The following is a 144,179-nucleotide window of genomic DNA, read 5'->3' on the forward strand; positions in this document are numbered from 1 at the left end:
ACAGTCGCGGGCGTGGAAACTGAGCCTTTCCCCCACCACACTCCCGGGCCAATTTTAACATGCTCGGGCAAATGCCCACTGACTCGCCTTCCAGCAAAAAAAAAAAAAAAAAAAAACGATCCAGTTAGATTTTTCGAAAGTGGGAAACGTGGCGGACGTTTTCTCGGGGTACTCCTGTCCCTCCTTCCTCCCCGCAGAATGCACTCATTTTTATCTTATACCTACCTAAAGATTCGGTTATTTCGCGGATACGATTTCTTAGCGGGACCACTTTTATCCTTGTTAATTTGCACAACCTCATTCGCTTACTTCTCTCCTAGTCGGGCACCGTTGGCTTACGATCGTAGAGGGGCGTGTCCGAATAATTGCAACACAGTGCAAGAGCATACAAAATTAATCATTCTACTTACGACTAAATGAATGCGCGAAAATTTCCGTATCTATACTTATCACTTATATTCGTGTCTAATGACCCCGATCGACGATACGTAAGTGCTTTATTGAAGTTATACTTCTTTAGGCGCGCTCTGAAAAATTATGAGAGTGAATTTTTACGGTGCGCGCGGACCATACAGGATGAAAAAAAAATTAAATGCTACATTGAAGAAAGGCTTCATACAATTAAAAATTATATATTATGTGCTATTGATATTAAATACTTATAGGCCTATATTGTGAATTTTAATGATATAAATTGAGTATATAAGCTTTTTAAAGTACATTTATACAAGTGAGGTTATGTTCCCATATGTATAACGATGCTTGTAAACTTCCATTGTCGCTGGCAGGGAGTTTCTCAGGAAGGTATATATAGCAGTCTCCTGGCCGTTTTCATGGGAGTTTATGTTCCCGTATGTACATATAATTTATTTTCACATTAAAGTATTACATTATTTTGTTGATTTTATACTTTATACTTTAGCAACCGTTCGTATTTATAATATCACTCCAGTCCTTTTATTATTTTATTTATATTAATTATTTGCATGCAAAATTCAAGTTTTTTTTTTATCACGCCAAGTAAGTATTACTTCTTACGCGCGTACATGACTAGATGGAACCATTTTTTTATTCATTGTAGCCTGAGATAAGATACTTCTTTGGTTGATGGTATATTATTTGCCTAGATCCTCTGCATAAAATGAGAGCCAATAATAAAAGCAGCACAAACAGGGGCGAAAATGTATAAGATTCGAAATGCGGGGAGGTAAAATCTGCAGCCAAGAATTTTGTGTGTGGAGGGTCACCGACACTAGGCGGTCTAGGCCTATGCATGTAATAAGATGAAACTTTATAATAATTTAAAAAAAGTGTTCCTTAAAACTTAGTTTTGGCGTTTATATTACGTTTATCTATCCCGTCTCGCAGTTCTGATTGCCCTCACTGAGAAGGGCTTTTAAATTTCCTGTCCCTCACAGGATCTATGCCCATAAGCACAAAAGTATAAGGAATTGAGTTAGCCTATCGCGAAAACAATCTACATATGTTTTCCGTCTCTGGTTCGAGATGGTGATTTATCGCGGGGAAAATTTGGCTCTGATTGGAGGAAAAAAGCTCGTACAAAACTTCACTCGGCCAATGAGTAAACACATACCACAATATTGATCCTAAAATAACTACGAAATTAATATAAACATGTAAAATATTTCTCACCAACCACAAAAGTGAGAAGATACAGTTGAGTGCAGGCATCCCCGTTAGACAAAATCTCTAAGGGCGGTATTCCAAGACGTTCGGGTAAAGTGGCGATACAACCGTAAACCTGACTCGCGGACCGTATTCCAGAACGTGTCCAAACCGAATCCCAGTAAGGGAACATATCGGCAGCCGATTTAATAAACGGTGCCCTGTTCGAGGCTAGAAACTGGTTCCAAAGCATTCTAGCGGACTTTTCGCATCCACCGATATATATATATATATATATATATATATATATAGAGAGAGAGAGAGAGAGATGCATACATACAGTGTATTATGTGTGTATGTGTTTGCGCGTGCGCGCCAGTATAACATCCAGATATAAATAAAATATTCTATTTATTTCAACATGAGCAAAGAAACTTTGCAACCCAATCTTATTATTAAAAATATATTTTTTATATATAATACTGTGTGTGTTAAAGACATTCTTCCTGATTGAAAACTACGTGGTTTTTCAGAAATAATATTTTGACACGCTTTATATTAGCTTCACCTGTATGTTTGTTTGTTTGTTGCTTTTGTAACCGACTTATTTGCACTCGATTTTGACCCACTTTAAACGGACAGATTTAATCTAAACTTCGTACACTTATCGAGGACCGGTGACAATACACTAATACGTTTATCTCATTATCCTGATTAGGATCGACAGTATTAAATAATTTCCTCACCCAGCCTCTGTGTGAGAGCAAGTGAGACAACCGTGCAGTCGGCGCATGCGTACTGTCTACCTACTTTCCAGCTCGAGCACTCGGGGTGTTACTATTATTACAATATTTCCTCGACAGTTGGTTTGTTGGCAGAGCGGATTAAGGCACGGTTCATAGAATAAGTCTATTTACGGATTCACCGGTTGTGGGTTCTAATCATGTCTACGGCTGAAAAAAAATTTTCTTTGTTTTCTTTTCAACAATTTTTGGGATTGTTGCCGTAAATCCAACTGTAATTCGTCTGGGACTTCGCCAGTCCTTCTATTCAAACTAAAAAGTGAAAAATAAATATAGTTTTAAAAAACTAATAAACACGCTTTTAAAGCACATCGAACTAAAAAGTGAAAAATAATTTTTAAAATAAGCTTAAAACAATAATGAATGAAAACTACTAGTATTATTGTGAAAAAATTTATCGTACATCGAGCGCCCGATGGTAGAGCAGCCGACATATCATTGGAAGGCTCTGGGTTCGAATCCCAGTCCGGGCTATCCGAATTTTTCTCACATATTCTATACACTCTTATTGAGAAGGTCCTTTCCTCATCCTTTCTCAATCCTTATCCTTCCCAAAACTCCTGTTACGTAAATGTGGAACGCTTCACTGACTATCAATACAGCTGTACACATTAATAATTTGGAAAATAATTACAGTTACTTATAGTTATCACGGAATGAATAGTAGATTAGAACAAATAACAGTTTAAAAAAATAAAAAAAACACGCTTTTATAAATAAACCAAACTACAAAGTAGAAAATAAATAACACGTTTTTATAGAAAATCCAACTAAAAATAGAAAATAAATTTTAATAAATTTGAATTATCAAAATGACAAACCTTCTACTCATATCTGTCAATAAAATAATTATAACTATTAACACCATGCACCCCACGCTTTTTTTAAATAGAATACATTTTTTATTTTACACTATTTTTAATTCAAATTTATTAAAATTAATTTTCTATTTTTTAGTTGGATTTTCTATAAAAGCATGTTTTTTTTTAGTTTTTTTAAACTATTATTTATTAGGAATAAAATTAATGTGCCTCTAAACGTCTAAAATAATACATAAGAAAGACACACAATAGTGTGTGACTAAAATCTAACTCTCAATAATACTTCAAGAAAATATATAGCGATAAATGGTTGAACACACAACATCGGTATACATCTACTCACTGACTGATACACACTTAATTCAAATATTTTATGTACAAAAGCAAAATAATAAATAAATATTTGTTTGAGCTAAAAACTAAATCGATAAAAAACTAAAAAAATATATATATTTTTGCAAAACTCCGTTCCCCCGGAGAAACCCCCGGAATGGCCACCGCATGGGGAGCCCAAGAAAAGAAACGGGCTCCCCATTTGGAAGCCATCTGGAAGGTTTTTTTCTGTTCCACCCACCGTTTCTTTGGTAGCCTGACTTATTACAAGGGATTGTATTCCTACCAGAGAAAATGCCACCATTTTATCTGGGCAATCCGCCTTGGAGGAGCCGGGGCGCGAACCCGGGTCCTACAAGTCACAAGGCAGGCGCTCTACCCCAGAACCAGAGTGGTAGAGCGACGATCGGCAGTTTTCTTAACACTGACATGATGTTATACCACTAGTTTGCTGTAGTTTTGTGTGTCATTAACACATGCAGTACGTGCATTAACATCTAACCTCGGTAATGAACAAATTTATGTGTTCTTATGTTGTTCGTTCAGCACAAATTATGTAATTTCATAACAGTGAAATATAATTGGTGTTACTAGTTTGGCATTTTTTTTTATTTCCTGCAAACAAACTTACAGTCCCGCTGTACAATAATTATATAGAAATATAGACTAGTAAAAACATATGTAAGAGCTTGTTGCACTGTCGAGGGTAAAGTTATTTTGAAACAAATGTTATATATTAAAAGAGTGTGTTTAGTTAAAACATGTGTGTGCTTACAAGCATGAAGTTATTGTATAAACATTTTATTTGTTTGATTTTAAAGCCGCAGAAAAGTTAATTTTTTATATCACTTTTGGCTTTCTATTGTTTTACCGTGCTTAATATGCGCATCTAATACTGTAAAGCTATTCAAACAACTGTTTTCAAAATCTTAAATTAAGTACTAAATCTATGATAGTGTTGATGTCAAATTAAAAGTTACATTTCATACTGACATCGCCGGTATTTCAAGTAATGATAGTTCTGACCTTAAATCGATCAGTTTCCGAAGACTAGACTGAGAATTTATATGACACTAGTTTTGTGAGATTTGCTTACTTATTTATAAATATTCACATTATTTGAATACAACTATATTTTATTGGAACTTACAGTACTCCTGAGTACAGAATTCTTGGTAATAGATAGTTAAGTAGGAGTATAAATGTTTTATTTCATACAATGAAACTTAATTAAATCATCGGGGTTATTAAACATGAACTTCTTTCAGTACACAACTACAGAAAGTTTTTATTTAATATTTGTGCACTTCACAGTGACATCGCTATTTAATTATTTTAATTTCAATCGTAACAAAAATTGGAATTAGGTGCTTTTATTTTGGATGTGTAATATTTCTACGTGTAATAGTATAAAACATGTATTATGTTTTAACTTTTACAGTACCAAAAGTTCATTAAATGGTTGTGTATGTTTATTTTCGTCCAAAAAAGATAATATTTTGCACAAAAATATCCTACAAGAGATTACACTTTTCTTATAATTTTGTTGTTTTAAATTATCATGTTCGGACCTTTTCTTCCGTTCAACAATAATTTCGTTATGAAATTAAATTCTCCATACATACTACACTTGATATTTTGATATTATTACGAAATAATATATAATTTTGTTTTAAATACATTATTGTGCAAAAACACGGGTTTCAAATAACAAATAAATATTTAAATAAAACTTTTTAAATAAATTTTTTTTATTTTAATGGTTCTTGCAATTGGGGAGATTGATTGTATGTATAATTTAGTACATACACCATTGCTGATTATAATATATGACATAAGAAACCTGAATAACAGACAAGAAAGATAAATGTGCAAACATACAGAAAACAAGCGAAACTCAGGGAATATCAAAACATAGACAGAAAATTACGTAGAAAGAATTGGTAAAAAATTATTTCAGCACAGACGAACACAGTGTGCTAACAACGACGAGACATTAGCAACAAGAACAGTAAATAAAGACGAAAAATACTTTTAAAAACTCACAGAATTGATTTTTAAGTACTTTTACAAAAGATTTTATCGGAATACAGTTGACAAGGAATAGTTTGCAATACTAAAAGAAAGATATTATAACTTTGTACACCACATAGCTTTGGATATTTTTGCACATCTTAAATACAATTTAATGAGGTATAGCTGAGTATTTCTAACAAAAATTGGCTAATAATTTTATACTTCAATTATTTATGTGTACATTCGGCCAATTTTTTTAAATATAAAGATAATCGATCAAGTATTCAACAATTTGGCTTTCTTTTGTTTTACCGTGCGTAATATGCGCAGTTAATACTGGAAATCTATTCAAACAAGGGTTTACAAATAACTTTTAAATATTGGAGGTACTGGGGCAACACAAAACATAAATGGTAACACTATTTTGTAGTGATAAAGTTATTTTCATGTAAATGTACAAATTAATAAAATGTAAGTTTACATGAATATTTCTTTTCCATTTAAAAAGAAAATTTACGGTGCATAACGGCAAACAGAATAACCCAACGATGAAACTTAACAAATAAAAATTTAAAAAACAAACAAAATCAACGGATATACAGAGACACAGGTGAACCCAGCGATGTTACAAAACAGCGACGACAGCACAGACTAACACCGTAAGCAAAACTTGAGCGACATAAAATATATTATGAAAACCACAACGATGGTAGCACAGAATAACACAGTATGTTTTTCCCAAGACAACAGTTGCTACGTTTCGGCAGAGAGATCTATTCCCTTCTTAGGCACAAACAGACTGAGGTTTCTCATGATGTACAGTTTAATGAGTAATAGTAAATGTCTGAAACTACATTTTGAATTAATTTACCTATTATAAAAATGTTGTTTGTCAGTTAAAATTTTATTCAATGAACTACACTGGTTTTGATATTCTCTTAGATACTGACTTTCTTTAAACAGATTTGTATTTTGTTTTGTTTTATGTGTACATTTGTTTACACTTCTAACAAGGCACAGGTATAAGTGCAGTATCTGATCAGTTTAGCTCACGACTCAGACGTGATAGCGCGGTGATTCGTGTGTTTGTGTATAGAGAACCGACAACACTGGGCAATACAGATTGTACGTTCACCAAAAAACATTAATTTTGGTATTATGCCTTCGGTATCTCATTTATCATATTACAGGCCAATGTTAAACATTTTCGTCAAATATTAATTGAAATGAATAGTAAGCTACCATTTAGTGTCTGATTTAAATTAAAATATTTAGTACGTAGTCAATGTCTCGTTTTAATTTTTTTATTTTAAATCATTTCACTAAAAGCGACTCGCTGACATAGAGGTTTCACGTGAAACCAACGGCCGTGAGTCTCGATACAGTTCCACCTTTTTTTTTGTTTTTTTATTTTTTAGATAATTGGTAGGATGGTTTCTTACTGTAGGTCATGTCTAATTCCTTTCATAATGTCGCTCTACTGTGGCGTTGTGTTTCGTCGTCTGCATTGACCTCGCTATTAATATGTTCACGGACAAGCAAGCATATCAGAATAAGAAGAAAAATAATATCGGAAATAGGCTATTCAACTGGTAAACAAACATAAAAATGATTTCAAGGCTATCATAAATTAATATTCTGAAATGATTTCGTAGTCATTGACGCAGTTAAAATATATGCCTAATGTCACAACTACTTAATCAATAAAACTTAAACAGCAAACATGAATCGCTCTTTCTAATCCGTATTAACATTTGCGATTGTTTTGATATATTCTTAATGGCAATTATTTTTCTGTACATATATATGTTAAAATACTTTTCTAATGGTTCTCACAGTACATGCTAAAAACATTATGCCGGAATCACAATACCCTGTAACAGCCCCGACACGACAAAAACAACACCATTTAGAAGTAAGGTCGTAGTGAAGTCAGCCCATGAAAAGTGAACCCCAACAGCCCATCAGAAACATAGTGTGGGTATTATTAAAGATGTAGTAACGTAAACATTTTTTTTTGTGAAATAATTCATGCTTAAGTTTAGTTTATCGTTCTTTTGACAGACATGACGTAAAATAAACTCAATTGAATTGCCACCTCAGTACTATAGATGACTAGGTTATACACCTGATATAGTGATAATCTGTCGTGACATTTCAAACATATGATATAAATCATGCAATATTTGACTTACTTATCCGTCGGTTGTCAGGTAATTGTGATATTCGGTCACTAGATTGCATTTAATTTCAACTAGTGACCTGGAGTTAAATATTTAATTAGAATCACAAGACTTTGTATGCTACCTATTTGTACAATTATTTCTAAGATAATAGACATAATTTAATCATGTCGTTCGAGTATTAGGACTGTATGGTCGCGTTTTAACTTATGGTAGTTTTACGTTATGGCACTTAGTCGTCGCCCCCGGCGGAATACTTCGATTATGGTAGTCTTTCAGTATGGCAGTATTCCAGTATGGCAGTCTTCCAGTATGGCAGTCTTCCGTCGACTCCTGTCAAAACAGGAGGAAATGTGCCATAATGGAAAGTTACCATTTTTTTTATTTTTACAGATCGTGGTTATAAGTATACAGTGCTGCTTCCTATAGCTCATTTTTGGAAACATTTGTTTCTGTTAGTGCGCGATCTGTTGAGTTGATTTATGACTGGAACTACAGAAATTCATCGCCAGAAGCGCTATCTGTAACATTTTTAAGTTAACCTAAGAAACAACTAAGGGGGTTAACAGCGCTACCTAGCGATTCATTTATTCTTCACACTACTACTTCGAGAGAAAAGCAGCTGTACTCATTCCATGGAGTGTGTATAAGAAAATATTGTAGAATTCCGCCTCGTCTTTTGTAATTATGGCAGTTTTCCGTTATGGTAATTTTCCGCCTTTTTCGAAGAGGCCAGGCGGAATACAGTCATTATGGTAGTTCTCCAGTATGGTAGTCTTCCGTCGCCCTCGAAGCCGACTCCAGAGGAGTTCAGGAGATGTTACCTCGGCCGCGGGAGGGAGGGGATGGGACGCGCGGGAGGCTGCAGAGGGCAAGATGATCTCTCCGAGGACAACTCCAGGAGGATGATGAACGGTTCCCTGCCCTCCTTCAACCCCCCCGGGGGGGGGGGGAGAAGAAGGAAGCCACACCACACCTTGTAACAGGAATTTTTTTTTTTTCGGTTACTTTACCTGTAGTTTTGGTCGTATCCTACTCTCTCCCTCCCTCCCCCCCTTTCTGACACCCACCACACCCTTGACCCACGGTTCTCGGTCCTCCATTCTTCTGTATTTTCTGTGGCAAGGGGAGAGAAGAGAAGAAACACTTCCTCCCCTCGCCTGAAAACCCAGACAAGCCCTCCTGGGAGTCGACGAACCCGGCTGCTCTGCTTCCTAATGAACTTCAACCGAAAAACGTCACTATAAAAAAAAAAAAAAAAAAGTAGTTCGGGGGAGACCACGTTTTCGTATTCCCGAACGGTCCTTCTCTTTGCCGGTCGTGTTTTTTTTATTTTTCGGCCTCGTTCGCGCGCGACCCAGTATTCCCCTCCGAGATTCCAGGGTACTTACTACCTGTGTGGGTACTATATAACACGGCGTGCCAGAGTACCAACCGCAACATAGCGACACGTTCGAGATACACCTTTTCCCCCCCCCCTCCTTTTTTTTTAATTGAGGTGTTCTCGGGTGGAGGGACAACGCTTTACCGTTAGCAAACGGGACGGACGCGTGTTCATCTGGGTACACTGTAATTTTTTTTTGTAAATGGAATTGAAATAATCATTTAAAATTACAGATATTTGTAAATTTGTACAGTTACATTAAAACAACTGTATCGCTACAAAAAATATATATGCGCAGTAATACTGGGTTCGAATTCTTGCCCGTGAATGTATGCTTTGTGTGATCCTAAGTACATGCTGATGACAGTTTCCGCGTCAGATTTGTTCCACGCATCATAGGTATAGACCGGAAAAATTCGCGGGTTCAGTTACCTTTAGGATAGACTCCAATGTCATTTACACACTCGGGCAAATGCCAAATGTTCATTGGCTGCTGACTTGTGAGTCGTCACGACTGGGTGGCCTGTGATTCGACACTTCTATGAGCGAGGGACTCTAATTGGCCCTCAGTCCTCCAGATTAACAGTGGACCAATGGCAGAAGCAGCACTAAGGTATAATTATTCGAATTTTAGCATAGCACATAATGAGCCCGCGAATTTTTTAGGTCTCTAATCATAGGAGGTGTAATCAAAAATACGGTGAATGAATTTTTATAGCAACAACTGCTGACGCTAAATCCATTTAAAGCAATTAGCCTGATAGTCTGATTCGTTGAGATAGTCAGTGTCAAGTTTGAACTAGTTGTGACTTGTCAGTCGGCTTCCAGAGCCGGTAGAGTGAGGTCGTGTTTACCGTGTCTGTCGCGCGTCACGGATAGAGACTCGGAAATTTCGGGTATTCGTGCGACCTCAGGGTAGAATTCAAAGTCATAGATGTGCCCAACCCATGTTTGCTTTCCTATTGTTTCATTTCTTAGCGAGAACATTTTGATCCTTGTTAGTTGGCTCTACCTGATTAGCTTACTTCTCTCCTGGCTTCGGGCATCGTTGGCTCGCGGTCGTAGAGGGGCGTGTCCAAATAACTGCGGTCCAATCACGAACACAGTGCGAGAGTGTGAAGGTTTGCATTCTAGCTTGCGACTAAATTAATGCGTGAAATTTACGTATCTATAATCATGGTTTTCGAGCAACGCGTTAACATTAAGTTGTTTGCGAAACGGACACCAGAAAAAAATGTATGTGATAAAATGTAAACGTTTGGACGCCATTACAGACATTGAGGGGAGCTCGACGGAGCAGCTGAAGGTAAACATTACAGAAATGCTTCAAGTGATGGAATTAACATTGGGAATGGTGCGCATCGCTACCAAATGAGAGTATTCTGAAGGAGATTAGTTAAAATTTGATGTAAACTTGTTACTTTATAAAATAATAAATTCTTTAATAAAATTATCCACAGTAATTTATTTTTAGAGGTCTTCAACAGCTGGGCAATGCATACAACTTCGTTTTTGTAATAACATTTTAGAAATCATTGTTCGCAAATATTTCGATTTATTATCACTAAAAAAAATAAAAAAATTTTTTTGTAGCTGTCAGAAAAAATATATTCTTGCGAATAAAGACCATCAAATTTTGTGTTTATGACAAAGAAATGTAGTGTCCATTAGTGGCAGCAAAATCCTGTTTTCAATCAACTAAAGATACATATTTAATTGAAAAGATGTCGCCACATATTCTGTTGGGGTAAATATTATTCTTTTTTTTTTATGTGGGATGGGGAATGCTCACTTACGAACGCTAAAGAAGGAGGGCTTCGCTAGACATCAAGGAGAAGGTAAATCGCCTTGCGTGTCAGTGTTTCTCAGCTGTCTCCTGGCATAGTAATCGACTGATGATTAATCTCTTTTTTAAGACCACCTTATAGAGATTTCCAGTTGTTTTAAAACAAGGTTATTAACCTGGTAATCAACCTGATAAAATATTGCATGTGCTAATTTGGTAACAGAAATTCACTAATTAAACGAAAGTCTGATGAATAAAATCGCATTTCTCATTACAAAATAAAATAAAAATTCTTTGCAGGGATTTTTTTTTTGGACAGGATTAACCAGAATTACTTGGAGGATATCAGCAGTAGTCTAGTCAGGGATAACTGGGAGAGCACACGGAGAAAAAAACCAACAAAGTATTTTGCCCTTTGTAACGGCGCGCGCGGCCGTTACAGTTTTTGCCGGCACTTTTTTTTTTTTTGCGTGGGAACCTGACCGGGGCTCAGTGAGAGAGTCCGCGATGACGCTAGTTGTGTCCGAGGTCCGGGCGGTGGAAGAACATCTTCAAACTCTCGACCATACGTGAAATAGTCCGCGCGGGTCGTTACCACAACGCCGAACGTACAATAACGCCGAATACCATAACGCCGAATGCTAAATTGACCGCAACGCCGACAGCTAGAAAACTGCTGTGCACCACAACGCCGAAATACAGTGACGCCGAAAAATGTTGCTGCGTGAGAAGGGGGGGGGGGGGGGAGGGGTGCACAGGAGCAAAATGAAAAAAACAAACTGAATGAATTTGTGTGCTAACCTTACCTAACCTAACCTTTGTGGCAGTCCTGCAATGACATTTTTCGGCGTTAATGTATTTCGGCGTTGTGGTAATTCGGCGTTGTGGTACACAGCAGTTTTCTAGCTGTCGGCGTTGTGGTCAATTTGGCATTCGGCGTTATTGTACGTTCGGCGTTGTGGTAATTCGGCGTTGTGGTACACAGCAGTTTTCTAGCTGTCGGCGTTGTAGTCAATTTGGCATTCGGCGTTATTGTACGTTCGGCGTTGTGGTATTTCGGCGTCGTGGTGCGTCCCCGCAGTCCGCGCTAGAGGGGCGTGTATGAAACCCCGAGACGAGATCTTGAGCCAAAGGATCTACGCCACGTGTCGTGCGAGTCGCGAACCTGCCGCATAGTCCGGCCGTGACGTCAAAACTCGCGCCCCGAGGAGGTGGCTGGTTCGAGTCCCCGCGCGCCAGGGACGGCGAGTAGCGAGTAGCGACCACACCGCAGTAGCAGCTCGCCAGCCACAGAGAGCAGCGCCGACGAGCCGCACCACACCGGTGAGGACAGCCGTCACCGCAGATCCGTAAGGCGAGTACAGCACTACTCACGAGCTGTGATTGGTTTTGAACGAAACAGACATTCCATAATATCAAAAGCAGTGAAAATAACTACTGATTGACAAGGGCGCAACAACTAAATTTCCAAAGGGGAGGGCAATATACCTTTTTATAAAGAATCATCGATCCCCCTTATTGAAACGGGGGGTCCGGGGGTCCTCCCCCGGGAAAAATTTGAATTTCAAGGTGGAAAATGGTGCTATTTAAGCAGTTTTAGTATCTAAAAATTGATTACATAGCACTTTCTTTGCCCCCGTTTGCACCCACTTCAAGGTTTCAGAGGGGTGGCAAAATACCCTTGCTTCACCCCCCCCCCCCCCCTGTTGTTGCGCCCTTGCTGATTGTTGAACAAGTACAGTTAGAATCGCCTAGCGAGTAAATATGCCGATTATAGGGAGTCTGCCTATTATTAAAAAAAAAAAAAAAAAAAAACTAAGCGCACAGTTATTTACTGTCACGATTTTTTTTTGTTTGGCGGTCGCAGAAAGATATATTTTTTTCCCCAAGCAACTGTTCCTTATTGCGTATCTAGTTTATATAAAAAGCACTATTAAACATATATACAAAAAAATTGTTGATTTTATTGCTCAAAAACACAAACACATTCAACTGCTTACCCGTATTTAAAAATAAATAAATAAATAACGTTAAAATAAAATTATATATGTTACACAGAACAATTTTTTTTTCAGAATCATATATATTTTTTGGTATTTTACAGCTTTGCATTAAAAAATAAATCCTTTTCTTGTTTTTAAATATTTTATATTAAAGTAAAATTGGATACGCAATAAGGAACAATTTTTTTTCCCCGATACATTACAAACAGCATGGCGGGCGAGGTCAGGCCTGAACGACACACGCCAGAAGAAGCACCGGCGGGCCTTCTAAAAATAAGCGCCCTCCTCTTCCCCCCCTCGACGAAGAGCGAGCTTGGCGCGGGCCAGGCCTGCCCGGCGCCTGGGGTCCAGTCGCTGCCAACCCGGGGGGACGGGGGGCTGCTGCCGGGAAGACAAGAACATGGTGGCCTCCGCGAAGCTCCTCGCCTCGACGTCCCCGCTGCCGCTCGCGATGGCGGTGCTTCTGACGGTCGTCGCGGTCTGCGCCCCGTCGGCGGCGCAGCACGAAGACAAGTGAGTCACTTGCTCACACGCCCAGGAGAGGAAAAAAAAAAAACAAAACATTCCGGGGACTGCGTAAAATATGGTCAACTTTAAGTTTTGGTGACTTGATGTAGGCTCTTTGGACATACGCCATTGCTAAGCGATGGCGTACGTCCAAGAGCCTACGTCAAGTCATGCACTCCCCCATTGCACAAATCTTTCAAAGATAATATCAATGCCCGGTATGGACCCGGTATGCATATTTCTCTGAGGAAGTTGAAAAAAAGAAAATGATTGATCTGTCACAATGTTCCAATAACTTGACTTTTCTCTGTAAATGTCGCAGTAAGGGAGTCTTTCCTAGGGGACTCACAGTCACACGTGCTTAGCAATGGCGTTATGTCCAAAAGCCTACATCAAGTCATGCACTCCCATTGCACAAATCTTTCAAAGATAATTTTAAGTTCGGTGCGAGGTAGCAAACTGTTCTTGAAAATTGCGGAACTGTTGTAACGTGCAGGACGTGAACAGGAGGCAGAAGTGTCAGTGACGGGTAGTACCAGGAGCGTCGGTTCAATTAGAATTCTTTCCTTTTGCTGGTGCGCATGCCCTGGGATGAGATATCCGGCAAAGATTTCCGTCCATCGCTGTCGCTCTACCGAGTGGAGAGGTAGTCCGAACTGGATCCTTGTTATGTGGGATCGCGTGCAAGGCACACACACAACACACCATAGGGCGCGGTTGATTGTGCGTCTTACCGGTGTGGTATTCCACAAAGCAGGGATCCTGCGAATGCTGTCGCACGGGTAACGACTCTAGCGACAGATAGAAGGATTTTTGGACATATGTCCACTGATATTTCTGACTCATCTATGAGTCTTGACTAATCACATATATATGTGTGACGTGTATTTTCGATACACTCTGTAAACTGTTAAAAAAAATTATTTGGGGAGTTATTTTGTTAATAGGACTGAAAGTTTGGTTGCCGCTACCTCGTAAGTTCAACAAAACGTATTTATCTATTAGTGACAACAAAATTTTAGTACCACAGAATATTATTCTTTTCTTTTTGGTTGAGGCCACACATGCAAAAATTATGATGTGCCATAGCCCAGAAGACAAGTGGTAGCTAGCCACTAAAGCCAACGATGGATGTAGCCATGGGCGTAGATCCAGGGGGGGGGGGGGGCTTGGGGGGCGTGGGGGGAGACTCCCCCTGGAACTAAGAAGCTTCTCACTGAAAAAAAAAGGGGGGGGGGGGGGGCGCTTGTTCTTGCAAAATCGAGACTGTGTTGCATGAAAAACTTTCTGTATGTTTTAAAGTTTTGCAGTGGCTGTTAAGTTATTGTAGAAACTGTACGCTACCGATCGTAAATCTGAAGAAATATTTATGTCTGCACTAATTCTCCAAGTCCGCATCCATTGAATACTTGGCTTGCGACTTACTATGACTGGCACTGTCTCTCGGCATTTTACGGTTCTGTGATACAGGTTCTTTTTACTGAGGCAGTTGAGTCTTCAGACATGGCTTGTACGACAGTAGCAAGCTCTTCTTGGGCTCTTCGATATATGAGCGGCAGTCACCCTGCTTCGCCCAGACTGTTTTTTGGAGATATGCGTACATCTGCGTCCGTCGTAATACAGTGGCGATAGCTGTTACGTGATAAATAGCTTTGCATTTTGTGCCATGATAAACAAATCCCCCCCCCCCCCTCCTGGTTTGTAGATAAGTTATTTTGTGGCCTAGCTAACTTATAAATATACGATTTCCACAGAAGATGACCGATGTACGATAGAACATGAGCATTGTATTATTTTGGTAGAGAAAAAATATGTGACACATACCACATCTTTGCGAGTAAAAAAGTATTTACTAGCGATACCCTTTGCAAAATGTTCGTACGTCGGTAGCTCGTTCTTATTTTACTAGTAGGCCCGCAATTTATTTGTGACTACATCCTAGTTATGTTTCACAGTACAAGCTATATCTGCTTGAAAATACACACCTAGTAGGCATATTTTAATCGTTTCCATGGATCGAAAAGGGCTTACATCTTCAAAAATTTATTCGGTACCTTCCAGATGCAATACAACCATTTTTGTATCATTTACTCTCAAATTTGATACACTACCACCAAGTTCTAGACAATTTGCAACGGTTTTTATTTCATCTTCTGATGTAATAATGCATGCGATATCGTCGGCATATGCATTAAGTTTAAATGAAATGCGGTTTACAGGGAAGCCTTGAAATTGGGTGTCTAACATTCTACATAAAGGTTTGAATTCAACTGTAAATAAAACCATTGACAATGGACATCCTTGTCTGACTTGAGCTCTCGATCGGTATAGGGTGAGTAAGAAATCAACTTGCAATCAGCCGCGAAGATATTCCTGTGCATACCATTTTTACCCAAGATATTGTAATGTCTGGGAATTCAAAGTGGGTCATTATTTTAAATAAAAAATTGTGGTCAACCTGGTTGAAAGCCTTTTCAATTTCGATGCTTAACAAGGCAGTTTTATTGTGTTCTAAGGGTGAAAGTAATTGCACATCACGCAATGCAAGTAGGTACCTACTCTCTGTATAATTGATCTTCCTGGAACCATACATGTCCACCCAGGACCAATGATATCACTCTGTCCTAGCTTTAAACATTGTGCACATATCTTGGCTATTATTTTATAGTCCGTACAAAGAATCGTTATTGGTTTATAGTCTGTTGGCTCCACTGCATGTTTCTTTTTGGAATTAGAATAAATATGCCTTCTTTATGGGGCGTGCAAGAATGTCACGGACAACCTCACAGAAGTCAGGGCCAATAATCTCCCAGAAGACCTTGTAGAACTCATAGGTTATCCCATCAATGCCTGGTGATCTTTTTGTTCGCAATTGCTGTATTATTTTATTAATTTTTGCATCCAAATTTGTCGCCTCCATTGCTTACTTAAACATCTTCACTGACTTTATTTATATACTCCCGCAGCACTTCCGGAATTAAATCTGGTTCCGTCTCTTGTTTGCAGTGCTTGTGGTAACAGTTTCAAAGGATTGTATTATGTGAAAGTAGGTAAGTTTTGTTTGAAAATGAAAACTCAAACTTTTCCTTATTGACCATTATGAAGCATGATTAATGACCATTAACACAATTTTGTGAATTGGGTGTTAAAATATGGCAATATGAGGCGCAACAATTGAATTAACTGAATTTTCAAATTTTTTATGTTTTATATAGTTATCTCTATGGCGTGCAGTGTGGCCAACCGTAGCATAATTATGCTACATGTAGCAGAATTTGTTGTTGCTGTAGCATGTAGCATATGAAGCCAGTTATGCTATGCAAAAGTAGCATAATTTCTTTATTTAAAAAAAAATTAAATGTAAAGTATTGAGTTCAAAAGCTACAAATGTAACTAAATACAGTAGAAAACACAGTTTCGGTGCTACATCCAAGGACTGGGATCTCTGATTACACAGCCACACACACTGCTATCTTTCAACGACGTCTTGAAAGTGGTATCGTTTGTAGGGAAATTTTATACCACACTGGACTGGAACTCTTTATTATCTTTTTCTTTCAAATGAAAAATTTACAAGTCAAGTCACAGTGCAATAGTGCAAAAGATGCTTAGTGGTTGTGTTGTTGGTGTGGTGTTGACTTAAGTATTTTTTCCCCAAGTTAATGACATGAAAACTGCAAAGCGCAATCGCATGATTACTTTCCACGATCAATGGAACACTTCTAGCAAGACAAACAGTGAAGATGTCTGGATGCTTTACAGGCTTCACTCCGACCAAAAGCATGGTTGGCCGCATGGCAAAGACATCTTTGTAGGTATCCCAGGACCAGTACTTTGACTTCTGCGAATGTGCTAAATTCTGCTGATGACAGCAGTACAGAGGATGAAGCTCTTCCTTAGGTGTATTTGTCTAATAATATGTGTGTAAAGAAAAACAGCTTGGACTAAAAAGCAAATTGATATTAATTTATAATAATGCATATTATAATAATTTATGTGCAATATTAAGTTTCAGCAAATTTTTACAGCTTTATTATTTTGCATCGTAAAAGCCATGTTTTTACCTTAATAAATAACTTAAAAGAAAATTGGTTAAATGTAGCATAATTTTTCTCAAAATAGAATTTGTTTCTGAGTTGAAGTATAAATATGTTTCAAAATGTTGGCAACACTGATGGCGTGCGTGCTTGTGAGTTTTGTTGGATATGGATTTAATTCGCGCTGAATTTAAATTTTTTCCGTTGAAGTTAACTTTTATGCGGTATTTTATGTGCTTCAAATACGGTTAATGGTCAAAAAAAGTAAGCTACACTGTGCCTTTTACGTAATTACAGTATAAAACATTTCTTTTCTGCTTCGCTCACTGAGTTTGATTTTCGAAATTATTAAAGTAGTTCCATGCCTTTTTAACAAATCAAAATGCATAGTCGGCAGTTGGGAATGGGATGAGTGATCGAATTGGAGCGTTCCTGGCAGTTAAATGGAGTTCAGATTTTAGTTGTATGCAGTCATGTTTTGTTTTTAATATCTAAATTACCAATATTACTTTTAAAAATTAGTTTTGTTTTAATATTTCATAATTTAAACATAGATTTTTGTAAAAAAATAAATTTTATCAGAAAATATGTCAGTATGTAGTACTAACTTTCCAGGATTTAAAATGCTGTTTTAACATCAGTATTTTTTTTTGCTCCAATGTGATTTGAAACAGGGAGAATGAAATTCAGAACAAATAGCGTACTAGCACAGCTTCTTTGATTTATTCTCATTATTATGCCAAATCCTGGTCCAGATATCTTGAATTTAGTTTTTTGATTGTTTCTCAAAATCATCCCAGGCAAATGCATTGTAGTTACTTACTATAGGGCATGACAAATTCCATTCCAAATTTTCCTGACTTGTATATGCCCATCTCTTCATTATGAACTTGTCAACAAGGTGTTAAACTAACTTGTCTGACATTGATCGGGCTCTGTATAGAACAGATATTAAGATGATGGACCACCAAGATTTGTAATGAGATTTAAACTACTTGGGTACCAACTCGGTGCCTGTAAATTTTAGTCATGCTGAGTGTAGGAATGCAACCAGCAACCCTTATCACATAAGGATGATGCATTAGTCGTCACATTCACCAAGTAACATTTTAATGTAGTGGGTATAAAAACAACTTAAAAAGATACAGAAATTTTCAAAGATGAGTCGTGGAAATTATTGAAGTCCCCAGGAGTGTGTCAAAAAGATATTGAACTCATTCCCCCTAAAGTTTGTTTATCTTTCATTAATGTTCAGTAGCTAGTAAGTATTTTCATGATTTTGTTATATCAGGTAAGTGGGCTTTCCGCTAAATAAAAATTCTAAAAATCTGAAAAGGGTATTAATATTTTATATAGTTACCAGTAACTATACTGTGAAAGGGTATTGCGATACTTCAAGTACTTAAGATACCATTTTATTGGTTTATTAGGTTAGGTACGTTTCCTACCTGCAGTGTGAAAGGTAATTCTGAAGCAGGACCTTGATTCTGGAAAATAAACCGTAAAAATTACTAAAAGTACCTGGCATTGCCTGGGCTGAATACAGGGTGAAGGGGATTTTTTTTTTTTTAAAAATTCAGATTTAGACCAAATTGTCTTCTTAATTTGAATGATAAGTGTACAAAATTCCATCAAGAGTTGCCCAAATTCTGTTTTAAGGGGTAGAAAGTGGTAAGGTTTTTGTGAGGGGTGTGTGGGGCAGGGGTGGTAGTGGGAGGAAAGTAGTATTTCGGAATCCCAAGTATACAATTAAATTTTCGTTTTTCTCATTTTTAACTTTTAAGTGTGCAAAATGTAATTAAGTAGGCCTAAAATACTGCTTAAGGGGTTGGAAAGGGAAATGTGGGTAGTTTTTTGTTATCTCATGTTTTCAATAGTAGTTGATATTAAATTTTACTCTTTTTTTTGTATATGATCTGTTCAAAATTTCACCAAGGAGAACCAAAAAATCTTTTATAAAAGAGGGAGTAAAGTGGAATTTGTGGTGGTTATTTCTAAACTTCATGCAGCCAGGAAAAAGGTAGGTTTAAAAGTAATTTTAATTTTTATCATGAAAGTGTGGAAAATTAATTGAGTGAAATATTCTTCTTAATAGGGGAGGTGGGGAAAGGAGGATGGATTGTTTTTAGACATATCATTACCATCTAATGAATCTTTTTTATGAAAATCAGATGTAGACAGTATTTTCCCTCCTCTTGTGAATGTCAAGTGTGCAGGATGTTATCAAGTTGTACCATTACTGTACTTCAAGTGGTAGGAAAGGTAGACGGGGTGGATTTTCAAAATCTCATATGGATAATTTGATGGGGGTAAATTTTAATTAAATGTAGACATTTAATGTTCTCTTAACTTGAACATTGTGTTTGCAAGATTTCATCGAGAAGTTCCATAATATTTCTTTAGTAGTAGGGGGAATTAATGGTGGTTTTTCGAAATCTCTTTTAGTCAGGAATGGGAGAATGTTTTAAAAATGGGAAATAGACAGTTATTTTCTTCTTAATTTTAATGTCAAGTGTGCAAAATTTCATAAAGTAATGCCAATTTCCCTTTTTTAAGGGATGGGAAACTGAAAACTCATGTGGACAGGAAGATGGGGGTGGCTATTTTGACATTGAATGAAGCAGTAAATTTCCTTTTGCTTTTAACAATAATTCTGCTTAATTTTATTTGATGAAAAATGGAATGGGGTAGTTTTTCAAAATCTCATGTAGGCAGTGACCATACACTTTTTCCTAAATTATATGTTGATCAGTAATTTTCATTCTATTTCGATAATCATGTGTGAAAATTTTCATCAAGAGTACCTACCAAATTTCTGCCATGAAGGGTGAGAAAGGAGGTAGGGGTAGTTTTTCAACATTTCCCCTTTTTCAAAATAAGTTGGAAGACAGTAATTTCCCTTCTTAATTTAAAGGCAAAGTTTGATAAATTTCATCATAAAGGCAAAAAATAATTCTGATTTAGGGAGTGTGAAAAAGGGAGAATTTTTTAAATTATTTGTAGACACTTAGACAGTGATAATAGGTATATATTCTTTATTTTTTACATTGTGATAATTTTTGTTATTATTGTCCAAAAGGGTATTGTGAAACTTCAATTAGTTTACTGGAAGTTTACCATTTTAATGAGAACTTCAATAATTGTGTAGGAAAATGAGAATGGTTGGTCAGGTGGCTTCATAAAAATTCTATGTAATCTTTTGAATGGTTTTTTAGGAATTACCTATTATAATGTAAGCTTAGCTAACCAAGAGCGGACCCAGGTTCAAAATTTTAGAAGGGTGTATGAGCGGAGGTTTTTGGGTGGTTATGGACTACATTGCAGTTAAATCGAAAGTCCAAAATTTAAAAAAAAAATGTTTTTAAAAGGGTATTTTAAAGCATTTGTGACGATGAAAGATCACCATCACTATGGAATAGGATTATTATTAATTTTTAGTCTGGAAAATTATTTAAAAAAATAGGGGGGGGGGGGGTGGATCGCTCCCATTGCCCCTCCCATAAGACTGCCAATGAACCTAACCTGACTACACATGTTTTATAGTGTTTTAAATTTGGCCTACCTAACCAACGGTTCTTAGATTTTACGCTGTATGCAATTTAAATACCCCTATCAGATTTGTAGATTTTTTTTTTTTAACACAAAGCCTTACATATATGGTACTACCTATGATTCAATAAATAATAACATTCTGTTTCCCCTCACTATTTATGGCAAATGAGGGTTAAATTCATGTCTTTTAATTCTGATGAATTTGTAATTTGTAAACTTTTTATTTGAATCAAATCATTTTCATACAAATCTATACCGAGTGATTCAAATAACTACTATTTAACCTGACGAGTGTTTTTTTACCCACAGCATTCGTGCCTGGGCTGAAGAATTAGGTGATGAACTATGGCGGTTGGGCAGAATTGTTACCAAATTTACGGACATGAAAAAGGTAAATTAAAATAGTGTGTTAACTAATTGTTAGTTTTAATTCGCATTGGATGTGTTTTTTTCTCAGTTTATTAAGCTGCTCTCTGACATTTCGTAAGCTTTGGTACCTGCACACAGGATTTTTTTTAATATCGAACAGCTTTACTTTGACTGAGTTTAGGACATCACATTCAGTGCAAATATTAATTAGGGTGGCAATTTGAATACTTATAAAAGTTACGAATTTAGATTTGGAAGTTGTAAAATACCTAATTTGACTTTTAAGGTACAATGAGCGACTTATTCTTTACATATTAAATAGTATTCATGCCAATAAAAAATCTCTTGGGCAACAGTAGAAATTATCGAATTCATAATATCTTATTAATTTGTAATTTTACATAGAATACATGTCTAGCTATAATTTGTAGCATTACAAAGGTTCAAAACAGTTGTGAAGTGTTTAAACTAGCAGGTTTTACAATACCACTATACACTCTCAAATTCCACCTATATTATAAAATATGACTTTAACCCTTTTAGAGAGATAGCTGCACAAGACTCAAATACTTTACTAATTGAATTCTACCATTTATGGTATCACTATGGTTTGTACCTAAATTTTATAGTTTTAATGCAACATAAAGACATCTGTGGAATTTATTTTGCCTAGAATGGCAGTTAACTTACCTTTGGGGCAAAGGCATACAAGCTTTTTCAGAATTTTACAGGGAGGGGGAGGGGGGCATTTCTTGTAATTCATCCCCTAATCTCTTTCATGTGGTAGAAGGGTCCGTGGTGTCATAGGGTCATTGATGAAAGTCTAAACGATATTTGAGTGGTTGGATTACTCTACTCCCGCCTAGGTGATGCTGGTTTGTTTCCCGGGCAGGCTTGAAAATGCATTTTCGGCAAGTGGGAAATGGGGTGGATATTGTGCCATAATCCTGTGTTTTCTCAAGGTGTTCCCCTCATAAACACACACATTCATTCAGTCATTGCTCCATTATCATCTCATCACCCAGCTTCATCATCTCTTAACAATATGATAAGCCCATTCACCCATTCTCTCCCCAGGCTGGCAAGAGACTACGGGACTTTCCAACTAGTGTGGTCTGCTTCAGTAAGTGCCTGTCTAGCTTGTCTCTTAAATGTGTATCTTGTGCCAGGGAAAAATCATGTGAACACTCGTTAGGTAGAGAATTCGGTAGCTAAACACCTGCAATTATTTTCATGTAAGAAAGGAAGCTATAAAGATTCAAATGCTTAGCTTCACTTTTTAAAAAAAAATCATGCATGGAAGCTGGTTTATATGATGAGTTGGAAAAGGAAGGATGTGTATTTGAGGTAGGACCTCTTTGCCAATGTGCTTAAGATATGTAAGATTTCCCAAAACATTTTTTTCAGGGTTTTTAATTTGTGTGTGGCATATTGTTTGTTTTTGAAGCTGTTAACTGTATTTTTCCCATTTATTTTCACTATAGAATTACCAGTACCACAATGTACAAGTTCACGAGAAAGATGGTACTTCTTTACTGGAATCCATTGTGAAGGACGTTTCAAGAATGTTAGCACGTAAAGTTGAGGCCGTGAAGGTGAGTCTTCTCTAGGTACATGGTTTCTTTTTTGTAAATTATTTTTCGAAGTTTCTTTATTGAGTTTTTTTATATTTGGATGACGAATTGTAAAAATATGTCTGTTAAAAAAAAAAAAAAACTTTATTTCACTCTTAGTCTATACGTATGGTTTCTGAAGGAGGGCTCGAGTCCGCTGGACCTCCCCTGCGAACATGCCACTGACTGATGAAGGTTTTGTTTGTTTGTCTCGGCGCCAGTGCATCATGATGGCCGCGGAGGAGGTGGCGGAGGAGTTCGAGTACAACTCCACGGCCGCGCTGGGCAGCTACACGTACCGCAGCGCCAAGTACTCCACCGTGCACGAGGAGGGCGCGACGGAGCCCTTCGTGCCCGAGTTCAGCGGCAAGCCAGAGGACAGGATCTACGACGACATGTACCTGGGGCCCGACCCGCACTTCTACAACATCCCCGTCAACACCACCCACAGCTGCGTGCACGTGCCGACCAATGTGTTCGACAAGGGTCAGTCGCGAGCGAGCGGTCGCTAGCGTGGGCCTGTTCGGCATTTGTTTTTTTGTGTGATTTATATACGTACGCCATTGTCGATTACGTCAGTGAAGATCGCCGGCATTCGTGGCCATTGTGTGGAGCTGCTTGGCTTCTGGTTTATATGTAGTTGCGTCGAAGGCTAAGATATCACCGGTGTTTCAGTTGACAGTGTTAAAAGACGCGAGAACTTGCGATAGTAGGTAACTGCTCCCTGATGATGGCAACTGCAACGTCGCCTTTGACGCGGCTGAAACCCAGAAGCCAAGCAATTCTGCACTGTACGTCATCAAAACCTCTGCAACGGAAAGAAATGACGAACATGCAAACACACAGAAAGCAAGTCGAAATAAGTTGATGTTAAAAGTTAAAAACATAGACAGCTCAGAAAATTTAGTAGAAGGAATAAGTCAAAAAATTAAAAAATAAAAAAAAAATTGTTGATGTGTTAGTGCGTATGTATTTGTATGTGTGATTATCATTTACCCTCATTCATATGTCATGTAATGTGGCCATGCCTTTTCTGACACATTTATGGACATGTTATTAGTAATTTTTTTTTGTTTGCAGCTGTGGACGTCCTCCCTTCGATAGTGTGGTCAGAAGGCCTGGATCACATGTTCATTAAGAACTACGAGAGTGATCCTTCGCTGTCCTGGCAGTTTTTTGGTTTGTCAACCGGAGTGATGCGAAGTTACCCAGGTGAGGTTTTGGAAATTTAGTTTCCCGCACAGCATTTGATGCGTACCTCGTGTCGTGAATAATGATTATGGCGATGGGTTGATCGTCCTGAAGGTAGTTTGGGATCTCCAGTCGTCGTCAAAAGGCACGCTGTGACTGGGGTGGGCAAATCGAGATGAGTTTGTGGTGATTTACCTTTGCCTTCTGCAGTTTGGGGGTGAATTGACAACACAATCGATGCCCAGTCCTCAACCCAGTGAGGAAACTTTCCGCAAGTGAAAAATGAAACTTTCCGTTGAAACTAACCACTTGAGTCCCAACATGTCGTACCCATACTAAGTGATATAGAGCCATTGATTAAGTTGTATGTTTGATACATTTATAATATTTACAGTTATAAAATATAATTTACTATATTTTTTTAGTTCTTTTGGGTTAAGGAGCTCAGCCTACCTGGGCACACATATGGTGGGCAGAGCTTCAGAAGAAACCACACAATTTAATAACTGCTAAAGATATCTGAGTGATGTCCATTTAAGAATGAGCTGAGGGCGGATAAGTAGGTTTGTTTCTGTATTCTGTTTTTAAAACTGTATTTTTAGGAGAGTGAATAGGGCTAAAAGGTGTGTTTTCGAAATAATATTTAGGCCTGAAACAGATACTTGAAAGCACTCGAGGGCTTTGCATTACACCATTATCGTCATTTCTCCACCATCTAATATTATGGTTTACCTCTCAAATATTATAGTTGTCCTATACATGTTCAGAGCCTTGTGCTTAGAGGAGATACTGTGGTAGAAAACCAGCAAGCATCAATCACAATCATCATCCCACCTCAGTGACACAAATGCACCACTCACAGACTACTGACTAGGATGTAAAGTGTTTTAACTGTAGACGTGGGTAAAGCTGAATCCATGTACAATCCCGTGGTACTAGCTAGATTATTAGCAAACAGCATGACTCTTGTCACAAATGTGATTTACGGGCCTGTTTGGGCTTTGAAAGTGTTCTTCTGGATGAAACTGAGAGAAGTGCCAAGCCTTATCATGGCTCGGAAAATGAAAAAAAATGTGAATTGTTTGCGTATTTATCGAGGCACCTTGTTCATGTGGCAAGACACTGCGTGGGGATGGATGGTCTGAGCACAACTTTGGGTGTGATTGTTAAACATAACTTGAGAACACAGAATGGTCCAAGTCACTCCTGTTGCTCAGATATTACGTGATTTCAGATTTTTTTGTAAGATGTTTGAGGATCGTATCGCTTGCTTCTTACCAAGTCGAGCCGAGGTGGGGCCAAATTATGAATTTTTTAGTAAGTGGGAAATGTACCAGAAGTTGCAGCGAGCTGTTATGTTTTCTTGGGGTGATCCCATTTTCTCCACCACTGCTTTCTATCTCTACCTCCATTTCTATTGACCTCGTTGTTGGCAAGACATCACACGGTAAAAAATTAATTTGTTTTTAAAGTGGTTGTATACCTACTGTACGCGGTTTTGCATAGGTGAAGTGTTGGAGTTGTGTTTGGGAAGACCAAGTTCAAATTAGGTACATCCATCTAAATTTTTCTGTGGTTTTCCATACGCAAGTGAAGGATCATTCCTTAGGACAGGCCATGGCCGAGTTCCTTCTCTGATTTTTCTAACTTGTGTTATACGTGCCTGTCTCCAATAAACTCGACGAGACATTAAGATTAAATAAATTATGTGGCGAGTGTTGACAGCCTTCTAGTGTAAAGGTGACTCTGCCAATGTTAGCGAACTTCCAACAGTCAGAGTTGTGATGTTTTTTTTGGAAACCTTGCATTGGTGACAGTGGCAGTTCTGTTGGAGGGATGATGAAGGCAATTCTTCCTCTGTCCCTCCATAATCTCATAATTTTAAAAAAATTTACTTTTGTATGTGCATTAGAAGTTATACTTACTGGGTGTGATGAAAAACTAACTTTAATTTTGCATATCGATAATTAACTTAAATAAAATATTAAAAGGACTGGAGTGATATTATAAATACAGTTGTCAAGTATAAATTTTATCAAATAAAAAATTAAAATAAATACTCAGTATTCAATATTAACATGAGTATAAAAATAATTACTTAATTTAGGAAAATAAGTGAGGTAAATTTTAATTTATAATGAAAATAAATTAATATGTTGAAAATTTATTCTAATTTATTAATTGTAATCATTTATTAAATAATGTTGTAATTTATAATGCAAATAAATTATACATATGGGAACATAACCTCCCTTATATAAATGCACTTGAAAATACACTTGAATGAGTTTATAAACACGATATCTATCACTAATATTCACAATAAATAAATGTTTTTAATGATATGGACCAGCATTTCATTTCAGTCTCTAAAGTATAAGAAAAGCACAGATATAATATTTATTTGTATGTAGCCTTATTTTCATCCTGTGAAAAATTTTGTTGCGTGGTGCGCATGAGTTGTAAAAAAATTCACTCTCATAAATTTTTTTCTTAGCGCCCCTAAAGAAGTATAACTTCAAAAAATTGTTTTTCGAGACATCAGAAATGTGTTGTTTAACTTAAAGGGGCTACCAATTTTAACTGTGATATATTTCTGGCAGGGGCGTAGCCAGGAAGGGGGGGGGGGGGGGTTAGGGGTTCAAACACCCCTCCCCCCCCTTTAGCACCAATTCTTTAATTAATTTCTTATTCATCACTCAAACAAATTTTCATATTAAAATTAATAAAAAATTTTTACCATTACAATATTTAAATTTAAGAACCAAAAACTGCTAAAATAGCACTAGTTTACACCTTAAAATCCTAATTTTTCCCGGGGGGGAGGACCCCCGGACCCCCCGCTTTAATACGGGAAGGGGGGAGGGGGGGTTGGCATGCTTCTTAACCACCCCCCCATACACAAATCCTAGCTACGCCACTGATTTCCGGTGATCAGCTTCCGCCCGTTTCCCCCTCCTCGAATCGCCCCTATGCCCGGAGAGTGACCGGAGCCCGGGGGTTCCCTCCAGCGTTCCACTGGAAGCAGGAGGTGGACGTGTTCGACTGCCGCACGAGGTTCTGGTTCATCGAGGCGGCCACCTGCACCAAGGACATGGTCGTGCTGCTGGACAACACGGGCTCCATGCGGGGCATCCGGCAGACCATCGCCCGGCTCACGGTGCACAGCATCCTCGACACGCTCGGCAACAACGACTTCGTCAACGTCTTCTACTTCAACAGCACGCTGTACGACACCGTGCCGTGCTTCAAGAAGACTCTCGTGCAGGCAGGTCATCTCTCTAGTGTTTCAACTTTGAACCAATGTCATTAGTGACGTCAGGGGCGCAACAACATGGGGGGGGGGGGGGGCAAGGGTATTTTGCCCCCCCTCTGAAACCTTGAAGTGGGGGAAAATGGGGGCAAAGAAAGTGCTGTGTAATCAATTTTTAGATAATAAAACTGCTTAAATAGCACAATTTTCCACCTTGAAATATAAATTTTTCCCGGGGGAGGACCCCCGGACCCCCCGCTGCAATAGGGAGGAACGATGATTCTTTATAAAAAGGTATATTGCCCCCCCTTTGGAAATTTAGTTGTTGCGCCCCTGATTGAAGTGACGTCTAATAAATCGATGAATGCCGGCTGCACGCACGAAAAAGGATGACTCACTGTCCCGTTATGCTCATCGTACACTTGCGCCGCATCTATCTCTCTTCCACTCGATTGGAACAACCATCGATTTGACTTTTTCGAGGCACATTAAACTTGAAAAACTCCCATTCGTTCCCTACTTTTCCTATCATCGTCCTATCCTTAACAGAATAACACAGATTGGAAGAAGTTATTTGGCAAACATGTATAAACGTTATAGTTAAAATAATCTGTTCGTTAAAGTAATAAACATATTTGAATAAAAGTAAATTTATCAATTAAATTGTAGATTTCATTTCACTCCTTCTTAGTACATATCCATACAAAAAAGTGATAATTCAATAAAAAATGATTCAATTTTATTCATAAAAGTATGCAGTCATTTCATCAATGTTATGTTATGACCTTGTCACGTTAAACAATAGTCCGTAAACCGAGTTTACAGACAACTCATTTTATTTGAGAACCAAAGTTCTACCTAAGTGCATGGCCCAGGAAAATTAATTGATATTGATGATTGTGCATCACTAATTGAATCACTTTTAAAATACAAATGCTCGCAGATTAATTTATATTGTTCGGGATGTTTCTGTTTTTGAATCAACTTAATACGTATTATTTTATAGTGATAATGAAGCATGCCAGCATCACACTATTTTGGTGTAATAAGTATTAAATAACAGAATTTATAGAAATAAAAAAATATTAAATATTCTGTTTTAAAAACAAAATTGGACTAAAATTATAACTATAATCTTGGCCCTATTAAAAGCATTTTGTGGGAACTTAAAAAAAAAATACAGTGAGACATTGAGCTTCATAGTGTGCAACCTACAAAAAATGTTACGTACATTCTTGAATATACTCTGGTCATTATATGTGAGACTGTCAACAGGTGCTGCTAAGAACATCCAGACTTTAATAGCTGAATATATGTTTACTTGGTTCGCTAGTCTGATTGCTATGTGACTCTATTATAGTTGTTTACTATGTCACAAAATTCAGCTGTCAAAGTTATGAATGCTCCTTACAGCATCTGTAAATTTTCTTCACCTTATCTTGAACAGAGTTACCTAACTGGCCTTTGTATGGGTTAACTGTGCTGCTGTAAACGTTCTAAGTGTGCGTTGCAAGAATCAACGTCTTGCAATGCTCAGGTGTAGTCTCTCTCTTTTAAATTTTTTTTTCTTCGAGGAAATTCATCTGTGAGGTGTTTCAGTTAAAATTGGCTGATACATATTATTTGTAATAATTGGTATCTGTACCGATAGCAGTGCAACCGTGTAGAATACAATTTACATTAATTCATCCAGGTGATTATAACAAGAAGTAAAATAAACTACCCATTTTGAGCTTAAAATCAATCCTTTGAAATGTTAAGCTCAAAAAAAAATTGTAATTGGAAACTAAATTTTACTAGAACAAATTCTTGTGTATCTTTAGATTTAGGTATTTTTTTTGATTTTACAAAAAAAAAAAAAAAAACTGCTTTTACACATTTAACTTGCAGTGTTGATAATCACTATAAATAATCTATTGTATTTAATGAATCTAAACACTTGATAGTTTCATCAGTATTTTGGTAATGGTGCATTCTTAGTGCTCGTTTATGAGAATTTTTCACTCAGTGTTCAGACCTCAGCAGTGGAAAATATCATTACAGGTCGTATGTCTAAAAGCTGCATTTTTCATTAAAGTATAAAAACTAACCAAAAGAAATAAAAATATGTAGAAAGTTTTACTTTTTATTTATTGGATTAGCTGATGGCAGAGATTGTGCAAACTGGTGGAAATATCAAAATGCTGCATGTAGAAACATTTTCATCTTCTTCATCATCAAGTGCTTCAACTATGTAGAAACATGTAGCAACAGTAAAAGCAAAAAAGGCACTTTTGACATATGATCTTGAAACTTTGTGTGATATCTGACATCTGGGCTTGTGCAGTGCAGCCATCATTCAAAGGCATTGCCCATGTTGTAAGAAAGTTTACTCAGCAGAGTAGCTGAATCAGATATTTGTATTTTTTATTTGCTTTGCTTTGTGTTGTATGTCTTACACAACTTGTAAGCCATATAATTATTTTATAAACGCATGTATTTGACACAGTAAATTTTATCTTACTTTTCCTGCAGACAAGTTTACATGAAACAAAGAGACTGTTACGATGGCCAGAAATGCCTTAAGAACGCCCATCGATGGTCAGATGCATGCGCATCATTTCTGGATATCGTAACAACACATAAATTTAGTCTACAAAATGTTCTCTATAGATCTATAGTTTTCCAAGGTTTTTACTTAACTATTTATCTGAACCTACGATCGTTACTGAAACATCAAGTATCTTGTAACTTGCATGATGATACTTATGGGGATTCGTGGCAGGTTCATTTTTATTTTGTTATCTGTATTTTTGTTTGACGTGTGGTGTGTCAGGTCCTGCAAACTCATATATGAATTGTATTTATGTTGTGTTTTTTTTCTGGCTTAAAGTAATGACCTTTTTTATACCTAAGTTTTAATTTTTTTTATTTGCAGGCAACTCTAGAAAATAAAAATATGTTCAAAAATCAAATACAAGACCTGAAGACTTTCGGATCAGCAAATTTTAGCCAAGTATTTGTTGAAGCTTTTGAAATATTAGAGCAGGTATGAGCAGGATTATTTTTATTTCGTGTATGTTTAACTCATTTTGAAGGTGAAAAAAATATGATTTTGTTGTTTACAAACCTCTTAAATTGTATCTGTGTGTTTTTATTAGCTGCAGGGAAAAAAAAAATGAAACTGATGAGTACAGCAATTAGAATTTTTAATGCAACTTATATAAAACTTAATACTTACATTCTAAGTGTTTGTAAACTAAATATTCATATTATGTGCATTGAAAGTGATGGGCACTTAAGTAGGGATGTTAGAAAACCTGTGTTTTTGAGGTGCGGTATCACCTCTAAGCGCAAGGCTGTGAACTGGTGCGCAGTCTTCTCGTGCTTAAGGCAACTATGAAATTATATGGCGGAGAAATGAAGATAAAGGTGTAAGGCAAGGCCCTTGGGTGCTTTCGAGAATCTGTACCGAGGTGTTGTATGCCTAAAAATTATTCTAAAAACATGCATATTAGTAATTTTCACTGTACTAAAAGTACAGTTTAAAAACAAAAATTCGGATACAGAAGTAGTACTCATCCAACCTCAGCATATTCTTAAATACCTACTTTTCATGAACAGACGTCACTTAGATGTCTGGGGCAGTTATCAAATGTTCTGGCTTTTCCTGATGCACTGCACACTGATTGTGCGCCCAGATAGGCGGAACCCTTAAGGGGCCTGCCTGCCGGAAGAGGTGGTTCCTCGGTGACGGTTGTGGGTTTGATCCCAACACTCCGGCAGGACTCATTTTTATGAGTCGGTTCCCAGACTGTTCTGATCCCACTGTAATACTCTGAAGGTCCTGTTTCCCTAAGCCTCTGTACAAACGTGTAATCTTGAAACATGCATTAACGAAAATAAATTTGGTTTTCAATGTTAAAGTATGAAATAGAGCATAATGGGTTGGGTTCATGTTTTAAACATTTAAACTAGTAATTTGTCTAATCCCGATTTTCTCGAATCGCAAATTTGAATCCAAGAGAGAACCTCGAATATACCCTCGAATCCGAATTTAGGTGCAAAAGGTAAAAAAAAAAAAAAAAAAAATTAATATACAATAAATAAAAAACATATGGAGTTGTAAACATTCTACCCTTTAAATATTTGTTTCACAAATGAATTTTTGCAGAATCAATAGATATTCTAATTTTATTTATATACTTAAAAGTACAATATTTTGTGGGAAAGGTATGAATAAAAAATATTGGCCTAGTAAACTTAAGAGGTTATCAGTGTTGAATGTTTTAGTTTACTTTATTTCCTTCAAATCTTTTTCATCAAATATAGCATTCTTCGTATACAGGATTTGATGGTATTTGAAGATTTGATTGGTCCATCTCTAATTTAAACTTTATGATAACTTCTTGAAACACATATACAGTAAGATTTCATGATTTTGTTTTCTTCTTTAGCCGAGTTCTTCCATTTGCCATGCACAGAATTGTTTTTGTTTGACTTCGATGTTGCGAACAATTACCAAATTATGGTAAATATTAGGATGCCTGAGTACATATACAGTATGCAGAGGTTCAGAAAAAAAAACCACGCAATTTGAAAACTTCTCAATATATGCAAGTAGCATCTGTTTACGAAAAGCATTTAAGAATTACTCTGAGGGTGAGTGGGTAGTTCTGTTTTCCATATTTCATTTTTAAACTGTATTTTTATAAAATGTGATAATGGCTAAAATGTATGTTTTCAGAATAATTTTTAGGCATGAAACATCTGGTGCAGATTCTTGAAAGTACTCAAGGAACTTGTATTGCATCTTTATCTTCATTTCTCTGCCATCTAATGCTATGGCCACCACTGTTAACCTATGCACGACGAGAAGACTGCGCGCCAGTCCAGAGGCGACACCGCGCTAGAAGCACCAGCGAGCGTCCCGCCTCACTAACACAGATACACATGTTAAACCCTGTCCTGGCAAATTGCTAGGTCTTCAGCTAGGCAGGTCCGTTAATGGAAACATTCAGCCTCGTGATTCCAGTCAGTGGCGTAGCCAGGATTTGTGTGTGGGGGAGTGTTAAGAAGCATGCCCCCCCCCCCCCCCCGTATTAAAGCGGGGGGTCCTGGGGGGCCCTCCCCGGGAAAATTTGGTTTTTAAGGTGTGAAATAGTGCTATTTTAGCAGTTTTCGGTTCTTAAGTTTAAATATTGTAATGGTGAAAATTTTATTAATTTTAATTATGAAATTTGTTCGAGTGATGGATAAGAAATTAATTAAAGATTTGGTGCTAAGGGGAGGGGGGGGGGTGTTTGAACCCCTAACCCCCCCCCCCCCCCCTGGCTACGCCCCTGATTCCAGTTACAATCTCATATGAAGCTTTGTTAAAAAAACTGTAAGACATTCCGTTGCCGACGCACACTGGTCGGTTTCGCGGAGCGGTCACTGCAGTCTTGCCCTGGTGTTTGTGCGCCCCTGCAGTACCGCCAGGAGAGGGGATGCGGCGACGACGACGAGGGGGGAGCCCGCTGCAACCAGGCCATCATGCTGATCACGGACGGCATCCCCGGCAACCTCACGGACGTCTTCGAGCGGTACAACCGCAAGAACAACAACACCCACATCCCGGTCCGCATCTTCAGCTTCCTGGTCGGCCGCGAGGTCACCAAGGTCCGGGAGATCCAGTGGCTGGCCTGCCTGAACAGAGGTAGGTGATCCTTGCAGCGGGGGACATTCAAATCAAAATAATTTCTGGGCACACAACACTATTTGTATTATAACCAAGATTTTTTACTGGTATATGTAAATTTTGCACTTTGCGACGGCGAGTTTTCAACATCTGTTGCACAGTGGCAGATGTTCCATCTTGTACTAATCTTAGTAACACTGCGCATGCGCCACTATAGGGTGTACAAGAGCACAGGTTAACACAATAAGCACACACTGTACCATGAACAAGTTCATTAAAAATTTCACAGTGTATTAAAAAGAAACAAATTTCATCATTATCCAATCTTTATAAATAGAAGTTTTCATCTTTACATCAAAAATTAAAAAAACTTGTAATCGAAAAATATTTTCAAATTTAATGTGTACTTTTTGTCACTATTAATATGAATAAAAAAAAAATCAATATGTAATGAAAAGCCCAAATTTTGAATGATGTTTCTCTGCAGGCATGTGGCCATGTCTGTATGGTATCAAACAGTAGACTTGTTTTTTGTTTTCTTCACTTTGATACACATTCCAAAAAAAAAAATTATTCAAACTGAGACTATTTTGGTTAAATAAGTATTAAGAAACATATTGATGTCATATTTGTTAAATACGTAATACACTATTTTTATGAATAAACACAATTTGTAAAAATGAAAACAAAAAACAATGAAATATTTTGTTTTAAAAACAAAAATTGACCTAGAAAATAAAAACCAATAAAATCTTGTCACTACTAATGAGCAATTGTTTTTTTTTTTTTTTTCGTGGAAAGAACATTCACTTACTCATAACTAGAGACCCGAAAAATTCGCGGATTGAATGACCTCTAGGATAACCTCCATTATCCTCTGCATTTCTCAAGCAAACAACGCGTGTTCATTGGGTGCTAACTTGCGAGGCGTCTCCGCCGTGTAGCTTGTGATTCGTGGCTTCTTCGGTCCGATAGTCTGTCATTTGCCCCAGAGAGAGATCCAGTTAAACTGCGAGCCAACAGCAGAACCATGCAGAATTGTTCACATGTTTGAATTTCAGCCTATGACGGAATGAATCCGCAAGTTTTTCCGGTCTCTAACTCGTGACGTTGCGATGTGTGCGGCAGGATACTACGTCCACATCCATCACATGACCGAGGTCCGCGAGCAAGTGCTCAAGTACATCGATGTCATCGCTCGCCCTCTGGTGCTGCAAGGCGTAGTCCACCCGGTCGTGTGGACGCACGCGTATGCGGACACTTCAGTAAGTCATCCACTCACTCGCGCTTTCGCGATCGTTCAAGTTAATAATGTCGGCTCCAAAAGTATTTTTTCATGTACTTATTCAATTGCTTTTCGCACTTGCTTCGGTGAACATTTGATGGATGGTGTGCTTTAGTTGAAAACACTTGAAATATTTTTTTTTCTCTTTGTCTGGCCCAGAATTTAATTTGGTAAAAATTGGTAAATCGTGGAATAAATTTATATACATATATATACTATTTTTTTTTTTGCAGTTAAACAAAATATTATCATTTAACAATGTGATTAGGTAACATTTTACGCAGATTTTTAGTTCTTTTTGAAGTTTCTTTTTAATTTACCATGCAAATTCCTCAGTTAATTAGCAGTCTGACCTAAAAATTTAGCTCAGGTGTTTTTAATCTTAACATTTCCATCCGCTCATTCAGTAAAATATATATATATATATTTTTTTTGGTTGATTCACATTACTGTAGAACTTAGTTTTAAAGCTGTTGTACCGTCTGTTCACATTTCAATGTTTTGGTTTTTGTGTGGTTTTGGTTCAGTTTAATTTTTCAGTTTTATTCCTTTTTTTGTGTGTCTAGTATTTTTTGTTTTGTTTTGTATTATTTTTTTCTTGGTTATTAGAAGTTTACAAACAGAGTAGGTATACATTTGCTTCTCCAATAAAATTAATTTTAACATAGCAAAGAAACAAATGGGGTGGTACCCTTCATTTGGTTCAGCCCTGAAGTTGATGCTTTGCAGGATCCTAAAATAGCTGCTTGGTTACGAGATGTCATGGACAGCCCTGAAAAAATTGAGCAGTTGCTGCTCCACGAACGTAATAAAGGGCTGTATTTCAGCCAACAGAAGGAAGACAGCTTGTATATTAAAGAGGTATTTGAGTGTGTGTTTTTCCCCTGCAAGCTACCTCACAGGTAGACAGCCCCTTTTCCCGCACATGGTTTTTGATGTATTTCTGATGTCATGCTCGATGTCCACTTTTAACGTGTTTCAGTAAGACCTATTTTTATTTGTGAACTCACTCTGGAAAACCAAAGTCCTGCATTTCCTGCACTGTAGAAAAATTTCACCCCCTTTTAGCCCCATGCAAAACAGTCTCCAAAATGGTTGTTCTGCATTCTGAGACTTTGTCTTAAGTAATCAAAGTGAATGGTTTGCGGGTGTGAGTCTAGTGATGTTTTATACGAAAACAGCCTGTAAGAGTTGCGTATTCATTTTAGCTTATTTTTGAACAGTCTTCCTGCAACCAACTGCTTGTGTTGTACATAGCATAGACCTTCCACCTGAATAATAAAATTAATTTTAGTTTTGTAATTTTATGACCCTATAATAAAGAGTGTTTTTCGAACTGAGTTAGTGGGCTCATTTAAGTATATAAATTTTTATGTGGAAAACCAGGTTAATGATTATTTCTGTTACCTCAGTTGAATGATTTAAAAACTTACGATATCTTTTGATTTTCATTGCATGTGAATATGTTTTGAAACAAAAGTGGTTCCTCTGTTGACATGGTAAAGAATTTAGTATGCTTGTGTGGCAAAGCCAGGGTCAGTGGTTTGATTCCAAAACTGGGATGACTCACATGGTGCGGAGCCCATTCTGAGTTGCGAGACCCTGTTGTAATTCTTTCTGCGCTTACGGAGACCGCTTTGGTGAGCACACTAGCTGGCCACACTGGCATGCACATCATATGCCTCTTTGCCCTAGACACCTAACTGGTGTGTAGTCTTCTCTTTGGTAATGCACCTCTATGGGACTTCAAGCGGTGACTGTAATTTTATCCTGGAATATTAAAGACAAAGGCTTACTTTACTTCCATACACCTTTTCCAATACTAGGTTAGTATTTTTCGTACTCAAAAAGTACGCGAAAACACCCATTTTTAGCCTTTTTCACTGTTCTAAAAAGACATGCTAAAGACAAAACCATGGAATTAAACTTGCATATACAAGTGCATGGGCACAAATCTGTAGGATTCTCAAAGGGGGGGACCCACGTGGCCAAAGAATTTTGCATGTGGGTTTTAACCAACACAAGTCATCGCTGGTGGATGGGTGCTTGTATGTTGTATGTTGTATTTTGGCCTATGTGCATGTAATATGCGGAAAACATTTAAAATATACCGAAAGTTTTCCATGAAGCATAGTTTTGACGTTTATGTTTATCAAACCCGTTTCACAGTTACAATTTTGCAAGTACAAATGGGCACTCTCAGTGAGGGGCTTCTTAATTCCAGTAGAGGCCCGGGGCCCCCCCACCCCTCACCCCCCTCGATCAACGCCCATTGACAATTGCAATGGCTTTTAAAATGCTATTCCTATTCGTAGTTACACACTGTTATCAAATAAATGTTAAATGCTTTGTAAATGACGCGTGAACCTCCGGAGCTCTTGCACGCAGTTTGGTGGCGTAGTCAGGCGGCCACCTTAATTGTAGGAAGTAAAATGATACCGTTAGGATTTCTAACAAGAAACAATGTATTCAACGTTAGAAAGATAACTTATTGTCACCCATGCATATAATTTGTAAAATTTAGTTAATGCACAAGCAGTTATATAAATGTGTATCGACTTTCTATGGCAAAATGTACCTATTTTAAAAAAAAAAAATGGTATCATTACAATAAAGGAGGAGATAAGACAGTTTATTTGCGATAAAGGAGAAGCTGAGATAGGCAACTGTTAACCACACATATAGTAATTAGATAGTGTGTTTTGTGTTGTACTTCCTTTTGTGATTGTTTTTGGTGTTGTTGATTTTGGTTGCGTACATTCTTATGTATATAATCCTTCCCCACGTGTTTGTGTGTGTTACATTCTATTCAGAAGTGTTATGATTTTTTTTTGTAGTTTTAATGTGTTTTCTTGTTCATTGTTATAAAGTCACCATTTTTAATAATGTTGTACAGCTCAATGACATCAAGTGATTGCAGACGTACGTGATTTCTGCTATTTCAAAAGTAAGGGATTTTAAGTACTACTAAACAAGTTGCACTGCAAATTTCTTGCCTTGAATGGCCCCACTGTTAATAAGATGTGAAGCCCCAATTCATTTGATTATTGCACTGTTTTACAGTAAATCCCTGTTTTTAAGTACGTAATATATATTTCAGGTCATAAAATTTTTTATTCATACCATCAGTATCACCGCCATGCACATACACTGTGTCACCACCCCCAATCCTTACAACATTCTCCTCACACCTCTTTCCTCCAACACAAACAGGTCATGTATGATGAGAATCAATAAGCCTCATAGAACTAGACATTGTAACATAGTAAAAATATATAGTTACATAGAAATTTTTTTATTTATATGACATTTATCATCACTCATAGCATTAGACATTGTTATTGTTACATTAGTTAAAATACATAGTTTTCATTGAACAACATTAGATTTGTACATCATTTATCATGAAATACTCATAGGTTTAGACATTGTTATGTATGTATGTAGTTAAAATTAGTGGTATGTCAAATCCCATTTTTCTCGAATCCGATTCTTGAATTTGAACCCCAGAGAATACCTCGACTGTACCTCTCGATTCTAGGTGTCAAGGGTCAAAAATAAAATAATGCCCAATTAATGAACATATTAACTTTGGTGTTGAAAACTTTAAATGGTTGTTTCACTAATTAAGTTTCCATAATAAATATATAGTGTAATAATTAATATTATTACATGTTAATTGTACAATATCTAGGGGAATGGTAACAGGAAATGTATGAAGGAAACAAATTGACCCAGTAAACTTCAGATGTAATCAGTGTTGAATTTTTTTAATTTACACTATTTCCTCTGATATTTTTCTTTGAATCTTTTTATTGAATATTTAATCCTTCAAATATGAAAGATTTGATGATATTTGAGAATTCGGAGGATCTTAATGGAAATAATTTTAAAGCATAGTGTTGAAACCAGCTTAAAATGACAAGTAAAAATTCAGTTTAAAAAAAAAAATAGATGTTGAAAACAAGTGAATTTTCGTATAAATTAACTGTGTAGCCTATGTGTTGTGTAATGTTTTAAAATAAGAAAAAATATTTCCAGGGAGAGGGTGGAGATGATGAAGAAGCAGAACCTCAGCTGCAAGCGTATCGGCTCATGACGTCCGTCGCCATCCCTGCGTTCGATACAAAGGCTAACAGGAACACACAGGTTCTCTTGCCAGATTAAGATTATCTTGTGATGTGTGTGTTCAGTGTTGTTCATGCAGCATTTTTACCTGTCTTGAGCTCGGTCGTGCACACCGGAAATTGGTTATTTAATTTTCTTGTCATCTCTTAATTAAGGAATGTTCGTGCTGTTTTACCCTGATAGCTCTCTTGCATTCATTGGTTCAAACATTTTTGCACCCAGATGTTTACCGAATGTAATTTTCGACCAGTGAAAAGTAGTGCCAAGTGATCATGATAATCTACCGTTGCGTAAATTTTCAATGCTATTTGAAAATATTAAGTAAATATCTGTTGAGAAAATTTGAGGTAGAATGCAAAAAATGCAAGAGAGCTATTGCAATGAATTGACAGGAAAAGCCCTGATGTAATTTTAACGAAAATGAAATGAAATAACCAACATGGCCTTGAGCTCCAATTTTTTGTCTGTCTTGCCTGGTTGAGGAAAAGAACTCATATTTTACATGTTTGTTTTTTGGTATTTGACCTACTCAAGATCTCACCCTGAAAAACTTTCAGCGACACATACATCTTCGACATGTCATAAAAAAATAATTAAATTTAGCAATGTTAGGTTAGATGTTCTGGGTATCAAGTTTACTTTTAAACAAATTTATGTCATTTTGATTTCTTGGATTTCCTTCATTTCATTCAGGCCTGTGTTAGACCCCACAGCTTGTTCTCTTAAATTATTTGTTTTTATTAATACATTAAGTCACCAGCTTTGTTTGAGAATTTTTGACAGTTCTAAAGGTCCAATCTCACATGCCATGTTTGTTATCTTGAGTCATTGACTGTTGGTGCAAAGTACATACATAAACTATCATCATCAAACTTTACATGTTTAAGAATGTGAAAAACTTTCGAGTTTGATTTAATTTTTTTTAAAATTACACTTTGCTTCATTATTCAAGTTAGTTACACAGTCTATCTGCTTGTATTTAGATGCTGTGCCGTGTATTAAATCACATTTCAGATTTACTTCAGTTTTACCATAATTCGCGGTAAAATCTTGTCCGTGGTAACAAGATGTGCATGTTAATATATGTAGTTGATTTATGGACCAGTCTAATGGATTATGTATTGTGCATTACAGAATCGCACTGCAAAGCTCTTGGGTGTCGCTGGAACTGATGTTTCTCTCGACGACATTGAAAGGCGAGCGTCCTCGTTCAAGGTAAATTATTTCCGCACTTCACTGTCGTCAGATTTGAAAGAAACTGTGTGCTGCACCAGTTATCCTAATAAAGCTGCACTGATGAAATTTCAGATTGGTGTCAATGGATATCCATTCATTGTTACCAACAATGGCTACATCCTTATACACCCAGATCTGAGACCAGTGGTGAGTTTTTTTTTCCCCCTTCCTATTCTATGAGCGTTGAGCAGTCATGTTACCACTAAGGTTTTGTGTGGTAGAATGCAGCATTGCTTATGTCGCACAACTTTGATGTTGGTCACTTGTGCGCAAGCTGAAAATCGGCTTACCCCACCTTTGCTCTAAGAAAACAAAAACAAATCTTTGTGCTGCTGCCATTTCTACAGAAGTAAGTTATAGGTATTTTCATAGTTATTTTTCTACAAATCACCCATTCAATAAAAGAATATTTGTTGAATTGAAATAAAATATTTTATTTGCTATACATATATCATTCTGCACTTGGCATTGTAAGAGTTAAAACTCACAATTTGTGTGCGTTAAGGGGAAGAGAAAGGATATAGGAACCAAAATATGCAGTCTTGGATTCAACAGATTTTAGGCCATAAAATTTTCTGTCGTTTAATTTTCAAAATTGTGTTTCATTAAAGCATAGTGTATAATTTAATAGTATTACTGAAGTCAATGATGACTTACAGCTAGAAATAATTTTTTTTTCTGTTAAATAATTGGTTTTTCAAAATTTAATTTATTTCTCGCGAACGACTACAATACTGCAGGTAGACACTATGTAATGGTCTTTGAAAATCTCTTAATGTGTTATACCTGCCTTTACGAAGGCTAACCTTCAATATTAAAACCATACAAAATTGTTATCGCATAAAAACTGTTGAAACCAATTTGGTGTCTCTCATTTCCCATCCCTCCATGCTAAACAATAGTGACTGAATATGGTTCTAAAGAGTGGCTGTCTTGCATTATTTTATGCTTCAAAATAGTTATCTCGAGTGAGCCCATCAAAGTGATCCTGGTACATGTTCCTATGGGCCTGTAGGTTTTCTTGGGGTACTCCAGTCTCCCTCACCCATGCATTCCATTAATGCTCCATTCTCTTCTCATCTCGTCACCTCTCACCCACCTCTAATGACCTAATGTTGAGATGTTGGCCATAATTCATTCGTGGATGCTGACGGACGTAATTTTGGTTTGCGAGCGGTTTTTCACCTTTCTTTGTGCAGTTCCGAGGCGTACTGAAGGATAACTACAACAGTGTCGACTTCAGTGAGGTGGAGATCACGGAGGAAGATGTGTGGGCGAGAGAAAGCAACACCTCTTCAGCTCTCTTTAAGGTCAGTTCATCAGTCGGTTGCATTGTCTATATGTGTATTTAATGGTAATTTACTCTCTCTTTATAATGCACAATATCTGCTACAAGTGCAAATATACTAGGTTTCTGTGTGCTCTGTTGCCGGATAAACCCAAAGAGCACAAATGTTTTAGACACAATGAGAATTTTCTTAAATGCACTAAAAAAAATTTATTTTGTGAATTAAAATTTTAAATGAGAAATTTGGAAACACAATTTCTTGTTTTATTTCATCAAGAGCATCATGTGATAACATTCAGCTCCTACTTCTTAGAAAACGTAACTGAAAGATGCCATCTCGGATTTAAACGTTTTGTCATCAAATTTTTTGTATAATTGAATTATTTCATTAGCGCAGCTTTATTATGCTAACTGGTGCAGCACGCAGTTTCTTTCAAAGCTGACGACAGTGAAGTGCAGAAATAATTTACCTTGAACGAGGACGCTCGCATTTCAATGTCGTCGGGAGAAACATCAGTTCCAGCGACACCCAAGAGCTTTGCAGTGCGATTCTGTAATGCACAGTACGTAATCCATTAGACTGGTCCATAAATCAACTATATTGACATGCAAATCTCTTAACTAGGTACAAGATTTTACCGTGAATTGTAATAAAACTGAAGTAATGATGAAATTCTGTTTGGACATCATAGCACATAATTAATGGGATGTCTTGTTATTAATAGTGACCAAGTGCTGCAAACTGTTTTGCCTCTAAAATAATAATTGGTGTTTTGAATCAATGTTTTTTTTTCTTTCCAGAAAGTAAACAACTGTAATAATACTGTCGGAAGATACTAATTTATCGTTTTAGAAAATTCCACATGTAGAAAAATTAATAAAAAAAATACTAAATATTATAATTGTTGATGTTACACAAATTAAGAATTCTAATGTTAACAAGCCAGTTTGTATCAATCTGGCAACCGTGGGTATAATTTGTTCTGCACAGCAATATAAGTGTGAGACAGACTGTAGCGCTTTGTCTTATGTGTAATCTGCAAGCATGTGTGAATATATACATTTTTAAATTAAATTTTAATCAAATTCTTGTTCACCATATTCTCGAATGTAAACATCACATTAGAAAATTAGAATAGCAAGATTTAAGGAAGAATTTTTTTTAATAGTTTAATGATTTTTTAAAAGTCATATTTTGACATATATTTATGCATGGTTTTGTGCAATTGCAGTGAGTATTGAATATTTCATGTAAAGCAAAACTACAAAAAAAGTTTAAATTTTTTTTGCAATGGTTGCAAAATGCATATTGTTGCTAGTTTTTATTTTATAAATAGAATGCATATCGCTGACTGCTGTTAACTGTTGAAATAATATATGACCAGTTTAATAAGGCCCATTAATAGATATATAAATAAACTGAAACTATTGTATCCATTTGGAGTTATTTAACCTACTAAGTAAAGAACCAACATTTTTCTGAAAAGGTATTTTGATAGCCATTAGCTTAAGGGATGTAAAAAAAATAGTGGCTGATGAGCGTAAAATTTCATATACTTAGTATTAAATCCAAAGTTTTTTTAAACCTTATAATATTATCTAAAATTCTTTGTCTGAAATAATATTTAATACAAAAAAGCCTTATTGAAGGGGTGACCAAAAATGTTACAGAACAAAAAAATTATTAATATTCTTAGTATACACATTATTGTGCCTGTTCAAAATATTTGAAGTACATCTATATTTTGACAAAAAATGTTTGTCACTATTGTCACTCTTACTAAGAAATTTATATAAATTCTTTTAAAATTCTGGATGAATTGAATAGAAAACAGTAGGAACATTTGGGCTGTATGGAATATATGAAAATGTTTGATTTATCCTTTTTTTTTAACATTGAACATTTATGGTGCTTTGCTGGTACAGAATGTGTTCAACTTAGGTATACATATTTTATCTATACAGTATTTCAGTAGAGTCCTGTTTATTCAAACTATTTTGGGGCCGAGACATTTCAGATCGCTATATTTATGGATTAGCCCCATAACACTTTTAAAAGCATAAAATCACTAAAAATGTTGATAAATGTGTAAAGACATCTAAAATAATTTTTAAAATACAATATAGTTCAATTTTGTTTTGTTTATTTTCACCCTTAACTCGTTTGGATTAGCAGTTGTTATGCATTGGCTGGATTTTACTGTATTTAATTTGAAATAAAAAAATTTCCGTCCAAAACCAAATGTTCTAAAAGATAAGAGAATAATTAGGATAATATTTATATATTCTTATGTGTTATTTTTTGGTGGTGTGGAAACTGCATACCAATACAGATAGCTTAGCTTTGTGTTTAGGTATCCTTTAGAAATTTTGTTACAAATCTGGTAATATATATTTTTTTTTTTTACGTTGCAGTTACGAGAAGCTATTGTTAGCCACACTGTTGGTAGCAGGAAGGGGTTAAGAATGAAGTACCACTACGATGACATGGTAACACTCTTTTCTTAATTATTGTTACATTTTAAATTCTTAAATGTTTATATGCATTTAAAAGCCCCTTTATTGTTGGCAATAAATGTTAATTTGTATTTTTTTGAATGTTTGTGTCTCAGAAACGTGTGGCCGTTGAAAACAAGGACTACTTCTACGCTCCTCTGACAGGTACTCCGTTTACAATGGGAATCGCATTGCCACAAGGATACGGTTACTTCAAAATTGGAGTTGGTGATGTTTTGCAAACGATCAGGCAGCAAGGTATTCCAGTGACAACGTTCTTCTCTGGCAGCAATTGGAAAATTCATCCAGATTGGTGAGTTAAACTTATCATAGTGTGTGACCTGAATCCTGAATAAGAATGAAAAATAAATACAGTATCGGGAAAGAAAATAATTAGAGCTGTGCAGGATGTGGAATTTTGGTTTGGAAAAATTTTCTTGGGGAAACGTAATGGAATTTGGAATTATTTGAGGTTACAAATTTTAAAAATTTATATTCTTTTACACAGGAAAAATGGTGCCATTTTTATTGTATATGCCTAGATTTAGTGATTACAGGTTGATAGAGGCAAGTATTTTCACAAACCACTAAACATCAAAATAAGGCTAATTTCTTTCAATTTTATGATAACCACAAAATTAAAACAAAACAAAAATTGCAAATAAGGATGAAATTAGCTTTTGTTATACTCTAGTTAGTCACTTGTTTCAGATATTTGCAATGGCTCATACCTATTCAGCAATTACATTTCCATTTCCATTTGGTTATTTTGCTTTTGAGTCACGTGTTGTTACATCTATAATGTTGAAGATAAATACATCAAGTCAGCTACTACTGTGTGAACATAACTATGATTAAAAATAGTTTCAACTGTGTTAACATTTTAACCACAGCATAGCATTTCCTGTGTAGTCTGTGGTTGTAGATAATTATTACTTCCAATACCGGCAAATGATACGCAACAAACAAACAAACAAATGTTTCTTACCACAAAAGACTAGCAAGATTTGATGAAATTTCGCCATTTCATTGTTGATGCTTTCTTTGTCACCATGGCCCCTGGCTTTTGCATTTTTGATGCATTCTGCGTATCCACGGCAAGAAATTTTGCAACGACAGTGGCACATTCACGGTGAGAGGCATGTATAATAAGCAGTGAGAGTATTTCTACATGTAAACTGCCGTAGCGAAGTCAGGTGGTCCGGCTAGTCTATAATAAAAGTAAACTACAAAGTAATGATAGAACACTAGATAGTTTTGTACTTGAAACAATTTTTGATTGTGTGCACGTATTGACGTTAATTAAAGTGCAGTCAGTGCTTTCTTTGAAAATATTTCTTCATGAAGAATTTTGGCAAATTAACATGTATGCTATCACTATAAAATCGGGAAATGGGGAAAAAATTAATTTCCCTATGAATGTTTTGGGAAAGATAGATTCCCATTTTTTCCTGTATAACTGGGATTCCTCCCAGCTCAAAAAATAATCCTCTATGTAATATATAGCCAGATCCTGGGAACACATATCATTTACGTGATTAGCGTAAGAGGTTTGATTCAAACTCCTGTCATAACATTTAGTAATTGATGAACACCATGTAGGCATCGTAGTGTTATAGAGCCCACTATGATCTTAAAGATGCTGCCTTAAGGCTTGGTCTTACATGCCTTAGTTACTGATTATGAATAAAGAAATATTTGGAAAATGGGTAACACAGTAAATGAACTTAGTGAGTGCTTAGATAAAGTTTGGCAAAAATTTAAATTGTAGTAACTTAATTTAAAAGAAAAATCAGATGTATATAATGTAGGTATGTGATTAACAAAATAAAAAACAAAAAGGTTATTTCTTAATTTGCAATGCCATGGGTTTCAACATTCTGAAAATTCAGAGGAATTCAGGGAAGTGTCAGGGAAGTTTTTAGTTGGTCAGGTAAAGACAGGGAATTTTACTTTAAATCCTGGAAAAGTCATGGGAATTCCCCAGTGATGGTAATGGAAATGTCATATTCCATTCTGCCATCACTAAAGACTGAATTTTTTTTCTTCTGGATGTTCAGATGCTATTGTAGTGCTATAAAATTGTGTATGGAAGGTTATGTTTGATCTAGATCAGCTATGGGAAAGGTTAAGGCTGGATTTTCTTTATTTCTTTAAATAAATTGCAAAATCTGTAAAATATTTTTAAAAATCAGCCAGGAAAATTCGTAAGTTTGATCATGGAAAGTTAGGGTAAAGCCAGGAATTTTTATCTCAGATAGGTGTGGACACTTTGAATGCTGATACTACATATAGTTAATGTTTTGTAAAAATTTCAATAAAACAAAACAAGAAAAGAAAAAAGAAAAGCAAAAACCCAACAAACAGGCTGGATCTTGTCGTAAGTCTCTCCGTAGTCGTGTAAAGTAACCGTGAATGGTTTTTTTGTTAGAACTGTGTTTCTAATAATGTCTGTATCTTGGATAATTCAAATGGTTGAGATTTCCCTCTCTTTGAAAATGTTTGGTGCACTTGTTGATGGCTTTCCATAATTTATTTACAGGCTCTATTGCAAATACAACCATGATTCGTACAAGGCTTTCACAACCTCTGAAGAGGAATTACTACACTTCCTTCAAAAGATGTCCTCAGAGGATTGGAAGTGGTTTGATCAATACGAAGATGTTGATGATGACGTCTACGAATCGTGGAAGTCTCTCAACCACTGTAAGTCTGTCCTTGTAAAATAAACTCAAAGAGACTACAGAAGTAATAATTATGAACAGTTTTCATGTAATGATGAGTGTCTTGTAATCTTGTGTATAGTTACGCTGATCACTGACTCATTGACTCTGTAACGCCAAAGAGACAAGCGTATCACGAAGCGCAAATATTAGCCTACTCCTTAAGGCCCCCACACACGACAGTTTGGACTGAACTGAAGCTTTCCCCACACACGATCAGTCTTGTGGTTAGGTATTATTTTTAATGTTGTTGTGGTAATCTTTACTTTTGATGTTCCACAAACATTCATGTTCATGCCACAACTCCATAAAATTAGCAAGAAAATCTTTCGACCAGGAAGCCATTTCAGAGGAATAAATCTATTTCACAATAAACACAAACTATATCTCTCCCTTTTCTATGACACAAACCTAGAACTAAAGAAAACAGAGATTATATAAACAAAGACGTCTGCTACGAAGTTCAGCTGTTGATTAAATGGACTGATTGCTTGGACTGACAGTTTGGACTGACGGATTGTCTATACCCCCACAGGGCAGTTCTGACTGTGGGCTTTCGAGCCCACAGTCCGATTTGATGGAAAGTTATCAGTCCGTCAGTCCATCAATTCAAACTGTTCAGTCCAACGTCCTTGCACACACACGGCAGTTCTGGCTGTTCAGTTCCGACTGTAAAGTCTAAACTGTCAGTTTGGACTGTTCGTGTGTGGCGCCCTTTAGAGATGTGTATAAAATAGAAAATGTAAGTGCAAATGTAAATGTAATTTTTTTTTTAATAATTTTATATGTTTATATATTAGTAATAATTTTCATTTGCACAACATTAAAAGATTTTGAATTTAAATTTTGTGTATATTAAATTAAATTATTTGCTATATTCATCCTTTTTGAACGGGCACCAAAGGCACCTTACAACCTCCTAGTAGGATTATATATTGATTGTGTGGGTTAAATTTTCAGCAGCCAACTGTTCCAGGCAGCCAGTTGAAGAAGGCAGTTATTATTGTGAGTATTGACTTTCCCATTAAAATTTAGTGATTTGCCTTTGTTTGTGTATGGGAATGACCTATTGTAGGTTTTTACTTTTATTATTATTTATATTTTAGTTTAATTAAATTTTTAACTTGCCCACCGACAGTCATAAGATTTTAATGGTGGGCATAACACGTAAAGACAAATACGTAGTAATCACTGCAGAGGTACGGACTCCCACCACAGATTTCCTTGCAGCAGTACCTCTCGGTATTTATAGTTCTAGGCCTCGCCTGTCACAATATCACCTCCAGTGGTTGAGCCTCTTAACAACGTTCTTCTTTCGTAGCAAACCGTACCACTTTCGTCTTGCCCACGATTACCTTCACGTCATTCCTTTCCACCGTCTCTACCAGCCGGTTGAAATCCTCCTGCCTCTCTCCCTCCCTCCCTCCTTCCCTACCCAGCAACCCCACACACAACCAGTGGCGTAGCCAGGATTTGTGTATGGGGGGTGTTAAGAAGCATGCACCCCCCTCCCCCCCCCCCCGTATTAAGGTCCTCCCCCAGGAAAATTTGGTTTTTAAGGTGTAAAATAGTGCTATTTTAGCAGTTTTCGGTTCTTAAATTTAAATATTGTAATGGTAAAAATTTTATTAATTTTAATATGAAATTTGTTTGAGTGATGAATAAGAAATTAATTAAAGATTTGGTGCTAAGGGAGGGGGGGGGGGGTGTTTGAAACCCTAACCCCCCCCCCCCCTCCGGCTTCGCCCCTGCACACAACACAGTCTTCCGCAAAGAGTCTCGTGTTACCCCTGAATCGTTCACCAAGACGGTGAAGAGCAGTGGGCCTAGCACAATCCCCCGACACGACACTTCCCTCAGACATCTCATCCTCCACACGTATCATCTGTGCCCTGTTCCGAAGGAAACCACCAGTCCACTCCCCCACCCTCCTGTCCCTTACAACCCCCCTCCGCTTTATTCATCAGTTTCTCGTGGGGAACCTTTCAGAAGCATTTTTTCAAAATCAATTAAACGGGCTGCGATCTTCTGTCCCACATCTGCTCCCTTCACCCACTCCTCCGGCAGGTGATCTCCATTTTTCATGCTTGTTTATTTCTTTCTTCTTTACAAGCAGATGAAGATGCTAAAAGATGTACTAATTTGGTTTTCAAATGTAATCTAGTAGACAGCCTTTTTCTTATTCTTCAGAAACTTAAATTATACAGATGTTTTTATTTTTTTTGTTACAACTTGATTGATTTCATTGTTAGTACCTATTTCAGATGAAATTATTTTTGTAACATTTTACCACTTTTTAATGTTTTTGTGGCCATTATTCTGAAAGATAACTTAAATAATAAATTTTTTTTCACAGTACACTGTGAATTGAGGGACCTAATTTTTTCGTAGTCTCTGTGAATGTGGTTTTTAATCATTTGGATAAATTATTTCAAAATAATCTTTGTTGCTGTATAATTCATACATTAATGATTGACAGTTTATGAACATTCTAAATTGCAATTACTACATTAGTATGTTAATAGTATTTTGCTTCTATTCTGGCATTTTCCTAAATAGCATTTTATTATTTTAATTTTAATTTTTTAATTTAACTAAATGATTTACCGTTATTATTAGTTCTAGCGTATTTTTATTATAATATTTTGTTTGTGTTACTTTATACATGTGGACAAATACTGTAAGAAACATTAGCTATGAGTGTGATACTCACCTGAGAATTCTTTTATCATCATGAATAATAGATGTAAATAATTATTTCAGAAATCAGGTTATCCATAGTACATTTCAAGTATGAGTGGATTTTTGTGGCCAAAACTTGTCAAATTTCATCATTATAGATGAAAATAATGTAAATTCTAATGATTAATTAAGTTTAGCCTTTTATAGCTAATACGATAACTAACATTTGTAGGTCTCTATTAAACATGAAAGTTTACTATGAATCTATTATGTTCTGCAAAAAATCATCTTGACTGCCCTTCACAAGAAACTCCATTATCCAATTACATTTTCTGCCTTGGTTTTAATATTTGTTTTATCAATTTCTTTACAAAACAATAGTTTGATATTTATTTTGGGGAAAATTAATGTTTTATTGATTTGATAGGTTTGTATGTTCCAAATCATGAATCAAGATTTACTATCTTTTTTCTAGGCGATAAAGACTTGTTGCAGCTGCTGTTATTTGACGCAGAAGTCACAGAACCATTTTTCAGGGATGAGAAGTGGATATACCGCAACAAAGTTGAGTATGTGTTAATCAAATCGTCACATCCCATGTTGGAAATTATGTCCGATTTTATTTCTGTAAAAATGTCGAGACAAGGGAGTAATTAAAAGTGATTTGTACTAGGCAGAAAAATTTTAAATGTTATGTTATATGATATGTTATATGAAAATATGTTACATATTGAATATTCATATTAATTAATATCTGTTCTATGTGTCTCACCGTAAATGTATCAGCATTTGATGTGTTTGCATTTCAGCAAGGAACTAGTGGACTCGTACAAGGTCACACTGAGGTTTGTGGCAACACACAGTGGACTTACAAGATGGGAGCACGTTGAAGAAAATGAAGAAAGCATAGCGAGTGGCATGTAAGTGTAAGGCTGCTATTTAAAATCAAATTTCTTGAAGTTTTACACGTGTCTCGTAGCAGGAAATTAGAGGTGTGCTTACGATTATTGAGCCATTTTGTTTCTTAAGAGCCCCGTCTACCCGGGCGCACAAACATTGTGCAGAGTTTCAGAGGAAACCACACAGTTTGAAAACTGCTCAAGATATTCGAGTGGGGTCCGTTTACGAAAAGCATTTAAGAACATGCTGAGGGTGGATGTGTGGTTCTGTTACCGTATTTTGTTTTTAAACTGTGTTTTTTGGTACATCATTATGTTTGAAATACACAAATCACACACCATAGTTAACAACAAGATAGATTTATCGAACAATGTGTAGGCATACATAGTTGTGCCACTACACTATGCACAATGAGAAGACTGCGCCAGTCCACAGCTTTGGTTTTGGAGGCAATACATACCGTGCTAGGAGTACCAGCGAGCATCGCTTTTTATCATCCCGCCTCACCAACACAAATACACCCCTGTCCAGGTGGGTCCCTTCTGTATCAAAGTCCCCCATATACATGATCCATGTTCGATTCCAGACGTTTTTTAACCCCTGATATCCAGCAAGTGGGAAACATGGCAGATGTTGCAGTGAGCTAGTACGGTTTTCTTGTTTTCTCAGGGTACTGTGGTCCCCTCCTCCCTTCCCCACCATTCATTCTGTCAGTGCTCTGTTAGCCTATCATCATCCCTTATCGTTTATAATGACAGTGTAGACTAGAATTTAACCTTAATGTATTCAATCTCATCAAAGACACTTAAAGATTTAATCCACCCTACACATCTCTATCTACTAATGTCCGAGGATATAAGGGAGGAATTACGTAGTAAGTTTGGGTTGCTTCTCAATTAATAATACATTCATATCGTGAAAATTTTAAAATATGTATATATTTATATAAGCTGATTACCATAGCACATATGCTACAGTTTTAATCATGTACAGTTTTTTTTTTTACAGATCCAATAATAATAATTTGGTTGGAAAAAAAATATTTTTTTTTTTTTAAATAACTTGTGTTAAGCAATCAGTAACCATTATTTATATCAGAAATGATGTAACAATATTCTACTATCAAACAAAAGATATTGATAATGGAAACAACATAAATGCATTATCTGTATTACCTTCCTGTAATGCATATGAATCATGCTGTTGTTCATAAATAAAATTTTCTACAGGCAAGCCGTATAAAGTTAGCAAGTAATTTAGAAACCTTTCCTTCAGTCCAGTGTGTAATCCAGCCAGTGAAAGGTTTTGCCACTTGCCCACAGGGAGTTCGGAGACTTGCACACTCACGGAATAGAAGAGCCTTGGTACAAGAGTGCTGTGTTGCAGCATCAGATCAACCAAGATTCGTTCGTTTTTTCTGTGCCGTTCGCAGCAGGTACGCACAGGTAATTTATTCTTCCTAACATCAGTAGTTCATCTGAAACCTGTAGTCATTTTGGAATACTTTAGTAAATTAGATGTTTTTCAAAAAACTTTCTGGATTAAGTTGTTGGCTTTACTTATAGTATTTTGAAAATAATAATTTTTTTATATATATGAATTTTTGTAGAACAATATTTAATGGAAAATTGCGATGAAACCAAAATGACACTGACATTTGTGCCATTTTCACCATATGAGACTGATGTCCACATTAATTTCCTGGTACTGGGATTATAGTTACAGTTATTGGTGCCAGTTAAATTGATGAAAACCAGAGGAACCGAGTCCGACACAACTAATGTAGATCAAATAATTTGGAAAGTTTAATTTAATTTAATTTAATTTGATTAATGTTTGATCATACACTTTTTTTTTTTACCTAACTCATTTTTGCAATACTGGTATGTACTTCAAGCTCACAAATTATTGCCAATTTATTTTCTTTGTTTCTACCTAGTTTTCCAAAATCTTTTTTACAAATATAGAAATGTCAACAAAATGTAGGTATGTCCACTGCAGGGGTATACGTAAGAGGGAGGGCATATCTCCCCCTCCCCCCATGAAATCACTAAAAAATCAATTTAAAAAAATCATTCCCATATAATGTAAAGAATTCGAAAGCAGCAGGCAAAGTGATTCGATTCCCCCCCTCCCCTCCTTTTCCTCTAGAAATTAAATTCTCAATATGCTTCTGGTCCATTGGTAGATTACCGTTAACAAACAAAAATACATGGTCTTGTTTACTTCAGCTGATTTTGACAGCAGGAGCAAATGCAGGATTTTGTTGGGTTTCTGCTTCCCTCATGTACACCCCTGCTTCTGCTGAGTATTCAACACCGATTGAAACTCGTAAACCACAAAACCTACAAATTTGAAGTACATACATATATCGTAGTAGAGCAGACTTTGCTAGTGGTTGACTCACCCGGTTAACATTTGCAGTGATGATGTAATGAGCGTTGATGGGAAGCATTGAATTGAATTCATTGATAGCTGTAACTCCAAAAGAAATAGACCGGTTTGTGTGATTTAAACTTCAATTTGCTCGTGAGTGAGCATCGAGTGGTGCTAGTTGAGTGGAATGACTATAAAGTTACTAACTTTGGTTTTGAAGCCATTAATAGCAAAATGCCTAAGATAAAACGGTTGTGTTGGATAAAAGAATGAAAACAAGCGAAATCGCCAAAACAGAAACAATTAAAAATGCAGAGAAGTGTTGAAGGTATCGAACGAGGCAAAAAGTAGTTTACCTCCCGAGAAGAGACGGGGAATGCAGAAAATTGTTCGATAATGGACGTGGATATGCTCTCTGATGATTCTGATATTGATATAGAGTCAGTTGAGCCAGTGGTTATGAATGATGAGCTGAGTTTTTCGTGGTTTGGTGTCGCAATATGTCAAAAGACAATAGAAATAGTTCAAAATTAATTTTACGTTTGTGATATTTGAAGGAACCTTATCAAAATAAAATTTAATTAATTAGTTTTAATACTGAAGTTAGGTATTGTAATGTATAGTTGTGGACGAAATGCCAAAAATTGTAAGGGTCACTATTCTATAATTTTTTTTAGCAATAATCAAAACAATGCATAAGTCCCTAAAAAAAGTGTAATTTCTCCAGAAATAGGTAGTGGAATGGGAAGGCATTGCCATTGCTGTGGTCGATGGATGACTGGAAGGGCACTAAAGAAGAATTTTTTTCTGTGAACACTGCTAACATAAAATAATGTTAAGATGCACCTCAGCATCTAATATCAACAGATGCCGTATTGAATGTGATTTATTAATTATTGTTATATATTATTTCAACTACTGCGAATTTTGTGGATTAATACAAGTCAATATTTAGAACACAAGGATCAAATTGTAAGATCTAAAAGAAAAATCAAAAGAATTTAAAGAAAGACTTGTGAAATAATTCTTTCAGTTCTATGATAAAAGAACTCAAATAGTGTAAAAATGTCAATAATCTAAGTTGAAGATGCAGAATTGCATAGTATAGACATTGAAAGTATAGAAAATTTATCAAATAATGAAAATTCAATCGTTGATTCCCCAGATGTATTGATCTCATCTACAAAATCCAATAGTACAATAAAAGATGAAATAGTGGCTAAAGAGTAAAAATTTTTTTGTGCTAACCAAATGCACATTATTTTTATGCCAAGTCTGTTAATGCTGATTTATAATATTATGACAATTAAATTTATTCTACATAAGGAAGCTCAATACATAGAGCTAAGAAAATTATGTTAATTTTACCTGTTTATGAAATAAATAATAATCATATCTCAATTATTACGTTATTTATTGCACATTGATAAGTTCTATGATAACTAAAGTACCTAACATTTAAAGGCATCAAAGAAGGCTCCAAGTGTCTGGGAAATATAAATTATTATTTATTTATATCAATGATATGAAGTGTGTATTTATTGTTATATGCCATAATGATTTATATAATGCAATTTTATATATTTGTCTGCCATTTATAGTTTCTGAATTAGAGCCTTTGCAAAGTACATATTTTTGGTGTCACACTTTTTCTGGCGTGGCCACCCAACAGTCAAGTAAGACGTTCATCGAATTCACGTCAAAAAAAAAAAGCAACATCTATTTTTGTTAAATTATTTTATTTATTTCACACACAATATTCCCGTCCAGCGCGATGGAGATTCATGAAACAAACCCACTGGCGGCCGTAGTCCAAAATACAGCCTGCCCAGAATTCTTTTCTTTCTAAATAGCAGCTCGTCACAACTTGCTTCGAGTACCATTGTACTGTATTATTAATTTTTCTTTGGTATCCTTGTTAAGATAACTGTGATGTTACATAACCGTGCACCAGTGTTGTTAAGTAACGAATTACAAGTTGACGTCGTCCGGGCCTGCGGCCCCTTTGAGCCCGATATGCCACCGCCCCAAACACCACCATCTGTTCAAACCTCCCGCTTGTGCGTGCGTGTGTGCGTGTGTTGCTTGCCCGGCAAGAGGGCACTTAGCTGCAGTGCGCCGCACGCCTAATATATATTAATAAATATTGTAATCCTTTTTCTTTTCGCCCCTAAATAGTGTCACGACGGTTATGTATGTGTCTTTTATTTAACTAATTCATGATGTTTGGTTATTTAATAAGTGCAAGCACGAACAAGGACGCTCCCTAGCGGGCGGCGGAGGAACTAGCATTCAACTTCATTTAAACCATTTTTTATTCATATAAGTAACTACATATTACAGACGGTCTGGACGGAAGCAATTTACTAATTTTTGTAAAAGGATTTATGTATTTTCTAATAGTAACCCGGGGCACGCTACAGCTAAGTTGTAATGGTAATTGTGTTCGGCGCGAAGGGGCGCCATGTTGCCTCCCGCAAGCCATGAGCTCAGCCCAGTCTCTCTCTCCCGCCGGCCGAGGGCGGACGTGTCTGTACCTTGAGGCGACCACGTGCGTGGTCCGCCTCCTCACCTAATCTGATTCGTGCCTCGGGCGTTTTATAGTTGCATCAACGGAGGATCGTGTAAAGATGTGTACCGTGAGTAGAATAAAAACCAATTAACTGAGTTACGTGGGTCCTTAACCTGGTCAGCGGCGTGTGGGACGCCCTGAGAGCCCACTGCGACAATTAGGAGCGTGCCCGACGCTGAGAGCGGGCTTAGTTAGGGACAGGAGCTGCGTAAAACATCAGGAGGGCTAATATCTTGCCGCACAGGGGCCACGTAACGCCCTGAGTTAGAGTCTTTCAGCCGGGTCCACGTGCCCACTCACGTGGTGGCGCCCATTAATTTCCACCGATATTCTCACCTCAACACCGGTACGCCCTCAAAGTAATCGGATTACTTGTAAAGATTACTTTTCAAGTAATTTATACTTGTAACGAATTACATTTAAAAAATGTAATTCGTACTTGTAATCGGAATGCATAACATTAATTGTAATCGATACATGAAGGTAATCGATACTTTATATATACTTGCCGTTACTTTTATTCTCGGAACGTATAATGAATACAATTAAGAACAAGAAGATCATACACTTTTGTATTAGTAAAGTTTATAATTTTACGCTTGTAGTTCTACGATCGTATGCACAACATCTATGATCAAAAATGAAGAGTTATAGTGACTTGCAGTGTCTCCAACATTACCCTATCCTAAAATCTGCATTTTAAAAATATAACACAGCGCTGTCATCAAGTTGAGCATCATTTTAGTGTTGGTAAAGATGTTTTTGCCATCAAGAGAGGGAATCTATCTGTAAGGTCAATTCCACTACTTGTATGAAGTCTTTTGATGTTATTCAAGCAAGTTTGTCCTCAAATATTATTCATTTAATTAAAGATAATAAATTTAATAATTACATGAAATCATATTTTAACAAAACATATATATGTATGTTTATTAATTTAACAAAGTGTAAAAAAATTTAATCGTAGGTCAGTTTTAAAATGGTAGCGGAAAGTAATTGTAATTCTAATTTTACTGATTACTTCTATGTAAAGTAATTTTTACTTGTAATTATTAACATTATCACCACAGTAATTGTAATTGAGCCCAATTACTTTTTCCGAGTACTTTTAACAACACTGCCGAGCACGGCCGTGGTCCAGAAGGTCCAGATGTCGGATGTCGGAACGGTCGCGTGTGGCAGGTGACGACGAGAACACCTCGGTGACGGCCAGCTACGCGGTGTTCCCGCGGGACGGCGGCCGGGAGGCCCCAGCGTCCGTCGTGGGGCTGCAGTTCCGCCACTCCTCCCTGCGCTCCAGGTTCTTCAGCATCACGGGCAAGAAGCACGTGAGTCCCTCCCACCAGGTGCAGCTGCCGTTTGTTTTCGGCCTGTCGGCAGGCACTGGCCCCGGGGCGACGTATATTGCAAGGGGCCAGTTTTTGTCTGTTTTGATTGATTGATTGATTGATTGATTTTTATTTCATCCAATAGACCAGCGGTTCCCAAACGGTGGGTCGCGACCCACTAGTGGGTCGCGGAAAGGTTACAGGTGGGTCGCGACTCGATCCTAAAACTATCAGAAACCATCGAATAAACCATCAGAAAAGATAAGAAAAAATCGAAACAAATTGAATTGTGTGCAAACCCATATTTATTGTTAAATAAATAACTGTTTTGCTACAAAGTAACAAAGTGCTTATATTTTGACAACCATTGTCAAATCAGAACACAAAATTGTTTATCAATAATCAAGAGATATCTTTAAAAAAGCATATATATACATATATATATATATGCAATATTTGAGGTAAATTATATATACATAAGTAAGGGATACAATAGGTACAAAAAAGTTTTTTTACTCTGCCATGGACCGATAGACTGTGGAGGTATTCCTATAAGGAAAGGTGGGTTGCCAGCTGAAAAAGTTTGGGAACCACTGCAATAGACCATACTTTATAATGGTATAGAATATGTCATAAAAAAAATACAAATAAACAAAATACAAACACATAAACAGGTACAGAACAGTATTAAAAACATACAAAATTAAAGTAATAAAACAGCTGCACTTCCAAGAATAAGCACCTATTTAGATAATATTATATATAAAAGAAAAGTAATACATAATTACAGTAAACAAAATTAAGTATAAATACATCACCATTAGAACACAATCTAATCTATATCACATAGTACAGTATATCATAATCATATATAAAACTCACAAAAAAAAAAAAACAGTAAAAATGTTACGAAGCTACCTCTGTTGGCAGGCACTAGCCCGGGGTTACGTATTGCAAGGGGCCAGATTTTCCAGGAAATTGTTTGGAACTTAATAAACATGCACAAATTATTATTTTTTATTCCTTTCATGTAATAAATAACATGGGCAGTGAGTAGATGCAATGTTTTTTTGTGGGGAATAATAATAATAAAACTGAGATAACACTGAAATTGAAGTCAGTACCTACACTACATATTACTAAAATGCAAGTAAAAATACAAAGAGCAAACCGAATTCATTTGAATGACTAATTTTTGTCAATTAAAATGAAAATTTCAATTCATAAAAAAATTAAATTTAGGTTTAGTTTAGAAAATTGAGATAATTATGTACTATGTACAAAATCTTATTTAGTTCCATTAATTTTTTTTTTCAAAGTGTACTGACAAAGTTAAAAGTATGTTTTTGTTGAATAACTTAATTGAAAGTTAGTAAATAAAAGCGGCCAATGTCTGATGCCATACAGATGTGGCAAAATGCCTATAAAGAAACATAGTAAAGAAATGCTTAAATTAAGTGTTGGATATCCCAAATTGGCCAAATTGCATATAGATTTTTTAATTAATATTAATAGTATTATTGACAAAAGGTAAAATTAAAATTTGAAACTATGTCAAGCTCCAAAAAGAAATCAAAAACATGTAAATACATACAAATATTTTTTATTATGACTTCTAAGGAAGTCATAATAAGGAAGCCACCATAAGGAAGAATCGTACCGTGAAGAGCCATACCATTCGTACAAGCTACCATAGCGTGCTCTCTCACTCCATAGTGGACAGAAGAGCCTTTATACTTATTGCTATCTATTACCTGCATGTGCTTATATTTAGTGCAATTTGACCCAGTAAGATCAGCAGAACCGCCAATTAATTCTGGCATATGTTGTGTTAAAAGTTCCATTACCCTACCAAAAGAAGATGTATTTGGATGTATTTGTTTCTTTAGATCCACTAAGACATTGTTTGTATGTTTAATAGTTGCAATAACATGGTTTCTTGTTTTGATACATAATATGTGATACATGCTGCAACTTGAATAAATTGATATTTTTAAAATTGATGTTAATGACATACCTATGTAATGTAAGACATTCATGATAACAAGAACGATAACGATGAAATCTGAAATTTTTCGCAACGAAATTGGTCAATATATAAAACCTTCAAAATTTTAGCTCTAGCAATAAGTGCTTCATTTAGAGATAGTATTTCAGAATTTAAAACTGAGTGTATTTATAATCAAACTGTCACGTTAGCATTTTTGAACCCTATATAGGGTGTAAGATAAAACACTAACAATTATCTATTCTTGATATCACATTGTTTACCACTATAGCAAATTCTAATATGATGGAAATAATTGTTTTTATATATTTTTTTTTTTCCCCCAGTGTGCTACATGCACGGACACCTGTACGTCTGGAGAATTTGATTGCTACATTCTCGACAGCAATGGCTACGTGATTGTTTCCGAGAGGAAGAATGACACCGGCAAATTCTTTGGTGAAATTGATGGCGGAGTTTTTGAAACCATGAAGTTTAACGGCATTTTCAAAAAATTGAGGATGTTTGACTACCAGTCCTTGTGTTTTGAAGAGATTTTGGAAATAATGAGTGCAGCTAATATGCTTTTTACTGTGAGTACTTGAAATCCAAAATTTTATAACTGATCAGCTTTTAAGTAGACTTTGAACGTTTAGACTACTCAGACTGTACAAATTGGAATGTAAGACAACCTTAGATGAAACTTATTCAGATTTAAAGCGGCAATACATAATAACTAATAACCTTAAGAAAAAAGCTATGTGAACATGCATTTAAAAGTTAACATTGAGTATGTGGTGCGTTATTATTTAATCTCAGTTATTGTGAAGCAAAGTACCTTATTAATAAATTGATCAAAATTAATTTGAGCTACTCTTAAATTTGTTATAAAGGATTAAGGATCAATTTGGAAGAGAATTAAGTAATGTTTCGCTGTACACGTAGTTTACCTAAAAAATATTTTTTTTTTATTTTCAAGAAACTACACACTAAATTAAACATTCAAGTTTTTATTGGCTACACACCAAATGCAACCACTTGCAAGTACGTTTAAAATGCAGGCTGTTAAGGTGTGCCACTCTTGCTAGTCACACATTTATTTTTGTAGTTGGATGCGTGCAGAAACTACAGGTAGTCTGCCTTGCTTGTAAACTGGAAGAGTGAATAATGTACGGGTAGTGCAGGCAATAATTCTAGGCTACCAGGGAATAAGAGTATGTATAAGTAAAGTTTTGACATGTACTTATTTTCCCAGTAGGGATTGAAAACTACCATAACATATTCTTTTCAAAACCCGATGTTATTTTGTAAAAAAAAAAAGTGTTTACGGCTGACTATTCTATACAGGCTCTTCCTGTTAGCGAATTTTGACTTAATCCCATTTTGGCCATTGTTTGACTTGTACTCTTTTCCCCTAGATTTCATCTGTTGATGTTTTTATGGAAACTTGGGTTCAAATCCCGGCACATCAGTTTTTATTCAGTTTTTCTTTATTTTTTCAAAATCCCAGCATAGGTTTTTGTGGCTGTTGTTTGTAGTTGCTTTGCTTCTGATTTCTAGCCTTGTCGGAGGCGAAGATTTCACTGACGTTTCAGTTGACCACACACTCGTCGTCTTCAGGGTAGCATTTACCTACTGTCAGTAGATAACTGCTATCCTGAAGATGGCGACTGCACGGTCGACCGAAACATTGGGGAAATCTTTGCCTTCGATGTGGCTAAAACCCAGAAACGAAGCAAATTCATGTGTTTGAATGGTTCCTTGATGTAGGCCATGGTCTATTCCCTCCCTAAAGTCACTTTTATGTTCGTGTCTAATGTCCTCGTTGTTGGCGAGGTGTTAAACCAAAACACGCGAAAACTGCAATTCTCACCGTTGTCTTTGCAATCAGATGGTCCGAAATACTCTGTGAAGGTTTGGCTTGTTTTTGAAGTGAAACTCCTTAACAGCCCATTGGTTAATTCCAGGATGTAAAACAAAAATTGTGACCTTCAGGAGTGGGATGCTTGGCGAGGGAGAGGAGAATAACAAAAAAAGTAGTCATACAACTTTGCGATTCTTTGCAGGTTTTTCGTCATCACACAATATTGTGAATCTCCACTGTGTTCTTTATTTGTATCATAGTTTTGCTCTCAAATTACTTGCCGAAAACACAGATAGCAGCGCTGGATGGTATGTTTGCCTTACAGCTTGCTTGCATACTTTTTCACTCTATTACTTGGACACAATCTTAAACACTCACTTAGGTTTACACTTATATACATGCTTTCATACGTGTGTACATGTTTTCAAATATTTGTGCACCCTTCAATTCTCATCCCTCCATCTGTGAAGTTTCACACTTCCAACTCGTGTTAGGGCCGCACATAATATTTTTTTACCTTCGCCTCATGGCAGAAGTGTTTCATTGCCGCTGGTCTCGCCAGCCCTAGGGAAGCAGACCAGCGTGTTGCGAGCGGCAGTGGCATGCGCGGTGATGCAGCGTTGCCCCTTCTTGCAGCCGCTGCACCACGTGGGGTGGCTGCTGGATTGGCTGCTGGGTCAGGTGCTTTGGTTCCTGGTACAAAGTTTCCACGTCCTGTTCCTGGGCGACTGGACCAGCTCTTTCCCTTTGGACACCGAGATCGGGCAAGGTGGGTTTGCTTTTTCCCCGAAGGCAAAATACACAGCACAACTTCTAGTTTATCTTATTAATATGCTGGTAGTTACGACTGCTAATTGCCACTCAGCTGGTAGAGGGGAACAATGCAATTTTATAACTGTAGCCAACCTAACAAATTGCTAATGCTTTTTTACGGGAAACAAAACTCTTGACAGTTTAGCACAGAAAGCTAGCCACTTGTTAACGTTTGTGACTTTTAAGTGGCTTTTGTGTTGTAGTAATTCGATTTTAAGTTTTCGGAACTAAATTAGATTCTTTTTTTTTTTTTTTTTTCGTGCAATGCATCTTCTCTGTTTGTTGGCAATAACTGGAGCCTTATTTCCTAAATAAAAGTGGTAAAGAGTTAAATAAATAAATAAAAAATTAAATTAAATAAAAAATAATAATTTTAGTTTAAACATATTAGTTGAAGGATGTAAGGGCATGTGATATTACTATATCAGAATTAGTTTAAACAAGTAAAGTAGGGCCTAGTGTTTGATTTTTATTGCATACGCAATTTTTAGGATGAAAAAGACTTTCTTTGTAACTGTCCAATTATCCAAAATATTCAAATATGTCTCATGGTAACAATTTTCAGATAGTAAATGTCTGATTATAAAAGAATATTTTGATGTTGATTCTCACCTTTGATATTGAAATTTCTCAGTAGTGAAACGTGGTATAAATTTTTCAGCGCTGTTTCCCCCCTACAGTTTGTAACTGTTAAGTGCTATTTTATTATTTTGCAAGCAATATTATTTTGTTTGATTACATGTTTATTGGATATTGCAAATTAACCCTTCTTTGGACTTTTTTTAATGTGTGATGTGTATTAATACCTTTTTAATGAATCTTGTGAACAGATCCATCGAGAAATACTAAGGGTCTGGGGGCAAAAAATTTTGTCGGGTCCCCTCCCCATTATTTATGTACAATTTTTTTCAAAACCTACAACTGGAAAAAAATATTTATATCTAAAGTCTAAAAGTTACCGTAGCAATAACAGTAAATATGATCTGGAAAAATTGCATAACTACTTGCATGGTTTCCCATGAATTTTATTAGCAATATAATTGTAATTTTTGTCCTACTATCAGAGTAAACACTAGCACAAAAAAAAATATTTTGGAACTCAACCTGGCTCTTCTTGGTGCTAGAGCTCTGGGGATTTTGCCCCATCCCCCAATTCCCCTCTCGATGGTCCTGCATCTGAATAGATACATTTACTTTATATTTCGAGTGCATAAAGTGTATTAGTGTATGTATATTAATAGCTCTTGAAATATGCTGTTCTCTACAGAGTATTACCCAGACTACTATGTTCTTGAAGAAGAAAGACACAATGACACGTTGGAGGATGATCTTGAAGAACTTGGTGAAGACAGTACCCTTAAAATAATTTGCAGAAAGTTGCACAAGCTATCATGAACTGTGCTTAGCATAATAACCAGTTTTTTTTTCATCCAAAGAAATGTAGAATCATAGCTGAAAAAAAATTTGTATATACATTTATACACATTATAACTTCTTGGTTAATTTTAACTGGGCAGGCTTTATAAAAACCATTCTGTGAAGAAGAAGAAAAAAATGTTTCGAAGAAATAACTGGCTTACAGCTTTAAACCAATTACTAGTCAGCACTTTTCGAAGTGAAACTTATTTGGTCGCGATGAGAGTAAAATTTCAATGCAATGTTTTCATGAAACATAGTTGTGAAAGTTTCTGATGCGAAAAGGACAGAGAATAGATACTTGGCCAAATAGATAAATAGAGTACTACATATGCTATATACATTGTTGGGCTCTTTTTCGTTCTCCTCTTTGTGTGATGAATTGCCCCCCACTCAAAAAAAGATAACTTTTGCTTACGTACATTTCATATTTTAGTTACCAAAAAGCTATAATATCAACATTAGAGTACATAACGAGGAGATAAATTAAAATTTTAACTGATATTTTGGCTATAATGTTTTAATTTTGAATTTTTTTAAATACTTTCCTAAAATTCTATTAATCCTATAAGTTTTTTTTTTTTAGAAAATTGTTTTCTTTCTCTCGTTCTGCCATTTTACACCTTACAATGTACTCACGAGTAGAGGTTTGTATTGCCAAAGAAGTTTTACTTCTGTCGTGTCTACAGAGTTACACGTGCTCCTTTTTTTCTTCTTCTTCTTTTTTCAAATGCAGCTGGTAAAGATTAAACTCATAACCTTTCTAAAGTGAGTAATGTGTGGTTCCATACACTCACTGTTGTACATCTGCCTTGCTCGTGATGGTTGGCATCACTGATAACAGGTGAATGTCAGTTCCGGTTATGGCGCCTGTATATGTACCACGGTAAACGGACAATAAAGAATATTAAGTGCTAACTACATGCACTTGCTTATCTACAACTTAAAACCTATGATCTCAAGTAAAACATGGCGCAGTCGGTAGGATTGTGTTCATATTTCAGTTCGTCCATGTTCGTTGGATTTGTGTGCTATAGGTGATATAACCTGTAGGTGTGCGTTTGTTTGTCGACACGTGTTTGTCGGACGTCGGTGGTTAATAGTGAATATCGAACAATGTTGTTGACAGACTGAATCGTATAGTTTTTTTCTGTTTGTGCCATGGCAGGCCTCAATCTTGTAAAGCTCCCTGACTCTGTCGACTTGGAGAGTCCCACGGCCCGAAAAGACTGGGAAGTGTTTGAAGGAGATTTTGAAAATTATTTAATCGCAACGGGCCAGGATGAGGGCCCAGATAAGGTTAAGATCGCCCTACTCAAAAACATGTTAGGCTCCCAAGGACGAGCCCTTTTCGAAACTTTCGACATCCCACCGGAGGACAAGCTTGTGTATTCTAAAGTAAAGGAAGCGTATCGCGTGTTCGTGGCACCAAAAACAAATCCTTTGTATGAACGGTTTGTTTTTAACCAGCGTGTGCAACTTGAGGGTGAGACTTTTGATCATTTCTTGACTGATTGCCGCCGCCTGATTAAAACATGTGGCTATGAGCGCCCAGTTTCGCAGGAAGAGAATATGCTGGTTGACCGCATCGTACAGGGCATCAGAGATTCGTCCGTTCGGGAGTCTCTGCTGAGGTTAGACAATGCTACTCTTACTAAAGTTGCTGCACACTGCCGTCTGATGGAACAAAGTCAACAACAAGCAAAGGAGATTCAAGCTCGGAGTTCTACTCACGATAGTGTAAGTTGTGACTTTGTGTCCACTAAGGATAGGAAGTCGTCACGCCCAAGACAAAACAGCAAGTTTGGTGATAACGGTGAGTACAACTGCTCAAGGTGCCAGACACAGCACAAGGCCAGACAATGCCCAGCATATGGAAAAAAATGTGCCAAATGTGGCATTATGAATCACTTTGCTGCCTCGTGCAGAGTTCGGAAAGTTCGGGAGGTAAAAGCAAAGCATTCTTCTAGTGAGAGTCTATACTGTGATGCGGTGACAGTCAATTCTGTGTATCCTAGAGGGACTAGAACAACCCACATCAATGAGTGGAGGGAGCGTATACTGATTGAGGACAAAGCAGTGAACATAAAATTGGATCCCGGTTCTGAAATAAATATTTTGCCACTCAGTTTTTTCAGGATGGTTGACAAACAGTTCAAGGTCAGGCCAACATCCCTAAAAATTGAGGTTTGGGGTGGGACCATTCTTGCAGCAAAAGGAGTAGTTAATTTGTGTTGTTCTGTCAAAGGCCAAGAGTCTTATGTTGAATTTGTTATAGTTGACTCTGACAGCACTCCTTTGTTAGGGCTACAGTCTTGTGTTGACTTCAATCTTGTGAAAAGGGTTCACTCAGCTTGCCACGAGGCAAAGGACAGATTCATTAAAGAACACAATGAAGTATTCACTGGTTTTGGCTGTTTCCCCCAAGTATGTAGAATTAACATTCGCGACCATAGCAACCCTGTTTGTAAGCCTCCAAGAAGGGTCCCTAGAGCAATCAGACCTGCGTTAAAACAAGAACTGGACAGACTCGAACAGAAAGGCATTATATGTAAAGTTGACAAGCTCAGTGCTAGCGCTTGGGTGAGCAACCTAGTTGTTGTGGAAAAGTCAAGTGGGAAGTTGAGGTTATGTCTTGATCCGACTGACCTCAATAAGGTGGTGATTCGAGACTACCATGAAATACCGACATTGGAAGAAATGTCCGAGAAGCTCACAGGGAAAAAATTTTATTCAGTGTTTGATCTTAAGGAAGGGTTCCACCAAGTGCAACTAGATGAAGACTCGTCTCACAAGTGCTGCTTCTCGACACCATTTGGGTGCTATCGCTATCTACGCATGCCATACGGCATTGCCAATGCCCCAGAAAATTTCCAGAAGTTTATCGAAGAGAACTTTGCCTCTATTCCTGGAGTGGTGACATTCTTCGATGACATCCTCTGCACAGGCGAAACAGAAGGTGACCATGATACGTGTGCTCAGCAAGTGGTGGAGCGTGCAGCCAGCCTTGGCATCAAGTTCAACCCAGATAAGCTTCAATATAAGGTTTCCGAAGTAAGGTATGTGGGCCAGATCTTCTCCGTCGCAGGCATGTCACCTGATCCTGAGCGAATCCGAGCTCTAACTAGTCTACAGGCTCCCAGCAATCGCAAAGAACTTCAACGTACTTTGGGGATGTTCAATTTTGTTCGCTGTTATATTCCAGGTATGTCTAGTGTGTGTTCCCCATTGTATGAACTTCTTAAAGCAGATGTAGACTGGTTGTGGCTCCCGTGTCATGAAGAGGCTTTTTGTAAACTCAAGTCGCTCATCACTAGTGCCCCTGTTCTGGCAACTTTTGATCCCACAAACCAACTTGTTATACAGTGTGATGCATCACAGAGTGGGCTTGGTGCTACTTTGTTTCAGGAGGGCCCAAAGGGTCTCCACCCTGTGCACATTGCCTCCAGGTCCCTTACAGCAGCAGAAAAGAGCTACTCCCAGATTGAGAAGGAGCTCTTAGCAGTTTCTTTTGCCTCAGCTAAATTTCACTACTATATTTATGGTAAGCAGGTCCTAGTGCAATCTGATCATAAGCCACTTGTGAATGTTATGGTCAAACCAGTTCATCATATAGGCTCAGCACGCCTTCAGAGGTTACGTCTTAAACTGTTGAAGTATGACCTAAACGTTACTTACCTACCTGGTAAACTCATGTATTTCGCAGACCACCTGTCGCGGTCATATCTTGCAGACAAGGTATTCGACGATCCTGCAATGGTTGAGGTAGTACATTCCGTCAGTAAGCACTTGCCTATGTCAAACAAACGCTTGCTTCAGTTCCAGTTGGAAACAACTAAGGACGCGGCTCTCTGTCAAGTGTCCCAATTTTGTCAGTCAGATTGGCCCCCCTACAGTAGAGTTCCTCAAGTATGCAAACCTTATTACAAAATGCGGGATGACTTGTGTGCTGAAAGTGGTTTAGTCTTCCTCGGCGATAAGGTTGTTGTTCCTGAGGCTCTAAGACCATATGTTCTACAGCTGCTTCATGAAGGCCACTGTGGAGAATCGAAGACCAAGTCCAAGGGCCGTCAGTTGTTTTACTGGCCATCTATGTCAGTTGATATTGTGCAGTTCATTCAAAAATGCTCTGTGTGTGAGAAGTTTCGCCCAGCCAACTACAGACAGCCCCTCTGCCCACATCCCATTCCAAAGCTGCCATATGACACAGTAGGTGCAGACATTTTTGACTTCGCTGGGAAAGATTATTTGGTTCTTGTGGACAAATATTCCAAATGGATAGATGTGTGTGAACTTCCCAAAAAGACTTCCTCTGCCATCATCAGTGCCATGCAACAAGTATTCAGCACTCATGGCCTCCCACGAGTGCTGATGGCTGATAACATGCCATTCAATTCTCATGAATGCCGTCAGTATTATGCCCTGAGTGAAATTGAGCTACGAACTAGTAGTCCTCATTATCCACGCAGTAATGGGTTGGCAGAAATGGCAGTAAAGATTAGCAAAATGCTGCTACGCAAAAGTCAGGGCACTGATTTCAGAAACTTACTTCGTGAATATAGAAACACCCCTCTTCCTGGCTTAGACTGGTCCCCCTCTCAGTTACTATTTAATAGGAGACTTCGGAGTAAACTGCCTGTCTCATATAACACCCTCAGACCTAGAGTCATCTCCCCAGAACACGTGGTGAGAGCATTAATGTCAAAGGAGAAGCAGATGAGAGACGTATACAACAAAACGGCCAGGCGACAGGAGATAACATTCGTTAAGGGGGAAACTGTGGTTGTCAAAACCCACAAACATGACAAGTGGGAGCCGGGAGTCATTGTGGGCAAACACTCATCACCTCGCTCCTATTGGGTGCGAGGATCAGGTGATAGGATAGTGCGTCGCAATGTGATCCATCTGAGAAAAACCACTACCTCGCAGAAGCCCCACCAGTCAGCTCCACGCCTGCTCGAGGTTCCCAACACCAAGACTGATGGCGAGGAGAGTAACCGCCTGAAGCAGACTCCACGCACCTCATCATTGGAGCCTGACTTCCGGGGGTTTGAGCCTCAAACTTCGACGAATGCAGTGACTGATGTGTCTACTGTGCAGGGTGATAAATCTCAAGAAGCAACAGACAGCAGTGGCCATACCTTGGCTACCAAAAGTGGAAGGGAGGTGAAGCCTGTGAAGCGCTTAAATTTGTAATGTTGTCTGCTTGTCAATTAGTGTGTTGTAAGTGAGTTGTGAATTGCACATGTGTGTTTCATGCAGTATACTTGTTTTCTGAATTATAGTGTGTACTGTTAATAAGCAATTGCACAACTTTGTATGTAAGTTTGGTCTCAACAAGTAAACCTTAGAACCCTAGCAAGTGGTCACATGTCTCGCAGTATAAAGGGGAAGGTGTTGTACATCTGCCTTGCTCGTGATGGTTGGCATCACTGATAACAGGTGAATGTCAGTTCCGGTTATGGCGCCTGTATATGTACCACGGTAAACGGACAATAAAGAATATTAAGTGCTAACTACATGCACTTGCTTATCTACAACTTAAAACCTATGATCTCAAGTAAAACACTCACTGTATGGTGGAGCTATGACTTCATTTGGGTTTCTCTATCCCCAAAAAAAAGGTTTAATGGTTGCGACTTATCGGTTTTCATTACTGTCTCATGTAAATATGGAGGAATGCAAAATTTTGAAGGATCAGTTGACTGTTACTAGTGCCGTGTTGAAAATACTTTATTTTTATAATTTAATTAAGTGCTTAAGGTTTTGTCATCAGCGAGCCATTAGGAGACAGTTGCGCATGAGACAGGCCAGAGATGTTGGAAAAGAAATTGGCAGTTTGCCTGTTGTAAGGAAACTTCTAAGCGTTTTGAGTGGAGGGATTCTCCGAAAACAATAAAAAAAATAAGCCAATAATCAGGATTAGCCGCACGAGGTTCAAACCTGGGTTCTCCAGAATGCTAGTCCAGCATTATAACAACTACTGCACCACTTTGCTTCTTAGCACATCTTTGAACTTGTTGAACTGTAGTCATTCTGTTCACTGTGCTTAGTCATGCCTCTGGTACGATACTGGCCATTTATCACGTACAGTATTCTCACAGTTAGATTGCAGTACAGCGTAAATGGCACATACTGTTGCTAAATTGATACTATCTGGCTTCTTATCATTAAAAATCTTATTTTATAAACGATATGTTGATTAATTATAATAAGTTTTGATTTATTTATTTCTTATTTTTTCTATTTGTTGATTTTTCTGACCATACAACTCTACCTACAGTTGCAGTCATTTAGAAGAAATAAAAATATTAATTCAATCCTAAATTACATTTATTACAATTATTACAATTATTATTTCACAGGAGAAACTATTTTGAAGCAGTTGGTCACTGTTTATAACAAGGCGTTCAAAACATTTAATTTTATTCTGCTTTGCTCAAACACAGGCAACATTTTTAATATTAAAAGATATGAAAAAATTTGCTGACAAAAACTGTTGTAACCAAATTGGAGTCGTTTGGTTTCTTCATCTTAAAAGTAAAAATTGAATATTAACATTTGATTTTCTTGATGAAATACATGAAAATGTATTTCCAAAATTCTCATTCCAAAATCTCCTTTAAAAATTGCAGTGTTTCAGATACCTTAAAAAAAATTATTAAGTTATAAAGTTGTGTCTGCTGCTTCTGTGCTCTATGAGTATGCCTGGCAACAGAACACACCGAATCAAGGACAGAGCTAATGTCAGAAAGTTTGCATTGAAAAGCTAGAGTAAATGCTCATTAAAATGTGCACTGAAAACTAAGGATGAGGCATGCTACAGGAGTGCGCTTTATCACATTGTTAGCGAAATTGAAATCAAACTCTACTTAGGGGTTGAACATCAAGTAATTCATAAATTATTTGCAAGAGGCACAGTTCTGTTTGGCAGCTTTCTGCAAGATTGTGTATTATGTTTGGTTGACAACCTTTGTCCTCCCCCCTCCCCCTCACATTCAGTGACTACTAACAGTATACCGCCCCTGCTGAAACCAGAGCGGGCTGTATGTGTTGCATGAAGTGTCGTAGCGATCTGCTCCGTGGCTTGCGGAAATAGCCCAAGCTGTTTCACATCTTTCTGTGTGCTTGGTTTTTTTTTCTCCTGTTGGTGTGCAGACGTAGAAATATTCTGTGAAATACTTCCCTGAGTGGGCATGTTGGGTGTTATGCAGTCGTACTTATGGTGCATCCAGAATTATTTTTTTTGTTTTTTTGGTGTGGAAAGAGGTGGGGATGGGCAGGCAGACCATGATTGCAAACGTTGTAAAAACGTATTTGTCCTACAGTTTCATCATAACTGTAATTATTAGCCTACAAAATCGCACATTACATATATTTGAGACTTTCTAAAAATTATGTTTTTTTTTGTATTTTGAATTAAATTTTTAATCAAAAATCAATTATTTTTAAAATCAAAACTAAAAATACAGTGAAACTTATGATTTTCTAACTTCACATGACTTTAAAAAAAATGAATGCATAATACTACTGTAAATAAAACAAAGAACACAGAAATGTATAAATTGTAATCGCAGATTATTTGCTACATATAAAAATACATATGCACTATGTTACAAAAAAACAAATAATTTCTGAAAAAAATCTTTTTGTTTTCATGTATATTACACTCTCATCACTTCAGTTTTTTATGAATGAGCCCCCTTGCTGTATCTATCGGTAATGAATAGCTTAAAAAAAAAAGTATTATATTTTTAATGTTTTAGTATTTATATAATTATTCAGTTTGAATTTCAAATTTTCAAATACTCGCAGACGCCTAATATTTAATATTATTTCTGAGAACAGGCCTGTCGAATTCTCAAACTCTTGAATACCATCAATTCTATAGTACCTACTTAAAATATTTGACATTTTAGGGAAAAAGTTCAAAGAAAAATATTGGAGGAAATGTAATAAATAATATGTAGCGGCGTGCTAATTGGAAGCCGCCCCACAACACAACCTGCGGACAAATGGGTCCCCTTTTGGTAGGGGAGGATGCAAGAGGACGGGTGTGTGCGGGCAGGTGCCCCAAAGGCAGTAAACACCAAAATCAGCAAAACAGAAATAGCGAAAATTACTTTATATTTTTACTATCAATAACAAGGCTGATGCAACCACATAGCAAGAGTAACAGTCAGAGAACCCACATAATGTTCCCTTTCTTCACTAGCATACATATGAGGTTACAATAATCTTTGCAATCAATTGACATAGGGTACAAGCAAATTTGAATATGAGTTTATCTCGGTTATTGATTAATAACGGGAACAAGCAAAAATCAGCTCTACAATAGGCGGATGTAATACCCCAAAACATATAATAAAAAACAATCCAAAGAAACAATCCACGCGCGGGTCATGCTACCCCCTCGGACCGCGGCCGCACGGTCAAACAACACCACTCAGCCCACTGAGATCCGAGACTAAATGAAAAGAACAACAAACGACTCAGGTCTGACAAAACCGTCCACGACCGTGAGCGGATTCTCAGTGGCAGGCGGGGAACATGGTGGAAGGCCGGACAAGAACAGCAAAAAATTAGAAGCATGGTCAACTTAGCATTACGGCTCCAAGGCCCAATCAAATAGGGGCGATCCGGAGTGCAAGGTGCTTCTCAAGGCAAAGACAAAAATACAGCTTAAATTTAGATAGTGGCAGCCAAATAATCCATACTAATGAAAAGGTTTACATGAGAAGACACCATTTATCTTTAACTTATAACCCGCGGCCACCATGCGGACAGCAATCTCAAGTCAAGTACACTACCGTTAACGGAGAGAAATCACGAGAAGCAGCAGTTGCGACTAGGGTTACCAGACGTCCGGCAAAAGGAGGACATGCCGCAGAAGGAGCATTGGCGTTTCACACCATTAAGCACCACCATTCTTTTAAGTCAATGGATTGTACGTCTAGTCTGAATAGAAAAATTGTTGGCGACTCGAAAACTGCAAAAAAATATATATTGTGCTAGAACTAAAGCCGAAGCAATTATTCGAAAAGTCGTTGCTCCTCATGTAATCGACATTGGGAAGTATTTCATGTTTTGGTGTCGCTACAGACGCCAGAACCAAACCATTCATCGTAAAATCTGCCAAGATCTGGAACTCCAGCTTTATTTTCTGAGCCTAATTATTTATTTTGATTAGTTTATTGAACTTGTATGTTTTACTAGTCAAGTTGAAGGTCATTCAAGCATCTGTACCCCTTTCTCGGGGTACCGTTTTACAAGAAAATTAAAAGGAAGTTTATATTATAGTTTTCCTTTAGTATAGTTTCTTTGAGTATTGGTGTTATCCGTACTGCGGTATTTTTGAAATATCGGTAACGTTTTTCAGCGCTAGTGTCGCCTGGGAGCACCTGGTAACAGTTAGTGAGAATATCATTAAATAATTGTGTTTATTAGTTATATTTATAATGTAGTTATATATTTGCATTTGTATAAAACTATTTTAATTATTATTGCGACATAGCAAAGTTGGACAAATTGTGATCGGGGTAAAATGAAACAATTCACGAGCGCGGCGCGCATGCGCGCGAGGGTGACAGACTTTTTCCCCTCCCTTCGTTGAAGGAGGGGAGGGGAAGGCAGGCGATCAGCTGTTCTGTACGACGGGCCGGCGAGTGTGAGGCGGTTCGCGCCAGCGGCCTCGCTAAAAATTACTTTTGCGAGTGTGGGGCCGGCTTGGGCAGCAAAATAACTCGTTGATATCTGTGTGCAAGAGTAGCTGTAAAGCTTGTGAAGATGATAGCCGCTGTACTATCGCGGCGGAACGAGGCTCCTTCCGGCTGGTATAGCCGTCAGCACCGACTGGCCTGAGGACCAGTGGGGTTTAGCGAGGATTCGCTAATCATACGGAGACGTTGAGCCGATACGTGAGTGACTTCCCTTGTGATTCCCCTTGGGCCACGGAGTTATGCTGCAAGAGATTGGTGGCAGAAATAATTACATCAAGCCTGAGAGTGTCATTTTACATCGGAGGTCTGTTTTCCCCCAGTTACATGTAACAACTTTAGGATATGGACACGTGAAGTAAATAATTGAAACTTAAGATGAAATTCAAATGGTAGAGACTCGCGTTGAACGTTTTAAGGGTACCTGTCCCCCGAACACTTGAGCACGTCGCGTAACCAGGAAGGCGTTTACTAGCTCGAACTTGGTTTATTTGAGATTTTAAATAAGTATAAGGTGTCTTTGTAACTGATGTTAAGATTAGGGTATTTTTATATTTACTTATCATGTGCTGGGTATGAATATATATATATAGTTTATAGCATCGGGCCCGATTTAATTAATAGGTACCGGCGAATGCTTATATTCTTTTAATGCTTGTAATAGTTTGATGTCACACGTTCAGATTAATAAATATTGGTTTGTCGTACTTGCCGCAAAAGTTGTGCTTTCTCAAGCAAATTCCTTTCTTTTGTTGTTTAAATTAAGCCCTGATATTTTTTATACCCGTGTTGAATGCCGAGAGGTTTGGGTGAACGGTGTGCCGTAACCTATTTTTCTGATATGTTGGATGGCGATACACTATACCAGGTAATTTCCGGCAATTTTACGCGGTTCACGACGCTCCCTTGGGGCTTGCGGGGGCGTCACATCCTAGGAAGGTAGGTGGCGAATGACACCGCGAGAGCACCAAGAGCTGAGCACGGCACAAACTACGTGGCGGCGCCACCATCGCTAAGCAATCGCGAGAGGGGGGGAAAGACGTCACAGCAGACTGATTGAAAAAGGAGGTAGGAGAAGGGTAAAGGGGAAGCCAGGAATGAGCGCGCGCGCGGCTTTCTAAGTACTGAAGTGGCGATCAGTCCTCTTTAAATAAATAAAAATAACACTGACATCTCTGATGTCATGTATTTATTTTTTTATGTAAATTAAATTACTATATGTATTGATTCTTCAAAATAACCTAAAATATTATTTTACTTATCGTAGTCTTGGTAAAATAATTTTTTTAGTTTTATTTTTCATGGCTGTTTGAAAACTTATTACTGTAGGTAAGTACCTTCCTAGATCTTAATTAATTGTGTCCTTTCATTCTGGCAATTAGAAAATCTATCTACAGCAGGTTGAGCATATCATTTGTTTGATAATGCATGATACTGTAGAATGGGGTGAATAGAATCGCTGGGGTAAATAGGATCAATATTTAGGAAACTGTTTTATGGTTATACATTGTTCCTAATATTTTAATAGGTAGCCACATAGTTCCTTTTTTGTTAGTATATCTATGAGACTATTTCATGGTATTCCAATTCTTTATGTTGGTTCACCTGTTTTGTAAAGATCAACTGTTTTGGAGCGAAAAATATAACCTAAAAAACTTTGTGTACCCAATCAACAGAAGTGAGTAAATATTTTTATTTTGTGATGTGATTTTAGTATTTTGCCGGGGTGAATAGAATCATAATGCCACGAACTTATAAACCTGTTCCAGGTGGTAAGACATACACAAACCCTAAAAAATTGGACGTTAGTTATATGTGCAATTAATACCATGAAAATACTATAACAATCATAAAGTAGGGGTTATAACTCATATATTAGATCAGTGTCTATTGTTTTATAAAATTTATATACATTCAGGGGACTGAGGATAAGAAGGATTTGAATCAGATTCGTTTTTAAATGTGTGCCATAATTGTAGTACCGTACGATAAAAACGTATCAAACTAACCAATGACTTGGTGCAAGAACGACATATGTAAACCAAAGTTAAAAATGTTATTTAAATAAATTAAATAAGTATAGAACCCTTGTAAGAGGTTTATATGTACATAAAAACGGGTAAAAAATATAAATCAATTAAAAAAGCAAAATGTAAACCTATTTTATCAGATTTCAATGTTTTTCAACACTAGGCATCAATGCTATATTAAAATAATTTATTATAAAAAAAATAACAATGGTGCAACATTCCGCTTGGTGCAAAAGTTTAAGGAGACCCTTGTCTACACCATAAATATTGCAGAACCAGGTAACGTGGCACCATATTTCACCAGTACCGTACCTCACCCTAGCATTCTATCTGCTTCATATCTGGTCAACTTGGAATTTTAAAAAAAAAAATTATTATAAAATAAAATAATAAAGGGTGCAACATTCCGCTTGGTGCGAAAGTTTGAGACCCTTGTCTACACCACACATATTTATTGCAGAACCGGGTGATGTGGCACCATACCTATTTTACCAGTACCTCAGCCTAGTGCTATGTGCTATGTGCTATGTGCTTCATATCTGGTCAACCTTGGAATTAAAAAAAAATTATTATTAAATAAAATAATAATGGCTGGAACATTCCGCTCCCCTCGCCTACTGCCAGTCGCCAGAGATGGGGAGTTTTTATTTTGATGGCAGGCCCCCTCGCCTTTTTGCCCGTTGCCTTATTTTTTATTTTATAATAATTTTTTTTAAATTCCAAGGTTGACCAGATATGAAGCACATAGAATGCTAGGGTACAGTACTGGTAAAATATGGTGCCACATCACCCGGTTCTGCAATATTTGTGGTGTAGACAAGGGTCTCCTTAAACCTTTGCACCAAGCGGAATGTTACACCATTGTTATTATATTTTATAATATGTTATTTTAATATAAAATTGATGACTAGTGTTGAAAAACATTGAAATCTGATAAAATAAGTTTACATTTTGCTTTTTTAATTGATTTATATTTTTTCCCATTTTTATGTACATATAAACCTCTTACAAGGGTTCTATACTTATTTAATTTATTTAAAACAACATTTTTAACTTTGGTTTACATATGTCATTCTTGCACCAAGTCATTGTTTAGCTTTGATACGTTTTTATCGTATGGTACACATTTAAAAACGAGTCTTAGATTCAAACCTAACTTATCCTCAGTATTCAGGGGTATCCACAAAAGTTAAAAAGTGATCCTATTCACCCCATTTTACGGTACCATTTTCTTCGGCAAATTCCATTTTTTACAAATCCACGAATTTAGTTGCTGAATCATTATTCTCTTAGGTATTTTTTTAATTTGGTATTTTATTTTTACTCCTATGATCAACTGAAACATTATGCTGGTTTTTTTTTTTTTTTTTTTAATGTAATTGAAACCCGTAAAGGTGGTAGGAAGAACACTTAATAGTAATATAGTGTATGGTTTATTAGCATTGAATCCCATTATTATTTTGAATGGGAATTAAAAAACACAAATATTATTGAATTTTGTTTAGCTCTATAGTTCTTAGATTATTTTGATGTGTGGCATCTTTTTTTCACTGTCATAGCAAATGCCTTAAGTTTTTACCATAAACTTCGAACAAGTATGTGGATTATTTAGTACTAAACGAACACCACATTGAATCTCTGGTGCAGCTACTAAGTGCTGGTGTGTGTGTTTGGCATTAGATAGAGTCAGTGAAAAGTGTTGTCATTGTGTATTGTGGTGGCTGAAACTAAGCCATCTAAACTTTTTTTTACATAATTTTTAAGCGATTCATCGTAAAATCTGCCAAGATCTGGAACTCCAGCTTTATTTTCTGATCCTAATTATTTATTTTGATTAGTTTATTGAACTTGTATGTTTTACTAGTCAAGTTGAAGGTCATTCAAGCTGAGTTCATCCGTTCAATGTATTTTAACTGTGTCTTTAATTAAAATGGGAGTGGCATACTTACGTTCTACTACCAAGTGTCATCACTACCTCTGTACCATGCATAGCATAATATGTTGAAATATCTTCGTCTGAAGTGTAGAATTTTTGTCGTAAGTGAAGTGCATGTTGGTCCAGACGTTGTGTTCAGCATCCAGTGAATGCCAGAGTAAGGGATGGTTCATGTTATTTAATAACTGGTCTCACTTACTACACAGGTCAGTCCTCGGAGGAAAAACCCTTGTCTGTCAGGCTCTACAACACTTCTAGGCCGTGCGATGAGAAGTCTAACCTCTACTTGCTGCAGCAGCAGGAAGATATTCTACAGAATGGAGTCTACAAGGCAGAATCGCCGATCAATGGAGCAAGGTTGGTGGGGTAGGGTTGTATGAGGGCTAATATTGTATGGTTTTACCTTAATTACCTATTTAACTCCCAAATGCAAAAAAAAAAACAACTTAAAATTTCAACATTTGACAGAACTTACCTCAAGTTAATCATATGTGTATGAAATAATATATAAAAATCAATGAATTTCATTTATTGATGTATTGGTATACAGCATTTGGCATTTGGTAGGAGTAATTTTGTGGATGTAGCGGAAGTCGATTGGAACGGAAATGTGTAAATATGGTGCTGCAATCTGTGGAAGTCTCAGAAAAGATGGCATGCCCAAGTGATTTACCCATATTTATTAACTTGTACTAAGCGTATTGGTGTGCCAATCTAAATTTTATATTAGTACAACTATCCTTTAATACTTTATAATTTATAGTCATAAAAAGAAATAATGACAACTTAGAAAATACACATTAATATTTTGTAATTAACTTAGAAAGGTACAAATTTGTAAACACTAAATTTCAAGTTGTATGTGATGCAGTGGTGAGACTGATAGAAAACAGATAGTACCAGAATCTCTTTTTCTCTCTCTCTCTCACTCCACACCCCCCCCCCCCCCCCCCCCCCCGCACAGCACATTAATCTTACAGCAATTTAAATTTAGCAAACTGCAAGAACAATCTTAGTGAGTTTAGGTTTCAGGACATACCATAATATCTTTGGCTAGAGGTGTATTGCTGGAGTGTAGCTTTAACTGGTGTGCATTTCCAGTTTTCTGTTATTAGCCACAAACTACAGTCATCTATCAGCAAAAATGAGTAACACTTGCTATTGCAGATCTTCACAAGAATATTTTGTGGTAGAGAAAAATTATCTGTGAGAGTTACTTCTGTGTGCTAAGTCAAGAGTGTATGGCAAGTCTAATATCACGTTTGAAAAGTAATGGTATGCTGTTAAAAATTTGGGTACAAAGTAATACGTATTAGAAGTTTCAAATACACAGTATGTGTTTTTTTTGTTTTTATTTTATTTTAAGCACACTTCCAGGTAGAGTGCATTAAATTATTAGAAGGTTTTATCGAAAGAATCACTTCCAAAAGAGGTACCCCAGTAAAATACAGCAGTCACATTTTTCAGAAAGTGTGGTGAACTATGACCTCTCTCCAATACGGGCAAGGTGGTAGCTTTTAATTTGCAAACACTAATTTTTAAAATACTAGGGAGTTTCAGTGCTGTTATGAAGAAAATGCTAACCCTAAAATAGTATTTGTTGTCCTTGTTCACAATCAATACAACTGTCACGAGGCTTCCAGATATCCTGCGCTTGCTGTACAATATTATACTTATTGGATTATAATCATAACTTAAGTGAAATTTGTGAATTTTGTCGTCAATCAGTGTGTGCACACAAATATGTAAAAAAAAATATCCTTGGTTAAAATTACATACATATTTCCTGGACAAATTTTTTTTAAAAATAATTTACCTATTTTGTGCAATTTTCTGAACCTCCACCATTGCTATAGCTGTACTAGTTCGAACAGAACCTTGCACCCAAACATAATTTGGAACAACGACAAAAAAAAATGTGTTACAAGTCTGGGTGCTGGCTGGCATGCTAGAGCATGAATGACATTTTCCCCCTCAAATTACTGTCACTGAGGAATTTCCCGTCATTTTCCCAGGTTTTGAAGCGAAGTCCCTGACTGGCAGAACTTGACAATGACCTGACTGCCAGGTGTTTCTGTTTCGTAGACCGTTCTCGGTGCGGCTCATCCCCCACACCAACTTGCTGCTGCTTGTGATAGACGACTTGCGGCAAGGCACTCAGAAGAGGATCACCGTGGCTCGCAAGGAGATCCGCTACAACAACACCGAGTACCCGTGCCAGAAGACCTTCCTGAACGGCCTGCCGCGGCGCCGGCTGCTGGCGTGCTACTCGGAACACCCGGAGGTAACGCGAGCAGCTTTTCATTCCCGTCCATCATCTCGTCTGTGCTCTTACGAGGGCTACTCGTAGACTCCGTTTGGTCATTTAAAAAAAAAAAATAAACTCATGAGAACAAGTTTTTATTGACATTTTTAGCTTTCTACAGACCTACCGTACTTCATATTTTCACATAGTCGCTATTCAGTTCCAAACACTTTTCGTAACACTGTACCAATTTATTTAACCCCTCAGCATAGAAGTTTTGCCGCCTGGGAATGGAGTGGGATGCCTTGGCCATGGGGCATTATAAATTTTGAGTACACAATTCATGTGGCCTATGTACAGGCGCTTAGTAAACGTCTCCGGACTCTCAAAAATGTTGGCTACAGTTTTTTGGGATGAAAAGGGTGTCATTTTATTTTGGTTGATTAGACAAAATGTGGGTCAGCAATTACAGCAAAAATTACAAAATTATGATTGTCAACTGGTTTTATTTCCAGGCGGCAAACTTCTATGCAAAGGGGTTAAAGAAACTGGTACACCCTTGCGAAAAGTGCTTGGAACTGAATGGCAATCATGTGAAAATATAAAGTAGGTCTGTAGAAAGCTAAAAATTTCAATAAAAACTTATGCTCACGAGTTTATTTTTTTAAACAATCAAACGGATCTTACTTTACAACAACACTTTCATGTGTTCTGTCTCAGAATGTCTACAAATACCTAGTGAATCAATTTCAGCTCTTTTTCAGAACATTTTAAAAACAATTTTTTAAAAAAAAAAATTTCACCAAAGGGATGAATTTTAAATTGATGTACATTACCAAAATTAAACATATGCAAATGCAATACTAAATTTTCTACTATGTAGCAACATACAGATTGTAAAGTTAAAAAGAAATCCCTTTCGGCACAGCTTACAGGCATAGGTAGATTTCAAAGTACCCATTTCTTTGGAAATATTTTCGAAAATTCTATAAACTCCTGGAAAATTTTAAGAACTTAATGTAGCAGACATAACATCCTATATGTTCGTCAATATTCAGAAAAGATCGATTTAACATTTTCTCATATTCCATGCAGCAAAAATATTTTGAATGTCTTTTAACTTAATGCATCCAGCATTGAATGTCTTAAAAAATTTCATAATAAATCTAGTAAGATAGTCATGTACATAATTATTTTTGATCTTCAAACACTATTTTTCATCCCTTGCACTAATAAGTGGTCATATAAATGTTTTTGGACAAAGGCTTAAGGTAATATTAAGATAGTTATTAGTAAATTCCAACAAAATTTGATACTAAAATTTTTTAATTTCAACCGCTGTTTTTATGGTAATAGTTTTTTTCATAAAAAATTGTTCCAGCCAAAGGTTTAAGATAACCTTTAGGCATTTTACAATAAAATAGAAAGGAAATTAAGGTAAGTGTATTTTTAAAAAAAAGTAATGACATTTTGTTTTTCTACCCTTGTTATTTCCATCCCTTGCAGTAAAGGATTATCAAAAATTGTTTCAGACAAAAGATTTAGGTTAAAATTATAAAATTTACAAACAATTTGAATGGATTTGATAGTGTACCTACAAAGGGAGTTATGAATTTTTTTTTAAATTCCTTTCCTCATTTTTTTAACACTTTGCAGCAGTAGTTCATCGAATCAAAAATTGTTTCAGACAAAAGTTTTAGATAAGGTACCATGCGAATAGCAATGACCTAGATTGCTTAGAACATGGTCAAGTGGGTTTTCTCAGTTTCCCTCACCCTTCATCTTGTCAATGCTCCATTCTTATCTCCCCTCATCATCTCTGGTGATCTCTACATCGATGAGACATTACGTTCTAATTCATTCGCACATAATATTCAGTAAAAGAAAAAAACTGCATTATCATTTTTAATTTCCTGCTCTTTTGTAGCCATGCATAAATTAAGTTCAGAGAAGGATTGTTAGGTGTGTGGCCATAATTAAGGTACATATGGACTGTTAGTTTGGCACGCACCTAGGTAGTCTGGGAAAATGTCTAAGCCTGCATCAGTGTGCCTGCTAAGAATTTACTTGATTGGATGTTAAAATGTTGCATGATTCATTAGTCTACTGTACATATAAACTGAATCATCCACTGATTGATTTAAGTATGCTATTTTTTTGTTATAGGAGGTAGACATTAAGACCTGTGGTGATAGCAACAAGATCACATGCAGTACTTTGGCAATAATGGTATGTTGGATTATAGCATCTATATTCCATCTGCAACACTGATGAAGTTGTATCTACTATTTTACATAAGGTTTGTTAAAATGTAAATTGTACAATAGTCTATTAACATCAAACATTGCTATTACCTCTCAATGTTGTGTATTGTTTTGTGTTTCAAAATAAGTTATGTAGTACGTATTTCATATGCATATTCAAATGATCAATAATAGTGACCATGTTTTACACAGCTTAAAGCCATTTTCCCTATTAAAGTTGTTTTAGTGTTAAAATATTTCTATGGTGTCTCTGACTGTCCTGTTCCTGTAAATCTCTAGATTGGTTGCTGTTTCAAATTTGTCCAAATTTACACTGTGTTTGGTAATGAATATTTAGCTAAGGCAGATTAGTGGTTTCCTTAAACCTAGATTGTATGATTTGATAGCTAGATTCACTAACTACACATTGGTTTCTGGATTAAGGACATGTCCCTGAAAATTATAGCGTGTTGGAAATTTCAGCCACAGTTGAATATTCATCCCTTACCAAGTCCAGTGTAGATTTTGACAAATCTGGAGCCAAAGTCAACCTAGAGAATTAAAGGACAGTGAAAGTTTATTTTTTGTTTATCCTTCTTTCACACAGCAACATGATATTTGCATATATATATATAGTTTATGGGCTAGAGAGTGACATAGACTATATATAATTATGGAATTCCATCCCTAATGAAGGGGTAAATTCAGTTTTATAATAGAAAATCATAGAAGGTAGATAATATCGTAGGCACCCAAACAGCGATTTGTGTCATTTCTCTATGACCGCCACGTGGTCATATATTAAGATCTGGCAACTTCCTATCCTTCTCTTTGGCGAAACCCATCTGCTTAGTGAAGCTCATGGTTGCTATCGAACTAAGGTGCTAATAACAGTTTAGTTTTAGAACTTTCTTAATAGATGGGGCTGCCATGAATTGGTAACGCACTGTCGTTTGGTGTGTCTTTCCTAGGAGTCACCTGCCTTCCCACAAAATGCGAAGCCCTGCTGCACTGAGATTGTAATCAATGGGACTTCAAAATCAAAATTTTGCTGTTTTTCAAGACTTGAAACTTGGTAGTGATGTTCCTATTATGTTTTTAGCCTGAGCAATGCTCGATACTTCAGCTACTAATGAATTTTTAAATACCTAAACATATAAATACAGAAGATTGCTGTATGCTGAGTGAAACATGGGTTCAACTTATTGAAAAGAATAATCTAACACTAGCAATAACGAAGGGAGGCCATACAGGGTCTAACTCTGATTGAACAAGAACAGCGAATGGGTAGAGGCGATGTGATATAAGTAGGAGAGGCCTCCGATTGATTGGCACTAGACGAATAAGCAATAAGTAGTAGTATGTATGTATGTAAAAAAAGAGCTACCTGAAGATGATCCGTGGTATGTAATGTGTAGGTAGCACCCTACCATTTCACAGCTCTCAGTTATCTCTCTCTCTTTGATGCAGAGCATAATTTCAGTCAACACAACTCAGAAGCTGGATGGATGCTTACAAGCAGGTGTTGCATTTGCATTCCATGTTTCTTATATTTGTAGTATTGTGTTTAAGGGCCTCATTTTATCATTAATCTCGTATCAGTGGTCTTATAATAATTTGTCTTTTCCAATGTGTGTTCCATCTATATTCTCGGATGTGGAGTATTTGAATGGAAAATTTGAGTCTTTACCAGAAAATTTTGTAGTTTGGAGAATGTAATTAAAATCCATTATTAATGAGCTGCACTAAATATGACTACAGCAACTGAGTTTAGTGTGACAATTAGCTGCAGCCATTTATAACAACATTGGAAACAACTTGCTTTATAATAAATATTGTTGATTAATTTGAACCCCCAGAGAATAATTAACTCTTAATTTTCCAATAGATGTCCTGAGCATATTTCTGTTCTGAGAGTGGGTCTCATAAAATAATTAAACAGTTGATCATTACAACAAAACTTTTTAACTTCATAACACAAAAATAAAACAATATGTAGTAATAAAACACTGATTCATACCGTGTTTATTTGTTGGGTAACAATTTTTACATTACATATTCTTTGTGCATATGCAGTGTCTTCAACTACTGCTGCATTAAATAACTTTGCACAACATGTATAAAACAGTATAAAAGTGGTTAGTACACAATTATAACAAGAGTTGGATGGAAACATTGCTACTTATCACAGGGCTTAAGTACAGTAACAGATTACCACAAAACTGATAAAATTCTAGATTATCTAAATCAATTAATTAAATAATAACAGGAACAAATATTTTAACAACCTTTTCTTTTGATATTACCACTAGACTAGTCATCACTGTAAATTTACAATTTCATTAAATATTAACATACAATAAACTTTAAAACCATAAGAAAACCCAGTTCTGATGGCAAATTATATGCTCGATTCAATTCCACTATTAAAAAACTATTTAGTGTAATTATTAAATTAACTAACGCGAATACACCAATGGTGTCCCATGGTGTTCATATTTATAAAAATCATCAATATACATTTTTACATTTAATATTTTTCAAATTTTTCAATTTGACATAAGTTATAAATCACTAAACCAGGTAGCATTTGGCAGCATAGTTTCACAATACGTACCACTCTACATTATGTGACATGTTAAAAATTAATTGTACGTGGTGCTAAAACTGATACGTATGTGGTTCAGTTTAAGAATTCACACACTTTCATGACATGTTGCATAGTTTTGTAAATAAAACAATTGACATTGGTATTGGCACTTACAGAATGGAAAATACAGTGCATTCACAGCACTTAAGGAATGAAACAGTTCAGGTAGTTATAGGACGACCAGGCAGTTCACCGCACACTACTCAGTTGCGGTGAAGTGACAAGTGACTTAGACTTTGTGGCTTGACTCGAGACCGTGTTCCGCATAGAAGGCACAAAGGACCTCAATGTTGGAGTTCAGTTCACGCAGAAACTTGCGCATGTCTCGGATGACCACATCCTCCCGGTTGCTGAACCCCAGCGCCAATGCTAGGAGCAAGTCTTTCCTCGAAGGGGACATCTTGGACAGCAGCTAGAAAAAGATTGCACTTCTTACAAATAAGCTTTCTGCATCAAAGACCCTGCCAGGCCAAACACACATGCGCGCACACAAACATGCACACACATTGCAACTGTCTACTCCGAGCCCCCAGCACTGCCGTCATGACCTGTGTTCGGAGGGACTCTGGAGTTCGCCTGGCATTCGTTGGAGTTCCAAATATCGCCGCCTGACCCCGTTCATGCTGATTTAATGTTCAACGCTGCGCTGGAGAGCGGGCAGAACCGGTCGTTCTGTCTGCAGTCTCATGGCCTCTACCTGACGGCTAGTACCATGGGCCGGCGGGTCGCCAGACTCCTACTTCTGGTTGAACTGCACTTCAGCTCCGGCTTCCAGAGAAGAATTATTTGTCTACGGATTCAAGCCGCCGATGCAGTTTGCTGTTACGTTGCTACCTATGAACTTTCGTCAAGAGTTTGAAGGCTGAATGAAAATATTCACTCGTAGCGTTGGTTATTTGTGTCAGCTCTCTTGCTGACAAACTGTACAGTGGTCGCTCCTGGTAGGAACACTTTAAGTAGAGGGGAGTTGCAGCGGACTTATCCGCTGCTTGACTTCTCCGCTGCTTTGAAGTCCGCGCGCTTGCTGTCCTCTGGTCCCCCCCTCCCCACTTCAAACCACCCCCACTCCCCTCTCCAGGCCTTTTGTCATAGTGATGTGTATGTACCTTGACATTCTCTTTTCCCCTTAGTTTCCCTTTCTGCTCCTGCACAGTGGGGAGTTGAGTATGCTTATTTAAGGCAGTGTCGCCATTTTGGACCCTCTTTCATCTAGTATGTTTCAGGCTGTTATCTTCGCTTGCCTTCTCGCTGCCGTCTTGCTTCACGTGTCTACGGTATTGTAACTTGTCAATCTAGGACTTGCTTGTAATTCTCCTTCATGTATTCTTGCTTTTCAGTCTCAATGTGGAATGCATTAACTTGTATAGCTTTGCTGGAGTGTTTTTTTTTTGTCAGCCCTGGTTTGTTTAAGGATGTAACTCCTTTAATTTGGCTTTGTTTCCTCAGGAATGTGACGTCTGCATTGCGCACGTGACTTGGATAGTTAAAGATTCTGTTTTGGCCGTCTTTTCTCCACACTGTTTTCTTGCTCGCGGGCTCGTGTATAGTTTATTACATGTATTAATTTAAAATTTGTATGTTTGTCTCACACGTTGCCCAGTGGTGACGTTATTTGATAGACATGTGTGTCTCGAGGTTCGATTGCGCACCACTGAGGTGCCTTGGTAAATGAGGCCGATCGATTGGTGTAAACACGCGACACTTTTGTGTACGCTCTGTGTGGCATCAAGATTTTTCGCCCAGTGGTATTGATGAAATGTAATGATGTTTATTTTTATTAATGTATTTTCTACCCTTACTCTCTATTGATGTTTGTTTTCTTTGCCTAATTGACTATTTGTATGAGCGGTCTGTGTACCTGCATTGTGAGTCTTAATGTGAGCCTTGTTATGCCTAGTGTTTATCAATTACCATTATTTGAATAAAACTGTAATTGGAATTTTATTTATAATTCCCCGCCACGAAAGCTGTCCTACACACTATGATCTGTACTCTTCTACGCTGTTACTAAGTTCAAAACCAAACTCGTAAACCCTGTGCATCCTCATTTTAGCACAAGGCTGCGATGTGTGTCTTAAGTGTGCGCACCGATGTTTTTTTCCTAGAACCGTGATTCTAAGGAGATTACATCGGCGCATACACCAAAGACACAAATGCAGCCTCATGCTAGAACAAGGATGCAGAGGGTTTAAATGTTTGGTTTTGAACTTAGCAACAGCGTAGAAGAATACAGATCGTAGTGTGTAGGACAGCATTTGTGGTGGGGAATTATAAACAAAATTCCAATTACAGTTTTATTCAAATAATGATAATTGTTAAACCCTAGGCCTAACAAGGCTCACATTAAGACTCACAATGCAGGTACACAGACCGCTCATACAAATAGTCAATTAAGCAAAGAAAACAAAGATCAATAGAGAGTAAGGGTAGAAAATACATTAATAAAAATAAACATCATTACATTTCATCAATACCACTGGGCGAAAAATCTAGATGCCACACAAAGCGTACACAAAAGTGTCGCGTGTTTACACCAATCGATCAGCCTCAGTTACCAAAACACCTCTGTGGTGCGCAATCGAACCTCGAGACACACATGTCTATCAAATAACGTCAGCACCGGGCAACGTGTGAGACAAACATACAAATTTTAAATTAATACATGTAATAAACTATACACGAGCCCGCGCGCAAGAAAACAGTGTGGAGAAAAGACGGCCAAAACAGAATCTGTAACTATCCAAGTCACGTGCGCAATGCAGACGTCACATTCCTGAGGAAACAAAGCCAAATTAAAGGAGTTACATCCTTAAACAAACCAGGGCTGACAAAAAAAACACTCCAGCAAAGCTATACAAGTTAATGCATTCCACGTCGAAAGTGAAAAGCAAGAATACATGAAGGAGAATTACAAGTTAAGTCCTAGATTGACAAGTTACGATACCGTAGACACGTGAAGCAAGACTGCGGCGAGAAGGCAAGCGAAGATAACAGCCTGAAATATACTAGACGAAAGAAGGTCCAAAATGGTGACACTGTCTTAAATAAGTATAGTACACAACCCCCCACTGCGCAGGCACAGAAGGGGAAAAGAAGAGAATCACAAGGTACATACACATCATTCTGACAAAAAGGCCTGGAGAAGGGGGTGGTGTTAAGTGGGGCGGGAGGGGGGGACCAGAGGACGGCAAGTGCACGGACCTCAACGCAGCAGAGACGTCCGCTGCAACATATTCACACACAAATGCAGGCTCAAACACACATGCACAAGCACATTCATGTGTGTACGCATGCTTATGTGTCCATGTGCACATACATTCATCCATGCGTATGCACATGCACAAGCAAATGCATGCACAAGCATGGGTGCATTTGTGTGTGTGAATGTTTTCACACATTTGCATGTATGTACCAATGTGTGCACACCTGCACACACACATTAATGTGTGTACATACTTGCATTTATGTGTGTGTGCTGGTGTGTTTGTGCTTGCATGAGTATGTAGATTATGTGGGTGCATTTGCAGGTATAGGTGTAAGCATGTGCACGAGTGTGTCCACACATGCACATATACACTCACATAATGATGCACACTTATGTACTGATGTGCACATGCATACATGCATCCACATGTGTGGGTGTGTGTTTACATGCATAAGTGTGTGCACGCATATGCATGCACAAATGCACACAACAAATGCTTACATAACGTGCACACAAGCACACACTTGCACTAATGTATATGTGTGTATGTGTGCAGGTATGAGGGCTTCTGCATGCACAGGTGCTTGTGAGCACTTGCACTAATAGGTGCATGCAAGAGTTAGTATGTGTGCATGCGTGTGTGCATTTGTTGTGTTCATGGGTGTGTGTGCACACACTCACACACATTCACATGCATAAACACACCTGCACACACTTACACATGCATACACCCATGCAAGCACATGTACACAAACCTGCACAAGCACCCACACAAGCATCTACACACACATGCATGCACACACTTACCCATGTACAAGCATGTGTGTGTATGTACATGCATAAGTGAGTGTGCATGGGTGCATTTGTGCATGTTTTTTTCACACATGCACATACACATGTGAATACAAACTGTGTGCACATGCACATAGAAATGTGCATGCGCACACACCCACTCTCTTTACACTCACATACATGTGCACACGCACACACATGCACGGCAGAGAGCTTAACAGCTGAGGTGGGTCGGTCAAGTAACAATTGAGAATGTTCCAGAAGATTCTTGAATTTTGTTTACAGTTTCTAGAACATGTTAGCACTTACTCGAATATTCGAGAACATTCTTTAAGTTAATATATTCTGGAAGATTCATGAACATTCAATAGTAGGGAACCTTTCCTGTTTTTCTAGAAGATTCCAGAACTTTCTTGTTGATCCATATGAAATTAAACATTCTTGTTGATCCATATGAAATTTAACATTCTGGAACATTCTTAATCTCCTGGAAGATTCCAAAACATTCTGGTCAATTAGACAAGATTGTGGAACCTTCTCAATTTTTTTTAAGTTTCTAGAATTTTCTGAAAGAATCAATAACATTCTAGGACCTTCTCAAAGTTCCTGGCAGATTCTACACCATTCTCAAACATTCTAAAACCTTAGGAAGATTCTATTTATAGAAAATTTGTTAAGTGCCTCAAAAGTTTCATAACATTCGAGAACATTATGTAATGAATGTACTTTTTTTTTTCTACCTACCCATACACTTTACAACTGGTTTTATGCTTAAACATCTTAAAACATTTTCAGGCTTCTCATGATAAACTTACATACTAAGAAAAGTTGTTGAAAAAAGCAAATTTAGTGGTGTTATTCTGAAGTTAACATTAACATAAATACGGCAGACAGTGTTGGAAAAGTAGACAATGCTCATGTTGATGTTATTTGGGGGGGCGGGAGTCGAACAGATGATGCAAATATTAATGTCAATTAAACAAAATTGGTACTTAGACAAAAGGATTTAAAAACAGATTTAAGAACCAAAATCTATCAAATTTATCTGGAACAAAAGCCATACAGGAATGAGGACAAGATACCTGAGCAGCCAGTAGGATAAAAAATATATAAGGTGATACCAGTGACAGGTGTCAATAAAATAAATTATTTTGAATTACAAATGTTAAACAACAAAAACAAGAATTTCTACAGTAAATTTTTTCCCGGCATTTTGTAGCTTTATTTTCTTTCTTTCATACTGTCTACGAATATACAAAATCAACTCTGTTCAAGGCAACTCGTCACTTGGCACAAAAATAAAATACATTTGAGATTATGCAAATGATGAAATTATTCTAAGTATCAATTCTTTAACGACAAAAATCTCCCTCGGTCACTTCTGAACTCAATGTACAACCAGAGGATTAATAGCTGTCCTTTGGACGATGCAAAAGTTCATTGTTGCCCATCATGGGCTCCTGCCAATGACTCTAGTTAACTATACATTCCAATCAAAATAATCAGAAAAAAGATTATTGGCGCAGCCTGGACCACAGCCCATAAATTCATATTTCACTCACACTACAATGATCAATTGCCACCGACCAGTGCGACTTCGCATGGCATCGTCCAAGCAATAAATAACTAGACAAAGCATAATACACAAAAAAGTATCAACTGAGGACTTCCCTGGAAAAGCTGCCTTCCTATTGGCTACAAATATTGTTACAATTACTGTACTGCGATTCTCCGGTCAGAAAGCTATCCCACAATCCTGGATAAAGTCTCTGTCTTTCTAACACGGTTTGGCACCTCAGCATCATGCATCTTTCTTTCACATAAACTACTGTTCCATGTTCTAAAAAAAAAAGCATGAAAACATAAAAAAATATAGTTTTTTTTATAACATTTAAAAATAAATAAAATACTGAAAAGCACACACAAACTGTAATCTAGTCAACCTGGTCAAAAACAGTAAAAACATAGTTGAAAATTTTTTCTAAATAAACTAATTAAATGTCAAAATCAATTTCAAGAAATCTCCAGTGCCAGCGATGTTTCTGAAAGACACGAGGTTTTGCAATTTTGGAATTGCAGCTTAAATAAATAACATAAAAATGTTTCATACTTCTTAATTTAATTTGGGCTGGCTGGCAGCCTGGCGGGAAACGACAAAAAGTCGCCCCCAAAACAACCAGTGCCACCCAAAACCATAGGCGTGCCTACAGAGGGGGCCAGGTGGGCCATGGCCCCCCCCTAATGTAATCACTCAGATAGGCATTTTCTCTAATGCGTTCGTTAATATTCGTATATTCCTGGCACTGTGACACTCAAACGGTTTTTCAGTGTTGCAGCGTGCTAATTAACAATATTTTTAAACATTTTATCGTTCTGGAAATACAGCCGCCTTAGTTTATTTAAAACACTAAGTCATGGCCAAGCAAAAAAAAAAATATTTGTTAAAGTTCTGTTGTCTGAATTGCTGCGTTTGCATTTCATTTCAAGGTAGATCTGGACCAAGCTATTGGAAAATTCGAGGGGGAAAAATGTGTAAGTACCCTTTAAACATTGTCTAAGGAAAAAAAAAAAACATATTTTCAAGATTGTTAAAATTATACGGATATATATATATTAACTAGTAAACATATCTCGTTGATACTGCACAAAAATATAAACACGTCAATGAGTGAATGTATTTAGGCTATTTAACATTCTAAATTCAGCTTCTGATTTAAAAATTTAGCAGGGCCCCCCCTAATGGAAATGTCTGGGCACGCCTATGCCCAAAACAATGCGGACAGCAATATCTAAGCCCCCAACCCCCCGCATGGTAGACTCTTTTCTACTCTGTCAAACTCTTCTTCCAGAACCATCCTTCTGTTTCCCGTAACCAACCTGCTTGATATTAATGCATGAATTTTTGCATCCTGCATGTAAGTGCCCAGGGTTTTCCCTGTGTCCATGCAGGTTTTACCTGGGCACAAATTATCTAGTTTTAGTCAAGAATAGTCAGTGAAGGGAGTTAAGTCGTAGCGCGAATCGCTGCCATGGCTGGCTAGCACATGATGCATGCTACCCCTCCTGCATGGCTAACACCCTGCGTGAATAGTGTGTATAGGCTTCGGCCTGAGATGCACTTAGTCTCCCTCCCTAAACCGGAACCCTCCCAAACACTTAGTTTTTAGTTAGGTTAGGAAAATAAAATTACAAGAACATTGATAATGAGAGAAAACACAAGTATGATTAAAACTAGATCACTATGACCTTGAAGTTATATAATCAGCTAATCCACTTGAATGACCATAAACAATATTTATTCATCTCAATGCCACAAACTTGAATAAGATTTTACTGCATTAAAATTATCTGCACAAATTGTAGTGTTACCAACAGTAACAGGAAGCTGTGGAGAAGACATTTAGTTAAATCCAATAGCGGTTTCTTTCAGAAATTTGCCTACAACTACAGTAATGTTTATGGAAGCAGTTGCACTGCTTTCAACTGTTCCTGTATCTTTGGCAACTGCTGAAAGATCATTTAGTTCTTTACGGTATGTAAAGAATTATTTGTCAAGTACTGTGTCACAAATGAGATACACATGTTGCAAATTCACTCTAAACCCACTGCAAAAATTGAGAAGTTACGATTAGAACAGTTTTTGGAACTTTTTAAAAACTGTGTTTTAAGTTTGTTATTGTGACAGTAGCATATTTTTGTGATGAAGCTGAGTCATGGTCCATCCAGATGATACCCTAGATTGATATTATATTTCATGTATGTTTCTATTTAATTTCCCTCGAGTTTATTGTGAATTTTGAAAAACTATTGTTTTAACTGTACTTTAAGGGGAAATATTGTCCATGCATTTTAATTTTAATCCATATGTATTTTATTTTGCCATTTTAAATGCCTACCTTGTGACAAGAGTGCACTACTAATTACTAATATACATATTATGTAAAACTAGCTATAATATATTTGAATTTTGGAAATTTTTTAAAGGTAACTTGGTGATAAAAATTTTTTAATTCGTGTAATCACAGATATTGTCTATTATGTGAAGTAAAATTTTTTGTGAAGTGTAACATGAAAGAATATATACGTGTAATTTAATTTATCCATGTTCTATGATTTTTCTTAAAACAATACTTCCCAGCTATGTAAAATTACTTAAGGCATTAATGTTTAGTTATAGGGAATATAATTTCAGAAATAAATAAATAAAACAACACAAAAAACAAACCACCTTTTCCACTGAGAACATCACTGCTTTAAGACTGTTTTTTGTTAACAAATACAATAGATTTTTATTGTGATTATGTGGTAATTTTTTGCTACAATAATGTCCATTATACATCATTCAAAATCTCACTCCACTTTGACATTATTCAAAGATAACAAAATGTATTCCTCTACCCCTAACATCCCTGGAACAAACCACACAATTGGAAAACTGCTCAAGATAGAGTGGTGTGTCTGTGTACAAAAAGCATTAAAAAATACATTGTTCTGTTTCAGCCTTTTGTTATTAAAATTTATTTTTAAAAGATTATAAATGTCTACATGCATGTTTTCGGAATAATTTTTAAGCATGAAGCAACCGGTACTGACTCTTGAAAGCACTTAAGGTACTTGCGTTACTCCCTTATCTTCCATTTCTCCACCATGGTTACCGCTCAAACCTCATAGTTGCCCTAAGCATGACCAGAAGACAGCCTTGCAATGCCGTGCCGGAAGCACCAGCAAGCAATGCACACATCATTCCGCCTCACTAACACAAATACACCCCTGACTAGGCGGGTCCCTTAACGCAGTGACATCTCAGACCATCTACCTGAACGAAAGTACTTTAACATGGTTCACTGATACCTTTGAATATATATACTGTATAGAAGTCGCGAGTGGATATGATTTACTCTACGTTTTTCAGGAGCGTATGATGAGCAGCTTGGGAACTTCACCGCTGCAGTGCGCTGCCATAACGCCCTGTATCGTCTTAGTTGTTATTTACACGTTAGAGCGCAGCACTGTCGCCCGCTGTCATTCCCCGCACCCCCCACCAATCATTCACTGCAGCTCAAGGTCGTTCAACGGGAGGAGGAAGGGGTGTTTGAAGAGTTCGACACTTGTCCGCTAGGGACCACCACAAGTCGATGCCCTAGAGATGGTGGCGATTGCGGCGGTGAATTAACCAACTACCTCAAACCGTATTAGAAATTTTAACCTGGGCTGGCGACTTCTATACAGTATATATATTCAAAGCTGATACTCTTACCCGTTCAGGGTGGCCTGGGGTAATGCTCAGGTGACGGAGCCTTGCGCACCTGGGAGTGATTCTGTAATACGGAGGTATAAGTACGACATGAAACCCAGTCATGTAACTGGGTCAGTAGGTCGGACAAGTACTGAAATTTTGCTACTTGTGAAATATTTCCTGGGGATTCGAAGTAGCCAGTGAAGAGATTTCGCAACATATTCAACAAAACAATAAACACCTGCCATGTGATCAATAAATGCCATCAATAAATGATCAAACAAAAGCAAAAACTGTTTGTAGGTAACACTAAATGCCATACATTTTTTATGCAAATCTACAAAAATTTAATTGTCAGTACTGAAAACAAGACATTTGTTAAAAAGAAAGAAAGAAATGGTTTGGATGAAGAAAAAAAAAACTCACAAAGAAAAATATAGGTTTACAGCCTGTTTGAAATACCGTATTTTATCGCATAATCATCACACATTTTATACTAAAATCAAGTTTGAAAAGTAGGGGTGGCACTTATGAGAAAAAAAAATTTTTGTTAGGTAAAGTTACTCGTAAAAGCAAAACCAATTCATGGAAAGTATGTTTATTTAAAAATTAGAGTACACAAAAGCTAATAAGTCATGCAACAAAAACTTTCTTTAACTTTAAATAAAAAACAAAAACAAAAACAAAATCTGTGACCCGAATGCGAGCCTGAACTAACGCATAACTATCGTCGTAGTACACACCACGAAAGAGTGCGGCTATCAAATGTAGTTAACTTGGCACTCGACAGAGAGCGCGTGTTGCATGCAATCGGCGAGATATCAATATCGATATTCAACTACGTAAGCGCACTCTATACGAGAAGCAACATAACCAAACATAAATGATGCCAACTAGTGCTGACTACATTTTTATAAGCGGTACACCGCGGCAATGCAGACAATCAGATAAAGGTTATAACGTTTAAAAAGTCTTTAAAAGAAAATTTACACATCAGACAACTTCGTATTTCCGAAGTAAGTGGTAATGTCCTAATAAATATTAGATTAATACTTTAAAATACATTGTTTTAAATGGAAAAAATATCTACACAAAGCGGTCGGAACCTAATAGCGGGACCAAAAACATCATGCGACATTTACGCGGGAGGATTTTCATCCAAATTTTGACGCCCTGAAATGTGACGATTAAGCGATAAAACACAGCAACATTAAAATAAATTTATTACAATTATCCAACAACTTTTCATAAGGTCCCAGATACAGTTTAGCATTATAAATAAGATTTAATAATAAAATCACTAATTATTAATTTATTAGATATAAAAAGCAGATATTCTATGTACTATGTTGCATTAAAAAGTACAAATTTCTCAACTGATCCTCTTGGCTTCATAATGTTAAAAACTTCCCATTTAATTTTTTTGTGGATGAGTCCCACTTGCTGTATCTAATGGTAACAATATCAAAACAATTATTTGATTTGAAATGTTGAATATAAAATTATTCATGAAAATCAAATATTTTTTTAATTCTTCCAGATCCCTAGAAATTATTGAGCCCTAGATGACTCATGCGTGTGACAATATTACGGAGTGGAAATAAAACCCAACACATTACTGGTAAGCTGATAGCAGAACACTTGTGTTTGTTGTTATTATCTTATCAACACAAAGCAGCTGCTAGGGTATCTTTTGAGCTACACACGTGGAACCGAGACAATCTTAACCCTTCCAGTCTATTCGTCCACTAAAGTGGATAATTTATACTTCAATGATACATGGAGATTATCAAACCTTGAATGTGTGGGTTAAGGTGTACCTACAGTCCAAACGATATCATTATTTATGGCTATCATATAAACAAATTTTATTTTACTTTTATTAATTATACCTGAATATTTTAACTAAAGCATAAGATTATTTCTACACAAAAAAATATTAAAAAAAATAGTTTGGTTACAACAAAAATAAAATAAAATTAGGTTTGTCTTAGGAATTGACAAGGTGTGACTGAAATGGTTACGACGGTATAGTAAAACTTTATTCACTTGGGTTTTAAACAGCCATATTCAATAATACTGAATTTACAATATCCTTTCACAATGTGATCAAAATACAGTCATTATATCCACAAGTAGTGGCAGATTGAGGTCCAATTCACCATCCCCCTTCCCTTTCAAATAAAATAAATAAAAATTACTATAACAATCTATTACCTGCTTATCTGCACAAACTACTGCTCGGCTACAAACCAAATCACCCACCATAGCGCCAGTATTCTACCGCCATTATGATCAACAGTGAAACTCAGCCCTCTCTAGGTGCAACAAATATGAAAACAGCGAAAAAGTGTAACAAAGTGTTAGTACTATGTGTCTTCCTTAATGATCAAAATTAAATTAAAACCAATATAAAATTTTCTATACAATTTTCTCCCTTATATAAAACCATTTAGTCATTACTATCATGTCTGTAAAACTGTATTCATACATTAATATACAAATGTGTTTGTACAATGTAATCAAAGTCAGAAATAAAAAGCTTATAAAACAAAACTATTTTAGTGTCATTATTTACATAATAAATTTGTTTCTTGATGCTTATTTAGGGCAACCGAATACAATTTTAGTTATAACAAGTATTTAGTCTGAATAAACTACGGTTTGAATTGTTTGTAGAAGGACGTGAATTTATAAGATAGAGCCTTTAAGTAAATGCAAGAAAGTTGTATGTCATTATTGTTACATAGTTGGTAATTGTCATTGAAATATTGTATTGTAAACTTATCGAATTGAAGGAGCAGTTTCAGTGCGAAATAAATGAGTAAAATAATATTTTTTTTTAGTTCTAATTCCACAATCGTAAATTAGAGGATCCGTTGTCGTTGTGGAAAGAGAACATCAATGTACAGCAAGTGGATTGTGCACAACTTCAATTCTATAGAGAGAGAGACGTCAGCAACCATGATATTTCGTCCCTAAAACTAACCTCCATCAGGAAATATTTTTGCGTTCATTGTGGAGATTACAGGCGGGCAGCCCCAGCAGCAGTTGATGTACCAGGACCCTCATGTTAGAACACTAATATGCCACCAACGTCAACGAAACAGTCAATTTAACAGTTCAAGTCTGCTTCAGTCTTCACGACTAAGGCCTGGGGTTAGATGCAACGCGAACTCACATACTTCCTCAACATCACAGGAGACACCACGCACGCCCACCAACCCCATCAGTGTGTGCCTCTTTGGTGTCAATAAACAGACTGGCTAGTGGTAGCATTACTTGTGTGGTTCTCCCACCCGTCACGTGATTTCCCCCTTTAAGAGGTCACCCCTGCCGGCCATGTGACATCTCAGAGTTGCAAATTACAAGTTGCAAAACCATGCAAAAATAGGCAAAAGTATGCAAATGTATGGAAAAGTATGAAAAATATGAGAAAATTATGTATATGTTTACAAAAGTATTAGAAACTAAACAAAATTATGCACTGCTGATGCTGCCACCTGTAACCGACTGTAAAAAATTTTCAATTCAAAACCTTTATTTAATTTTTGTAAACCCTGATCTATCAAGAAAATATTCGTTAAATACTTTAACTCAGTTACCTACTCACTTCCATTAATTATCCTGTGATTCTGATATTACTCTAACAGCTGTAAAAAAGTTTCACTTAAAAATTTTATTTAGCAGTACATAATTTAAGGATTAATTGCTAATCTACATTATGTTAAGAAAATATAGCAAAAGAATTATCTTTCAACCACCACCCCCCCCCCCCCCCCCCCCAATTATTTCATGATCTGCCACTATTGGCAGCAATGTTTTATTTTGGTGTTTTGCACACTGATACACAAAGCCAAACCACAGGAAGATAAATTTAAAGTGAGGCGCTTTCAAAAATGCTAACTAACCACTGAATTAACTACAGCACACAAGCAATGAATTTCTCTCCCGGCTGCTGGTGACAAAAGATTGTTGAAAGATTATCATTCAGCCTGTTGTAAAAAATAAGCGATAAGATAAACACAAACTACCCGTGATAAGATATGCCAACGCCAACTCTCTTGAGCTGTTCACCGAACAGAACTGCATCCCCGGTTTGCCCAGAAGAATGTTAAAACAAAATACTTTAAGGGTGCTTGATATCAGTTGTCTTAAATTTCATACCACTAATGTCTATTCGTTAGGACAGGGTCATTATGAAAATGAAAGAAGAGAACACCCCCATGCTTTTTTTTCATTAAAATTAATTGTTTTGTGTAATACTTGATTTTTATTTTAAGCTTAAGTATCAAAAAATTTCATTATTCAGAGTTGTAGTTAATTCTGTTGCTGTTGAACAAATTATTTCAATTTAAAGAATTTTTTTTACTTTTTATTTATACAACAAATAAAGCATGTTTTTTTACTTTTTATTCAAACAACAATTAAAGCATGTTTTTTTTAGTTTTAAAATATAATTTTATTAAAATGCTGGCCATAGATTTAATACACACTTCATGATTCCAAATTTTTTTTTGTTCAACAAAAAACAGAATTAAACAAAAAAATTATTCCCTTATTATGGTTACACAATAAAACATCTGTTAATTAATACTAGACATAAACAAATTATAATTATTTGATTGATGATTAGTCATATTTAAGCACTGCCAATAGTAGCTGTAATTAACATTAAAAATAAATAATTACACCTAAGAAAATGGTGAATCAAAGATGGCAGATTATTACCCCACTTAAACCCTACATAATGGTCAATTCCAGCGATTGCACTGGCAGAGTACACGAGCGTTCTTCACCAACACTTATCTGTATTTTTCCTTTCTACAGAACAGATTATAACAACTTGTTTTAAATACCATTTGACTGCATAATATTGATTTTTCTTTTGGTACTTTCGTTAAAACTATACTGATGTTTGATAATACAGAAATTATAATAAACATTTTAGAACAGAAATTACTGCAAAATATTGATGAATCCAAGAAGCCATGTTGTTGTTATTATTATTATTATTATTAAACCCTACTTAATGGTGACTTGCTGTTCTGAGCAAGTCGGATTAAATACATCTCACTGTACTGTCACGGAGTACAGCTGCTGGGCCATTATGATTTTTTTCGTATTTATGCAACATTGATATCATAATGAACATTATTAGAACAGAAATTACAGCAAAAAAAAAAATTGGTGAATCCAAGATGCCACATCATTATTCCCCTTAAAAACCTTACTTAATTACGAATTCCAGCAACTCCAACTTGCCTGTACTCTTGTGTACGCTGGCCGAGTACCCAAGGTGTTCTGGATTAAAACTTATGTGTGTTTTTTTTTCTTCCTTCCTACGGAACCGCTTATTAAGACTTGTTTTAAAAATAATTGGACGTAGTTATGCAAAAAAAGGAACCAACCCACAATTTTATTACATTTTATTTGAAACTAAATTTAAAAAAAAAAATAGTAAAAGGTTGATCGTACCGTCGTCGTTATCATTATATCAAGTTTTTATACTAGACCATTAAAATTACACCCACATTATATTTATCAACAGGAGAATTACAATTTGTAATTAACTTTAACTTCAAAAAATACTCAGGATAGGTTTTCACGTGGGTCGGTTCCTTTTTTTTGCATTAACCACGTCCAATCGATGTTCCCATTTGAAACTGTATCGACGTTGGATAATCACGTCCCGAGCGTGTCGCTGAACTCACGGAGAACAGCTGCTGGGCCATCCACCCGTGGTACCGGAGCAGCACCTCCTCGTAGGCCTGCCGCAGGAACGGGACCAGGTTCTCCGTCCGGAGGCCCTTCTCCGCGTCCTCCACGATGCACTGGAAGAAGTTGTGCACCAGGTGCAGCGCCCTGGGGACAGTCACGCAGGGATGCCGACTTTCAGGAAAGATAATTTTAGCAATAGTTGAAGGTGGGTTGTAAAAAAAAAACCCCTTATCAAACTCTATCAAAAACTCCTCCCCCCCCCCCTCCCCCCCAAATAATTCAGAAAATTCACACAATTTTTGATTGAACTCTAAAGTTAGACTAATTTTCTCGAAATAAGCAGAAATACTGCTGGTTATCACGCAATTATTAGAAGCAAGCAATCAACACATACAATATATATATATATATATATATGTCTGAAACGTGTGAAGTCCCGGCAGATCAAATTTAAGAGTCACAAAAAAAACAAAGACAAACAAGAGCACGCGAAGAAAATCACAGACTACAACTTCCGAACAGAATTAGTTGAAGCTACAAGCAAGCACTGGTCTCTCAATATGCACATATGTAATTTAAAACAGTTGCTGAAAGTGATATTAAATTGTGATTTCTGTTAGTAAAAGAATAGTTATGGAGAAACATTCCTAACTATAAGAACTGATTTGTAATTATTGACATCTGACGACGTTGCACAGGCCATCCGCACGACTGGACAGAAACAACTACCAGCTTTATTCCCTTTGACCTTCTTCACAGCTCTCCAAAATTCATTAATCAACTGAGGGAAAAGTAACAAGAGGTTGTCGCTGATCTTGAACATCATCCTCAATAGAAAACTTAATGTATTTTTTTTTTTTGTTAAACATAAACAGAAAAATATTATTTTGTCCAATGTTTATTAGAAACTTGATGACAATCAAATTTTATAAATAATATATTTAATTATATTATTGTTATGACACATCTAGGTATATGCTACATTTTGTGTAGTGTGTAATTATTAACCTTAACTGCTTAACTGTGGCATAAGGGGAGAGGTGGAAAATACCCACCCATCAGACAGATGGTGTTGAAGAAACTTGGTTACCCTCAAAACAAATAAAATAGAAAATTTCAGCAAGTCAAATCAACAAATACAAAAATAAATCTTTGTTTGTTTGTCCCATACCATGTGTTCCTAAACCATTCATCCAATTGCGATGAAACTTTGGTGAGTTAATGTCTACACGCCTGTGGTCTGCGCGAGTTGTTTCAACAAATGTATATTTCATATGGTAATTTAGCAGCAGTTTGTGTGTTTTCGGTGTATGAGTATGTACGCACGCATGACAAAATTGCATTAAATCCGATAAAAACAGCGACATTTGACATAACCAACAGGTGGCATGCAAGTCGTTTCAACAAATGTGTATCTTAAATATAAAAATTTATATTGTGTGTTTGTCTTCTATTTTGTTGTCTTATATGCACTCGAGCATCGTTCATCCGCTATTGATGAAATTCTGCAGACTTGACCTTTGAAAAACGAGTAAGGTCACTGTCTAGGCGAGATTTAGATAAACGACTCTTAAAGCAAAATTTAAGGTAGCACTTGAGTAGTATCAGATAATTAGTGCTACATATTTTATGACAGTTACTCTTTTCTATGGTACTTATATTGGTAGTTTGCGATTCAAGAGAGAGAGTAGGGACATTCAGAGAGAGAGATATATTGATAGAGGGAGGTATAGAAAGATATAGGTAGAGATGCATTGTATACACATATGTACCTACTTTACACAAATTACAAAAAAATTAAAAGAGGCATAGGAACACATACCGAGCATCAGCTACTATGATTATAATTTAGACATGATAATCTCTAAAACCTCCTGTATCAAAGAGTATGGAATCATTTTAGTTTCTAAATTATAATTTAATAATCATGTAGATTATTTATAGTCTTCCCGTAAAATCCTTGCCCTCATTTAATCGATTACTTTTTATGTTAATGATTCCGACTAAACATTCACTTTGTTTTGTTTAATCACAACTAAATTTGGAATAATATTAAAACAACAGATTGTAATAAAACTGAAGTCATTCAAAATAAAATAATTTAAAAAAACTAATATAAAGGAACTTCCAAAACCAACTACGACTATTCTTTCAGATCACAGAATTCACTGAGCTGAAGTTAGCTCTACCACCGGCACTATCTGACCGCCCGGGGCAGAGAACTTGGGACAACGAAAGTCGAAGTCATTACATGCAACTATGGCAATTTCCAACCAAGTTTTTATATTTTTACAACAAAATGTGCAACGATAATGATACAGCAGTTACATAGTGACCTTCACACATGTGTATACTATCAATAAAAATAAAATTTAGAGTGAGAATCATCATACCGGTTACACCAGGAACTTTGATAGCATCTAATGTGTGGTTTTCATGGTGTCTCTAATACACATTAATTTTTTTCGCCCACTTTGGCCACTGGTACCGATATAGCTGGTACATAGGTACCTCTCTATAAGTATAGACTTACAAAAAAAAATAGCCCTGAAGACCTCCAAACACACGTCAAACCAGCCCTGCCATGTAAGGGGAATATAACCTGGTCCCACAAGGTATAGATTGACATGTAATAAATTCATGTGGAATGGATTTCTGAAATATGTGACCAAACTTGGAGAAAAGTAGAAAGGGAGAATCTGCAATAATGATTTTCACGCACTGTATACTCTCACTCACTTTTCTGCAGCCATCTTGGTTTTTATAGCAGTCAGATTTGTAGGTTAAGATCATTTTTAATATTTGGAACAAGACAATTTTTTTTTTAAACTTGCAATTTTGCAATGAAATATTTAAAAAAATTACATGGTAAAAATCAAGACACTTTTCCATGTAACTTTTTTTCTTTAATTTGTTTCATCAAAATGAGTTTGTATATTTCTTCTACAAAAATGTGTCACCGTCCAATACGCTGAGGGCACAGACGAGGGTAGGCATCCAAAATCACTCAAGAGTATCCAGTGTGTGCCAAAAGGTGTTTTTGAATTTGAACATGGTCTTAGTTAACCCTGACAACAGCCACAAAATTGCCAACTTAATTTTATTAACACTTCAGAGTGTTCTGCAATGCTCACCGCAGAATTAGCAGCTTCAATGTTGATTCAAACGTTGGTAACTTACCTCCTTAGCCAGAGCAGGGCATCTGTAGCTATATTGCCTCCGCTCTGCTGTTCAAGGAGGATCATATCGTTCAAGTACGTGAATTTTGATACGTCCGTACTGTAGGCTTTGGAAAGCTTCTGCAACACAAAAAATATTCAATCTTTTGTAAAATTTCAACTCAAATAAAAAATTGGTTGTCTGTAAAGTCGGTTTACAGATGATAGTTTAAAGTGACGTCATAACAAAACATTGATGAAATGATTGCATTCTCTTATGAATAAAATTGAATAATTTTTATTTTAATAATAAAAGAATAAATACTTGAAATTATACTAGTAATCAGAGTTTTAAAAGGCAAGAATAATTAACCTTTACTGCCGAAATTGTTGTTGTAATAAGCAATGAAAACCACATTAACTTTTCACTTCACTTTATAAACAGTCAACGAAACAGTTCACGTGTAGATGTAAGTTGTGTGCTGCCGCTGTCTTTCTTCTCCTCGGACGCATAGGCCAATCAAGTGGAAGAGAGATAGATGCGGCGCGAGCGTAACGGGACACAGCGTAACGGGACACTTTTTCCTGCGTGCAGCCGGCGTTCATCGATTTATTAGACGTTGTCACGTCAAAAACCAAAACATGCTGGTACACCAATCCCTCACTTAGCACGACTAATTCGTTCCTAAAAATGTTCGTGTTAATCGAAATCGCGTATTCTGAAGCATTAGTCCCCATAAATATAAGGCTAAATTATTTAATGTGTTCCAAGATGTGTAGGGAAGTAATCTTTACATAATATAAATGCGTAGAATAATACTTGAAAATGCATATGTCATATCATTTATCTTTTTAAGCCTACCACCGAATACGTTAGATAAAGAAAACATGGCACAGTGTAACGGGAGATAAGTGGTAACATATTTACCGTCAGTCAGCAGGTTGGCTTGCCCGCCCAGGCGTGACCTTCAACACGCGCGGGAGTCTGTCTGCCTGCTGTTGCAAGCAGCTGGATCCTTTGTTATTACGTTTAAAACTTAACAAAATTAAAACACTTTTATGAAATTAAGAACCGGTTTTATATAGGTAACTTTAAAACACACAGCCATATGTAAACATTTAATTTGTTATGCACACCTCTTATAAAAGCGGCTATGTAAACAAATCAGTTAACAGATAAACAGATTTAGATTTTCCCTAGAGCACAAACATAACATTAAAATATGTACAATATGTACATATACAAAACATAAAAGTTGGTTAAATATTTTCTGGGGTGAAATTAACACTATCATCTTGCTTTTTTTTAAAAAAACGTGTCCAATTTCATCTGCTTTGGTTTCTGTACGGTACGGCCTGGTCTGCAGCCGGGCATCAACGGTACGGCCTGGTCTGCGGCCGGGCATCAACAGTACGGCCCGGTATTTGTTTATCTGCGTGCGCATCTCTTTCCCCTCGCATTCCAAACCACTCTTCCCCCCTCGAATTCCATACCTGACGTCGCGTCGTTTCCGAGATTTTTTTTAGCCTGTGGCGATTTCGTGCTAACTGAAATTTACAGACGTGCTATTCGAGACTAGGGCAGTAAAATTTACATCGTGCTAACTGAATTCGCATTAATTGAAGACGTGCTATGCGAGGGATTGGTGTATTGCTATTGTATTGAATTCTACTCAAATTTGATATCAGATTAGCTCATATAGTAATTTTCTTCAAAATTCTTACATAGGTAGCTGCTTTTCCATAAGTCAAATAATAAAGCTCCGAAAATACCTTTTCCTATTACTAAAGAAGTTTCTCTATTTATTCTGAAAACAGTGTTTCTAAATTCCTAATAGTTTCTGAAAAATTACCATTTATAGGTTATCTTAGGTAGCCTATGCATTGACATGACTGCTGCCATTGTGTTTTAGCATAGCAACATCAGAAACCTAAGATTCACACCAGTCCAGTCCAAAGCCCAACAGTTCCGAAGTTCACTGAAGTTCACCACTCACACATGTAATTTCGGTAACCCATTTTATAGAATAAAAATGCACAAGAAAGATGATATTGTCTTCCATAGACTGAAGTGACGGAGAAAGAAAACAATTGTCTATAAAATAGTGTAGACAGTTGATTAGGTTAGGTTAGCTACAATAAAATTACTGTGAAATTGTTTTCACGGTTGGTTAGGTCAGAATAGCTACATCAATAGGTATTCCTAATCAATCATTAAAAATATTTACAAGTATTTTTTAATAACTATAGTAACCTACCATACTATCCACAATATTTTTAAGTATTTTTAATGTTACTAACCTAACTAATCAACCATTCTCACTATATAACAAATTTGTTATATTTACACCGAACATCGTGAATGCGGCCTTGGAATGGACTGTTGTCTATCTTAGGTTTGCCATTCCTGCGATTCTCCATATATAAGAACAGAAAACCAAACTATGTTAGCGGTAGAGTCAATGCACAGGTATTGTTATGTAAGTTATAAACTGTAATTTCTCAAAAACCATGTGGAATGCAGGAACGTTTTCAGGGTAAATAGAGGAACATCTGTAGTGTTTGAATAAAGTATTTTTGGGATTTTATTACTCAATTTATGGAAAAGCAGCGACTTAAGAATATTACCTAATTTTCTGAAAATATAAAGATTTCATATTGAGAATGGTATAATTGAGCTCCTCTCATTATATTTATCAATTCTGCAAAACAGCATTGCTATCTTTCAAGCAGTTTACAGTTTGAATGGTTGATTACATAAGATTAGCTACATTTAAATACTGTAAAATCATGTTGGTTACATTAAGTTAATTGAATTGAAATGACTATTACGCTTGCAGTTGGGCTTTCACCCGGTGGCAAGGAGTCCTCCCTTTTCATTCACTCTCCCCCTCCCCCTTCAGCATTTTCCTCAGATCCTTTGCATCTTTCACCTCCACCATCTCTTCATTCAACCCATTTCACTCCCTTCCTGTTCTGCCAAGAAAAGTGTTTGTACCCTTTTCCGCTCCCTCTGGAACTTCCATCCATGATCTCTCTGCCCTTTGTACCCACCTGTGTATCCTAGTACCCAGCTGCTCCAACCCCTCTCTCCCTTCATTTCTTTATACAATCTGACTAACCTTTCCACCCTTATCCTCCCTTGTAATGGCTTCTATGCATTTCCCCCTCTTACCCATGCCTTCTCTTCCACATACCCAACACCCACCTCGCTGCTCTACGCTGCACCTTCTCCAGCTCCCTTATCTCAGTCACTAGGTAGGGATCCCAGATCATAGACACATAACCCATTACTGGCCTGATCAATTGGAGTATGCCTTCTCCCTTATCCTCCTCCCTGCCCCCTGCAGGGTCCTGCCAAGCGGCCCCAGCGCCCTCCTACCCTTACTCACCCCCCGCTGAACCTGCTTTGCCCATCCCAGGTTATTTTGTAGAGTCCCCCCCAGGTACTATTACTCTTCGGCCTCCTCTATCTCCTGCCTCTTCCACAAATACACTTCTCTCGTTAACTTCCTCTTCCTCGTGAACCTAATCATCTTCGTCTTTCAACATTCATCGACATCCCATTCTGCTCCGGCCATTGTTCCAGTCTGCTCAAGTCATTTTGCAGATGAACCTCTTCCCCCACCACCTCATACACTACGCAAATACTCTCATTCTGGCTTCTATCCCCTCTCCAATATAATTTATCATTATCGTGAACAACAGCGGCCCCAACACACTCCCTTGCGGAACTCCTGATGTCACTTCCGCTCTTCAGACCTTTCCTCACCCATGCTCACCCTCTGCCTTCTATCCCTCAGGAAGTCTCTTACCCAACTAACAACCCTCTCATCCTCCACCAAAATCTCTACCTTCTCCATTAGTCTCTTGTGAGGTACTCTATCGAATGCCTTTTCAAGGTCTATGAAAATTGCATCTATCTGCTTCCCCCCATCCACCACTTCCACGAGATCCTCCAGAACCCTGCCATTTAAGTCCCCTAATCTTTACCCATCTACAATACTCCCTCTTCAGATATGCTTCCGCCCCCACTTAATCGGCCCTACCCGTATTTTACGCACTTTCTCCCTCTTTTCCTTAATTACTCACCGCCCCATTTCAACCTCAACCACCAGTACCCTGTGGTCATTGATACCCCTTCATCACCATACTGCTTATAACCGCCTCCACTGGTACCACATTTAGCAGAGTATCATTTTCCTCCGGGCTTCTACAAATACCCATTCTGGTGTTCTCCTCCACCTCCTGCTCCAGTCCTCTATTTACCAACTGAGCTGCCCATCTCTGCTTTCTTGCCCCCATCTCCTCTGGTCTCTGCTCCCACACTGCCCCTGGCAAGTTCATGTCTCCAGCTACCATTACCCTCCTCTCCTCTCCTAGCCTGTTCGGTCTACTCCTGAATGGATTCTTCCCCTTGCCCTGGTGGCCTATACACTGCCAGTAGCCATATCTACCCACCCCAATCCTCTAACTCTCATCTCAAACACTTCTGTCTTATCACTCACCCATTCAACCTTACCCCTGAGTCCCTCTTGCAAGCAAACCATTACCCCCCTCCCTTTCTATTCCTGTCCCTTCTAAATATCTAGTTAGTCCTCCTCAGTTCACCATCTCCAATTTCCTTATTTAACAGAGACTACCGCTACAACAACATCCGCTCCATATGCCTCCACTAAGCTACAGAACATGTCTAACATCTTATACACACTTCTACAGTTTATTACTACCACTCTCGTATTTACAATATTCCTTAACAAAATAAATCAAACTTACTTCCACGCCATGGAGGACGAAAGTTATTTCTGCTTCAATCAAATAAAGTACCATAAATTGGCATTAATGATTAGTTAGGTTAGGTTTGACAACATTAAAAATACTTAAAGGCATTTTTCGAGACAATGCAATAATACCATTTTCACATCTTTTTTATTTTTTTTTTCATGGAAAAGTTGTTACTCTAGGATATGGAAGGCAAACGAATGGCACGTGTCAGTGGTGGCATGCGACAAAATAATTCAGGTACGCCAATAATTAAAGAATCAATATACTTAATCGCTAAAAGTAACAAAGTGCAAGCCTAATATAAGATATTTAGCATCTAATTTGCAACAGTAGAAATCACACTAACGTTTTTTTTATATAAACAAACATAAAATAGTAAACATTTTGATTGCTGTCCAAATGTCAAGTTGCAAATAAAGAGTTTTTAAGTTAACTGTATCTAGATTTATTTTTATACTTTAAAATTATCACTAAGTCAAGATTCTTTGATGGCACGCCAAAGCCACATTTTTTTCTTCATAAAAATGACAAGTTCACTAATAAAGGTTCGCATCTCTAGGAAATTTAAAATTATCATATAACATAAAAACCAAAAAAAAAAAAATAACCATACCTCAATATTTCCAGACATATCGTATCGAATTGGTGAAAACATTTTTCCGAAGTGCTCTGTGGAGGGGAAAAAACAAACAAACATTAACCACAAAATACATCCTTTAAATAATCTTTAGTATATCATTATAAAAAATCTTTAATAGAAAATACTGACCGACTAGTGCTACTACTCCTTTAGAAGCTTCTAAAAAATGCAAAGTTGGTACTTTCCCATTCTCAACATCGGGGAACGGGTGCTGTACACTAGAAAAGAAATTTTTTTCGTCCTCCGATGTAATGCCGCCATTTGAGGCAGACATTATTTCCACATAAGATGCAATGCACAACTGTCACTGCACATAAAAACGTATATTTATCTTGACCAAATCGCGAGGTTATGTAATAAAAATTTAAACAATACACATTTAAAAACAACTCTTTTCTTCCAGAGATTATGTACCTAAACAGAGGGCAACCATCTGCAATATCAACACACTCCCAGATACACACACACTTTAAAATAAGTAAATACACATAAATTGCCATATTGGTTTCAAACGTTTTTAGGACTATATTTTCACGAGTAGGAAATACAGGGGCCTCTCTTCTTTAGTCTGTCGGAGTAATTCCTCTAGAGGAATGACTACAATCCGTTAGAGATTTGCCAAACCCTATTCTTGAACACTCGCTAGAGGAATTAGGATGTATCGGATTGACATAGCAAACTGTCCGAATTATTCCGCCAATTTCTTTGCTGGGGAATCGCAATTCAGCTATAGATTTGAGGGTTTGTTGTTCTTCAGATTTCGAATAAGTTGAAAATTTAGCACTACTGTAGTTCTGAAATCCTTTAAAATCGCGTGGACTAATGGTTAAGTTAGGTTAGCCACATTTAAATTTAATAGTGTAAAATTAGCAATTTAAACTTTAACATTTGTGTGTTCTTCAGAAATAACTTGAATTAAACTACAATTATAAGTCTAAAAATATTACATTTGTTTCTGTGATTAGCACTGTATAAACAATTTCTTAAATATGTCTTCGTCTGGGCTGTCTCGTAGGTAAAGCTATAAAAGTTTGTGCCCGGTGTGTTCTCCAAGGGGGTTCCTGGCCACAAGATGGAAGACAGCAAAGACGAAATGAAAGATAGAAATACAGCACTAACATTGTCGTAGGCTGGTCGAATGCTGCTGTTCTGCCGGCTACTCAGGGTTCGGTAGAGGGGGGTTCGGGCCGCGTGGCCGAGGGACTTAGTCTCCAGAGATAAAATGAGAACAACTCAAATAAAGTTTGATGGTCCTTTATACTCAAGACGCTGAACACTTTACACGGGGCTGCCGTGTTTCCGCCTGTGAATATTTCTATGTAGGTCGAAACCCGGTTCCGCGCACTGATCTGGTTAAGAAAATTACGGGACGTCCCGCCCGTGACGACTATTACTCCCACAGTAAGGAATATAATTCTTATGACCCGCGCGCGATAGGATGTCTGTCTGACTGTACTCCACACTGGCCAGAAAGAAATGAAAAGCACAGAACCTATGACGGTGAATGACCAGTTTTAAAAAATGAACCGCGACTCGCCAGAATTGAGAGCAGAACATATGTGCGTGAAATAATAAGATGATAGCTCGTGACTGAATAGCAAATTAACAAGCTCGACTGCAAAGTTGAAAAAACGTCTCCGCACGGCATAGTCTATAACCACTGTTAATACCGCGCCCCGCTTTTCTCACCCTCCCGGAGCGGCGTCACCAACACGTCCATAGCCTCTCGTGCCAGGTCCACGACTGCCCTCCCACTCTCCTGCCGCGCCTGAGCGCCCGTGTCTCCCCCATTCTCCGCGAGCCCGCGGAACATGCTGATTGGTCACAGGCGGAAGCCGCGGCCTTGGCACCCGGTGAACAATTAAAACTTACACAAATACACTACCCTTCAATACAAAATTAATTATAATAAAAATATAAGCAAAATATATTCAAAAAACGTAAAACAAAATATATTTACAATAAATAATATGTCAAATCCTGTATGGAAACAAAACGTCGCACGTCACTCTCACTTGCGTCGCACAACACATGCAAGAGATGGCGCTGGCGAGGCATAACGGCCTGACGGAGCCGGGGAGACAATTGGGTCGACGTCAACATTACATATGCACCTGATTAAAATTATGTGCGCGAATGTTTAATTTTCGACACATCTCGCAAAGAATAGAAAGCAAGTCAGTTATGTTAAGAATCGCAACGACGACAATGTTGCACAGGATACGACGATAATCTTATTTTAAGCATGGGTGAAGGCTATCACGTACAAGTTTCTCACATGGGTAGATGCTGCCTACAGCAAAGTCCCATGGAAATGAATTAATACTTAGACAGTTTGCTGGAGTGTTTGCACATTTCGTTTGTAGACGGCCCATTATAGGCGAAGATGAAAGTTCACAAACACAGCCTTTTACCCGAGGATGGGGCATACGCGCGGCCCATCGATCACAAAGGAAAAAGGCAAAAACTCGCGAACGCGTGGTCGCGAATGATACATTAAAGTTCTGCGATGAGTTCTTTGAAACTACACCATAGTTGAGGCTAGCCTTGGGGCTGATGAAAAAGGATTAGCAAAGACTTATGTTGTGGAAGTTACAAGGGGTGAAACAAAGCGTTGACGACCCCATGGTGTGCACAAGCATTCGAACCCTGTGCGACGACTGGTGGGCCTGCGGCAGCTCCATGCCGCCAAAATCCGTGTTTCTCGCGCGAAGTACAAGGGCCATGGGAACAACTCGGGCTGAGATTTGTGGCATAGTCACACAGTAAATAATCTTTGTTCAATTATGTAAGACAAATAATGAAGATATTTTGATTAACAATAAAATTTAAAGAGTTATACAGTAAAGTTTTGGAACTGTGTCCAGTGAACATATACACGTAGGCCAGTGGCGGATGCACACGTGAACACTCGATAACCGCGTGGGCGATCTTCGACCCATCGAGTTCGGGGTTGTTCTCCTCACTGCACTTTCCTGCACTGCCGCTGTGTTCGTGGCACTCACAAGCTATCGGGGCGGGCTTCGATGTGATATAACAGCCTGTGCGACAGAGGAGCACCGATGGTTGGCATCAAATATTACCAAAAATAATATTAACAATTTTTCGTTGCTTAATATTTTAACTAATATAAATTAAAAATTTGGAAATTATCGATGTGTAGAAATTTGATACATGTTTGTTAATTGTGTTTTGTGATAAGTACTATTATATAATTACCATTGACGTTGTACCGCCGGAGGCCATCCGAGCCCGGTCTCAGCCCGTCAGTATTGTAGTAGCAAACCCAACCCAGGTCAAGTGCGGAGCTGTGATGCAAGTACTCCCAGTGTTAAAATTTTGCTACAGAACTTTACCTAGCGCGAACAACCGTCAATAAATCGTTGAACGCACTCGTAAAACAATCCCATTTAATCAAGACGTAATTCGAAAAGTGCGACGTAGCACACAAGTGCAAGCCCCCTCAGGGCATAGTAATTAATGAAAGCCCTTAAGTTTCATCACGGCCCAAGGGCTTAAATTAAGTGTAAGGTAAAGTGCTGAAGCAACATCCAGAACAAACCACAAACATAAACAGAACCAGTAGTTTTTAACATTTAATTACGAGTTTCCTTTGAATCATTTTTTCAAATAATAAAGTTTCAATGTTAGCAATTAAAGGGTCATGCACATTTAGTGAGTAAGTTATCAAATATTTAACCGAATAGCGGTAATCTCCTTCTTGACTCGTGGCTTAGCATGCGGCGGAACTGCCCCCTCCCCCCCCCCCCCCCCCCCCCGGCACGTCAACCACCACTGGCATTAAGGCCCCGGGCCACAGGGCCGTCTTAAGTACAGCCATTATCCGGACCTGGCCGGCTCCAGGAGACAGAGCTTTAGTTAATGCAGCCGAGCAAACGTCTGCTGGCCTCAACCACATCCCCTCGGGATTAATTTAATGTGAATAATTTGCACACGACGCGAATTAGGCTTACCGCCTGTTATCTTTAATATACAGACATGGCCGACTCCAAGTGACCACTAAACCTCCCCTACGACGAACTGACCTTGAGAGAGATATTCGTAACACAATCAAGAGTATAGTGTCGTCTGTTGTGTAATTCTCGTGTATCCATTTCTGTCCAAAGAACTAATCAAGTCTAGTGCCGTGTACAATCCATGTTCGTCAATAAATACGTGTAACCCATGTTCACGAGTGCAAATGAGTGTTCCTGTTGTGTAGTTAGGCACCAGCTATCTATGCTGAATAGGGAGTGCCATCATGTTTCATTAGCAGCTAGATTACACTATTAAATCCAAGCCACCGAGTCTAGGGAAGCACGCTGGGGCCGCACGAGCTAGCCTGGCGCCCTCCCGGAAAATCAAAACATAATCCACAATCAGCACCTTAGACTCGCCACGGGAATCGAGCACGAGACCCCGGCTGACGGCACCATGTAATTAATTCTTTTTCACACAAAATATTGCAAAAATGTGTCGCTTTTTTAATGGATCAGAACTAGAGTGGTGGACTTATGTATACTGTGTACATTTGTTCGTACAAAAGTATACCTACATATTTTGGGATTGAATTCCAGTTATATAATATGAATTTAGCTCAATTGCAATTTATTGTGAAAATAAAAGCTATGTACTCTTTTTACCCTTTCCCTTCTTGCAACTCTAGCCAACATTCCTGCCATGCAGATAGAGACATGTAGAAAATATCCTTTAAAACAACTTATAACAATGAAAACCCACACAAGTATTATTAAATAAATAATAACAGAAAATATTGTTTCTGAATTTTTTTTGAATAGGTACTGATATGGCCGCGGCTAGTCCCTGTTATTAGTGGCGTGTCTTCGGCTGCTCAGGGGCGGTAGATTAGGGTTCGTGCCTCGTGGCCTAAGGGATCTAGCCTGCCCAGGATGACTTCAGGAAATAAAGTCCGCATGAAGTTTCTGGGTTTTATGCACGATAAAACATACCCTTTACATGGGGCTACCGCGGTCCCGCCTGTGGCAATCTCAATAAGGGCGATGCCCGGTTCCGCGCGCTTTAATTTCCCCGCACACTGCAAGGGGCGTCCCACCCGTACTGTAATCGCGACTAAAAAGGCCTAGCTGTGGAGCGACGTCTCCCTGCGTCTCCCGAGCGCGACTGCCTCTCCCACGTGCCGCGACCTTGACTCCCCTCCTCCGCGAGCCCGCGGAACGCGCGGATTGGCCACAGGCGGAGAACCACGGCCTAGGCGCCCGGTGAATAATACGAATAAAATAAATAAAAATATCAACTATAAAAACAAATTAATCTAAAATGAAATACAATAAATATATAAGTACATGATACAATACAAAATAAGTACATGCAAAAGGAAACACAAGTCTACACTGCACCCTCTGCAAGTAGAAACACTTCCACGACGCACCACTCGGCAGGAGAAGGCATTGGCGTGACATATAGGCCTGTAAGAGTTAAGGAGGCCTTTGGGCCGACGTCAGTACATAGATTGTTTCCAAAAAGCTCCTACTCCAAATAATTTTTAAAAATTCCTGAAAAAATTGTTCATAAAAGTTACCGTTTTGTAATGACTTTTAGTGCTTATTAAAATCTTGATATACACATTTATAAATAAAGTTTTGCTGAACCAGCAAACACATTACGAAAATTTTATTTTCACCTCAAAGTATAAAAAAAAAAAAAAAAAGAAGTTGGTGCCAATTAAGCAGAAACTATAGCCTAAACTAAAAAAAGTTTTTTTATTGTAATTTTTTTAAAAAATACTAAAAATAAAGAGTGTTTGTAATTCAGTACATGTGATAGAAGTGAAACCTCTTTGGCAAATTCAAACCTCAATTCTTAAGTACCTATAGGCCTATTGTAAGGGGTAAAACAAGAGATAATGGAATTGAACAGATTGAGCACAAAGTGAGATTCTTGAAGAGTGGGTGAAAGCAAAACGGGACTACACATATACATATGGCAGCTGTATATACAACTAAACCTTTATTAGAGGTGAATTGGAGAAAAATGTCAACACATATAATTACTTTTGTATTATTAAGATACTGTTTGGACTTTTAATACATATATAAACATACTAGCTGCCCGACCCGGCTTCGCACGGCTATACTAATGGAAAAAGAATTATGCCACATCTCCCATTTACAGTAATGGTAAATAATAAAAAATTCCGTGAAAATTTATTACAATGCTGTATAATGTACCGATGGTTTCCCGACTCGTGTACGCAACATAAAACTGATGTACCCGTACTTCGCTACGGCAGTCTACAGGCAGATCACTCTTGCGCCGCTCATAATACATGCCCCTCGTTGTGGGTACGCCACTGCCGCGCGATGCCTGTTGCCATGGAGACGCAGAAGGCATGAACAATGCAAAATACTGTTCTCATGCAGACAAAGTACCCACTGTTGCCTGGTTTTAACCACCTATGCTATGGGATCTAATTTTCGGAAAATGTCATCCTGCGTAACATAAGGAACATTACTGTGAAGTTTCAAGTCTGTAAAATATATATACTTGAAAAAAAAGGGCAATTTTTGATATTTAAAGTACTTGCAAAATTTCAACGGTGATGAGGACTGCACTAACAATGAAATAGCCATTGCCATAGAGACGAATGAAGCATCAACAAAGCAACAGCCGTTGCCATGGTGATTTCCTACCAAAAACTGGAAATTAAAAAAAAATTTAGGGGTGGACTACCCCTAACATTTAGAGGGATGAAAAATAGATGTTGGCCGATTCTCATAGATACCGGATAAGCACAAAAAATTTCATCAAAATCGGTCAAGCCGTTTCGGAGGAGTATGGCAACGAAAACTGTGACACGAGAATTTTATATATAAGACTAGCTGACCCGGCAAACGTTGTTTTGCCATAAAAATTATTTCTAGGGAATTTCTAGCTGCAGTACCCGGCGTTGCCCGGGCTGCACACAGGGTGAAGGGTACCTTTTTCGAAATCAGATGTAGTTAGTAATTATCTTCTTAATTTGAATGTCAAGTTTGCAAAAAAATTTATATCACTTTCAGATCCCGACAGACGTTCTGCCAGTGTATAGTTATTTACCTGTATACATCTAAAAATTGGTGGTCTGTTTGTAGTCTAGACTCCATAAAGCACTATAGAAAAAAGCTTAAAAATAAGAGATTACTAATATTGAAAAGATTCCATTATCTAGCTAATGCTCGGCATGCATTGCAATGTCTCATTCAGTTTTGTTTTGTAATATGTTTCAAGTAGTTTCACATATACAAATCATCTATCCATCTCTCTAAACATATATTTATCTCTATCTACATCTTTATATATCTATGTATCTCTATATTGCTATTTATCTCTTTATATCTACATATTTACATATATACCTCACACTATCTCTCTCTTCTATATATAAATCTCTATATAGCTCTATACATCTATATATCGCTTTATCTAACCCATTTCATTCTCTATACCTCGCTCTATCTCAACATCTCTCTGTCTCTCTCTATCTCACTCTATATATATCACTATCTCAGACTCTCTTTTATATTTAAATAAATTGTGTCATGCGTGCGCACTTATACAACAAAAACAGACGAAGTGCCGTTATATAATATGAAATAAACACATTTTTTTGAAACGATTCGTGCTCCAACTATTGCAAAATAGTTATACCGTCTCAGAAACCTTGATGAATGGCATAGGAACGCATACGGCACAAACAAACGAAAATTAAAGACATGACAAACGCATCAAGCGATGGTGCGTTTAAAATTCAAGGCAACTAAATCTATCTACTGACGTAGTTAAGAACAAAACTGTTATAAGCGCCTTTATTTTGCTAGCCGCTGCGAGCTCCACTAAGCGGGCTGGTCTCAACAAGGAGAAAAATATAAATTTGCCATACCTTACTATGTGTATGATCGTGTGGCAGACATAAAGAAATGACACTCCCTCACTATTGTATGTCTATGACCTATGATTTTTTCTGTTATAAAATGAAATTATCACTTTTTCACTCCCTTAGGGATGGAATTTCATATTAATATGTGGTCTATGTGTTAATCCAGGTAATGAGCTCGCTGTAGGCGGGGAAGGTTGATCAAGTGTTAATTGATCAGCTATCGACCAAGGTTGAAAAATATAAAATTCTATTAAAAATTAGGGGTTGGGGGTAGATGGGTGAAAATTTAGGGTTGTGTGTATTTTTTAATGCCACATTATAAAAAAAATAAAATAAAAAATTTTCTCCAAAAATTAAAAAAAAATATTTAGGGGTGGACTACCCCTAACATTTAGGGGGATGAAAAATAGATGTTGGCCGATTCTCATAGATACCGGATAAGCACAAAAAATTTCATCAAAATCGGTCAAGCCGTTTCGGAGGAGTATGGCAACGAAAACTGTGACACGAGAATTTTATATATTAGATTAAACAGTAATATTTTGATCTAATTTTCTTCCGAAATGTACTCATGGATGGTGCCAAATTTTGAATATTAAAATACAAATTATTTGGTTATGGACAAAAAACAAAGATGATTCAGAGACTTAATTCTAGATGATTCCAGGAGGTTTAGCATGCACAACTACCTAGTGCACTGTACCTAGTTCACAGATGCTGGCCGCCTGCTCACGCAACTTCGCAGCATGTAACAGTCAGAATAAAATCGTGTTAACAAAGTATAATCAAACCTACCTTCCTGCTGCCAAATTTAACCGATATAATGTTTGTTTAAAAATTTCCACACTGACATGTCTTCATTTATGGGTCCCCGTCAGGGCCGGCGCGTCCATATAGGCGAACTAGGCAACCGCCTAGGGCGCCAAGTAGCTGGGGGCGGCGTAGCATGACACATAACAGCTGATACTATATGTTTAACGATTATTGAAACTAGATGAAAATGGATTTTTGTAACAGTTTGGACTGTTTATATTGATATAAGTAATTATTTAAAGTCCACGGTGACCTGTTTATGATTTGTAATAAGTAAAAAAGTACAAAAAAAAAAACACAAGCCTGCTAACATTTGATTGTTGACAAAATCTTAGGCTTACGTGATGTATTTTGAGGCAAGGAAATTTTTTTTTGGGGTGTCCGGACACCAGGGGGGGGGGGGGGGAATAAGGTTTTTCGCCTAGGGCGCCAATTTACCTTGTACCGGCCCTGGTCTCCGTTAAAAATTGACTGACATCTGCAGTTGAAAAATTGTTTTGGTTCAGCTTTCCCAGCGCCAGACCTGCGAGAGAGCAGCCTCCCCTGTGGAGATGTGTGTGTGTGTGGACCATTTGGCCCATGTGTTTTACTGGAGATTGCCTTCATAATGAGAATGGCTGTAAGGGAAGATGGAAAACATGAATAGCTGGCTCACGTGTTTTATACCGTTGAGCATGCTCCTATGCTTATGACACACCACACTTGTTTCCCACAACACTGAGATAGGAAATTACACTAGAAGGATAATCACAGTTGGGTCAATGAAATTGCTTGTTTATTGTAGTGGGAGCACTACACAGGCATCTAAAAAATTGACACAGCTGAATTTAGGTAAGCTACCTGGCACAACAGTTTAGTCTAAAATATTAAGATGGTTTAATATAAATTCCAAAGAAATTGAAACAAAAAAAATTTGAATTATTTTTAAATATCACCAACTGTGTTTACAGTTAATAGTTTGTGTCATCAAAAATTGTTTCAGCGAAAGTTTTTAAGTAAATAAAGTTTAGGAATTTTACAATGAATTATAACGGATACAATAGCAATTACTTTTTTGTCTTTCAACCCTTGTTAGTTCCACCCCTTACAGTAGAGGTTTGTTACAAAAAATTTACTTCAGTCAAAAGTTTTAGACAATATTTAAAAAGTTAAAAACATAACAATGGATTCGATAATGTACATGATAGGGAAGTTTTATTTATTTCTTTTTTCAACACCATGATTTTCAATCCCTTGTAATTATGGCTTGTATTATCAAAAATTGTTTCAGACAAAATTTTCAGATAATATTTATAATAATTTAAAACTAATTGAGCGGATTTGATAGTGTGCCTACTAAGGGAGATATGAATTTTTTTGTTTGATTCTACCCTTTTTTTTTTCAACCCCTTGATCAAAGGTTCATCTTGAGAACAATTTTTTTTTAAATAAAAATTTTAGATAATAATTGTAAGGTTAATAAACTGACGCCGACTGCCGGTGCTCCCTCTGGTTCGCACAGGCCGTTATGTCACAACAACACTTACTCTTAAGTGCATCGAACACGTCCGAGCGTGATGTCCGCCGAGTGAGTGTAAGTGCACCGCGACGAACACCAAGTCGATTACAGCACCCGGCCGGGTGTGGCAATGCGCTAAACTATATCATTAATTATTCTTTCAAATCAAAAACAACCAATTTAATAACAATTTAAAAGATAATTAATTCAAGGGAAATTATGTCCAACTGTTCAATAATCATATATTGTGAAATATGTCTTTTAAGTCCAAAACTGGTCGGAGCTGTTTTCCCGCGCTTCACGTGTCCAGGCGCGAGGTGGCAGGGCGCCCTCGCGCTGAGTTGCCGTCGGGGACTCGCAGGGGTCGGTCGCTCCGCGCACGCAGAGCCTTCAGATTTCGCGCCTCATACAAGTCTCAGCAATAGTGTAAGTTCTTCAAATCCTTTTACCAGCTCTGCGCCGACCCCACTCAGTCGCACGTCATTTCGTGCGACTCGTTACTTAATCATTTATTCCCAACAGGGAGATTTTCAACTCTTTATGTAATTTTCCTGTCCAGAGTTTAAGGACAGCGCAAATGAGTTTTACACAGTTTTTAGGCTTCGAAGCCAAGTAATCATTCTCGTCAAAGGCTCCTAGCCAGCCTCGTGTGTCGAGTTCTAATTCGTTAATCTACGTATCTAACTTTCATCTTATTTAAATGTGTAACTTCTACGTGTAGTCTAACCACGTCATAACTGTTTAATAAGTGACTGTAACTTGTATGTTTGTATCTAACCGGACCTACGGACTATTCGGGACTTTTATGTTTTGCAGCAGGTTAGATTGCAACTAACTTTAGAACATTAATTCGTATGTGCTGTCTGACATAATCACGTCAATCTCTGCATAAGCTGTTGCAGCACTGCAACTCCGCGACTATCCGCCGCGTCTTTCACGTTGATAATCGGCCAATATATAAGTCCGCACATACCACTTTACAATCTATCCTGGCCGCGCGCATCATCTACGCATAGAGACTCGCGTGCCGCGACGGTCAGACAACAGACGCGGTCAGTACTTGGACCAGTGTGTGTAACGGTTCTCAATAATGTGCAGTGTCGTGTCAACCAGTTTATTATTTATTCATAAGGCGTCCTGGGTGGCCTGAACAGCCCAGGTAGGTTTCGAACTACGACACGCTCTTGCCTGCAGCCACGAGGCCGAACCCACGTTAAAATCCCTGAGATCACTTTTCAAATTAATAACTACTTAAAAAACTTAGACAGGCAGCGGGAGTGGCGTCAAAACAATTTGGACTGATTCGATGGTGTGCCTACGAAGGGAGTTATGATTTTTTTTGTCCTCCAACCTTTTTTTTTCTAATCCATCAAAAATTTAACTAGACAAAAGTTTTTGGTATTACTCCTATGAGTTATAATACTTCAAACGGATGTAATACTTCCTATATCATAGGAGTTACAGTGATTTTTATGTTTTTTAAAAAAAAATCGTCCCATTTCTACCTCTTTGGTCGGATGTTGCTCATTAATGAAATTGAGTGAAATTTTCCATTACTATATTTTATGTATTAGTTTGGAAGTGATTAGTGAAAAATTATAGCAGTAATTGTGCCTATAAAAATGTATTTTATATATGTATAAACAATTAAGTTGACAATGGTTTTGGGGTCTATAAACCATGAAATGAAAAACTATATAAAAATTTTCCGGAAGTCGCACCATGGTAACGGCTACAATAAGTAGTATTTCTTTGAAATCTATCTAGTAATAATTCTTTTATGGTGCATGCAATTTTCCCCTCAAATTACTATAACTGGAAAATTTCCCAGACTTTTCCAAGATTCAAAGTAAATTCTCTGTCATTCCCTTACAAATTTTCACTTCCCTGACTTTGCTCTGACATTCCAGAATGTGAGCACTCTGTAAATAAATCTGCCGTGCCTGAGAATTTTTTAGTACTATGTCACAGATGTGTTGTCTATGATTGGCTAGGAAATATAAGTCACAACAGTTAAATTCCATGCCATCATAATGAATAGAATTTTTTTTTATATACATATTTTTTACCACGTTGCAGTTCCTATAAACACAACTTGTTACAGTAGTGCCATACTAACTTTATTCATGTCATAAGGTGTAGGCATATAAAGGGTTTAAAGTCCACTCATTTTCATTTTGAAAAATGTTTATTAATTTTAGTCACATTTTGCAGTTACATTTGCAGTGATAAAAAAAAAATGAAAGTATTGCCTTTGTATGACACATGACTGCTTGGCAGCTTCAGAAATAGACCAATATTTCACATGCACTCACATATACACACACTTTTTTTGTGCAAAGCACATATCTGACTTTGTCTCAATATGATGACATTTTAAAAGAACTCTGTTTTATGTTACATTAAAACATATCAAAAGCAGCAATTATAAAGATACACATATTTACAGAAATTTCACACAATTTTATAGAAAAGCTTCACTTTTTTTTTTTTACAGAATCAAACAATTTTCATAAAAGACATATTTTGCTGAAAATGTTACAGTTTTCAACTTTCTTCTTTTTGAATTTACATTTCATAATAGTTCATCCCAAAGCACACGGTTGTAATTTGCATGTTTGTTTGATTATGGCTAAGACTGGCAATATCATTTGTGCTTTTTAACTACCGTTGCATAAATTAATATAAACTACACTTCGATGTGACACAAATCAATAGAGAGACCAGTCTAGCATGGTAAATTTGAGTCACTACAGATGCAAAGAACTGATGTGGGTTTTTATTCAATTCTGAACTTATATATAACTGTTAAAAGTTTATATGCAAAAAAAAATTGTATTTAAAACATGTTGCATATTTTTAGTTGTTTTAATTACAGCTCACAATTTTTTTTACAATAATTTAATTAGAATATTGTACAAAGCTCCAAGATAGAAAATACATATTGACTAAGTACAATGCCTTGTGAATGCATTTATTTCTTAAATAAATAACTTGAGATACCTAATGTTCATAAGATTTGTAATCACTCTCATTGACACGTTTCTTCCAGATATAGGTAATTTTGACATTTTATACTATGCACTACATCAAATTTTATACAGTTAGAGGTTTACATATTAAACTAATACTTTTTTGTCTATAAATTTTTGGATTTCTCACTGTCTTATGAAAATATTTTAATAAGGGTTAAAATCAATTTTTTTTTTTTTTCCATGGAGAAATTTCCACAGCATCCTATATTCTTTTCTAATGTAAGTTTAACACACACAACAAAAATTGTAGCAAAACTGAAATGTCTTAAAGGCACATAGTGATTGCAAATAACTGTTAACAAGTTAACGATACACATTATAAACATGGCCACGAGAATAACAACTTTGATTTTTTTTTACATGCACACACTGTAACACAATTTAGTCGCAAAGGCTAAAGCAGCAGAGAGAGAAAGAGAGGATTTACGTATGTTTCTGTTAGTTTAAAAACTTAATATTATTAACAAAAACTTAACTACTCTAACAATAACATTAATTTTTTTCTCTGACCAACTGCATTATATAAGAACGCTTGTTTGTCATGCGATAAGACGGGACTTTTTTATTTACTGAGGATGGATAATACAGACATATCAGGCACACGCATGGTGTTCTACACATATTTTGAAACATCATTTGCAGCTGACATAGATTCAGCAATAGTATTCATACCTAATTTTTCACACAAGACAAATATTTAATTTGATTTTGATAATTATGGCTACACAGTTATTATACCTACATTGTTTATCACAACATTTTGCACTTATCAAAACACGCATGTGAAGATTATGTCAACTACTCTTTAAAATTCCACTCTATCACAGTAGCCTTTGTTAGAGATAAATACAGTATTGTGTATATTCATTAAAGTCTATCATTATAAAACTTCAATATTTTTTTTTGTCAAGCTAACTTTATAAAATATTATTATCAAAATGAATGTGCTAAAACATAGCTATTAAACTCTGCTGATGAACAGAAACACTACGTACATAAAATATGAAATAATGTCACTGAAATAAAAAAAAAAGCAGTTCCAACTCACAAGTTGTTGTGATGTTACGAGCACTGAATTTTATTCAACAGTGCTGGAGCAAGAAGTCACTTCTTTACAGGTATGATTATGACATTGTGATTGTCTGGACATTACTCTTCCAGGCTGTCGAAGATAATTATGTCTTCTGTGTCTTTTTCGTCGATTTATTTGGACACTTTGAGATCAACAATATCGGCATAATTGTCTCTTTTAAAAACTTGCAAACAAAACAATATTATAATTATAAAAAAAAAGATATAATAACATACAAACTGGGTACCAACACGCGGGCCGACTTACAACCCGAGAAGCTCGTTTCACGCAGAGCTGCGAAGCAGTCCACCTGCGTCACCAATCCTCGCTGCAGCTGCTCAGAGCCCACTTTCCAGATGAGCTCCGACGAAAACCAAGGGTTAAACATTCCTTCAAAATGGCACACCAAGCCCGTCTGGGATCACACACGTACATTCGCGAGTGTGCAGAAGAGACTCTCTTTAACTACAACTCTTGGCACACACGCAGGTAAGCATCTTGAATGAACAGACAGCCCCCTGAGCTCGTGTGCTACAAGTCTCGTCATACAAAAATAAATATAATATGCAGCCAATACAATGAATCTATAAGCAGCCTATTAATATACTTGAATAAAAAAAAATCTTTACAACACTTCCAAATCCTGTGTTAAATATGTCGTAACGCTTGTAACATGTACAAAAACTCGCCATGCTTGAAATGCTTTATTCGAGTTGTTTCGATGAAAGACTTTGGAACCGACAACGGGACCAATTCATGAAAAAAAAAAAAAAAAAATTATATGTGGCACATTTCCGTTTTGGAAGAAACACCTCACTCTCTTCAGTCTATCGTCTCCACTAATGTGATCTCGAAGAGATCGTCGCTATCCGCTTGTTTGATTTCCATAACAAATACGTCTTCGTTGCAGTAATATTTGAGCATGTCGTCATCAATTTTGGCTATAATCCTGCAAAAGAAAAAAAAATACCATGTTAGAATGTTGAATGTGGTACAAATGAGAAGCTATTCTAATTCGTTCTCTGGAAACTGAGAAAAACATTTAGCATGTGATGTGGTCAAAAGTGTTTCACAATTGTTATTTAAACATCTGGAAAAGAAACATTCTAATGTGTTGTGCTGCAAATATGTTGTTTGTGCGTAGTATAGACAAACTACCTATTCTCTGATCTTAGCTACTCTTTCTAATGCAAGAGTTTGAACTGAATACATGTCATTTGTTCTGTTATCAGAGACTATAGTCACTCAATACACTGGTACACTATGTTACACCCTAAAGTACAATCATAAATATTTAAAGTATCGTATATGAATACAATATTTTCTGAATATAGCCGTGTAAAAGTGTGTCTGCATGACATGATGAGTTATTGAGTTATTAGTGCAAGTCATTGTTAAATAAGTTAGTAAAGCCATGATATTTAAAGTTCATATTTGTAGCTATTATTAGTAACGTAATAATTTCCAGTCCAAAATTTCTACTTAAAGAATAACTTTTATTTCATTTTCTAATTTTTTTAATTGTAATGCAAACACATCTACCACAACTTATCTATGCAGGGAAACAAATTATGTTAATTGCTTTACCTACTTTCAGCAAAACTTACCCTTTTTTGTTTTTTCGATACAAGTTACTAATGCTTGAAGTAGAAATTTTGTACTTATTCTCAATCTGGAAAATAAGGAAAACAGATTAACAGTTACTGTTTTTCTTTGGTTTTCAAGATTCACAAGAAGGGAGTAAATTACATTCAGAGAGCCAGTACTTCTCTCAAAGTAGACGAAAGTATCTTTAAAGGATTTTTATGTTTAGTAGACCAAGAAAAGTGACAATGACTACGGTAATTTTTTTTTGTTTCCCCACAATTTTCCAGAAAGTTGAGTTTATATTTTTCTTGAAACCACGTGCTAACTGTTTAACCACGTGGTTTCCTTGCCGTATAGGCATACCGCCGAGTAGGCCTACCTTGTAATGTTAGTTCCTTCTAGCCATACAGAACATGCATTTAGTGTAAAGCTTGCTTACCAAACCAGCAACAGAGTGGTGAAACATAGTGAAACTAGTAAAATAACCACACCAATTATCAATGTATGCATTAATTGACACATTTAGTTTGTTTTTAAATGGAGAAAGATAATCTATAAGCCAAATTTTTGTAAGTATACTATAGTGTTAGTTAATTTTTTTTTTCCTATACGAAATCAATTTTAAGTTTCTGTTCAGGCTACCCTAAATGACCGTTAGCATGGTAAGATGCAACAGCAACGTTAGTGATGATCGACTTCAATTTATTGGGATAGTGTGCGTTAGTACCGTAACCTTAGAGAGGTATGTATCGGGTAGATATGTTTACCTAGAAATCATTCTGAGGCATTTATTCAGGCACCTGATAGTAGTAGTAGTGAATTCTGAAAATGTGGCAGGAGTAGAAATAAGTTTGTTTGAAATTCTAACAAATGATAATTTTTTTAATTAACAGTGCTCAAATTTCATATAGCTAAGAAGTTTGAAAATCAGATGAGTAGCAACGCATCAAGAAAAAATATCACTCTCTTGTGCTGCAAGTGTAGACAAAACTAGAATATGCTGTGTATGAATATTTATTGCTCAGTATTTATAACACTTTTTAATTCAATATTCTTGACATGAAATTATTGCATAGTGATACGATAGTGACCTTAATTTTAATTATTATTAAAAAAGGCATAAATAAAATTATTATCTTTCAGGTAATAGTTTCTGTTATAATTTTCGCAATGTAAGTTAAAAGGTTTTTAAACCATTCAATTTTCACACATACCTATATTTGTCTTTAATTTTTTTTTTTTAATTCAATGTGTTATGTTTAATCGTTGTTACATAAATCCAACTAAACAAAAATAATAATAGTATTCCAAATCTATGCACATTATGAAACTATATTGCACTGTACATAGCATATATTTTCAAAAAAGTGTCAGATTTGCTAATAATAATCAATAATTAGATAAAAACACAATTTTTGAAATTTTGTCCCTTAATTCGTTACATCATCACGCACAGGCTATTTAATATATTTCGATGGAATTTTTAGCACGATAATAGTATGTGTCATGAAGTACGGTTTAGGAAATTTACATCCCGATAAGTTATGTCGTTCCTGCAGAACACACACCTTGGTTTTGCAAGCGTCGCTCTGAATCTATTACACGCGAGGTCACGGACACATCTAGAAGCAAATTAACTGGTTAAAAAATAACGCAACGATGAACACGTGATCTTGGATGTAAAAGAACTGAGTTACTGCATGTTATTCGTGTTTGTATTTGAGGATTAAATAAGATTATGTTCACAGTTTAGGTACCTACGCAACATTTCCACGCTGTGTCAAAAACTACTAAAGTTGTTGCTTGATTATGAACTTGATATCAAGAATGCTTTGTTGTTAAAAAGAAGTGTTGAAGTTTCTATAATTTAGTAAAGCTCTTATTGTTTTTTCAAATTATTTTTCTTTTTATTTTAAAGAAACACTGGCTCTCCCAATATTTTAAGCAGTAAAACACAGTCATGCACACAAACTATTACATTGGCCACAATGTAATTAAGTACACAACATATTATTTTTTAATCAAACAAAAATAGATAAAATATGCCTTGGGCTGTTACCTTAGTAAACAAAAATATCGTATTTTTGGTTAAACAACCAACAAATGTTTCGTAAACCGTGAGTTTTATCTGAAACATCCTTTTGCGAATTAAATTACCAACAATATATATTTCTTTATGTTTTGAATTTCATTACTTTGTGACCAAATTAAATAATATGCAAACGTCTGTACATTCTCTTCACTGTGCAGTAGAGTTGATAGAGTGAAAACACATATATTACAACTTCTATGAAATCATGGGTTTAAATTCTTTGAGGATTCGTTTGTCATTTATAAACTTTTTCATTCACTTATTCATAAAATAGTTGTAAGGTAAATGCTAAGCTTAAAGTATAAAATATGAACTACAAACATTTTGTTTCAAATCAAAATCTTGACCTAATGTATTTAGTCGCATAAGTATATTTAATGACTCCTATGGAAAATTTATTATTGTATTTGAGCTGTATCTCTACTGCAAAGTCTATTTTCGATCTTAAAAAAAACTCTCTAAAAATACAGCACATTTATTAACAAGCTGAGTGAGAACTTCAAGTACTATTCACTAATGACAAATATAAATATTTGAATTGAAAAGAAAAATATGACCAGTATTAAATTGAAATGGAGGTACTCTACAAATTAAGTTAGCATATACTTATAAGTTATTTTTTATATTCATAATTTAAAAACTTAGTACATAATATTTTTTAGGAAAATATTGAAATCCTTGTAGTTCTCACTTGTTAGATTAACATTAAACTATTACACAATTATACACAGTAACTGGAAATATGATTAATAAGATTTTAATATAAGATTCTAATGAGCATGTTAAAAAATTTTTTTTTTACCCTGAACCCCATCGGAGGTTTGAAAAAGAAACAGCTCTTGTATTGTCATGTTTTCCACTTATTGCACGCATAGAGGCCTAGACCACTCAGTGAGGTGACTCGTGTCGGTTATGGGGCCCATCTAGTCAGGGGCGTATCTGTGTCAGTGAGGTGACGTGTGGTGTTGCTTCTAGCGCTGTGTCGTCTCTGAACTGGCGCGCACTCTTCTCGTAGTGCACGGGGGCAACTATGAGATACAAATAGTAACCATAAACAATGATAAAAGTGCAACGCAAGTACCTGTAGTGTTTTCAATAATATGTACTGGGTGTTTTAATGCCTCATATAATTATGGAAACATGCATTTTTTTATTCTTTTTCACTCTTCCAAAAACCGAAAAACTCGTCGCCATCCGCCTCCCGTTAATCCGCACGTAGCTGCACCCTCGGCAGGAATACACTGTGATTTTTTATATTTTTTAAATGGATCAGAAATATGTGAAATTACAGATATTTGTGAATTTGTACATTTACATGAAAACAACTGTATCACCACAAAATAGCGTTAGCAGTTGTACTGGGTTCGGATTCTTACCCGGGCATTTACGCTTCGTGTTGTCCCAGTACCTCCAATAGCTTTCCAGTGTTAACTGCGCACATAATAAGCATGATTCAACAAGATATAAAACTATGAGCCAATCTTCGTGTGAAATACTCAGTATGGTATCCAAGTTTATACCTTGATCCTCATGGCATGATCCTGTATGATTGATCCTGTGGTAGATGATGCTTGCTGTTTTAAATTAGTAATGTCGAGAGATCCTGGACACAACAAAAAATATTACAGTACAAACAATGTTAGGAAGTAAAAAAAATATTTTTTGGAATTTTATTTTATCTGATAGTATGATCAATATTCAATGTTACAATTTTTGTGGAATTCAGGATCTTTCGATGTACTAAATGAAAACAGCGAGCATCAAGTACCTCAGGATCAATGTATCCAAGATCATGCCATTATGATCAAAATATCGTAACGGGACGATTTGGGAAACTCTTGCCAATCATCATCATTGGTGAAGCGCGAGACAGTTCAGCTTTTTTACACTCCGCGCCGCCAGGTTCGCTGGCATCACTTCCTTGACCAGAGTTTCCCGTATCGTCCGAGTCACAACAATGCGTGGTGTGGTCCGGAGGAAGGCGCTGTGTGCCAAGTGTGTGGTCAGGGGCGTCAGTTGGCCAATAATTATTCATTTTATATTTTTGACGTGACAACGTCTAATAAATCGATGAACGCTGGCTGCACGCACGAAAAAGTGTCCCGTTACGCTCATTGTACACTTGCGCCGCATCTATCTCTCTTCCACCCGACTGTTTATTAAGTGAAGTGAAAAGTTAATGTGGTTTTCATTGCTTATTACTACAACAACAACAACAACAATTTCTGCAATAAAGGTCAATTATTCTTGCATTTTTAAAAATCACGTTAGAGCGCAGCGCTGTCGCCCGCTGTCATTCCCCCCGCATACCCTCCACCTATCATTCACTGCAGCTCAAGGTCGTTCAACGGGAGGGGGAAGGGTTTTTTTTTGAAGAGTTTGACACTTGTCCGCTAGGGACCACCACAAGTCGATGCGCTTGAGATGGTGGCGATTGCGGGCGGTGAATTAACCAACTACCTCAAAACCGTATAAGAAATTTTTAACCTGGGCTTGCGACTTCTATACAGTATATATCATATTCAAAGGTGGTATACTGACCGCGTTGAGCAGGCCCTGCGCCGTGGGCGGCACCACGTGCAGCGGCGTGCACGTGTCCTCGCCGTCCTGCCGCACGTACAGCATGACGCGCTCGCTGAGCGGCGGCGCGCCCATCAGCCGGCTCTTCTTGAGCGCCGGGCCCGAGAACACGGTGCCGTCCGTGGTCAGCCCCGCCGGCCCGTCCAGCAGGGACTCCTTCTTGTCCCTGCGCGCACACACCACCGCGTTCCGTGAATCGAGCCCGCCTGAAGTCGGGATTAATGCACTTTTAAAATGCTAAACTCAGAGGTGGCCCACCGCCCCCCTCCCCCCCCCCCCCACCGCCAAACACCATGACTCACCCCCTCCTAACCTAATGATGCGCCCCCCACCCCCCCGGGCCCGAAATTTTGTATGCCATTCTCTCAATGATTTACTCAATTATTTTATAATATATTATACTTTTTTTAGTATTATATTTTATCATCATTTTGCATTAATTTAAACTGATTTTCTAATAATAATTTTTGGTCATATCAGGTTAATATTTCCATCCTGAACCGACAGATGCCAAACTGCTTTTGATGAGGAAAGTGCGGGGGTTTGCCATTTTGATTTGCAAGATCCTTTTCAATTATCAAAGCACCAGAAACGTATTTTCACATTAGAAGCTAATAATATATACATTTTTCTCGTCTTTTAACCACCCCCCCCCCCCTGAAATCTTAATGACGCAGTCTGCGTCGTTACCCCCCCCTTGTGGGCACCCCTGCTGAACTAAATATGTAAGATCAGAACTCGACATTGAATTTCTTCTTTTGATGCACAAAATTCCATCATCTGCCACCATTTTCTCTCCAAGATCACAACTATTCAGCCCCCCCCCCCCCCCCCCCAAAAAAAAAAACCCTAACGCCAAAGGCCACTTGTCTTTCAAAACAAACAACTGAGTAGTAACACTGTGCGACTCAACACACCACATACACCGCGTGACGTACCGCGTCGCTCGTGCCACCACACGCCAGTACCCTACCCTCCTCCTCCTGGTTTTCACGTACCAACATGGCGGACGTTCGTTTTACACTTGCATCAGCTGTTATTGACGACTGTAGTTAGCTCGGGAGAAAATTAGATCAAAATATTACTGTTTAGTATATCCATAGGTATACATTAAAGAGTCCAAAACGAATTTTCATAATATAAATTGTAATGATATGAGTTGACGTTTTTTTTTCTCCCAATTTAACCTCCAATACAGGTACAGCTGATACATTTGTAAACAAACGGCCGCCATAATGGAACGTGTAGCTCCATATGTATGTTTCCCTAATCTCTGGGAGAAATTCTAATTGCAGAGACTGAAACCTAGCTTTTTTTGAAGTAGTTGTGGGCCTACCTGCCAGATAGTGGCTATCGTAACATACTGCCAACATAGCCATATCGATTGTGAAAAAGTAATGCGACGGATATAATGAGGCACAACAAAGCAGTGAAAAATTAATTTTACTTTTATCTTGGCAGCCACATATTTTGTGGGTGTGGCCATACTAGAAATACTGCACATCCTATTCACTTACATAGAAAATTATTTTTTTATTACAAAACATTAAGTGTTTTTTAGTCGTCAAGTAGTTAAATCATCATAATAAAAATAAAACTACCGACGAGTTATTTTTTAGTCGTTATGAGCCCACAAAACAGATAGCGTCACACATCGAGCAAAACATGGTTTCAGTTGCCATTGTAAGAGTTGCACTTCTATATCATCCTCTTTGTTCTATGGGAAAATATACACTGTTACACTCAAAGAGTATACAAGTCAACACACACTTCACTCACAGGTTAAACTTATTTTAGTTTTATTACGAACGATATCAGGATTATTACATAATTCCTCGGGTTCAGGATCTAGCTCTTTTAAACACATTTATATCCATTTTAATAAAATGTCGTTCAATTTGTATTTCCGTATCTTGATATTCATGACAAAAAACTATGGACGTTCAAAATATGTTATTAGAAACTGAAGGTGGTGTACATTGATGGTCTAAAAGAATGTAGGTTAAGCTAGTAGTTCCACAAACCATCTTTGAATCCTAAAATTACGATACTACGTAGTTTACATAAATGCCCTTTTAAAGCAATTCACACAAATTGGTTTGAGTTGAAGTGGTATCTATAAATACCGTAAATTGGAATTTACCACTCAGTGTCTTAAAGAATAAAATGATACATTCAAATATACATGGACGCACAAAAATTAACATAAATGTTGGTATTTTAAAAAAAACTTTTACCGAGGTCTCCCGATTCCTTTACAATTAGGCGCTACTCATTATTTTATAATTATGCATCCAATTAAAAAAAATTATTTAAATACATCAGACAAGCATGCCCCAAACACAACGACCTTTTGAAGAACGCGATTTAAATAAAAATGACGCCAACTGGTGTAATATTTTTTGATAGAAACTTTTTTTTAGAAAACATTTCTTAAATAGTGTCCTTAACACAAAAATGTTTACGAACCAAAATAATCGTATCAAGAAAGTAAATTACAGTTAATTCACAATGAAAATGATTAATCATTATTTATAATTTAGCTCTGCACGTGAATGACATTCTGATGTTGGTACAGACGAATCGTTAGTGTACAACAAGCGCATCATTGGCCCCATCTAGTGACTGTTCCCTGGTTACACCGTCAGAAATTTTCACCTTAAATTTACAAAGAACGCTTGTTACATCTCATCCAGGGATGTTCGTAAAATTATCGTTATCTTCCGAAGATTCACGGGTACTAAGGGCGATATTCCAAACCTTCTGGGTAAGGTAGTGTTGGGATACTACCGTAACCTAGGTGCCATGCGCGAGGCTAGAAACAGGTTTCAACGCATTCTAACGGACGTTTCGCAAACAAAACCATCGCACAAAACCAAAATAGAACCGCATTTCTAATCTTCTCAAGTACTTTTTAAGTTGAGATTATTTCTTGTTATGACCATTGAAGTGTACAGCGTGTATTCCAGGATAGTTTCGCTATCATAAAGTTAGTTACGTCCCCCTGATGTTCACAAAAAGTGACTATATACGAGTTAATGGCGCCGGATGTGGATCCGCTACCTGGACGAAATCAACGAAAAATTGAGCTCTGCGCATGCGCAGAAGTTTGGGCAACAGTTCGGCAACGTATGTGACGCATATTTGCAATTGACCTTGAGACTAAAAAAATAATTCGCGAAATTTCCGTGTCTCTACTAATGATTTGTAAGACATGTTAACTGGATATGAATGTGGATACTAGACTTCTCGTGTTGAAGGTTTTCCATTGACTCACAGTCCTTTCAAGCAACTTTGTGGTCCAATCACTGAAGCGGCATGAAGGTATAGGTATGTAAATGGATTCTAACCTACCGAAAAACGAATCCGCGAATGTTTCCGGTTTCTATTGATAGAGACCGGAAACAATTCCCTGTTTCGATGAGATATAGGATATATTCCAATGTCCTCTACAAGGCTGCAGACTTAGAAGCCGTCTCAAATTGGACGAATTGGATTTTATAAATATCCTGTTGAGGGTTTCTCAGTGACTTAGAGTCCTTCCCATAAACTGTGAACCAATAGCAAAATCAGCACAGAAGTAAATTTAGAGTTTTAGCCTATCACGAAATGAATCAGCGAGTATTTCTGGTTTCTATTAATAGAGCCTCGATCATTTCACGGATTCGTTGGGTAGTGAAGTATATTTGAAGAACATTTGACGATTGGACTTCAGTGCTCTTGACACGCCCTTGACACGATCCTGAGCCAGTTGTAAACAAGGAGATGTGGCTACCCAATCATGTAACCCGCTAAAAGATGTGACTTTGTTATTGACCAATCGGCACTCTAAAAAGCCTAAGATATGTCTTAGCAAAGTAAGTCGAACCTGGAGTGAAAATAGCCCGCGACATTATCGTGGCTCTACGTATTTTTGATAAAGACTCCGCAATATTTTCGTTATTTTCTGGTTTCAGACTAGACTCCACTTCTTTTTTTATACGTAAACCAGTATTTTTTATTTTATTTCGTTGGTGTCTGTCCCATTTTATCTTTATTCGGATTGCATGTGGTTGGATAACATTAATTTGTATAGTTTATTTTTTTGGTTTCTTGTTCTTCGGGGAGTCAAACTATCCACGAACCAATGAAAGTGCCAGTAAAACGTATATTTGTATACATTCTACCCTGTATTGAAATAATAACGCGAATTTTTACTTACTACCAAATTATAGTATTTTATGATTTAATTAATTTTAATGAAATTAATTTTTATTTATAAATTTTCTTTTTCTGTAATTTATAACACATGATTAATTCATTGTTTAATAATCAATAATTAAATATTAGTTATTCATTCAACGTAATAAGAGACGTAAAAATTTCGCGGGTTAAATTATAATTAAGTTGAAATTTTAAAACGTGTAAGGTCTTTTTTAGAATGTCTGTAGTCGGGTAACAAACAATCTGTCTTTTCACGTCCGGAGATTCATTACACTTAATGCTAGACTCATCTTTCCTATACATAATTAAGTATTGTAAGATCTCATTATTCAATAACGTGGTAACATATTTTGGTAGGTAAGGAATTAATGAGTAACCACTTCTTCTTGTTTATAACTGGCTCAGTGTCGACACAGTCGACTGCAGTCCAAAATGTGTTTCAAGTATACTTTTATACCGAATGAATCCGTTAAATAATCTTAGCTCTACTCACGTTCTATCAATCACAGATTTGTGTTTTATTGTGTTATTCTTTAGTTTTACTGTCGTCGCCGTTATTTAGAGACTGTCCCTGTAAATTTATCACGGTATCTCTTTCAAATCTGTCGACTGCTTGCGATTTTTTGTCATCAAAGTAACGCCATAAAAAAATTAAATTAAATACATGTCGAAGCCTAGTGTCCAAATGGTTAATACAATATATCCAACCTATAAAGGAAAAAAAAAACTGGATTTTTACTTCGAAAAATGAAAAACCGTTGACTTGGGCCAATTCAAAACTAACTTTTTTTTGTGTGACATAATCTGTTTTTTTTTTTTAAATTAACAATTCCTTCTGCACATACTTTGCAGCAAATTGTTTTTTTTTATCATAAGTTATGTGAATATGCAATAATGCAAACAGTAGATGTCTACTTGCCAGTGCTACCAATCTAAGCGATCCACACACTGTTCTCCCCGCCAAAGAGCAAAGCAGACGAAAGGAAGACGTCACATCTCTCAGACATGCAGCGGGGGAATGCACCAAAGCGCGCGTGTGTGTGCGAGGCGGGAAGCCTAAGATGTCCATCAAGTTCTGTCCCTGCCCGAACACGCCCGAATATTCACCTTCGGCCAACCTCGGGTTTATTTATATATATTCATATATCTCTGTTTATTTTAATAATGTAGCTATACTAACCTAACTAACCGTCCATAGTGTTTTAAAGTGTTTTAATGTAGCTAACCTAACCTACCACTTTTAATATTTGAATTCATTTTTCCTGCGCAAAAATGAAACAGATCCCGAAGTTGGCCGAAGGTGAATGTTCGGGGCGTGTTCGGGCAGGGACAGAGCTTGATGTACATCTTAGGTCTCCCGTGCGAGGCAGGCAGGCAGACAGACAGACAGACAGAGAGATAGAGAGAGAGAAAGACGAGGGTGGTGGCGGCAAGGGTGGGGGGAGTGTAGTGTCTCCTTACCCGGGCGCGTCGGGTGGGAAATGGTTGTGGAACTTCAGCGTCTGCATGGTCGGTTTGCCAGAGTGCAGGAGGAAGGGGGAAGGCTGCTTGCCAAGCCCGTGCTGGTGGGCCCCTGAGCTCGCCTCGCCATTCGACATGCTACAGCACAAACAAGCAACAAGACCGCACTGTCAGTCAGAACAAAACGTGCGGTAGCCTGCAACTCACGTAGTTTCGGTTCCCTACCACGTTCGTAGCAACTTCGGATTTCTCTCAAAAATTGAAATTAAAGAAATCGAAGGGTTCGGTTAGGTTAGGTCATTCACAACATGCTTGTTTTCATTGGAAACTTCTGATTTAGCAGCTGAAGTGGTGTTAATACCAAAACGCAAAACTTCGGAAATCTTCGGAAATTCTTACAGGGAACAGAAACTACGTGATATGTAGGCTTCCCCCAAACGTGTCGCGCCGCGTCTCCACCTGACATTCACACATCCCGAGTCACACACCTCCCGAACAATCCGCTTTCGTGCATCTTCGTTCCCACCCCCTCCCCTCCCCTTCCAACCATCCCCACTACTTTTTTTTTATGGCCACGTATATTTTATGCAAAAAAAAATATTTCCAGACCAAATCTGGGTGTTTTAAAAACGTTGTGGCAAGCAAAAAAACCGCGTCCGGAATGGCCCGGTAGAATATGGTTTATCTTGCAGACAACCGCCAGTCACTACGGAAATCACGAGGGAATAATTACTAGTTTCAGGCATAAACGTATTGCAGTCTAATAAATTTTCTGAAAAAAAAAAAAAAAAAAAAAATTCCCGCGAGAAATACCTACTTGCCCTCACCAGAAATTAGTAATTTTTATTTCCCCTCCCCCACCCCCCTCCTCCGTGAATGTAGGTTCTCGCATGTCTATGTTATCGTAATTTACATGAAAGTTTAATTACGTTAGGTCAGCAACATTAAAAAATACGTAAAATATTTATTCAAATAAAATAATATTTATCACGAAAACTGGTTCTTTATTAAAAATTTTTTTAAACAGAACAGTAGGTTTTCACAATTCTAGGTCATAGTAACAAAAATGAAAGGTTGGCCAAGTCAGTTAAATAAATAATATGTACAAATAGTTTTAAGGTATTAAAAAATTTCCAAGTATTAGTTAATTGGTTTTTTCCCCAGGTGGGTATAGTTTCATACGTACAGAAAATTACAACAAAAATCCAGCGTTAGTTAGGCTGTGCAGTTTTCACAAATTATACGTTAAATTGTTCTGAAAGTATTAAAATTCCCGCAAAATATTGTACTTTTTGTTAGAGAGGGGTATGTTTTCGTAAGTTAAAATTAAATATTAGTTGGGTTGAATCAGCGACATTAAAAATTCCATATAATCGTAAAGATGTATGAATTCTCGTACTTTTTTTTTTTTTTTTAAATTTTCCCATAGCGAAGTTGCACGAGTGAGAGGAAATCTTCGGATATGTTCGGGAAATGGTCTGGGATCAGAGAATCTTAGGATTACTGACATTTACACTCAATATGCTCAAGCTCTACACAAAAAAAAAAAGGTATTTTAGAAGACATTATTTGAAAACTAGTTGCCAAAATATTTGTTAGATTGATAGGGTTTTATGTAGCAATTTAATGCCAATAGGCTTAAAGGATTTCATTAATTATTATGATTCAGTATTTTTTATTTGCTTATAAAATACATATAAATTGATTTCAAGGTTCTTAAAACCATTAAAGAAGAAATAATTGAATTTATGTAACTATTTACAATATATAATATATCATCAATTAAACTTCAATCATGGTCAAATACACAAAATTACAGAAGCAAAACCAAGAACACGTACATCCTTAGGGCGAAAGGAATCTCCAAAAATTTTTTGAGCTCCGAAGAACCTGGGTACCGACTCAGCGCTCATAAACATGAGTCATGCCCTGGGGGGGGGGGGGGGGGGGGGGGGGGAGTGTTAGGATTGAATCCACGACTAACGCCAAGAGGATCCTTCGCAAATTCTCTAATACGTGCCTGTGGCATGTATGAAACTAAGGTTTTTCACAGCGCAGCAAATATTGTTGTCTCTCAAATTATCATACAGAAACATTGAGCTACAACATACATTTTGTAAGCACCACAGAAATCTGTTAAAGTTCAATATTATATTTGTAGCGTTAAACATTTTGGCAAATAGGTTTCAAAATAAAATGCTTCTAAAACACGCAGAATTATTTCTACAGAGCGTAATTTACTATTACTCACGATAGACAGAGTCTGAACTCAGAAAATAACGCTTTTTTTTTACTAGTGGCAGTATTGTACACAGTTATCAGTGCTGTGTTTATACCTAACAATATCATTACCACAGCACAGTTTCAACACAATTACTTAGTTATCGGTTGATTCTTGGTCTTCTCTTTACTATGAATGTTACCCGCGGCAATAAGCAAAAGTAAGTAAAAGTATCACAGGTGTTTCAGAATATATCTAGTGTTGGAAGATTACCGTGGACAGGAATTAAGTCTGTCCAAGGCTCTAAAAGTTATTTTCTAACACTTTGCAGTAAATGTTCAGCAAACTCCATGATTAAATAAATTAAACACGCCATTTGAATGGATCACTTACAAATCCAGCTAATTTATAATTTAATAAATCCCAGAGAGATAAAACATATATACTTATTTTATTTTTATTTTTAGAATATCACCCTGGAAAATTTAGAAGAAAAATTAATTTTTCTCTGTCAATACTTTTTTTTTGCATTAATTTTGTTGTTTGAACACTACTAGTGTGGTCTTGTTGGACTTCAAATTACTATGTTACATACGTATTTAGAAATGCGATGCATAAAATTCCAATTTAAAAAAAATGTAAGTATTATAAACATTTTCAAAATACATTATGACTTGCAAAAAAATATTATTGAAATGCTCTTCCGAAAGAATACATTTAGAACAAATAATAATTTAAAACTAAAATGGAGATGCAATTTTCTTAAAAAAAATGTTTTATTTATTTATAAGGGGATGATGAGAGTGTATTTATAACACAAATTTCACTAACAACCATGTTGGTAAACATTTAGATAGTGATTCTCATGCATTCCCCGTAAGCTGAGCAACATGCAAGTAAAGTATCACCAAACCATTTTAAGCACAGCAACCAAGAAATGACCATTATAAACTACTACCTGTAACTTTTTAAACATAAACATTCAGAAACCACATATTTTTAACCATATAGAGAACTCGTGTATTGATTCGCCTTAGACCAGATCTCGCACCAGATTACTGTAACAAATCAATTCTTTCTTATACCTTCTGCTGCTTTAGTGCTTTCAGGTTTTTGCAGTTTTATTTTTACAGCATATCTGGCTAGATTAATGAAAAATATTAAAAATATTTTGTGTAAACTTACGTTGAGCTGTCTGTCTCGTGGCCATAAAATCCTTGCAGCTCCATCGACGTGAGCTAAAAAAAAAAGATAGTAAAATTAGGTAAACTAAGCAATTAACGTTAGAAAGGTTGATAGTAAAAATTTGGTTAACTACACGAATTCTGTACTTTTTAATCTATTCACAAAAATGACTAAATAAATAATTAAGATACAGTAGAACCTTGATTAACCGGGGTAATGGGGGGAAGGTCAGCACGGATAAGAGAAAATCACGGGTAATCGAATTAAAATGTATTTCGGTTATACAATACAGCAAAATTTCGTAAGTAATTTATTCACGGGTAGTTATAGTACGTTTGTTTGTCCACTAGTTTCTAATTCCAATACGTAGTTTTTAGTTGTACTCCTTTCTTGTCCCTTCCCTAATTAATTACACTTCGCGGGCTTGGTCCACCCTCCCCCCCCCAAAAAAAAGTTTTATTTTTAATTGAGAACCCGGTTAATCGGATTCCTGGTCAATCGGGTCACAGATAATCGAGGTTCTACTGTACTTGTTCCTATTCAAACAGACGTCATGTGAAATCGGTTACTTGGGAATATGCGCTAACACAAAGGTGACCGGATGCAAGCTAACAATAAACAATCAATGATTTGTCCTTGATTTAAATTAAAAATAAAAATATTTTTATAGAAATTTAATTTTATATGCCAAAGAAGCAAACTAAAAATTTTGCAGATCCTTACTGGTTGATAAAAAAAAAAAAGTGGGTACGAGTTTTTATGTGATAACGGAAAATTTTCCATAAGGTGCAAAAATAAATATATTATGTACGAGCCAGTAAGAGTGTTATAGAAGCCTGTGGAGATTCCCGCAGGAAGAAGCTGAGTGATTACGAACAAAACATTTTTCGTTAAACTTCAACTATTGGTGGACCTTCGGACGGTATATTCCGTAACCTTTGAGTAGGAACTAACATTTCGGACGTTATTTGTTACACCGGCGCTACGTTGTACACCACGTAGGTATAAATCAGTTAGTTGGTGTTGTGAAACGAATAAGAGGTTAGCGATGTAATTTAACTACAATAAGTATTAAATAACGTGAAAATTTTAGCGGCACGATTTTCCTTTATCACAGCGGTGACTGTCAATGAACCAAGTTTAACGTATACAAAATTTGAGGTTAGAAACTGTTACGGTAGTATTTTTTATCCGTGGTTTTATGTTTGATACGGCAATACACAGGTATTACAACTCCGACGACACAAAATTTATTTCACTACATATTTATAGATTAAATAATCATCAAACAAATCAGCGACAATTTAAATGTCCAAGATAAACATAAAATGTATTTTTTTTTAAATTTATCAGTGTAACAGACTTATCACATTTCACTGACAAAAGAGATTGTTTAACACAGAGGTTGCTGGCCCTTCGACGACACAATTTTATTTCACTCCATATTTATAAATTAAATAATCACCAAACAAATCAGCGACAATTTAAATGTACAAGATAAACATAAAAAAAAGTTTCTTTTCTTTTTTAATTTATCAGTGAAACAAACTTATCACATTTCACTGACAAAATAGTTGGTTTAAACACAGGGGTGTTTCTGGCCGTTTGAAAGTCACCGTGGCCAAATAAGTCCCGCGTATCGTGACCGCGCGCGGGAAGCCTTTATTTTCACAGACGAGAGAGCCAAATGCCCGATCGTGCATCTTCGGGGATTTTTTTTGTTCATTGTGAATAAATATGGCGGTGTTGATGAAAGGATACTAATGGTCAACTAAGGTTAGGTTAGCTACATTATAAATACTTTTAAAACATTGTTCGGACGGTGGATTTGGTTAGGATAGCTACAGGGGCGCAATAACTAAATTTCCAAAAAAAAAGGGGGGGGGGGCAATATACCTTTTTATAAAGAATCATTGATCCCCCCCCCTATTGAAGCGGGGGGTGGGGGGGTCAAGGGGTCCTCCCCCGGGGGAAAAAATTTGTATTTCAAGGTGGAAAATGGTGCTAGTTAAGCAGTTTTTATTATCTAAAAATTGATTACACAGCACACTTTCTTTGCCCCCGTTTGCCCCCCACTTCAAGGTTTCAGAAGGGGGAGAGGGGGGGGGGCAAAATACCCTTGGCACCCCCCCCCCCCCCCTTGTTGTTGCGCCCCTGGATAGCTACATTAAAGATACGGGAAAAAAAAAAAAAAACAACATGAACTTCGGGCAACTTCGGGTTTTGGCCCTCTCGTCTGTGGGAAAAAGGCCGCGCGCTGGTCGCGTGACCACGTGCTCTCCCGCCCCACCTTGTCGATGTCCTCCGCCGGGGTGAAGAGCACCGGCGGCTTGCCCAGGTCGCTCATGCTGTAGAACTCTGACCGCTCTGCGGCCGGGTGGTACAGGTCCTCGATCTTCTTCCTGCCCGTCACAGACATCTTCCTCTTGGCCGCCCGGCGCTCCTCGTCGCGCGTCTTGCGCTCCGCCCCCTGCGCGCACACACACACGCCCTCTCTCGCGTCAACCTCCCCTCTCTCTCTCTCTCTGGCGCACAGTTACAATCAAGCAAACATTTGTTTATGTACGGCGAAAACAAATATTTACTCGCTGCAACAAAAATTTTTGCTAGCTTAACCGAACTCGGCAAGTAAAAAAAAAAAAAAAAAATTGGTTGTCTGTAAAGTCGGTTTACGGACGATAGTTTAACGTGACAACGTCATAACAAAAAAAAATTGATGAAACGATTGCATACTTTTATGAAAAAAAATTTAAATCTTTTTTAATTTTAATAACAAAAGAAAAAAAATATTTGAAATTAATCTAGTAAACAGATATTTAAAAATGCAAGAATAATTAACCTTCATTGCCGAAATTGTTGTTGTAATAAGCAATGAAAACTACATTAACTTTTCACTTCACTTTATAAACAGTCGAGTGGAAGAGAGATAGATGCGGCGCAAGCGTACAATGAGCGTAACGGGATACAGCGTAACGGAAACTGTGTGCGCAACGAGACACTTTTTCGTGCGTGCAGCCGGCGTTCATCGATTTATTAGACGTTTTCACGTCAAAAAAAAAGATTGGTTACACCTAACGAACTATAAAGTTGAGTTAAAAAAACATTATATTTGTTTTAATTAACAAATTATATTTATTTTGCCATATACAAACAAATATTTTGTTGAGGCAAACAATCCTTTCTCTCAGTGCACGCAGTTTCCTGGATTATGGAACGGAAAAGTGACAGGGCTTGCTCTCCCAACAGAACATGAAAACATAGAAAAGAATATAAAACTTTTTTTTTTTTCGTTTATAATGAAGGTTAACTTTAATTTCTTGCTAATTATAGTGTAGCAACACTCACTTCATGATGGAATTTTTTTTACTATTCTTCCCCCACGAGTTCTTTACAATCTATTTGGAATAACTTTCAGCAACAGCTTTTAAACAGAAACTGTTTGTGTTTGTTTTGTTCATTTTATTTAAACATTTACTAAGCGCCGGCCAACATGCAGACATGCAGTCTGAAATTAGGCTGGCACTATAAAAGCATGAAAACAAATAAGATAAATATAGAAAAAAAAAGGGAAAAAAAAAATCAAATGTGAAGTGTAAAGGCGGATATCCAATCAGTCATACACAACACACAGAGTAGTGAATACCGTCAACATAAAAAAAAAATACTGGTAGTAAAATATGAATACAAAAGAAAATATCACGTTTAAAATAAATATAGCTACTCTTAGATATAAACTATGGAAATTAATAATTAATGTTACAAAAAGTTAATGAGAATATTTTTTTTATTGTTAATATTTCGTGTGTTCAAATACAGACAACACCTATGCCACTACTGGCGTAGGCCCAGTACCATTACACACGTGCGTGTGTTAATAATCAACCTGAAATCAGGGAAATTGAATGAACAGAGTTTCTCTGAAGATCCAAAATGGCGGACGAGCGGGCACAGACGAGCGCAGCGCTCCCGTGTCGGCCCGGAGAACCAGAAGAATTAGCCGTGGAATCAACAGGTTTACACGCACAGAAAGCGTTAGCACCGCGGCGAAGCTCCACGACAGCCTAAATAATTTTCCCCTTCTCCCTTCTGCCTTACTCTCCGTGATCATCGCTTCTTTTATTTTCTCTTTGTTTCTTTTTTTTTTCGCCCCCTCAAGTTAAAAGCCTTCCGAACGACGTCTCAGCTGAAGAACGAACCATCTACCTCCTCCTTTTTTTTTTTTCCTCCGGAGACTACGGCAGAGTAACAAAAGATTCTGTGTTCGCGTTAACTTGTCCCAAAATTTCACGAGCTCTCAACTGCCACCTGTTTTCGAACACTGACAACCACACGGAGATTTTTGCAAACACTTTGGACAGAATAAGAGTGGCAACAAGCATAAGTATACCATTGGTACTACTTTTATGAACAACTGTCGGATTTCAGACAAGTTACATGACACCAACGATAAAGATAGTTAGTTTTGAGCTCAACGGCTACGCGCAATTTTTTTTTTTTTTTTTTTTTTTTTTTTTTTTTTTTTTTTTTTTAAGTTTTCGAGACTACACCGACATGAATTAAAGTTAGTTTTCAGGATCGACACAGGAGCGCTGCGCTCAACTCGCCCGCTCATTTATTATAAAGGGGAAAGCAGCACTTATTATTCAACACCAAACGTACAATTGCAACCATAAATATCTTAGGAGAAAATAGTGCCGGGGAAAGAGGAGTTGATTCGAGACCGGCAATAAATATGGAGATTAAACACACAATAAACATAATTTATTAACTTGGCGGAAAGAAAAGCTTCGTGTGATGCATTGCCGTCGGTGTGAGGCTGAGTAACAACGGTGAAGGATAGCTGTAGGAAGGGAAAGGGCAGGGAATTAAAATGGCTGGTGGCCGCCCGGACGAATAAAAACACCTTCGCACACCGGGGGGAATTTTTCATCCCTCGCCATATAATTTTTTCCCTGGCCGTCACCGCACAGCAGAAAACATTGTCGCCGTCGGTAATTATCCACCGTTGGTCGTCGTTCGCAGCCCGTCTTGTTTCACAAAGCATCATTAATTAAACGTGTTCCTTCCTTCACCAACATCCCCCTCCCCTCCTACCCTCTCGCAACACCGACAAATCCCTTTAGCATGCGGAGAATCTCGGCAAAGACAGCAAAGGAATGGGGAGCGGTATAGAAGGACCGAAGTGGCAGGGTACAGGAAAAAAAAAGTTTAATTTCCTTAAAAAAAAAAAAAAAAAAAAAGACATTTCTTTTAGTTGCGTCAACTGTCCGTATGTCCATACATGTTTACAAACGGCGTATACGTTTCTCGCTATCGGAGCCCATGCCCTTGATTGGAATTTATTAAAATTATTGGTGAAGTAAAAGAACCATCCTTCACTCCTTCTCTGGTTGGCCCTCATGGGAATAGTTACCGGGGGAGCGAATGTGCTCAGTTGTATAGACCGCGTAGAATTAAATGTCCATGTGAGAAAAATCTTAACCTGCGAACAAAAGCTGTACCTACACGTTTGCTGTATAGATCATGGTATGGTTTGTTTCAGTTTCTAGAAGATGTAGATAGACGTCTTTAATTTATGCCGGATGACATGATATAAATATATATAATATAAATAATTCTAAAAATAAAAAAATTAAAAAATCATCATTCCCGTGGAGAGACTTAGCTCAATCACTACCTTTATGTCCCGTTCCAGGTTATTTTCCACAAGGTTAAACGTTCCGACTTTTCGAGTGACTGAAATGTCACAAGATGAAGAGAAAAAAAGAAGCGTACATCGCTTACCCTTTTTGCATAATCAGCTGGCGAAGTTTCATTTCTAAACATCCCTGTGGAACTGCAGGCTCCACCCCCGCGCCGCTTCGTCGCCATGGAAACCCACCCCTCCGGGCCGTGGCGCGTCTGCCCCAATAAAAGAATATTACGATCGTTCCCTTTTTTGGGACCGGGCTTATTTCGCTTCGGCGACGACGACGACGACGATGCTGCTCTCTCTATCCCAAAGTCTTTCCCCCCGGCTTATCTGCCGCATGCCATCGCGCCCGGGCATAAAACCATAAATTCTTTGATGTTCCGTCCCTCCGGGGTCCCCCCCCCCCCTCGACGTCACTTTCTTTGTTACTGTCGTTACTAGATCCTCCTCCCCGGCATGGCTCTATCTCCTGTTACCCCCGCAGCTTCAATGCCCTCTAATTGGGCACTAAATCCTCCCCCCTCCCCCCACTCACCCCCCACCACCCCGTGCGAGGAACAACGGCCCCACGAATTACCGTCCAGAACGCCCCACGGGGACGCACAAACGGAAGAAGAAAAAAAAATTACCCCTCCCTGCCCCCCTTCTCCACACTCTCGCGCTCTCGCACGCAACGCGCACGCCTGTGAGATTCCGACATGACGCAATCTTCTTTTCTTGGTCTCGGAATAAAAAAAATAGAAGGGGGTTGATTGCGTCGTTAACGGCGTGTAATATCGTCTCCCCGCACGAACAGTCTCTCTGTAACGGTGATCACCAACTACCGCGGGCGAGAGAGAGAGAGAGAGAGAGAGAGAGAGAGAGAGAGAGAGAGAGAGAAAAGATCAAAGGCCTGATTCAAAAAATCTGTGCGGTTGTCTCTAGTACCTCCCCCGCCCCCAACTCTACCCTTCAGAAGTACGTCATTTTCACTGGGAGTTTTACTATTGGGGCATTAGTCTGTGGAGTGGTTGTCTGTGCTGGCACAACAAGCCGTAAAGGCCAATGCTATAAGCATGGGATTGGGAATTGTCAGGAGACGGCGTGATGTGACGTATTTGAAGTCACTTCTCAATCTCACCGTACGCCATATTGTTCCGTTCAAAAAACATTGCGGGAATGGTGCTTGATAACGTTCGATGACGGATTTTTTTTTTTTTAGTACGCATTAGAATCTCCGTCGTTAAACACGGTCACTTCCCGTGAAAATAAAAGTCATTTAAAACTGTTTCCACAGTGGAAACACAACAGTTCCGCCAATGTTACGGCGTGACAATTAGCTGAGAGAAAAAAAAACCCTGCCTTAACCATTTACCATGTAATTGCGTGGACGTGGTCACCCTCTGGCGAGAAGTTCGGTTAACAGCTTGAAAGAAACGCGCTTGGAAGAATCATAAAAAAAAGACCAACATGAAGTGAGAATCGTTAAACAGAGATGTCAACAACACATTGCAAACAATGAACATTAAACTTCATTATACACACAAATGCTTTGCTATCCAGTTCTAAAATTGTGGGGAGGGGAGGGGATTTTTCGTGCTCGTAATGACTACAATTAAGTATTAACATGGCACAGATTGCACACCCACTCCCTAATTTCTTACCTCCATGGTTTTTGCGTCTCTAGAACTGTATCCTCGGGAAACACCCACGCTAGAAGAGAGGAAGGGAAACAAAAGGATAAGTTGTATCCTTGGCTCTGCTTATGGCGCATTGTTCTCGCAAACTGCATCCTCTTCGTGTGACTGTAATGGGCGAAAATTTGACGATAATACCGACAGTAATTTCCGACCCGCCCAGTGGCTAAGTGGTGCCAACACTAACTTCACCTCCTCACCAGCAATTTTCCTTCGTAGGTTCTTGACTCTGAGTTCTGCTAGCGTTCTAATAAAATCACGTGTTGCTTTACATGTTGCATGTGGTAAATGGGTACTACTGAAAATACTTTTGAGAACTGTGAAATTTGAAACGAGTTAACTGAAGAAATACTTTAGCACGTTCTTTTAATGATTCCTACAATGTGGAATATTGATTTGGAACATTTTTATGCATATTCCATTGTTGATTTAAACTGAATGTCATAGAGAAACCGTTTTTAATGTTCTTCATTGAACTGTGTCGTCTTTGTCAACCCATTGTGTTCATCTGTGCTGTCATATTTTTCTGACTAATTCCTCTCACGTAAGTCTATGTATTTACTTTTGAAATCAGCTGATC

At 37.1% G+C, this 144,179-nt stretch overlaps 3 protein-coding genes across 6 annotated transcripts in view; 1 reads left to right on the plus strand and 2 right to left on the minus strand.

Moving 5' to 3' along the window:
* Positions 1 to 13,260: 13,260 nt before the first annotated feature.
* Positions 13,261 to 80,655, plus strand: LOC134540362 (voltage-dependent calcium channel subunit alpha-2/delta-4). Its single transcript, XM_063383043.1, has 28 exons — positions 13,261 to 13,468; positions 21,361 to 21,442; positions 22,905 to 23,015; positions 23,255 to 23,519; positions 24,114 to 24,245; positions 27,236 to 27,492; positions 30,395 to 30,505; positions 32,929 to 33,154; positions 34,265 to 34,401; positions 35,151 to 35,282; positions 38,463 to 38,570; positions 39,684 to 39,764; positions 39,858 to 39,932; positions 40,985 to 41,095; positions 43,489 to 43,563; positions 43,686 to 43,882; positions 46,112 to 46,275; positions 47,253 to 47,297; positions 49,450 to 49,543; positions 49,784 to 49,894; positions 51,197 to 51,309; positions 56,005 to 56,150; positions 58,485 to 58,730; positions 60,638 to 60,770; positions 62,082 to 62,156; positions 76,119 to 76,269; positions 77,998 to 78,196; positions 80,324 to 80,655. Exons 1-28 carry the CDS (start codon positions 13,356 to 13,358, stop codon positions 80,426 to 80,428), a joined length of 3,795 nt encoding a protein of 1,264 aa, XP_063239113.1. The 5' UTR covers positions 13,261 to 13,355; the 3' UTR covers positions 80,429 to 80,655.
* A 1,741-nt stretch (positions 80,656 to 82,396) lies between these two features.
* On the minus strand, positions 82,397 to 107,067 carry LOC134540363 (pleckstrin homology domain-containing family A member 8). The gene is made up of 5 exons (XM_063383045.1): positions 106,717 to 107,067; positions 106,561 to 106,616; positions 101,185 to 101,303; positions 97,998 to 98,148; positions 82,397 to 83,462 (listed from the first exon to the last, which is right to left on the minus strand). The coding sequence occupies exons 1-5, from the start codon at positions 106,859 to 106,861 to the stop codon at positions 83,280 to 83,282; spliced, it is 654 nt and encodes a 217-aa protein (XP_063239115.1). The 5' UTR covers positions 106,862 to 107,067; the 3' UTR covers positions 82,397 to 83,279.
* Positions 107,068 to 116,359: 9,292 nt separating this feature from the next.
* Positions 116,360 to 144,179, minus strand: part of LOC134539866 (protein grainyhead) — a 272,758-nt gene continuing 244,938 nt past the window's right edge. The window contains exons 10-15 of one of the 4 annotated variants that reach the window (XM_063382207.1): positions 138,522 to 138,701; positions 136,232 to 136,284; positions 132,826 to 132,963; positions 127,123 to 127,327; positions 122,510 to 122,574; positions 116,360 to 121,851 (exon numbers count right to left, since the gene is read on the minus strand). In XM_063382207.1, the coding sequence (XP_063238277.1) occupies positions 121,725 to 121,851; positions 122,510 to 122,574; positions 127,123 to 127,327; positions 132,826 to 132,963; positions 136,232 to 136,284; positions 138,522 to 138,701 (768 nt within the window). In that variant the 3' untranslated portion in view covers positions 116,360 to 121,724. The remainder of the gene's footprint in view (positions 121,852 to 122,509; positions 122,575 to 127,122; positions 127,328 to 132,825; positions 132,964 to 136,231; positions 136,285 to 138,521; positions 138,702 to 144,179) is intronic. The other 3 variants (XM_063382208.1, XM_063382209.1, XM_063382210.1) reach the window with 3 other exon arrangements.

This window comes from Bacillus rossius, chromosome 16 (genome assembly GCF_032445375.1).
Source record: "Bacillus rossius redtenbacheri isolate Brsri chromosome 16, Brsri_v3, whole genome shotgun sequence".
Lineage (NCBI taxonomy): Eukaryota > Metazoa > Arthropoda > Insecta > Phasmatodea > Bacillidae > Bacillus > Bacillus rossius.

Bases quoted from the DNA above. Each gene is read 5' to 3' on its own strand.
- LOC134540363 (XM_063383045.1), bottom strand. From the start codon at position 106,861: ATGTCTGCCTCAAATGGCGGCATTACATCGGAGGACGAAAAAAATTTC. The intron at 101,304-106,560 runs GTATGGTTATTT...TTTGTGTTGCAG, and splicing joins ATATGTCTGGAAATATTGAG to AAGCTTTCCAAAGCCTACAG. The intron at 98,149-101,184 runs GTAAGTTACCAA...GACTGTCCCCAG, and splicing joins GCCCTGCTCTGGCTAAGGAG to GGCGCTGCACCTGGTGCACA.
- LOC134540362 (XM_063383043.1), top strand. From the start codon at position 13,356: ATGGTGGCCTCCGCGAAGCTCCTCGCCTCGACGTCCCCGCTGCCGCTC. The intron at 23,016-23,254 runs GTGAGTCTTCTC...TCTCGGCGCCAG, and splicing joins GTAAAGTTGAGGCCGTGAAG to TGCATCATGATGGCCGCGGA. The intron at 39,933-40,984 runs GTGAGTTTTTTT...TTCTTTGTGCAG, and splicing joins ACCCAGATCTGAGACCAGTG to TTCCGAGGCGTACTGAAGGA.